Genomic DNA, 130,684 nt, shown 5'->3' with positions numbered 1-130,684 from the left:
AGTATTGAACATGCACCCACCCAGGGGTTCACAGTGCTCACAATGAAGATGGCGGCACTCTGCAAGAGAATATTCCAACCATTGTGTGTGGTTTTTTAAAGAGAATATGGACCAGCACAGGATAGAAAATTAGCAATTTTAGCCATGGGAGGTGCCTAACAAGTTGGCCTATGCAATTATGTTCATTCAAGGCTCCAAACCCTTTAGTTGGCCCAAGATGATCCTGTTATACAAATCAGCTCAGTAGTCGACTCATTCTTCTGTCTATGGGTTGTTAACCCTCCTAATCCAAAAATGATATATGTGGTGCAACCCTATAAATATCTGTATCGATGACCATTACAAGTATGTTCTGAATATGGCACCATTAGATATTGGTTGGGGACCATAGGCAACTGCACTTGAGCTTTTCGGCACCTATAGGTGAGTGACGGAGTGACATACCTTCTGATTTCCATGGATTTGTTGGGAAAATTCATAAACTCTTGTTTGGTTTGTGTGGGTTGAAATTCTGGAAATGCAAAGCTAAAAACTGCTTTATAAATACCACAAAGGCCACACAGGGACAACAGTAGCTGCAACTTGTAGCTGGCGAGAAATAGGATTTGGTGTTTCCAAAGAGGGTATCAAGGGCCACTTGCCCCATTATAGCAGCTGCTAATGTCTCTGTTGGACATAGACCCAGGGAATGTACTAATCTACCAATATTCTACTGTTTTTATTCTTAGTTTTATTATATACGGCCCCGTTTTTTGCAGTCGACTGACTTGCTTACTGTTCCATATGTCGATTCTGGGCAAAGACTTGCATGCCAACTGCTTGTTGGCTGCTGTACATATGTCTTTATAGACAAACACTGCGTCTAAATTATGGAAAAGTCATTTGCACAGATAATCCGTTAACTTACCCCCTTGTATTTTAGCTTTAATTTATAGTGTCATTTAATAAAAACCAAAAAGTGGGGTCAGACTGTTTCTGCATTGCACCTGATTTAGGTGATTGATTCCATTTGTTAATCAGTTTACAGCAAAATTCAATTTCTCACCTGAATGTTCTAGAAATCTTATTAATTATGGATTTACCCCCCCCCCCCCAAATAAAACCATGCCAAAATGATTTATTCTGCCATTGGAATGTTCCATTCCAAGAGAAAGGTGTGCTGGCCTTATCTCAGAGGTCCAAAGGGCAAGTTGCACATATTTGCACATGTATGAATTCATTTTTGCTATTTTTTTAACCACCTCCCCAACACGATGATTGGATCTGCTAGATTGAGCATGCGTAGAGCTTATTATGCAGGAGGTGGAAGGACAGAATTTAAGAGGCTTCAGATGCACCAAAGTTTCTGCGGCCCAAACTAAAGACGGTCCAACCATGGAAGCCATATATAATGGCAACATATGCAATTCACTTCCTTCTTCAGTCCCATACAAGATGTCTTCTCCATTAATTCCAAAGGATATGTTGCCAATCACAGCATGTCTTCTCAGTAACTCCCAACAGAGTTATTTCTAGGAATGACAAACGTTCTTCCTGACGCCAAGACTGTCTTTTGTGTTACGTCCACAAGCAATTCATTGCCTGTCAATTGTAATGTCCTCCTGATCTCTCTAGATGAAAAAAAAAGCTTTATTTTTCTCTTTCCGTTGATTGTATATTTTGGAAAATATGCAATATTTTTGGAGTAGATTTGCAAAGATACTTTTGTTTTTTATTGAAATCTGTCCACTAATTAATTTTAATAAACAGCCAGAATATATTGTGTGTGGGTTGTATTTTTGAGTTTGGTGTCACATTTTAAAAATGAAGGATAAGGTTTTAGGTATTGTGACTCTAAGGGGCAGATTTACTAAGGGTCGAATATCGAGGGTTAATTAACCCTCGATATTCGACTAGGAACTAAAATCGTTCGACTTCGAATATCGAAGTCAAATGATTTAGCGCAAATCCTGCGATCGAAGGATTATTCGTTTGATCGAACGATTAAATCCTTCGAATCGAACGATTCGAAGGATTTCAATACAACGATCGAAGGAATATCCTTCGATCAAAAAATCACAGGCAAGCCTATGGGGACCTTCCCCATAGGCTAACATTGACTTCGGTAGCTTTTAGCTGCCGAAGTAGGGGGTCGAAGTTTTTCTTAAAGAGACAGTACTTCGATTATCGAATAGTCGAAAGATTTTTAGTCGAAGTAGTAGTCGAAGGTCGAAGTAGCCCATTCGATGGTCGAAGTAGCCCAAAAAACACTTCGAAATTCGAAGTTTTTTTAATTCGAATCCTTCACTCGAGCTTTGTAAATGTGCCCCTAACAGTCAAAATTGACTTTACACCCAACCGTTATCAGATATAAGGAAATATCGGTGAATCAGCCATAGTTCCAAAAATATCTAGGATTTTAAATAGGGTTTCACCCCAAATCACACCGTAACTGAACCTTAAATTGCACTTTTAATGTTTCTAGGAGAGCAAATGGCTAGTCTACCCAAAGTACACCTTAATTGTATTTCAGGCTGGACTTTCAATGTATCTAGGAGAGCAAATGGCCAGTCTACCCAAATCACAGCCTAACTGGCCTTCAGTCTGGACTTTTAATGTATCTAAGAGAGCAAATGGCTAGTCTACCCAAATTTTACCCTAACTGTCCTTCAGGTTGGATTTTTAATGTATCCAGGAATGCAAATAGTCAGTCTACCCAAATCTCAGCCTAACTTGCCTTCAGGTTGGAAGTTCAATGTATCTACGAGTGCAAATGGCCATTCGACCCAAATTTCACTCTAACTGGCATTCAGGTTGGACATTCAATGTATACAGGAAAGCAAATGGCCATTCTACCCAAATCTCACCCTAACTGGCCTTAAATCTGGACTTTTAATGTATCTAGGAGAGCAAATGGCCGGTCTACCAAAATCTCACCTTAACTGTACTTCTGATTGTACTTTCAATGTATCCAGGAGAGCAAATGGCCAGTCTACCCAAATCTCAGTCTAACTAGCCTTCAGGTTGGACAGTCAATGTATCTTGGAGAGCAATGGTCATTCTGCCCAAATCTCACCTTAACTGTACTTCAGGTTGGACCTTCAATGTATCTACGTGTGCAAATGGCAGTCTACCCAAATCTCACCCTAACTCGCCTTTAGGTTGGACTTTTAATGTTTCTAGGAAAGCAAATGCCAATTCTACCACAATCTCACCCTAACTGCCCTTCAGGTTGGACATCAAGTGTATCTAGGAGAGCAAATGGCCAGTCTACCCAAATCTCACCTTAGCTAGCCTTCAGATTGGACTTTTAATTTATCTGGAAAAGCAAATGGCCAGTCTACCCAAATTCACCCTAATTGTCCTTCAGGTTGGATTTTTAATGTATCTAGGAGAGCAAATGGCCAGTCTACCAAAATCTCACCTTAGCTGTACTTCAGGTTGGACTTTCAATGTATCTAGGAAAGCAAATGGCCAGTCTACCCAAATCTCAGTCTAACTAGCCTTCAGGTTGGACTTTCAATGTATCTAGGAGAGCAAATGGCCAGTCTACCCAAATCTCACCTTAACTGTACTTCAGGTTGGACTTTCAATGTATCTACGAGTGCAAATGGCCGTTCGACCAAAATCTCTCCCTAACTTAACTTCAGGTTAGACTTTTAATGTATCTAGGAGAGCAAATGGCAATTCTACTGAAATCTCACCCTAACTGGCCTTCAGGTTGGACATTCAATGTATCTAGGAAAGCAAATGTCCAGTCTACCCAAATCTCACCTTAACTAGCCTTCAGATTGGACTTTTAATTTATCTAGAAGAGCAAATGGCCAGTCTACCCAAATTTCACCTTAATTGTCCTTCAGTTTGGATTTTTAATGTATCTAGGAGAGCAAATGGCCAGTCTACCAAAATCTCACCTTAGCTGTACTTGACGTTGGACTTTCAATGTATCTAGCAATGCAAATGGACAGTCTACTCCAGTCTCAGCCTAACTAGCCTTCAGTTTGGACATTCAATGTATCTAGGAGATTAAATGGCCATTTATATATTTTTTTTTTTATTCTCATCAGACCTGGTTCTTTTATAATTCTGTTTTGGTTTGTAAACAAAAGAGTTGAGTGAGTTACTGAGCAATGCGTTTATTCTTTCATTCAAACATTTTTATAAAAACAGTCCTTTTGCCATTTTAGCTTTTTTATGAGGAAGTTTTGCATGCCAGAACATTTGAGATTCTAAATATCAGCATTGCATTTTTGAAAATTCTACAGAACAATGTGACATTGCACGAAAGACAACATAAAATCCGAAAGTATATGTACAAAAAAAACAAGATTCTTACTCCTTCCTACCTTAAGCGCTTTGTAAATTACCGGCATTGAATCCTTCGTTCATATATATTGTAGATAAAAGAACACTGTTGTGTCTGTAGTTGAAGGAGCAAAGATGTGTGTGAACCTTATTTAGTCTTCAAGGAGACCAGGAATACTTGGTGTGTGGCCCATAAGCTGTTCTATCTCCCTGTGCCCCCAACAGAGAGTTTGTAACTCTTCAGGACATGGTTAAAAGCATGACATAATGTACAAGTCCTGTATTGCTCAAACCCACCATTGGCTTGAACTGCAAAATCCACCCTCACATTTGACAGTTTCTTTTTCATCGGACACCTATTTGCTGTGTCTCGTCGAGTTCCAGACCAACATCTGTAAACTACTTGCTTCCTCCAGTAGCTACAACATCAAAGCTCTCATCTCTACAACATCTACATGACCCACTGCTCCTCAACAATCCAAGACCTGCAACTGACTGTAGCTGACAATACATTCTCGGCCTCGACACAGGGGCTCAAAGTGAACCCTGCAGAGCAGTGGATATCATTGGACGAGAATAAATTGACCTCTCCAGTATTTTCTTGAATATTCATAGAAACAAACCAAACCTTTCACTTGAACTCTCCTTCAGCAATGATTGGCATTCATTTATTCATTTCTCCTGCTACTGTTATCCACATTTAACAGTGCAATTTCTACAGTAGACAAAATGCAGAGAAGGCTTCTTAGTTTAAAAAAAAAAACGTATATATACACAAACAAAAACCATGGAAAACCGTAATCTTCAAATAATTCCATATTGTGCAAGTTCGTGCAGCTCAAGATGGCTATACGCTTCCCAGGGGCAAACGACAGTGATATCTGAAACAATAAAGAGATTATGTTATGAAAATATTATCTGCCGAACACTACATGGCGAGATAGTTTTACAGCCCCCCCTAGTGTATTATTATGTATGTCAGTGATCCCCAGTCAGTGGCTCACACGTTGCACACCAACCCCTTGGATGTTGCTAGTTGTTAAAAATTTCGAAAAAAAATCATTTGAAGATTTTGACATTTTTTTGTGTGAATAAAGTGGGCTTTGGCCAATAGCAATAAGGGTATATTGTTTTAATTGTATACACTATATAAGGCAGAGAGCTAGGACTAGACTCCACCTCTGATGAAGTGCCAAAGAGAGGCACGAAACGCGTCAGGTGACTAGACACGTCATGGTTTAGTTAAAGAGGAGGATACCTGTTTGTGTTTTTAAAGATGCTTGGAAATAAAGACTTTTTTTTTTATTCTAAAACTACCCGTGGTTATTACGGCTCCCGTCTATCTACTGCTACTTTGGCCAATAGCAAGCAGCAATGTTATGGACAGTCTACTACAACTTGAAAAATTAATACTATTTCCCTACATGCCCTGTTCTTTCAGTGTTGTTTTATCCAGGGCAGCAGTGCAGAAACATTTGTGTTACATTATTATAAATCGGATGGAAAACAAAAAACAGTCAAAACTCCAGTAAAAAAGTCATGGAAAGGAAACATTTCCCTAAAAAATTTTTTTTTAATTTATCTAGACAAGCAAATGGCCAGTCTACCCAAATTCACCCTAATTGTCCTTCAGGTTGGATTTTTAATGTATCTAAGAGAGCAAATGGCCAGTCTACCAAAATCTCACCTTAACTAGCCTTCAGTCTGGACAGTCAATGTATCTACGAGTGCAAATGGCCGTTCAACCAAAATCTCTCCCTAACTTGCCTTCAGGTTAGACATTTGATGTATCTAGGAGAGCAAATGGCAATTCTACTGAGATCCCACCCTAGGTTGGACATTCAATATATCTAGGAAAGCAAATGGCCAGTCTACCCAAATCTCACCTTAACTAGGAAAGGAAACATTTCCCTAAAAAAATGTTTTAAATATATATATAAATGAATTTGTCTCATTAAACAGGCTCTTCTTTGAATGTCTATTTTTAGAGCTTGTTTGAGGACCTTCCAATATGGCTTCCAAGCTGCTGTCTGGTTGCTAGGGTCACTACAGCAGTTAAATCCCAAACCAGAGAGTTGCAGATCAAAAAAATTAAATATTTCAAAAACCACAAAATGTAAACTACCCCTATCAAATTTACTTTAAGTGCTCCCCGGAGCAACCTTAGGAGCTGAACGAGGCTGTGGAATTCATGTAGCTGGACCCTGATTGAGCTTCTCATTGAACTGATTGTAAAAAGTCTGGACAGGTGTGTGCTAATACATGTTTAATGGTATTAGTTAAGTAAATCGGCATTATGTTCTCCTTGTCATCAAGTTGCAGTGTCCCAGATCTTCACTTCCCGTCAGTGGTAAGATATCTGGGAAGGTTAAGAGGCTTAACCTAGAGAAAACAGGAATCCTCTTAAGCTCTGGGCATTTTGTCAGCAAAAAATAAAATGGTTCCAGGCACGAAAGAAAGAGGCCGCTGTGTCTTATTGAGCTCACTTCTTGTATTAATTATGTCTCATTGTTTATATTGTGGATAAAGATGTTCTAGATGAGATTGTAGACATAAATAATTTGTTCAAATTTTTTTTATTTAATCGCAAATGTAAATTCAGGGAATTCAGTTTATATTTTTTTATTCTAGCCTTAATTTATATTATTTTCTATGTCTTGCTAAAGAGATGTTTTTATAAGAAGGAGATATTTCCGTTAAGATTTTTAGGGTTCCGTTGAACAAATCTGAGTCGTCATTAAAGATGATATTTTTGCTTTTGTTCTCTGCTGACAACTCCACCACTGAGGCAGATATTATTGTTCTGGCCACTAAAACTGTGGAGAACTTTGGACGGAGATACCAACCTGCGCCTAAGCCTTCCATTCCCGGAATTTCTTCAAATCTAGATTCAAAAGAGAGGAACACAGTATGTTTTAACAAAAAAGATAATTTTGATACTAATAAAAATCTGAGGCCTAGGTCAGTTCCCCCTTAGCCCCAACAAGCTCTTTGGTTGTAGAAAATAGTCATAGGCTTATGACGTAGTGTTTGTAACACGAAACGCTTAAAGGGATCCTCTCATCGGAAAACATGTTTTTTTCAAAACACATCAGTTAATAGTGCTACTCCAGCAGAATTCTGCACTGAAATCCATTTCTCAAAAGAGCAAACAGATTTTTTTATATTCAATTTTGAAATCTGACATGGGGCTAGACATTTTGTCAATTTCCCAGCTGCCCCCGGTCATGTGACTTTAGGAGAGAAATGCTTTCTGGCAGGCTGCTGTTTTTCCTTCTCAATGTAACTGAATGTGTCTCAGTGGGACATGGGTTTTTACTATTGAGTGTTGTTCTTAGATCTACCAGGCAGCTGTTATCTTGTGTTAGGGAGCTGCTATCTGGTTACCTTCCCATTGCTCTTTTGTTTGGATGCTGGGGGGGGGGAAAGGGAGGGGGTTGATATCACTCAAACTTGCAGTACAGCAGTAAAGAGTGATTGAAGTTTATCAGAGCACAAGTCACATGACTTGGGGCAGCTGGGAAATTGACAATATGTCTATCCCCATGTCAGATTTCAAAATTGAATATAAAAAAATCTGTTTGCTCTTTTGAGAAATGGATTTCAGTGCAGAATTTTGCTGGAGCAGCACTATTAACTGATTCATTTTGAACTTTTTTTTTTCCCCCATGACAGTATCCCTTTAAGGCTGTGGACAGACAACCCAAACGCCCATCCAACCAATATCATGTTCACTTAATGATGATCTTATAAGAATTTCTTTTGAGTCCAAACAAGAAGCTGGGGAGGTTTAATCAATTTTTTTGGGTGGAAACCTTTTTTTCTCAGACCTCTTAAAGGAGAAGGAAAGGTTAAAACTAAGTAAGCTTTATCAGAAAGGTCCATCTAAATATACCAGTAAACCCCCAAAGTAATGCTGCTCTGAGTCCCCTGTCAAAAGAAACACTGCATTTCTTTCCTTCTATTGTGTACACATGGACTTCTGTATCAGACTTCCTGTTTTCAGCTTAAACCTCATTGCCCTGGGCAAGAGCATGCTCAGTTTGCTCCTCTTCCCCCCCCCTTCTCTGATGTAATCTGAGCCCAGAGCAGGGAGAGACTCCGGCAGGAAGTGATGTCACACCAAGTGAATACTGCAGCTCCTATCCTAAACAAACAGAGAGTTTCTAGAGCTATTTACTCAGGTATGGTAAAACATTCTACAGAATAAATATAGCATTCTAGCTTGCACTATTGCAGCTAATCTATTGGCAATAAAATGCCTCCGTAGCTTTCCTTCTCCTTCAAGCACAGGGCCACCAATTCTGGATGGAGTCTCACTGCAAAGTATCAAGGGGGCAGATTTGCCATTTGATAATTATACCTTTAACAGCAAGATCAGCTTTCTCCTTGAAACTAAGTGTAAGTAAAAGGGTAGAATTTCTAGACATTCTCTATGCATAATATCTATACCCTTTGTATTGTGTGTCTTATATGTGTTCACTCATTGCTGTATAATTCCTACAGTTCCTCTACATTTCAAGACCAAAACTTATGCCGGAATTTTACCCTGCTTACCCAATAACTCCTTTCTTGGGTGGTTTGCTTTTGAATTCCTTGGACCCCCTTGGCTTAAATTTTGGTCCCTTTTTCGTGGTTGGACCTGATCGAGCAGGAGGCTGGGATGACGTTGCCCCAGTGTGTTCTGTAGGTACATTTACTTCCTTTGTGGCTTTAATGTGCGTTTCTTTTGATGCTAAAACATTAGTAGTTTTCCCCATAGTGACTTCATTTGGTTCTTTGTTTACTTCTTTCACTTTTTCTACTTTATTCTCATAATTTTCCTTTTGTACATTATTCTGTTCTGTTGTCTCTTTCTCTGGTGGTTGACTTTCCTCTTCAGCTGAGACCTTCTTCTCAACTGGGACCTTCTCCTCAACTGGGACATTCTCCACAACTGGGACCTTCTCCACAACTGGGACCTTCTCCTCAACTGGGACCTTCTCCTCAACTGGGACCTTCTCCTCAACTGGGATCTTCTCCTCAACTAGGACCTTTTCCTCAACTGGGACCTTGTCTTCAGCCTGGGCTTGTTTTTCTTCTTGGCTTGTCTCATCATTTTTGCTTATCACTTCTACAGGAGCCGGAACTGGCTTTTCCACTGGTCTTCTGTTCTCCTGAGGCACAACTGTTGTAATCCTGTAAAGGAAAAGAAAACCTCAGTAAACATTTGTTTTAGTTTCATCCTGAAACATCATCTTGAACAACAGACTAACAGGAAAAATCATGGCGACAATTAACATAACTCTGTATAATGATATGTTAACTAGGAATGGGTAGTTTCTAAGTGGTCTCAAAAACTGGAAGAAGCACAGGCAAATGCAGTAACTCAAATTACATGTGCAATTCCAATTTGCATATTTTGTGGGTTTGGTGGGGAGCAGCAATAGAATTCAAGCACTGGATCAAGTGTTCAAATAAACTGATATGAAACTCTACCCACACTGCCAACAGCCTTGCTTTTTACCTCTTCAAACCTTCTGATTGGATTTGCATTTTTCTTACAAGACACTAGCAGGGGACATCCCCAACTAACAGGATCAACCTGATTAACTTTTTTAATACCCTTAGGAAAACCATAAAAGTTTGTCAAAATTGGTATTTTCCAAATTCTGCAGGAACATTTTTTGGGTATGCCTGTGAATGATGTGTGTGTGTCTTTAATATTTTTGAACAAATGAAGTGTTGATGAGTTGTGGTCCCAATATAAATATGGACATACACAGGGAGATCCGCTCGTTTGGTGATGTCGCCGAACGAGCGGATCTCTCACAAATATGCCCACATTGTGGTGGGTGATATCGGGTTTATCCAATCATGGGCCCTAGGACCCAGCGATTGGATCAGAATGGAGGCCATACAGGTGGTCGGATTGTGGGACCACATCAACGAAAAGATGTGACCGCGAACCGACGGGATTTTTTCCATGTCCAATCGGCGTCTGGCTGACTCTCGCCCAGATATCAATCGTGGACACCCGTCGGATGGCCCCAATAAGCTGCCGGCTTGGCCTGTCGGCAGCTTTTATCGGTAACCCTGTCTCAGAGGAATCTGTAGATACTTATCGATGTCTCCTTTTGAATGGCTCTCGTTTCTTGAATCTTCCACCAGCCTGGGTATCTTCATCTAGGTTGTTTTCCATCTGTAATGGGATGCACATAATTAAGTAGGTTATTGACTGTTTGAAAATCTGCTGTAACCACATAGAGTAAGAAATAAAATATAAGCACCCTAACAATCTTTATTTTTCTGTTTATACCAAAGGATTTGGGCCAAGTGTTGGTAGGTTCCTTATAAGTAAATTTGTTTAAAGGGGTTCCACTGTACATTCAGTACAACCCCTTGGGATAAATTGGTTGTGTGTTGGTCGGTGATAAAAGAATGTAATGGCTTACTTCCATGCTCATATGGGGCAAGCAGTTTGTTTTACCCGACTATGTTCCTAAGTCCCAAAGTTTATACCATTATATAGTCTATGTTTATCTCTAAACAATGACTCAGGGTTTCATCACAGGTTTCAGGATCTGGGTCGAAATATTTCTGGTCCAAAAGCTCCAGATTTTTTATTTTTACATTTCTATAGTGGTGATGTCCAATCAAGCAAGCTAGGAGTGTCAGGAATGGTATGTGTTCCTGTTGAAATAGAAGAAGAACAAGGCCTGTATTGTATGGGTTTCTTGATAAGAGGTATGAAGTCCTAGATCAGAAGGCCTTCAAATGTAGGTTCAGCTTCTCCTCGTAAGCTCAGATATTTGGTTGCACCCATCACTTTTATAGTTCAAGGGCAGGAAACAAGCATATATACCCAAATCTCACCCTAACTGACTTAAAGGCTGCCCCCACCCACTGCTTTGCACCCTCCATATTTTAGGAACCACTAGCTAACAGATTAACATAAACAGTCAGGGCCGCCATTAGAAATCACCGGGCCCCGTACAAATTTTTTTCTGGGCCCCACCCAGACCCTGCCCACTCCTCTGCCCACACCCCTGATTCAACCCAGCCAAGGCCAAATTTGTCAAAACCCCACATACTACCTAGCAAGCCCCGCCCCCCTGGAACCCACAAACACCTTAAGATAAACCTGAAACCACAGTGGGCTCCTCCTTTAAAATGTAAGATAAACCCAAAATCTAGACTGTGGCAACCTACAGACACTGGTGCCACTGAGCCTGCAACTCCTCTCTTATCCTTGCACTGCTCATGTGATAATGAACTTAATGAACATTGAATGCTACCCGGATGTGGACTGTTCCCTCCATGGGGCCCAACAGAACTGCTGTCCAGGGTCCCCCTTGGGCCCCCGCCCCCCCTTGTTGCGGCACCTGTGCTGCGCGCTCCCTTGCTGCTGCCCTACGCCGGTGCGCATGCGCATATGGAGAAGTGCACCGGCTAAGTGTATTGGAGGAAGGAGGGAAGGGGCGAGACTGCCGGCTGGGGCATAGGGACTGTTCCCAGGAGAAAGGCGGGTGGTGCAGCCAATGAGTGGTAGGCGGTGCGTAGGCATTGCCAATAGACTTGGATGTAGAGTGGGAAGGGGCGGGGTGTAGTGCTGAGGGAGGTAGTTGGCGCCATTGGGGACAGGCCAGATGGGAGTGCTCCGGGGCCCGGGAATATCACTCTCCTTTAAGGGGGGCCCGGCTCTTTTGAAAAGTGCAGCACTGCTGGGCCCCCCTTTAGGCCCGGGCCCGGTACACTTGTCCCCCCTGTGCCCCCCTGATGGCGGCCCTGTAAACAGTACATTGTTATGGAATAACAATGGGATGCTGCTCAACCTAGCTACAGTGAAATCTCAATTTTACATCTCCTGATTTTAAGTTTTCCATTACTTTACAGCATTTTATTGGTGGTCCCACCAATATAAATACAAAATAATTTCCCGAATTTTACACTATGGTTTCTGGTCCCCTGAAAATGGGGGATCTATTGTGAATGCTTTTATATTTTTTGTTTCAGTTCATGTATTGTTCACGTTCCTGCTGATATTTGCTATGAATGTTTTACTGTTTCTGACCAATCATGAAACAGCATAGTTGTAGAGTGATGAGCATGATAAGCATTACTGTCTTTCAGCACAGGGGTCATAGATTCAATTCCAGCCAGGGCATCAACTGTAAGAAGCTTTCATTATATTTGTGAGAGTTCCCACCATGTTCTCTGGTTTCTTCCAGCATATTCCAAAAACATTATTTGGCTCCTGATGAAACGGCTGACAGTGTCTGCATGATAGGGACCAGGACCAGAGACCGATATATAAACTCTGTAAAGTGTCATACTATATAGATAAAGTATAATAACAATAACCGCCAGACACACAATTGTCCACGTATTCAAGTATAAGGTACTAATACAAGAATGAAACAAAGAATTCAAAACTGCCAGGACCAGAGGGCAAAAGGCATCACTTCTACAGCTGAATTTATTTTCACATTGTTACAGAAGTTGGAAAACAAAGGGGTTTAAAGATTTAAAGAGGTTCGTCCCACAAGGTGAGTATTAGACAGAGGTCAGCTGCAGGAGACGGTAAATGACCCGAGATGATCATATAATAGACAGACATTAAGAGATCTATTTATGTTTCATATAGTTATCCCTTATCCGGAAACCCGATATCCAGAAAGCTCCGAATTACGAAATGGCTGCCTCCCATAGACTCCATTTTATCCAAATAATCCAGATTTTTAAAAATGATTTCCTTTTTCTCCGTAATAATAAAACAGTATCTGGTACTTGATCCAAACTAAGATATAATTAATGCTTATTGGAAGCAAAACTAGCCTATTGGGTTTATTTAATGATTAAATGAATCTCTAGTAGACTTAAGGCATGAAGACCCAAATTATGGAAAGATCCGTTATCCGGAAAACCCCAGGTCCCTAGCATTCTGGATAACAGGTCCCATACCTGTATCATGATGTGGCACAATGTATACACACCTACTATCAACAGTAGTGATGGGCGAATAATTTGCCAGGTGTGAATTCGATGTGAATTTCCAAATTTCGCTGCCAGCGAATAAATTTGAAACCACGGCAAAAATTAAAAAAATCTGATGCTTCAAATAAATTTTGCGAGCTCATAAAAATTTACATGCGTCAAAATTATTCGGACGCCCATTGACATTAATGCAAAGGCGCACGTATAAAAATTGTCACTGCGTCAAAATTGATGCGCATAGAAATAATTTTGACGCCCATTGATTTCAAGGCTTTTCGCAAATTTTTCCCCCAAAAAGCATTGGACCTTCACCTTCATCACCTTGGCCATGGTTATATACAATAAAAGGTAAAGTGTCAACTTCAGATTGTGCTTGAGGTTCCTATGTTTTAATTACTCAAAGAGCCTCCATTTATCAATCTGAAGTAAGAATAATAAAAAGATCTATACGCTTGTGAATGACCGTTATCATGATGGGAACTTTTTAAATCATCTATTTCTTAAAAAACATCATCAACGTATCGATGCTATTCTCAGACCGTTATCAAAGTCCTGTTAGACCGTTATCAAAGTGGTTTTGTGCAATTAATTTTAGGAATGCACAGAATCCACTATTTTAGGAGTCTAATCCCAGATCCTTTGTGAAAGATTCAGCCATATACCGAACTGAATCCAAACTTTAATTTGCATTTGCAAATTCGGGAACTGAGGGGGAAAGAGAACCGTGTGCTGCGCATGCAGTAAAAAAGATTTTTGACTCCCTTGTTTGTGTGACGAAAAGTCACATGATTTTTTTGGATTCTGATTCGGCTTGGCCAGGCACTTGGATCTGGCCAAATCGAAATTCTACTTGTAAAGGCCGAATCTTGGCCGAATTCTGGATTTGGTGCATCCCCAATTCATTTAAAAGGTCTTTGGTATGCCATAGAGTTAAAGGGATCCCGTCATCGGAAAACATGTATAGTGCTACTCCAGTAGAATTCTGCACTGAAATCCATTTCTCAAAAGAGCAAACAGATTTTTTTATCATCAATTTTGAAATCTGACATGGGGCTAGACATTTTGTCAATTTCCCAGCTGCCCCTGGTCATGTGACTTGTGCCTGCACTTTAGGAGAGAAATGCTTTCTGGCAGGCTGCTGTTTTTCCTTTTCAATGTAACTGAATGTGTCTCAGTGGAACAGGGGTTTTTACTATTGAGTGTTGTTCTTAGATCTACCAGGCAGCTGTTATCTTGTTAGGGAGCTGTTATCTGGTTACCTTCCCATTGTTCTTTTGTTTGGCTGCAGGGGGGAAAAGGGAGGGGGTGATATCACTCCAACTTGCAGTACAGCAGTAAAGAGTGATTCAAGTTTATCAGAGCACAAGTCACATGACTTGGGGCAGCTGGGAAATTGACAATATGTCTAGCCCCATGTCAGATTTCAAAATTGAATATAAAAAAATCTGTTTGCTCTTTTGAGAAATGGATTTCAGTGCTGGAGCAGCACTATTAACTGATTCATTTTGAAAATAATGTTTTTTCCCATGACAGTATCCCTTTACATACAGTATACTTTCTCCTTTTCCCACTAACAGCTACGATTTACACACACAGGAAAATGCAATCTTGGGACTTAAGTGCACAATATATTAAATATCCACCCTCAATCTCTAACTATCATCATCCATGTACATCTTGTATCTACATATCTATCAATAATCTGTCCACTCACATGCAAATTCTAAAATACATAAATCTATGTTCACTCTTTAAAATTGATTCTTAATTGTTGTAATTTAAAAAGTTGTAATGTTTTTTTTAAAAAATAAATTCATTTTTTAAATATTGCATTGTAATTGAGTTCTAATTATTACTCTAAATAATGAAAGTGTTAAGAATTGTTGATTGGCTGGTACAGGAGATGTAGAAGGCAGAAAGTGATACTTACTATTGTTATATGTGCCCTGCTTCTCTTGGGTAGTCTGTGTGTAGTTACTTTACCTGTCTGTGAATAGAAGAAGCATCTATTAAGCAGGGTGCCGGGTGGTGGAGCCAATTAATAGGGGCTTAGAGTTGGCCGATGACATCATTAAGTAGCAGAAACACGTCTGGTGCTCACATGCAATGCAGATTAATATTTATAAATACATTTCAGTGATTTTCCTACAAATTATATGGTGTGAAAAACAGATATATTAAATGAGGGTCTAGGGGAAAAAAAAATAAAAAAAAGGTTTTTGTCTCCTTAATTAGGCATGTTGATGAGAGAACACGCAATGACAACAACAAAGTTCAATAACAATTTTACTTGTTAGTACAGGTATGGGACCTGTTATCCAGAATTCTTGGGACCTGGAGCTTTCCAGACAACGGATCTTTCTGAAATTTGGATCTCCATACCTTAAGTCTAATAGAAAATCATGTCAACGTGAAATAAACCCAATAGGCTGGTTTTGCTTCCAATAAGGATTAATTATATCTTAGTTGGGATCAAGTACAAGCTACGGTTTTATTATTACACAGAAAAAGGAAATCATTTTTAAAAATTTGGATTATTTGGATAAAACGGAGTCTATGGGAGACGGTCTTTACGTACTTCGGAGTTTTCTGGATAACAGATCCTATACCTGTACTTTAATGTTACTGTTAATTGTAAAAAGTACAGGATCCGTTATCCAGGACACATCATACAAAATAACGGTATTGCCATTTTCCAGGAAGTTCTACTCAAAGAAATAAAGCTCCATTTTTTTACTGATTTCCTTTTTCTGTACACAACTAATCTATCATTTAATATATAATACAGTCATTTATAGCATTATCTACTACCAAGATTTATAGACTACTATACCAAGGTATGTGTAAGTATGGGATCTTTTATCTGGAAACATTTACCTAGAAAGCCTTAATGGTAACGGCAGATGAGTTGCTTTGTCTCCTGCGGGAAATCAGGGCTCCCAGCAAGCTACAAAGAACATAAATACCTATAGATTATGGCAAATGTAAAATGTATGTATGGCTTAAGAAGAATCAAGTAGAAGGTGTTTTGACGCAGAATTTAGCTATTCCAATTTTCTACTGTACCTCTAGCGATTCACATCTTGCAGGGAGCACAGTAGTGATGTGCAGGTCAGGAAAAACTCAACCCGCACTCAACCCTAACCTGCAAATTGTTGTATCATTGTAGGACCTGCACCCACCCCATACCCACGTTTTCTCATTCTCTACACTACTTGTGCTCACATCTCTGGTTCCAAGACAAGGAATCCACTTAGGGAAGGAGTGTACTTCCCCAGTCTGACCCGCAAGCAAGTCTAACCTGCAATGGTCGACCAAATTTAAACCCAAACCCGCTCAACCGGTCAGCCCACAGGTCACCACGAGAATCAGGTCTACCCGACCATTAGTGGTGTAAGGCTCGAGAATTTCTCACACCCGACCCTTACCCAGCTTTTCCCAACCCACACCCGGCCCACCGTTCTCCCTCTATTTATAGACACTCACCTGCCCCGACGTTACTGGAGGGAGTTGCGGGGCGGGCACGAGTCCATAAATTTATGGATTGGAAGCCGGCAGTGCCAGGTCACGGGCGGGGAGAGCAGGAGACGAGCTCAACCCTTACCCATCCGAGACCTGAAGATTTTGGGCAGGAGCCCGTCCGAACCCGCCCAACCCACGAGTAATCCAATAGGTCCCTAGATCACCCCACATCATTAGAGCACAGACAGATTTCCCGTGGGTGCCCATTCTGCCATCACCCTAAAGTGCAGCTCTCTACTCATAGAAAGACACAATATCTGGAAAGGGAACATTCTGGATAATCAGTCCCATACCTGTATTTTCAGAATAAAATAACTGCCCTGCAGCACTGGGGTTGTAGGTTTTCCTCCCACACTCCGAATGCACAGAGGCAGATTAACTGGCTCCTGATAAAACTGATCTTGGTGTGTGTGACTGAGATAGGGACCTTAGATTGTAAGCTCCACTGGTGCAGGGACTTATAGGCAAGACGTGTAGTAAAGCCATGGTGCAATTTGTCAGTGCCATATGAATAAAAGATGATAATAACTGAATCAATCCTAAAAAGAATTGTGATAGGAAATTTGTATTTTATTTTTAAGGTCATCTTGTTTGTTAAGAGGCTACAGACAAATGGCAGGTGGGAGGGTTAATCAGCAGCAGCACTGACCTGATATATCTATATATTATATATACAGTATGTAAGTGGGGCAGGCCAGACTGCTGTTAGAGGGTATTAGCTGCATGCGGGGATTAGGCGATTGTCTCAGCTGTACAGGCAAAATCACCTGAGTAAGCACCTTGCTACTAATCTGTGACATCAGAGAACAGGTAGAACAGGGCACATGACAAGGAGGAGCCGAGAGAAGCAGAGGCTGGATATGGGGTATTAAAGGGGATGTAAACCCTTGAGATGGATATAACACTCCAGTTCAGACTGACGTCATTAAGAACATGATGCAGGAGGGATACAAGGCAGGGTTCTCATTGGGGGGATTCTCTCACATTGAAAGAATACAAACTTGATATTGCCAGACCCTCTGTTAACCCCCTATTTCTTAACGTTGGGTCCCAGATGTTGTATAATTACCCCATTCTTCAACATATATTCAAGGCTAAAAGCATGCTGGGAGTCCAGTAACATTAGAGCAAATAAGGGTTGAGCAACGCTGTTAGTAAGTTCTTTAAATCCACCCTTTGCATTAAAACAGTTAGGGAGTTATTTATTAAAGTCCCAATGTTAAAAACCTCCAAAAATATTTTGTGGGGAAAAAAAACCCTCTAATTTTTCGAGATTTATTATACCCTGATGCTGCAAAAATCCAGAATCCAAATCCTGTAGAAGTATCGGAGAGTCATTTATCCCAAACTGAAGTTATCGGGGTCTTCCATGAGTTTAGCCCGAATATTCGGTTTTCGGGCAATTTAGAAAAAAGCCTGAACGAGATTTTGGTTTTCGCTTGATTTTATTGAGTTTTTCCAAGATCCGATTATTTTGGTTATTTTATTCATAAATAAAGTCAAATCAAGCACGGGAGTTTGGTCGTGGCTTTTTTAAAATAAAATATGAGATAAATTTGGAATTTAGTAAATAACCCCGTTAATGCTGGAGGATCTTATCCACTGAGAATCCTCCTTCTCTGTAAACCCAGCTCATTGTTCTTTGTGTATGTGTTGGAGCAGGGGGCATTAAACACCTTTGTTTAAAAACAAACAGCCAAACCGCTATTACTGGTTCTAAGAGCGAGGGCAGAGGTTTGTCATTAGCGGTTGTATTAATCTCACTGTGGGGGGAAAGGAGTGTTGTAGTTCATACTATAGATCTATACTGTATATATATATATATAGAAATATCTGTTACTCTATGCGGCTGCCCCTGGTTTGATATATGTGCTGTTCTCTTTCTGTCACTTAGATCAGCTGCGTTTATTTGTCTTGTCTCCAGTATTATATTATATTCATTATATTATATTCTTCATACACTGACAAACTGAGCAGGGGGAAACAAATCTAATACATATTCTCACCCCCTCCCCTAAAAAAGGAAAAATAATTCATGGTTTTACCTTTTTTTTGTAAATGTAATTGTAATTAGGGATGCAACAAATCTCGGATTCGGTTCGGGATTCGCCAGGATTCGGACTTTTTCAGCAGGATTCGGATGAATCCTTCTGTCCTGCCGAACTGAATCCGAATCCTAATTTGAATATGCAAATTAGGGGCGGAGAGGGAAATCACGTGACTTTTTGTCACAAGGAAGTAAAAATGTTTTTCCCTTCCCACTCGGATTCGGTTCGGTATTCGGCCGAATCCTTTGTGAAGGATTCGGGGGTTCTGCCGAATCCAAAATAGTGGATTCGGGGCATCCCTAATTGTAATCTCTGCTGTTTACCCAAGAACAAGATTGCAGAGGGATCTCCCTATGTTTAATAACAGTAAGATGACAATACTATAGGGGTGATTCTGATTGGACAGTTCTTTTGCATCAGTAATTAAATTCAGGCCACTTACTTTGGAGAGATAGGAGATCTATGTTCTGCTGGACTACAAATCCAATCATTATCAAGTTTATCCTGGGAATCAGCATTCCCATTGGTGAACTGTCTTGTATCTATATTTAGGTTTTTGCCAGCGCTATTCTCATTGGTGAATTTTCTTGCATTTGTAATTAAGTTTTTAAAGGGATTGTCCTTTGCGTTAACTTTTAGTAAGATGTAGAGAGCGATATTCTGAGACGATTTGCAATTGGTTTTCATTTTTTATTATTTGTGGTTTTTGAGTTATTTCGCTTTTTATTCAGCAGATCTCCAGTTTGAATATTCAGCAATCTGACTGTTAGGGTCAAATTCCCCTAGCAACCATGTATTCATTTGAACAAGAGACTGAAATATGAATAAGAGAAGCACGAACAGAAAGATGAATAATAGAAAGTAGCAATAACAACATATTTGTAGCTTTACAAAGCATTTGTTTTTAGATGGGGTCGGTGACCCCCCAATCGAAAGATAGAAAAAGTCAGAAGGCTGCAAATAATTCAGAAACTTTAAAAAAAATAAACCATGAAGACCAATCGGAAAGTTGCAGAGAATCCGCAAATCTATAATAAATTAAAAGTTAACTTAAAGGTGAACCACCTCTTTAAAGAGGAGCAGTGGGACAGCTTTATGGTTGGGTTTCAGTGCAGTCTTTTGGGGGAGGCGTGTCTTTTTTTAACCCTTAATAATTTGGCGGAGTAAAAAAAAATTAGACAAAGAAAATTTGAAATTGAGAAAGTCACAAATTACATTTCAATTTTCATTGCAGACAGACGAGTCTGTTGGGAGTAGGAATGAAGGGGTTAAAAGAGCATTAGCGTGAATAAAGGATCCTATAGACACAGTCTCTCTCATCATAAAGGAAAGTAACCTTTGCAGCTTAATGTTATAGTAGATCAAAGGCACGGGAGTGTCTTTATCTGGGATTCTGCTCGGTGCTCTGACGCAGGCTGTAATGCTAGGTGAGCTGTGAGGATTTGGCTGAATGTGCCAGTGAATCAGCCTGGGGGGGGGGGGGGTCAGTGACCCAGAGAACAATCCAGACATGTTCCAGCATGTCCTTGCTCTCTTTGCAGAGAACTAAGGGCAAATATTCCAAACGTGCATTGCTTTAATAATTCCGGTCAATTAGCTGGAGGGCTGACAGGTCTGCTAGAGACACATTTGGATTCTGCAAAGGGGTAAGGCATGGGCAGGGCTGCCATTAGGGGGGCACAGGTTTACTGCTTTACTGGGCCCAGGACTAAAAGGGGCCTGGCTGTGTCTCTAACCTCCAAAGTCCTGAAGCCGTCAAAAGACCCGAAGCCACGAAAGGAGCCGAAGTTAAAGTCCAGAAGCTGCAAAAAGACCGAAGTCATGAAAGGAGCCAAAGTTGAAGTTCTGAAGCGGCGAAAAGACCTAAAGCCACGAAAGGAGCCGAAGTTGAAGTCTGGAAGCTGTCAGAAGACTGAAGTCATGAAAGAGCCAAAGTTGAAGTTCTGAAGCCGTCAAAAGACCTAAAGCCACGAAAGGAGTCGAAGTAGAAGTCCGGAAGCTGTCAGAAGACTGAAGTCATGAAAGAGCCAAAGTTGACTTCCCGAAGCCACAAAAAGACCCGAATTCATGAAAGGAGCCAAAGTTGACGCCCTGAATCCACGAAAAACCCGAAGCCACGAAAGGAGCCGAAGTTGAAGTTCTGAACACCAATGTGTGTTTTTTATTTTTTTAAACCCCTCGCCACCAATGTATTACTTTACTACTCTTGGCCCCTGCCACCAATGTTTTTTTTTTAAATAATATTATTTGGGGCCCCATTGTTTTTTTTAACTTATAAGGGGGCCCTGACCATCAATGCATTTTTATAACTTGTGTGTGGGGGGTTACTGTTTTTAGCGCTGATATCTGTGTGTTATTTTGTGGTGTGGGTTGGCCCCGTGATTTCTGTTGGTGGCCCTGGGCAGGGGTGTAGCCCAACTTCATCCGGGACCTAAAAGGGCCCTTTATAGTGTAAAATAACCACAAACCAAAGCTGCAGTGAATGTCCCAAATCGCAGTTCCACCTGGAGAGTTTGACTGATGATTAGATGGAATGGCAGCATTTGACAGAGAGTATATATCGATCCTTTCCCCCTGGAGCTTATATGAGACCTGTTATCCAGAATGCTCCATACCTTAAGTCTACGAGAAAATCATGTAAACATTAAATAAACCCAATAGGCTGGTTTTGCTTCCAATAAGGATTAATTATATCTTAGTTGGGATCAAGTACAAGCGACTGTTTTATTATTACAGAGAAAAAGGGAATCATTTTTAAAAAGTTGGATTATTTGATTAGAATAGAGTCTATGGGAGACGGCCTTCTCTTAAATCTGGATAACAGGTTTCCGGATAAAAGGTCTGCTACCTGTATTCTAAAGTCTCTATCACAAATCTGTATTGCGGCAGCACAATTTGCAAATAATTCCACTTTAAAAGTTGCTTAGAATTAGATATTCTATAACATTCTATTCTTCCTTTAAAGGGGTGGTTCACCTTTGAATTAACTTTTAGTATATAATAGAATGGCTAATTGTAAGCAACTTTTCAGTTTTTTAATTATTTCTCTTCTTCTTCTGACTCTTTCCATCTTTCAAGTGGGGGGTCACTGACCCCATCTAAAAACAAATGCTCTGTAAGGCTACAAATGTATTGTTATTGTTACTTTTTATTACTCATCTTTCTATTCAGGCCTCTCCTATTCATATTCCAGTCTCTTATTCACATCAATGCATGGTTGCTAGGGGAATTTGGATTCTAGCAACCAGATGGCTGAAACTGCAAACTGGAGAGCTGCTGAATAAAAAGCTAAATAACTCAAAAACCACAAATAACAAATAATGAAACCCAATTGCAAATTGTCTTAGAATATCCCTCTCCACATCATACTGAAAGTAAATTTAAAGGTGAAAAGTTAATTTAAAGGCAAGGACAGATTCCATTAGGAGGATCCGGTTTATTATTATTTCCCATTATTTGCTGTTATTCATATTTACAGCATTACGCCCACCGTTCCCCATTCAACAGCCAAGCGACACGGACGACTATGTCTTGACTTATTTACAGTTTTATTTCAAATGAAATCATTGTGCAATTGGCAACAATATTTATTTCCGCTTTCCTTCATTTGTATCCGACAAAAAAAAGAAAAAAAATGGTCTTAAAGGGATACTATACCTATAAATTCTACATAAACCCAATCATTATGCTTTTGTTTAAGGGTAGGACGCCACGAGCGATTTTGTCGCGATCCGACTCGCTGCGACAAAAGCAATGTGACAAAAATAAGGTAAGAGATAGAATTGTCGCATGGTGTAGCAGCGTTGATCCGACACGGTAAATACTAGGGATGCACCAAATCCAGGATTCAGTTTGGGATTCAGCCGGGATTCGTCCCTTTTTTAGCAGGATTTGGATTCGGCCGAATCCTTCTGCAAATGCAAATTAGGAGCTGGGAGGAAATTGCGTGACTTTTTGTCACAAAACAAGGAAGTAAAAAATGGTTTCCCCTTCCCACCCCTAATTTGCATATGCAGATTCGGTTCGGTATTCGGCCAAATCTTTTGCAAAGGATTCTGGGGTTCGGCCGAATCCAAAATAGTGGATTCGGTGCACCCCTAGTAAATAGAAATAGACAATATAGTTTATTGGAAAAAGGAATGTACAGTTGTTTCAATAAAGGTCACTGAGCTGGAGCAACATCAAGAGACTTTGACAAAATACCATTTACATTTTTCAGGGCATTTTTGTGCAAAATATACATTCAGCTCTTTATATTTCCATAAGGAATCGTTTAAATGGGTTGTTCACCTTTCAATTAACAATTAGTAGGATGTAGAGAGCGATATTGTGAGACAATTGCAATTGGCAATTTGTGTTTTTTGACTTTTTTAGCTGTTTATTCAACAGCTCTCCAGTTGGCAATTTCAGCAGCTATCTGGTTGCTAGGGACTTGTTTACCTTAGCAATGGTTTGAACGAGAGACTGGAATATGTATAGGAGAGGCCTGAATAGATGATGAGTAATAAAAAGTAGCAATAACAATACATTTGTAGCCTTATAGAGCATTTTTTTTTTTTTTTAAGATGGGGTCAGTGATCCCCATTTGAAAGCTGGAAAGAGTCAGAAGGAAAAAGGCAAATAATTAAAAAACTATTAAAAAAACAAAACAAACAAAAGTTGCTTAGAATTAGCCATTCTAGAACATACTAAAAGTTAACTTAAAGGTGAACTACCACTTTCAAAAAAAGGTGTATTGGCCCTTTAAATGGTCCATGCTTGTTGTAATCTGGTTGTAACCGAGCGGGAGCAATTTATAGCCAATCAGAGCAATGGAATATTTTCAGGCCTAATTGAACCTGCTGTCAGAACACATGGACCTTTTCACAGTCTAAACAGTTAACAGATCTATCACCGAGTGGCTGAGCTGTATTGATATAAAAGAGTGACAGTTGGATGTGACAGTTTCATTTATAGTGAACAAAGTCCCATTTGCTACCCGTGGCTCTTATTGCAAGCGCTTCTCTCTGCTCTCACTACTACACAGGGAAACGCCAAAGTGACATGTAGTTACAATGATATTCTTGCTTACAATGTACACAAAATATTTCCTACTTATTAGCCCTTTTCTAAGACACGGATGAAGACAAATGTATTGTAGTTTCCTTTTTTTTGAAACTGGAAACAAAGGGGGTTATTTACTTAACTCTGGTTTGGCATTTTGGGGCAAAAAAAAACATTTTTCAGGGTTTTTTTAAAACACAAATTTTTCGAGATTTATTAAAGCCTGATGCATCAAAAAGACAGAATCCGATAACCCGCCATCTCAGACTTGTCGAGTTTGTGCAGAGGTCCCTATCCTATTATGAAGTTTCTATGATCTGCTCTGGAATTATCCTGCTAATCTGACCATTTCAGGCTTTTTGGGCAAAATATATCCAAAATTCTGGCTTTTTGGGAAAAAAACTGAAAAAAACGTACGATTCGTTTTTTTTCACTGGATTCAATTGAGTTTTTTAATGATAAATAAGGAAAAATCGGGTATGGGAGTGTTTTTTTTTATTTAAAAAATGAGATAAATTTGGATTTTAGTAAATAACCCCCAACATGTCTGTTTATTACAGTTGTTATCACCGCTCCCCTGTGTTCCTTATTGTTATTATACACATGTATTTCCTGTACAGATTCCTTGGCACAAGTGATACCATGTTACTATACATGCGCTTCCCAACTCCATTAAGGTTTCCAGCTTTCCTAAGAATTAGCAGCAGCATTAATTCCTCTGTGTCTTATTGTGTTATATAAATGTATTTAATGTCTGTACAACTCTCCTGGGATAAGCGATGAGCATCTTACTCTACTTGTAGCTCCACCTCGGTGCACACGTTATGACTCAAGACCAGTTATTTCCTAGAACACTTCCACTTACTCATTATTATTTGTGAAAAATATCAAACCCCATGTAATAACTGCATTTGTACAACTGCAAGGTGAATGCTCTCGACCCGCACTCGTCCCTAACCTGGCCCAGCAGTGCCCACACCCGACCCTAACTCAATGCACTCCTTCATTTATATACCCACACCCACCCCTCTGTGATGTCACAGAAGCGGAACAATAGAATGTTGACGGGGTGGACGTAGGCTAACGTTCAGCTGACTAACTGCGGTATGGCAGACTATAACATGGGCAGAATATTACATGGGCAGAATATTACATGGACAGACTATAACATGGGCAGACTATTACATGGGCAGAATATTTCATGGCAGACAATTATATGGGCAGAATATTACATGGGCAGACTATTACATAGATAGATTATTACATGGGCAGACTATTACATAGGCAGATTATTACATGGGCAGATTATTACATGGGCAGACTATTGCATGGACAGAATATTACACGGCAGACTATTACATGGGCAGACTTTTACATGGACAGACTATTACATAGGCAGACTACTACATGAGCAGATGATTACAAGGGCAGATTATTATATGGCAGACTATTACATGGGCAGACTATTACATGGACAGACTATTACATGGGCAGACTATTACATGGGTAGAATATTACATGGGCAGACTATTACATGGGCAGACTATTACATGGGCAAATGATTAAATGGACAGATTATTACATGGGCAGATTATTACATGGGCAGAAAATATTCCAAAATGTTCCCGGGACTCCTGTGCCAACCTTGTAACTAGTGAATCCAAAGCATCTTTTGTATTACAATCCACCATTCACTGCTGCCTCCTCGGCATAACTACAGCACCAATGAACTACAACTCCCAGCTTGGAGTGTCAGGAATAAAACATGTGACTTTCATCTATACAATTTTACAGGCAAACCATAATTACAACTATACAGAGTAGGAAATGAGCCATAGACAGAATACACCCATTGCTCCAGTCTGTGTGCCAGGTGAAGGATTCCATCAGTGCCACATGCATGCCACTAAATAAAGGCACCATTGGGTGTTGACTAGAATTTGGGATGACCAGGCTCAAAGTGCTGTGGATGTTAAGATGCTCTCCTCTTCTTGCTGCTCCTCCTGGAGTCTGTGGGTCTCTTGGGCTGTACAGGATGGATCCCAGGAGCAGGACTCTCTTCCAAGAGGATTTTCATGGCTGCAGCAAAGCAAAGAGGGAAATGTCAGCTCAGAGCCAAGATTCACTGTTATCAATGGACAATGGAACAGGGGGTGGATGGAAGATCTGGGAAATGTAGGGGCACAATTATAGGAACTGCACATCAAGTGGCTTTTAGTGAAGCCCAGGAAGATACAGTGACTGGTAGTGGTCACATCTTATACACAATTGTAATGTATGACATTATATATTCTTCATAAATACTGATAGGAACAAGTAAACACACCAGCCAATCACTGCTCCTGTGCAACTTCAGTAATGTCCCCTAGGTGGCGATAGTGTCCATGTCATGAGTCCAGTCATCTACTGTATGGACTATACTTGTTTCATCTCTCTCTCTCTCTCTCTCTCTCTCTCTCTCTCTCTCTCTCTCTCTCTCTCTGTCTCTGTCTCTCTCTATAAAGTATCTCTATCTATCTGCCTGTCTTTTTATTATTCTATCTATCTACCTGTCTGTCTGTCTGTCTGTCTATCTATCTGTCTATCATCTATCTCTCTTTCTCTGTATTATCTCTATAATTATCACTATTATTTATCTATATATTATCTATCAGTCTGCCTGTCTGTTTGTCTTTGGCTGACTGGGCAAAATTCTTTGTGTTTGATTTAATTTTTAAGCTGTGTATGCCTAAAATAAATTATTTTATTTCCCCCTTAATTCTAGAGGCCAACTCTGTTAATACAATATGAATTAAAGGAGAAATAAAACTAGACTAGACATTCTACATCTTATTTTTTTTTTTGGTTTCTGTACCAGCCCAAGGCAACAACAGCCCTTTAGCAGTAAAGATCTGTGTCTCCAAAGATGCCCCAGTAGCTCCCCATCTCACAATATACAGTATATATATAACCTTGCTTTCTTCTAGTGACAACCACTAAGCTCCAGGACTCTGAGCATGTGCAGTGCCACTGACACACAAAAGATGCCTAACATGGTCTTTCCACCCAAACCGAGTCCTTCTCTTCCTTTCACCATTACTAATGATGGCATGACTATTAACCCGGTTAACTCAGCACGCTGCTTAGGGGTCATCTTTGACCAGTCCCTCTCCTTCTCTAATCATATTAATAATACTGCCAAAACCTGTCCTTTCTTCCTCCGTAATATAGCCAAGATACGCCCATTTCTTTCTCAAATAACAGCCAAAACACTAATCCATGCCCTTATCTTATCCTTATCTTTAAAGTGGCCATACATGGGCAGATTAAAACTGCCGATATCGTTCCTTTAGACCGATTTGTCATTTTATCTGCCCATGTGTGGGGGATCCCAACGGGTCCTCCTGATCGATATCAGGCCAAAAAACGGCCAGATATTGATCAGTCAAATTAGATTTTTGTATGATCCAGGACCGCATTGGCTAGTTGATGTGGTCCTGCGACCCTTCTGAGCCCATTCGTAGTATTGGAATCCGATCGTTCGGCCCCAGGGCCAAACTTTTGGATTCATTCGATATTGTCTAGCCATTAGTGGGCATGTCGAGTTAAAATCTGCTCATTTGGCATATGGCCACCTTTGTAGTGTATGGCCACCTTTAGACTGTTGGAATCTCCTCCTAACTGGTCTTCCTGACTCCCATCTCTCTCCCCTCCAATCAATCTTAACCTCTGCTACCAGGATCCTTCTGCTCTCTCCTAAAAGGGAACCTGCTCAACCCCAACTAAAATCCTTAGTGTGGCTGCCTGTTAAGCAAAGGATTTCATATAAAATCCTTCTACCAACATTCAAAGCCCTTCACTCCTCTGCTCCTCCTACTACATTTCTTCTCTTGTCTCACTATAAGTTCCTGGTTGTCTTCTCCGCTCTTCTCAGAGTCACCTTCTCTTCACACCATCCACTGCCACCTCTCCTCTCAAACCCTTCTATCTTGCTGCTACTTACCTGAATTCCTCCGTAAGGAATCCTCTCTTAATCTCTTCAAGAAAAAACTAAGAGTCTACCTTTTGGAGGACTAGAACATTAGCCTAGTCCTGTGCCTACTGACTATGCCTTACCTTGTGCACTTTTTCATCTCCAATTTGTACCTGTATGTTAGCCTTCCATCCACTTAGACTGTAAGCTCTACAGGGCAGGGACCTCCTTCCCACTGTCTCTTACCACATAGCACTTAAACTCGTTGTCCTGGTATGATTCTGCATATATTCTGCATATATTTATTATGTGATTTGTCTTCCCTGTATATCTTCCCTCTTATATATATATTGTACTTTTATGCACTGTACAGCGCTGCGGGTCCTTGTGTTTTACAAATAAAGTCAAATATACATACAAGATGGGGAGCTGCTAGTGAAAATTTTGAAGGCCTGGATCATTACTGTTATAGGGCTGCTCAACCCCTGGGCTGGTATAGTATATTGAGTTTATAAAATACAGTTTAGCCATATTGATCTATTTGCTTTGGCTCATACAAAACAAGTGGAGTCATATTAGAAATGATATGTTTCTAAGGGGAAAAAAACATTATTTTCCTTGTATGTGCCTCTCTTATTGACGACTCCTCTCTGGTGTCAGGTTCACTGCAGAGAATTCTGGGAATTGGACGAACTTGGACGTTGTTCCAAACGTATAACAAGGACTTAGTGGGTTCAGTGGTGAAATTCAGCATTCTGCATCCATCCCAGCCTTTGGTACATTATAGAACTCAGCCTGTACTGTTGCAGTGGATCTCCACATGATGGCGCCATCGTCAATATATTCATTAAGTAATTGCCTAATGGATCGGAGGCAGGAGTTTGCTCTCTAGTTTAATTGTAAAATCGGAATATATTACATATTTTTGTTCAATGACGTAACAGTCTGAATCCCAGGCAGAGGCTGTCATTGTGGGGTATTATAAAATCAATACACCACCCTTGTATAATAGAGAAATAGAGATCTAGCCACCCAATGATCCATTAATACTATTCATAGGGAACAAGTGCTGTTTCCTCACTGAGAAGTTATATATCATTCTTCTAAGCAGGATCACAGATCTTTTTTTTCTTTTTAAAAGCCGCCCGGAGGCTCAATATTATATGTAAGTGCTCATGTGGCAGAAAGCGTTTATTCTGGAGAAGTGAAAGCAGCTCTGGGTCCCTTGGGTAGTGAATTTAAGATCAGCAAGAGGGCTTGTTAAAAGGTCTGGAGCTTGCATCAGCACTATATATATATATGTGTATCAGGAGGGGCAGAGTGCAGCTTTCCCACTAGGAAAGTGAAGGAAACGTTTAAGGGGTGGCAGCTGAGATCAGGGCAGGACTTTACGGCACTGTAGTGCTATTATATCCTCTTGATTGTGAAACGGGGTCACACACACAAAAACTGATACATGATAAGGATATTAGAAGTCACTGAGGAGTTCTGTGACCATATAAAGGCACAAGGATGCAGGCTGAGTTATACAGGGAACTCTGAGTATCACTCATGTATTATAAGGGATAATGTACCCTCTACTGTAAATGATAAGGATATTAGAAGTCACTGAGGGGTTCTGTGACCATATAAAGGCACAAGGCTGCAGGCTGAGTTATACAGTGAACTCTGAGTATCACTCATGTATTATAAGGGATAATGTACCTCCTACTGTAAATGATAAGGATATTAGAAGTCACTGAGGAGTTCTGTGACCATATAAAGGCACAAGGCTGCAGGCTGAGTTATACAGGGAACTCTGAGTATCACTCGTGTATTATAAGGTATAATGTACCCCCTACTGTAAATGATAAGGATATTAGAAGTTACTGAGGGGTTCTGTGACCATATAAAGACACAAGGCTGCAGGCTGAGTTATACAGGGAACTCTGAGTATCACTCATGTATTATAAGGGATAATGTACCCCCTACTGTAAATGATAAGGATATTAGAAGTCACTGAGGGGTTGTTCTGTGACCATATAAAGGCACAAGGCTGCAGGCTGAGTTATACAGGGAACTCTGAGTATCACTCATGTATTATAAGGGATAATGTACCCCCTACTGTAAATGATAAGGATATTAGAAGTCACTGAGGGGTTGTTCTGTGACCATATAAAGGCACAAGGCTGCAGGCTGAGTTATACAGGGAACTCTGATTATCACTCATGTATTATAAGGGATAATGTACCCCCTACTGTAAATTATAAGGATATTAGAAGTCACTGAGGGATTCTTTTTTAAAGCAACACTGTTGATAAGTAAACACGGTGAATACAAAGGTTATCAGACAGATAGTGGAGGATCAGCACATGATGTGGATAAGATATGCAGCATGCATGATGGAGTATGAGGAAAAGGACCAGGACAGCAGAAGACAATGAGAAATAGATAAGACCATAAGGACAACAGTAGGATGGTAGGAATCCAAAATACAGAAACAGGAGGGAATAGGTCGTGTGCAGGAAAAAACAAAAAAAAAATTTCATGCAAACAGAACTGCACTGGGTTTCTATTTATAGTTGAACACTGAACCCATGACCAGTAATTCTGCAAAGTGTGAAATCTGGCTTTCAATATATATATAAATATAGCCATGAAGACATGATAAGGCAGAGAACCTCTCAGCGCCGTTTGTGGTGGGAGTCGGGAAGGTGAAGATGGGTGGGGCTTCCAGGCAAAGGGAGGAGTAAGACTGGAGTTCTTCAGGGCAGGTAGGTAGGGTTGCTTCAGGCAGCGCAGCCAGAGGATTGCTTAAGTGACCAAACTGTACAAAATGAAGCAGATAAAGAAATGAATTCATTGCCAAAAATATTGGGAACAATCACAATTCTGTGTTTTTATCTCAGTCTGGGTAACAGACAAAATAACCACAAAACTCAGTCAACTTCAACATTCACTGCCATTGCTGGCATAACAGTGCTATGTTATGTATATAATATTCAGAATAACACAGAATCATGAGAAGAAACGGAAAAGGAAGGTGAATATATGGATTGTCATTAAAAATGTCTGGTTGGAAAGCCAGGCCTCGAGCTGGATCTACATATTGGGAAGTCATGCCTGGAGCTGGATCTACAGTGCATGTTGGGAAGCCAGGCCTGGAGCTGGATCTATATGTTGGGAAGTCATGCCTGGAGCTGGATCTACAGTGCATGTTGGGAAGCCAGGCCTGGAGCTGGATCTATATGTTGGGAAGTCATGCCTGGAGCTGGATCTACAGTGCATGTTGGGAAGCCAGGCCTGGAGCTGGATCTATATGTTGGGAAGTCATGCCTGGAGCTGGATCTACAGTGCATGTTGGGAAGCCAGGCCTGGAGCTGGATCTACAGATTGAGAAGCCAGGCCTGGACCTGGATCTACATGTTGGGAAGCCAAGCCTTTAGCTGGATCTACATGTTGGGAAAACAGACCTGCAGCTGGATTTACAGGTTGGGAAGACAGGCCTGGAGCTGGATCTACACATTGGGAAGCCAGGCCTGAAGCTGGATCTACATGTTGGGAAGTCAGGCCTGGAGCAGGATCTACATGTTGCGAAGTCATGCCTGGAGATGGATCTACATGTTGGAAAGCCAGGCCTGGAGCAGGATCTACATGTTGGGAAGTCATGCCTGTAGCTGGATTTACACGTTAGGGAAGTCAGGTCTGGAGCTGGATCTACAGGTTGGGGAGCCAGGCCTGGAGCTGGATCTACAGGTTGGGAAGCCAGGCCTGCAGCTAGATTTTACAGGCTGGCAAGACAGAAAGCGTTTATTCTGGAGAAGTGAAAGCAGCTCTGGGTCCCTTGGGTAGTGAATTTAAGATCAGCAAGAGGGCTTGTTAAAAGGTCTGGAGCTTGCATCAGCACTATATATATATATGTGTATCAGGAGGGGCAGAGTGCAGCTTTCCCACTAGGAAAGTGAAGGAAACGTTTAAGGGGTGGCAGCTGAGATCAGGGCAGGACTTTACGGCACTGTAGTGCTATTATATCCTCTTGATTGTGAAACGGGGTCACACACACAAAAACTGATACATGATAAGGATATTAGAAGTCACTGAGGAGTTCTGTGACCATATAAAGGCACAAGGATGCAGGCTGAGTTATACAGGGAACTCTGAGTATCACTCATGTATTATAAGGGATAATGTACCCTCTACTGTAAATGATAAGGATATTAGAAGTCACTGAGGGGTTCTGTGACCATATAAAGGCACAAGGCTGCAGGCTGAGTTATACAGTGAACTCTGAGTATCACTCATGTATTATAAGGGATAATGTACCTCCTACTGTAAATGATAAGGATATTAGAAGTCACTGAGGAGTTCTGTGACCATATAAAGGCACAAGGCTGCAGGCTGAGTTATACAGGGAACTCTGAGTATCACTCGTGTATTATAAGGTATAATGTACCCCCTACTGTAAATGATAAGGATATTAGAAGTTACTGAGGGGTTCTGTGACCATATAAAGACACAAGGCTGCAGGCTGAGTTATACAGGGAACTCTGAGTATCACTCATGTATTATAAGGGATAATGTACCCCCTACTGTAAATGATAAGGATATTAGAAGTCACTGAGGGGTTGTTCTGTGACCATATAAAGGCACAAGGCTGCAGGCTGAGTTATACAGGGAACTCTGAGTATCACTCATGTATTATAAGGGATAATGTACCCCCTACTGTAAATGATAAGGATATTAGAAGTCACTGAGGGGTTGTTCTGTGACCATATAAAGGCACAAGGCTGCAGGCTGAGTTATACAGGGAACTCTGATTATCACTCATGTATTATAAGGGATAATGTACCCCCTACTGTAAATTATAAGGATATTAGAAGTCACTGAGGGATTCTTTTTTAAAGCAACACTGTTGATAAGTAAACACGGTGAATACAAAGGTTATCAGACAGATAGTGGAGGATCAGCACATGATGTGGATAAGATATGCAGCATGCATGATGGAGTATGAGGGAAAAGGACCAGGACAGCAGAAGACAATGAGAAATAGATAAGACCATAAGGACAACAGTAGGATGGTAGGAATCCAAAATACAGAAACAGGAGGGAATAGGTCGTGTGCAGGAAAAAACAAAAAAAAAATTTCATGCAAACAGAACTGCACTGGGTTTCTATTTATAGTTGAACACTGAACCCATGACCAGTAATTCTGCAAAGTGTGAAATCTGGCTTTCAATATATATATAAATATAGCCATGAAGACATGATAAGGCAGAGAACCTCTCAGCGCCGTTTGTGGTGGGAGTCGGGAAGGTGAAGATGGGTGGGGCTTCCAGGCAAAGGGAGGAGTAAGACTGGAGTTCTTCAGGGCAGGTAGGTAGGGTTGCTTCAGGCAGCGCAGCCAGAGGATTGCTTAAGTGACCAAACTGTACAAAATGAAGCAGATAAAGAAATGAATTCATTGCCAAAAATATTGGGAACAATCACAATTCTGTGTTTTTATCTCAGTCTGGGTAACAGACAAAATAACCACAAAACTCAGTCAACTTCAACATTCACTGCCATTGCTGGCATAACAGTGCTATGTTATGTATATAATATTCAGAATAACACAGAATCATGAGAAGAAACGGAAAAGGAAGGTGAATATATGGATTGTCATTAAAAATGTCTGGTTGGAAAGCCAGGCCTCGAGCTGGATCTACATATTGGGAAGTCATGCCTGGAGCTGGATCTACAGTGCATGTTGGGAAGCCAGGCCTGGAGCTGGATCTATATGTTGGGAAGTCATGCCTGGAGCTGGATCTACAGTGCATGTTGGGAAGCCAGGCCTGGAGCTGGATCTATATGTTGGGAAGTCATGCCTGGAGCTGGATCTACAGTGCATGTTGGGAAGCCAGGCCTGGAGCTGGATCTATATGTTGGGAAGTCATGCCTGGAGCTGGATCTACAGTGCATGTTGGGAAGCCAGGCCTGGAGCTGGATCTACAGATTGAGAAGCCAGGCCTGGACCTGGATCTACATGTTGGGAAGCCAAGCCTTTAGCTGGATCTACATGTTGGGAAAACAGACCTGCAGCTGGATTTACAGGTTGGGAAGACAGGCCTGGAGCTGGATCTACACATTGGGAAGCCAGGCCTGAAGCTGGATCTACATGTTGGGAAGTCAGGCCTGGAGCAGGATCTACATGTTGCGAAGTCATGCCTGGAGATGGATCTACATGTTGGAAAGCCAGGCCTGGAGCAGGATCTACATGTTGGGAAGTCATGCCTGTAGCTGGATTTACACGTTAGGGAAGTCAGGTCTGGAGCTGGATCTACAGGTTGGGGAGCCAGGCCTGGAGCTGGATCTACAGGTTGGGAAGCCAGGCCTGCAGCTAGATTTTACAGGCTGGCAAGACAGGCCTGGAGCTGGATCTGCACATTGGGAAGCCAGGCCTGGAGCTGGATCTACACATTGGGAAGCCAGGCCTACTCGCTGGCCCAGACTCGCTCCCTGCCCTTGCTGCCCCTGACCACCCTCCCCAGGCCCCAGTTGTGGCAAAAGAAGGTACACACATGCGCTCACAAGCTAAAAGGGGGTTGTGGCTGTGGTGGGGGTACAGAGGGGGCTTTGCGTCCGGGCCTGGATGTTAGACATCCCCCCCATTAATGGAATTACTGTTTATGCTTCCTAACAGGAGCACCAGCTTGAGGAACAAACCTAAGGGGTGCCTTACATTCATCACCCCCAGTGAGAGAACACGACAAATTCTTGGGACAAATCTTGTAAAACTAAAATCTTCCTACTAAGAGCCTCCCCAATCTTTCACATGTAATGTAGACAAGCCTTTGTGCCTTTACCAAACAGAAGAAAGAGTTTGATGTGAGGGGCAGAAGGATCCAGCTGATGAATGGATCTTGTCCGTGTATCCAAGCCTACGGATATGTAAACATTCTATCTTGTTGGAAGGACACAAGCAGAACTGAAGCCAACAGATGTTCCTTGGGGGGAATCCTCCAGAGAGAGATATATATAAATACAAATGTGACGTGTGAAGGCCCTGGGAATTCTTCCCTTACAAGATTCCAAAATAATATGAAAAACTGGATGTGTTGTCAAGATGCCAAATAGCAATTAATACATTATACAATCTCCGACATTGCCTTATGTTACCCTTGTACAGGGAACACCATGTGCTATCACTGGCTTCTCCAATGACGGGTAGGGGTGATATTTAACCAATAGGGATAATGTCTGCAAAAAGAGGAAAGTCCTTTTTTCCCCAGAAAGGGTGGAAACTCTAGGTGGGAGTAATTAGGTAGTATCAGGTGTAGTTTGCCTTACTCTAGTAACACATTGAAAATAACTGGCTGCTATACTGAATCCCAAAACTGAAGCCCAAACCAACAATGAATCACAACCAATTTGGAAAAATTTGAGAACATCCATATAAAACAAGTTCATGTAGACCATAGGGGGCATTTATTATATGCAAGGCAGGGAGCAACATGCAAAAAAAACAGATGCAGCGCTAATTTGCTGGTCAATCAGATGCACAATTTGGGGAGCGGCAGGAGCAGGGTGAAACAGGGCCTAAGCAATATCTGGAGCATTTACTGCAATGCCATATTCCAAGGATTTCAGCAGAGCTATCCCTCTACTGTTAGTTTTCCATTGCATGCTCCACCTAGTGGCGGAATGCTGAATCTACTAAGAAACATTTATAAACCAGGGGCACATAAATAAATAAAGGAATCAGTGCAGATATAATGATGGGATCACTATAAGCAGCTATGGTTTCTCTATTACTGCTTTCTCTGCTTCTGGGTTGTGTTGAAAAGAAAATCCAATTACAAAAAATATTACAAAATTAAGGGGCGGGGGGCAAATTGTGAATGCTTTCAGCAAGACTTTGATCAGCGTGGCAGTAATAGACTTTGCATGTGCACCAGGCAGTTTTTTTCTACACTGTAATGAAAACCTAATTATACATTAATGTGCTCCCATGCACGGGCTCTCTGTAATGACACTCTAAAAGGAATCGCTTTCTGCATTTTAATGGAAGGAAAACGCAGTATTATGGGAAGGATTAATTGCAGCTGGAAAGGTCAGGAATGGCTTTGAGTAGTGGAATGAGGAGGATTTCTTTTCAAGGCTAGAACCTTCGTGGTATTCACTTTGCTCCTCTATCTCATGTGGGTTCCTCGGGGTGTAGCAACTATAACATGTGGATGGGACCCCCAGCAATTACATAATGAGCCCCCGTGTTTCCACCTTTAATTTACTGATCCCTGTATTGGTAATATCGGGCAGTGGTGGGTTTTTTTAAGCCATTGTTTAAAGTTCTCCAACTGCATTCATTATTACTGTCTGGTACTTTATGCAGAGAACAATTGGGTCGACTGTAAAGCGGAGGTGGGCCTAGTGTAGGGTTGAGTTGTATACGAGGATGAAAGAGAGAGAGAAAGGAGAGAGACATCCTACATAGGATTATCACCTGCCAATAGTTCACAGGCCTATGCTGGTAAAATAGCAGCCAAGACTTAGGCCAGTATTACAGATATGCAGGTACTAGCCGGGAAATTTGTAATACCCTCCTGTTCTGCCCCTGATCTAATCTTACCTCCGATTATACCGATCCCTCTAAATCTGCCCTATGATCCACCTATTAACGTAATCACGACACGAGGGCCAGAACTAGGGGTAGGCAGAAGAGGCACGCTTGGCAGGTGCCAGTTTAATATTATTCTGCCGAACCCTAGTCCAGATTAGCTCCCCTCTGCAGCTCTCGCCTACCGCCCTGCCTCTGTCCCTCCCTTTCTCACCTCTGTCCCTCCCTCCCCTGCCCTTACACTTCCCCTTCGTTGCCCTTCCCTACCCTTCCCTATGTTATGGTGCACGCACACGGGGGGGGGGGGGTTAGAGTCCGGTCCTGCACTCCACCCCTTTACAACATTTTCCCACTCCTTTTCATCATTGTCTCACCCCTCCAACAGCACCGGCTAAAGGGCTGTTGCTAAACACTACACTGGACACCCCCAGCATATGCCGCCCCATGGTCTGTCCATTAACATAATTGGTCTGCCACTTTACAACATTGCTCCACCCCTTTACATCACTGTCCCAACCCTCCTGCATCATCTGCCACCCCAGCATGTCCTGCCCCATGGTCCACCCATTCACATAATTGCTCCACCCATTTACATCACTGTCCCAACCCTCCTGCATCATCTGCCACCCCAGCATGTCCTGCCCCATGGTCCACCCATTCACATAATTGCTCCACCCATTTACATCACTGTCCCACCCCTCCTGCAACATCTGCCACCTCCAGCATGTGCCACAGGTATTCTAGGACTCAACCCTATGTTACATGGCCAGTTGGCCACAAACAGTTGCCACCTAGCAAGTAGAAATCCATTCTCAATGCCAATGTTACTAACAAGGACAGAAGATAAAAGCCCTAGGAAGACCAGGTAACCCAATTCCCACACCTTGACCGATCCTTCCTCTGTATTCCATTTCAGTTATATTTTACACCAAAACTGGCCAACCCATGACTCTTCCAATGATGTATAAATCTAATCCAACAACAAGAGCAGCAGATTTCCTCTACCATTTCCCATTGTGTGATGATGCATGCCTTGCTTATTCTCATTCGTACACAGAACACGCTACTACATTCAAGGAGATTATGGGAAATCAATGGACGGCTGAAAACACAGGTCACCTGGGAAACAGCTGCGGGGGTGAGCGGTTCTGTTCTTGCCTCTTGTTCTCCCTGGGGCAGTAGGAATGCTGGACTAGGGCTGGAGTGTCGCTGTCTTCTCATGAACGGGAACACCCTACGGAGAGAATGGGAAAATGGGAGCAGCCATGTTGATTCCCTACAGATATACATTAGACTGGTGCAACCCTCATTCAATAGATTTGTCTATAGTCTCTATTCTCCATCTCCAAGATGGGCCTCTGCCCTCACATGAGCCTGGCATCATGCACTAATGATAAACTATCCATTATTATGAAATAAGATTTGCTTGGGATGTAACTCAATAAAAAATGGTGCTTCTATAAGAAACTCAATCCCCCCAGTCGCTTGCTTGTACAAGAGTTAAAGGCAGGGACGGGTTCACGTGAGAGCGACAAGAAATATATATAAACAGAGGAGTCGAGTTTCCTCTGAAATAATCTTCTTCCCAGAAAATTAGAACTAAAGTCAATAATTATAATTGCACAACAGGATACCGACTGCCTCTAGAATGAAATGTTATATTGTTACCCTTTTTGTATATTTAAGGGAAATTCTCGTTAAACTTAAACGTGATTCATAAAAACACTGGATGAGAAAAAAACCCAGCGGAATTTGGGAACCATGGTTTCATTTTAATCGGCAGTATTTAAAATTATACCGTCTTGTCCAATATAACTATACACTTACTTATAATATTTACATTATAAAGCACCTATGGGTCATTGTTTTGTTTTTGTACTTACTTTAAATAAAGATAAGGAGCTCTGTAAAAACAACCCCCTGTCTTTCCCCTTTTGCTTTGTCTATGTCTTTGGCATACAGATGGGAGGGATTTATCCGTGCATTGGTAAACCAATCAACTACCTTCTCCTCCCATGACTGCTCTCGAGAACTACAAAGTTGAAAGAGGAGTTTTAATTTCTGTTGGTTTCATTTAGATATGGAAAGTAGGGATGCCTGGCCGATCTGAATCCGAATTTGCATATGCAAATTATGGGCAATTATGGGTGGGGAGGGAAATCATGTGACTTTATGTCACAAGACAAGGAAGTAAAAAATGTTTTCCCCTTCCCACCCCTAATTTGCATATGCAAATTAAAATTCAGATTGGTATTCGGCTGAATCTTTCACCAAGGATTCGGGGGTTCAGCCGAATTCAAAATAGTGGATTTGGTGCATCCCTTACAGAAAGTAAACAGGCAAAATGCACGACCAATAGTTAATTCATGTTGAACATGGGAGTATACTGCCCTTTTAAAGTTATATTGACTAACTCACTAACTGTCAGTAGCGATCCGCTGCAGAGCACTCCACTTAGAGGCCCATTTCACAAAGGTCCAATTTCGAATTTGTGTGAATTTGTTTTTAATTCGAATATACTCACAATTTGACTGGGAGGTTATTTAAGAAAAAAAATGTATATGTATCATACTCGATTCAATGGTTCCGACCCGAAAATTCGATTTGTATTTGATTCAGTTTTGATTCTTACAAATCTAGTTTTTCTCCCGTAAAAAAACTCGAATATCAGGAAGGCTATTAACATCTCCAAATGGCTCAAAGTCAATTGATTTGTACATTAACTCGGCAGGTTTTAGGTTTCAGTAGGCGAATATTCGAATTAGGACTGTTTCCATTGTCGAGGTAGTGATAAATCTCACATTCAATTAACATTTGAATAGTGGGATTAAAATCCGAATGTGTGAATTTTGAAACTCAAAAATTCAAAGTCGAATTTATTATTCATCCCTTGACAGATCTGCCATCTGTTAGTATCCAAGATGGTGGCACCCATGGCTGTGTAGTAACATCATCATGATGTGGCGGTGTGAGACGTCATTACGCCACTTTTCAGAGCAAACCTTGACAATTAAAGGACGCTAGAGACCTAGGTTCAATGCCCAAATATTGGTCTTATTGGTAAAGTTCCTGGATGCTCCTAAATTGTTATTTTGATTTGATCCATCGGTTCCTGGCCTCCTGCCTTGATTCCGACTTTGCTATTTGCTGTTCTTTTGCGAACTGGACTTTGTGTATACAGTTTCCTCCTTGTTCCTGACTTCTACCAATTAGAGCCGCTAGACACTAACACATGTATTTTGGAGAAAAAAACAATTGACCCACATTCTACGAGAGGGTCCAACTCTCCTATCGCCTAAAGTGTGCAGGCCAGATCTGCCAGTTTTGTTGGGCTTGTGGAGGCACAACCCTACTACCCAACTCAAATGTAAACAGTACTCCAGCCTACCCAACTAGGAGTGACTGACAAACCTAACTCTCCAGTGGCCAGCATACATGTTGGAAAGTCAGAACCTGACAACATGGACACATATGTGATGATCATATCCCTTTAAATACAAGGCAACTGGTAGTCTTCCAGATGTTACCAAGCCTCAGCTTCCAGCCTTCTCATTGAGCCACTAGCCAACTGGCAGTTTAGGTTGAGCAACAACGGGACCAACCATAAATAGGATGCCGCTGAGTATTTCAATTGCCATTATTATTTTACAGGAACATGCTACTGACCCTTTCTTGGTCTCCGGAGGTATAAAGGCCTGGCCGAGGAGGTTCTTATACATCTCGGATTTTAGATACCTCGGATAGGAATCCTGGAAGGCAAAATGGAGGTAATTAAATTTGTGTCAACTGAGCACATAACTCACGCAAGGTCATCCATCGATGAAATGTGTAATAGAAGCCGCTGGTAGTTGGCTAATGCACCATTATATGGGGGTCTAGGGATCTTATAGTAATGAATACATGAATAATTAATGGTCTCCACATTTAAGGCTTTATAGGGAAGATCTAATTGCAAATGAAAGTCATTTATTTCCTGCATATGTAATAAATATTCATTGCTAAGGAAAGGCACAACTGCAGGTGACAATCTGGTCACACGAATTCCCTATATATATATTTAGGGTCACTTGAAAGGGTCATTATTCCACCAATTTTTAGTATTCCTTTCATTTGACTAATGAACATAGTAAGAGGTGAGAATATCATTATTTTCCTCTTGCTTTTGTCTCCCACGAGTCTTTGAAGGGGATAATAACTGAACTTGAACTTTCAGTCTTGTGTAAACCTCCATTGTTAACAGCCTGCTGGGTCACCATCTTTCTTTTCCCCTCCCATAGCTCTCCTGTAGCATTGTAATTCCCATGGGATTCATCTAGATGTGTGCTAAGTCATTGGGAGCAAAGACAGTTGAGAACCTTTTGGAAATGGAATTATATCGTCATAGTGTTATCAGTGCATTAAAGGACTAATGATTCAGTGAGTTGTGGGGTTAACCAGCTGGAGGTACATTTTAATGTTCACTCAAAAGAGAAGGGAAAGGCAAAGAGAAGATGGAGGATCAGATATGCGTCTATTAACTGAATCTATTACTTGAGTGTTTGGTTTCACAGGCTCATTACTGATGATGATGATGATGATGATATGATTATGGATAAAGTGGTATTATCTGCCACAACTGCCCCTGTACTTTTTTTTTCAACTCATGTTCGTATCAAAGGAACATTGTTTTTGGATTCCTCTCGTTTTGTCTATAGAGCACTTTCCAGTCCTGTGTCTCCATTTCTGTGAACCTACTAGCAAGCCTACTAGAAGCCTCCTTAATCCAAAAATCTAACCCCCCCAAAAAAATAACCCCCCCAAACTTCTGTATATAAGTATTAGCCTACCTGCAGGATGGGTGTTTCTTGATGATGATGATGTATTGGGAGAGCCTAGGGAAGCCATACTAGTGATGTTATATTCTGTATACGAGGGAGTGCTTAGTGCCCAAGTGAGAGACATGCAGAGTTGGATTGGGCCAGTGGGATTACCTGGGAAAAACTAGATGGACCCCAGCTTTCATGGTCCCCCACCAACCTAGATTGCCTGATGTCACAAGTTAAATAATTAGAAAGAAGTAAAGGGTTATGCAGCACAGGGAGGTGGGGCAGAAGGAAGCCTGGAGGTAGGCCATTGAGGTTGCAAGAGGGGCCCTTGACATTGCAGCCCTTGTCTGATGCTGAATACAGGGCCAGGTGACCCACTTCTGAAGGGCGGTGTTCTAGGTAATTCTCTTGGATCAAACTCAGGCAGGCTTGAGGGTAGGTTAGAAGATGACTAAGTTTGTTGAGTTTCTCTAGGAGCAGCAGAGAGTTAGGGAGCTTCACCAAGGATTAGTAGTGAGGTTATTACCATGGTGAGGCCACTAGGGCAAAGACTTAAGTGATAGTCCTACAAGTGTCCTACAAGTGAACCAAAACTGGTACTACATCTACCGCTGGTTTTCAAAAGGGATTCACCGAATCCACTATTTTAGGATTTGGCCGAATCCCAGATCCTTTGTGAACGATTCAGCCCAATCCCAAATCCAAATACTAATTTGCATATGTAAATTAGGCTAAAAAATATTTGACTGTTTGTGTGATGAAAAGTCACATGTTTTTTGGATTTGGATTCGGTTCGGCCAGGCACTTGGATTAGGCCGAATCGTGCTGAAATAAACAATCTTGGCCAAATCCCGAACCGAATCCTGGATTCGGTGCATCGCTAGTTTTCATACTTTTTGTATTCAGAAGCCTTCTGTGATGTCCTGCATTGGGTCAGGGCTCAGCCCTCAGTTTATTATAAGAGAACAAATAAAAATATTGTAGTTTCACTTTTCCTGCTATGGGTCCAACAACATCTTGGACATCAGTGTTTATTCCACATATCAAAACTTTAGACTTTGGTCATTCAGCAATATCTAGTAGAGCGAGGAATTATCCACCTGAAATCTCACAATTACTGGCTTTCATGCTGGGCTCCCTTGGAGAATTTTAGGACCCCTTTTGCTGAGTGCTGCATGACATGTTCTGAGAATGCACTAAGCCGTGTCCTCTCTTTTTGATAAAAAAAAACTTCAAAATGTAAATAAAGGGACCCACCTTTTTCATCAGCATGTAGATATGCATCTGCGCATCATCCAGCACATAACGGTGGGGATTCTTTATCCCTTCCAAAGTCTTTTCCATGGTCTTGCTGTCAATGTTTACCCAGCGGGTGGCACCGGGAGCCAAAAACTGCCTGTAACAGGAGAGGGCAAATTATTCATGTATATGTATAGTATGTATAGTTTTTGCCTTTTGCTCCAACACCCTGCAGTGTCTATGAAAGAGTTCCTGGCTCAGCTGGCACAGCCTCATTTTATAATCTTATACCATAACATTTAATTAAAGTATATTGGAAGTTCTACTGACCTGGAAACAATTGCTACAAATGTAAAATAAAGAGTAGAGTTGGACTGGCCCACCAGCAGTGGGCTTTGGATCTGTCAAGCGTCAGTTGTGTAGGTTTGTGCTGGGGGGGGGTGTCGGAAAAAGCAGGGTGGCCAAGGATGGTTTGCAGTTGCAACGTTGTGGTAGGAAGGGCCCTGGAGGTCATTAGAAATCACAGGGCCCCATACAACAAAACTTTCTGGGTAGTTAAAAGACCACACAGACATCAGCGCTAAGAAAGGTAACCCCCTCCCCACACACAAGTTATAAAAAGCTATTGATGGTCAGGGCCCCCTTATAACGTAAAAAAAAACTGTGGCCCCAGGGCTCCCCATAAATGTTTTTTTTTAAAAAAAATTGATGAGCTTCAGATACAGCAATAGAGACGAATGAACATTCAACTGGGCACAATTCTCAGAGCCCGTCAGTCACCCCTCTACCGTTTATAAATTAGACCGACTATACTGCACTATTGTAGCTTTTCCCCTATAGGCACAACCATACAAGACGCAAGTCCGGGTAAAGTCCTAACACACACAGGCACGTTAACTACAAGGCTTTTGTGAGTAGTTCTGCATACTAAAACATTGCGTCCATGCTATAGGCTTGCTGCACTATTGGGATTGCTTTTTCTTTTCAGATTTTCAGATTGTAACAGCGCACCTACTCCCTCTGACTTTTTTAATTCACACGTGGACCAGTGGACCCAGATACTACAGGTGCTGCTCGAATACTATTTGGGATAAAAGCACGGTTTCTTCACCATTGTACACATGGTGGACATTGGGCCAGGAAATTACAGTCCTCCAAGAAGAAGCCATGAGTATGGCAGTCAGAAGAAAAGGCAAGTTATGCAAAGTAATACCATACCCATACCCACCAACCAGCAATAAATATGACATCTGATTGGTTTCTCTAGGCTAGTCTACAGTCAAGGAACTATAAGTATAATGTCAAATAGGATCCATTTCCTAATCCTTACTTACTGATAGACGGACTCCACCGTTGAAGCGATCTTAGCTTGCTCTCCATAACGAAACTCTTCGCAGGCCTCCCAAAAACAGAGGTTCTCAGCTGGAATAAATACATATAGCATGTTCCAGTTGGACCATAAGGGGAAATGATAAACACACACAAAAAAATGTCTGCAACAAACGAATCAAAAATGACTAAAATATAAACGTTTCCTTTTGATATACAGATAGAGAATCATACTGTAGATCTAGGGTATTATTCCCGATAGTAGATAACAGAAAGCTGGATATTTATAGTTTCAGCCAAAGGTTCCAAATCATTCAGCCTGAGACAAAAATATTGATTAGACCAAATACCAGAAATGATGAAGGAGACCCGGGATCGTCAGATAACAATGGACTGGAACTGATAGACTGTTAAGTGAGTTAGGACATGGCTGAGACAACACAGAGACTCACAGCGGGCCTTTGGGAAATTGGGGAGGATAACCTACTTTCTGGTTCTTTGTAAAAATTCAGAGGGGAAATGTCATTCTTGTTGCATTTGTACTGTGATCACTATACACATTACTGGCTACAATCTTAGCCCTCAAAGAAAGATATTTTCTGCTACCTCCAAAGCCAAAAGTAGGTCAGTTAGAACTAAGGGTGGGGTCAGTTTATGCTCCTAAAGCTTCTGCTCTACAGTTGCACCACAATCGCTGCATCAGTCGATGAACCCAAGCGTTCTGAAGTTTAGTGAGATGAGAAGAATAATTATTTGTGCCCTGGGTACCCCTGGAACTATAGGGTGACTGTTACCCCAATGTTTCTATATATCTGTAACCTTGTTGTGAGCTAAGGGGGCCCAGCCTGAAGGTCAGTTAGGGGGAGATTTGGGGTGAGTGCTTATTTGTACCCTGGGTACCCCTGGAACTATAGCAGGGTGACTGTTACTCCAATGTTTCTATATATCTGTAACCTTGTTATGAGCTAAGGGGGCCCTTTCTGAAGGCCAGTTAGGGGGAGATTTGGGGTGAGCGCTTACTTGTACCCTGGGAACCCCTGGAACTATAGCAGGGTGACTGTTACCCCAATGTTTCTATATATCTGTAACCTTGTTATGAGCTAAGGGGGCGCAGTCTGAAGGCCAGTTAGTGGGAGATTTGGGGTGAGTGCTTATTTGTACCCTGGGTACCCCTGGAACTATAGCAGGGTGACTGTTACCCCAATGTTTCTATATATCTGTAACCTTGTTATGAGCTAAGGGGGCCCTTTCTGAAGGCCAGTTAGGGGGAGATTTGGGGTGAGTGCTTACTTGTACCCTGGGTACCCCTGGAACTATAGCAGGGTGACTTGTACCCCAATGTTTCTATATATCTGTAACCTTGTTATGAGCTTGTTATGTAACAGGACAACTGTAGTAATGATGTTTTTATGTATCTGTAACCTTTTAAAGATCAAATGTTGAACCCCCACTAAGAGGAATTTAAGCCTGAACACCACTTGTTTACACAATGTATTAAAGCCAACAGATGGTTTCTTTGGGGAGCTAAAATCCTTATATTAGTTATTAGCACAACAGACAGACTGGGTGTATGAAAGGCCCACTAGTAGGTGGTATAAAGCGCTTGCTTCTCACCGCTGAATTCTTTCTCCAAGAACTGCAGGAACTCCTTCCTTCCACGTGGATCATTTAGAAGCTCCATAAAATTAAAGGTCCAACGATCCACCCTGAGTTTGCTCGGCATCGCCACCCTAGTGTTGATAGGAAAATAATGCAACCAAAAATATTAGTCACTTTCTTTCAATCTTCAAAGCTGAAACTGCCTCCCACCTATTTACCTATCGTTTATTAACATTACATTTGGGAAATCTGTTGACAATGGCAAATTTAAACTTAGATTTACAAAACTCCTTTTTGATGAAAATGTTTCATTTCAACACATTTTTTTTTTATAAAAATGCCTATACGCGTTTTATCTTAGTTTCCCCTTTTAATAAAGATCTGATGAAATCCAGTTTTTGGAGAAGTGACTGTAAAATGTTAAAAAATGTTTATTTTTTCATAGTTTTCAACAGTTTGAGTCTTTGAAATGCTATAAAATGAAAGGGATTTCAGTAACGTCTTACTAGTTCAATTAACTTTTAATGAAACATTTCTAATTTTTCAGCCATTTGAAGAAGCCTTAAATTAACATTTGCAAAATCTGCAAATTTCTTTACAAAGAAAAGTTTTTGTAAAATCATTGAAATGCTATAAATGCTATACAACAAAATGGGATTTCATTTTACTAGTTCAATTAGTTTAATTTAAACATGAAAAAATTATTTCAGTATACAGGTATGGGATCCGTTATCTGGAAACCCATTACCCAGAAAGCTCCCGTATTACGGAATGGCCGTCTCCCATACCCTCCATTTTATCCAATTAATCCAATTTTTAAAAAATGTTTTCTTTTTTCTCTGTAATAATAAAACAGTAACTTGTACTTGATTAAAACTAAAATATAATTAATCCTTATTGGAAGCAAAACCAGCCTATTGGGTTTATTATATGTTTACATGATTTTCTAGTAGACTTAAGGTATGGAGAGCTAAATTACAGAAAGATCTATCCGGAAAACCCCAGGTCCCGAGCATTCTGGCTAATCAGTCCCATACCTGTACCGTCATTTTTTTTTGAAAAACACTGGGATGCTCCATAAAAAGGCAATTTCTGCTTTGACACAATCAGTTTCCCTATAGATATATATTTTCTTATTTCAATAATTAACTTTTGGTATTATTATGGGATATTTTTGCTTGTCAGCTTCCCAGATTGATATTTATGGGGTAATGCAACAAAAGTCACATTTTTCTTATCAGGCCTATCAACCCATAACAATCAATCAGATGTTTTTCTTCAAACAAGACTAGTCAATGCTACTGATTAAGCCTATTTTATCCCAAATCCCATGAAAAAAACCCATCTAGTGTTGCCTACTGACATGGGTGCGTTTATGGTCCAGTACGTGACATCGTCGGTGATCCAGGGATTGCTCGGGAGGCAGCCAGACATGATGGGATCGTGGGGGAGATATTGTTCACTGAATTTCAGAAAGCTGCAAAGGAAGAACAAGCAAATGAAATTGGTTCCTCATCAACCTGATTTGCACTTCTTTGTTTTGTTCTTTTAGCTTAAGCGTTAACTAGTTGGCAAAGGATGTGCTCAATGAACACAATGTCTTCATTTACTTTCTGTATTTCATCAACCATCTGGTCTAATGATCCCATAATGTGCCATGCCACTAAATATGACGTGTATGACGTGTAACACATTTAGGGCCATCATTTTTATGCAAAAAAGCATACTTTGTGTATGTTCCATGCCTATCAATGGACACTGATGTTAGGGTAGAAGAAAACAGATAGACATTTCTCCAGGCTTCTAGGTACTGGTGGGACATGGCCCTCAGAGGGTCACTACACTTTCATTTTTGAGGGGATGTGGCCGAGGTGTCCAGAGGATGTATCTCAATGTGGCCATAGCAGGGTAAACTCTGTTAGGTTTCCTATTGCCTGGACATGGGGTTTGCACCTGGCTGGTTTTGACCTGAACAGCCCAGATTCGGAAGTCCTACCCGGGTCAAAACTGCCTGCCTCCTAGATTGATGCACCAATCTCCAATCGCCAATCACCACTTCATAGCCCTGCCGATGACATCACCCAATCCACCCAAATACATGGACCATGAGGCCTCCAAAGTTGACAATCCTACCTGGACAGATGTCATAACTCCATGCCAGCATAGGTATTCCTCTATTCCCCCTAAGTACAAGTCTGGAAGTGAATTTAAATTCGAATAAGGCTCTCCAATTAAAGGCATGCATGCTGTGTGCAGTCCCACCCCAATGGATTTTTAAAGCAGAACTAAAGCCTTACAAAAAAAGTAGCTAGAAATGTTGTACATTATATTTTCTGCTTCTGGACCAGCCCAAGGCAACCACAACCCTTTAGCAGTAAAGATCTGTGTCTCCAAAGATGCCCCAGTAGCTCCCCATCTTCCGTTCTGCTGATTCACTGCACATGCTCTGTGCTTAAAACAGAAAAAGGTATCCAAGTGTCACTGTTCACCCTCCTCTGCCGGTCAATATCCGTTCTCCTTCGGAAAGTCAATAAATTTCTGAGTAAAAAAACCAGCGCTAAAAGCTTTGAGGGGAAAAAAGCAAAAAGATGGTAATATATAGTGTAGTATTTCCCTTTAAATAAAAACACCCTTTGTGTCACAGGTTTCTTTAGGAGTTTCACTCCTTCGCAGGTGGGGTCAGTTCACCCTATATGCCTTCACCACTTTCAATTATTTCACCTTTCGTGTTTATAAGTTTTATACTTACAAACGTTTAAAATAGTTGTTCGCATTAAGGTATTACAGCTCTTCAGTCGAAGTACACTCCACATCAATTCTACGAAAACAGGCTTAACATCGTGTAAAACCGTTTTTAATTTACATAGATACAAGTTAAAATTACACTCACATTGGGTTTCTTTAAAAACAAGCGTGTCACTCATCCACAGGTTTTCCCCAGTCCTTAAAAGATGTTGCGCTGTATAAAAAGATTTTAAAAGATGCCGGCATAAAACAGCGTGTCCTGCTGGGCCCCTCTGGATGACGTCACCACAAGCCGACGCGTTTCGTCTCAAAAGACTTTCTCAAGGCTACAGTTCTTCTCTGCGCAAATGCGCCTTTTACTCTGTCCTGCTACCATGGCAACGCTCTCTGCGTACTTCCTGTTTTCGCAAATCATGACGGGTTGTTATAGCAACCCGCTTTTTCTACTTACATTATTTGGTGGTCTCCCACTTGAGGATGAGGTCCGCCTGTTGTTATGCCTATATACCATAGTTACCACAATTTTATGCAAACATCATTGTGTTATTACACCATTATCATAAGGGATTTTACAATATCTCCCACATATATTTTTCAGTTTCTCAGTCTCAATTTCACAGTGTACATCAAATAAACCAAATGTATTTTCCAAAATATACTGCATACAATGACTAGTTTTTTCTTTTTTTTTTTTTTTTTTTTTGAGTTTTTCTTTTATCTGTGTGTTCCTCTCTTGATTCAATATGTCAGTTTACAAAAAGGCCCTCAAGTTGATATCAATGTTTAACCCCTTTGGAATATATGATTCCAATTTATATATCCATCTGCTCTCATTTTGTAATGTCTTTTTTATCAAGTCTCCACCTCTCCATTGATTTTTTACAACTTCTATACCCCAATATGTCAGACCTGTGGGGTTCATTTTATGGTGTTCCTTAAAATGTTTGGAGACGCTATGATTTTCCTTACCATTTTTTATATTATTAATATGCTCTCTGATCCGTTCTCTTAATTCTCTATTTGTCTTGCCCACATATTGTAATCCACATGGACATTGTAGGCAATATATGACATTTTTTGTTCTACAATTAATGTTTTGTTCGATCTCAAATTTCTGTTTATTTACTGTTGAAGTGAAGCATTTCTTCTTTACCCCATATTTACAGGCCTTACAGAGGGAGCAAGGAAAGAAACCTATCCAACTGCATTCTTTTGTTCTCTTTTTTGTTTTATCAGTATCACAATAACTGTTCACTAGTTTTTGATGTAAATTATTTGCACGTTTAAATACTATTTTTGGTTGGTCTGGAATCACGTTGGCTAGTTCGGCATCACATTTTAGGATACCCCAATGTTTTTTTATAATTTTTTTGACTTCTCCTGCTAGGGGGTTATAAGTAGTTGAAAATATTATTTCCAAATTTTCTTCTCCTTTTTCTATTTTTTTATTTAGAAGATCTGTTCTTTCTATATTTTTTACCTTCTCTCTAGATTTGTTAATTATATTTTCTTTATAACCTCTCTCTTTGAACCTTTTACTCACAAAATCCAATTGTTTATTCATCTCTCCTTCTTCACTACAGTTTTTCTTTATTCTGCACATCTGGCTATATGGAATACTATTTACCCATTGTGGATGGTGATTGCTATTTGGCATCACGTAATTATTGGCATCCACACTCTTGAAATAGGTCTTAAAGTGTATTTGTTGGTTTTTTCGATATATTTCTAAATCTAGAAAATTTATATTCTCAACACTGTAATTTAACGTAAATTCCAGATTTAGATCATTCTGGTTGAGGGACTGAACATATTCCTTTAGGGTGTTTTCAGTACCCCTCCAGACCAGTATGATATCGTCAATATAGCGCCGCCATAGGACAAGATCCGCACCAGCTTGCAATTTGGGGGTTATGTTGTTTTCCTCCCAATATCCTAGATGTAAATTTGCATAGCTTGGTGCGAACCTCGTTCCCATGGCGGTGCCGCATGTCTGGAGGTAGTATCTATCCTGAAACCAGAAGAAGTTGTGTTCTAATATGAACTCTATCCCCTTAAGAATAAATTCTTTTTGAATAGTAGGTATTTGATCATCCTTTTCTAAAAAGTGTGCTGTTGCTTTAATGCCCTGAATGTGTCTTATAGAGGTGTATAAAGATTTCACATCCAGTGTAGCCAATATCATATTTGGCTCCCACTTTAAATTTTGAAAAACCCTTATCACCTCTGTTGAATCTTTTAAATAGGCTGGAAGAGAAATTACATGTTTTTGTAGCATTTTATCAATATATTGTGATAGGTTGCTCGTAAGCGATCCTATACCTGATATAATGGGTCTTCCAGGTGGATTAATAATATCCTTATGGATTTTTGGAAGACAGTAAAACACAGGGGTAACTGGGTAATCGATCTTCAAATATTTCCATTCTGTTTCACTTAATATTTCATTTTCTCTTGCTTCATTTAGCATACAATGTAATTTTTTTCTAAATATTTCCGTAGGATTTGTTGTTAATTCCTTATATGTTTCTATATCTTCTATCAAAGTTCTACACATTTTTAAGTATTGTTCTTTGTCCATCACGACAATTCCACCCCCCTTGTCTGCAGCTTTTATTATTAGATTTTCCTCACTCTCTAGTGTTTTTAATGCTGCTTTCTCTTTCTTACTGAGATTTGAATGGGTGTACTTTTCCTTTTTCATATATTTTTCTTGTGCTTTTTCTAGATCTTTTTTTATACATTCCTCATACATTCTTATATAATTCCCTTTTTCTTGTGAGGGAATATATTCTGATTTTTTCTTTAATGTAGTATGTAAAAATATATCATTTTTCGTTATATGTGGTAAATAATTTCGTTCTTCATAATTATTTTTTGCAAATGCTTTCTTTAAACAAATTTTTCGAATGAACTTTTCTGCATCTATATACATTTCAAATTTGTTAGGTTTGTTTGTTGGGGCAAATGTAAGTCCCTTTTTTAAAACTCTTTCCTCTTCTGGATTTAAAGTTCTACCACTTAAATTATATATCCCATTATGTACTACTTTTGTCTTGTGCTTGTGTCCTGCCTGTGTACCCCGTTTTTTATCAAATATGTGTTCTGTTTGTGACCTTCGTTTTGTGCCCAATTTTCTTTCCTTTGTGTTCCCCCTATATCTTTTGTGTTCCATTGTTTGTAATGATTCTTTTGATAATTCTGATATATTGGATTTATTTTCTCCTTTTCCTGTGTCGGTGTGAATTTTTCCCACTTTTTGTCCCTGTGTGGATATCTGTGTCCTTTCTCTAAAAAATGTTCTCCTTGGTAATTTCTTTGTGATGAGGTATTATATGTTTTCTCCCTATTTTTCGTTAATCTGTGTTGTGTTTCTTCTTCTTTAGTGTATTTTTTCTGTGATAAATTCTCCTGATATGAGTGATAATCTCTTTTTTTATTTTTATTCCAGAATTTTATTTCTCCTGATCTAAAATCCTCCAAATCTCGTTTGAATTTCCCCTGTTTTGTTTCAACAATAGACTTTTCCAATTTTTCCAAATTATCAATCATTGTTTGTTCCAAATTGGAAAATTCTCTTGATTCTTGGTGCTGGCCTAACTTTTTTTGCAGTTGTTCAATTTTTGTATTATACTCATTTAATTCCTTTGATCTTTGTTTTATAATTAACTGCATTAATTTGACAGTACATCCATTCAATATCTCATTCCATTCTGTTATGAATTCTACATTATCCCTCCCAAATGTGGGTTCTTTTTTAATGCGTAACCCTCTTGGGGTAATTTGATTTTCAATATATTTACTAAGGCTGATCTTTTCCCACCATATTCGCATCTCTTTAGCCATAAGGTGTTCTAAGTCATTAAAATCTTCATACATTTCAATATCAATGAAATTACTACTATCATTTAGATCAATACTATCATTTTTAAATATAATGTCCAGATCATGTTTTTTAGATTGTCTAAATGCAAACATGCTTACAGAGTCCCTTGGATTTTTGGAGAAGTTCAAAGTCTTAAAACAGAAAAAGGTATCCAAGTGTCACTGTTCACCCTCCTCTGCCGGTCAATATCCGTTCTCCTTCGGAAAGTCAATAAATTTCTGAGTAAAAAAACCAGCGCTAAAAGCTTTGAGGGGAAAAAAGCAAAAGATGGTAATATATAGTGTAGTATTTCCCTTTAAATAAAAACACCCTTTGTGTCACAGGTTTCTTTAGGAGTTTCACTCCTTCGCAGGTGGGGTCAGTTCACCCTATATGCCTTCACCACTTTCAATTATTTCACCTTTCGTGTTTATAAGTTTTATACTTACAAACGTTTAAAATAGTTGTTCGCATTAAGGTATTACAGCTCTTCAGTCGAAGTACACTCCACATCAATTCTACGAAAACAGGCTTAACATCGTGTAAAACCGTTTTTAATTTACATAGATACAAGTTAAAATTACACTCACATTGGGTTTCTTTAAAAACAAGCGTGTCACTCATCCACAGGTTTTCCCCAGTCCTTAAAAGATGTTGCGCTGTATAAAAAGATTTTAAAAGATGCCGGCATAAAACAGCGTGTCCTGCTGGGCCCCTCTGGATGACGTCACCACAAGCCGACGCGTTTCGTCTCAAAAGACTTTCTCAAGGCTACAGTTCTTCTCTGCGCAAATGCGCCTTTTACTCTGTCCTGCTACCATGGCAACGCTCTCTGCGTACTTCCTGTTTTCGCAAATCATGACGGGTTGTTATAGCAACCCGCTTTTTCTACTTACATTATTTGGTGGTCTCCCACTTGAGGATGAGGTCCGCCTGTTGTTATGCCTATATACCATAGTTACCACAATTTTATGCAAACATCATTGTGTTATTACACCATTATCATAAGGGATTTTACAATATCTCCCACATATATTTTTCAGTTTCTCAGTCTCAATTTCACAGTGTACATCAAATAAACCAAATGTATTTTCCAAAATATACTGCATACAATGACTAGTTTTTTCTTTTTTTTTTTTTTTTTTTTGAGTTTTTCTTTTATCTGTGTGTTCCTCTCTTGATTCAATATGTCAGTTTACAAAAAGGCCCTCAAGTTGATATCAATGTTTAACCCCTTTGGAATATATGATTCCAATTTATATATCCATCTGCTCTCATTTTGTAATGTCTTTTTTATCAAGTCTCCACCTCTCCATTGATTTTTTACAACTTCTATACCCCAATATGTCAGACCTGTGGGGTTCATTTTATGGTGTTCCTTAAAATGTTTGGAGACGCTATGATTTTCCTTACCATTTTTTATATTATTAATATGCTCTCTGATCCGTTCTCTTAATTCTCTATTTGTCTTGCCCACATATTGTAATCCACATGGACATTGTAGGCAATATATGACATTTTTTGTTCTACAATTAATGTTTTGTTCGATCTCAAATTTCTGTTTATTTACTGTTGAAGTGAAGCATTTCTTCTTTACCCCATATTTACAGGCCTTACAGAGGGAGCAAGGAAAGAAACCTATCCAACTGCATTCTTTTGTTCTCTTTTTTGTTTTATCAGTATCACAATAACTGTTCACTAGTTTTTGATGTAAATTATTTGCACGTTTAAATACTATTTTTGGTTGGTCTGGAATCACGTTGGCTAGTTCGGCATCACATTTTAGGATACCCCAATGTTTTTTTATAATTTTTTTGACTTCTCCTGCTAGGGGGTTATAAGTAGTTGAAAATATTATTTCCAAATTTTCTTCTCCTTTTTCTATTTTTTTATTTAGAAGATCTGTTCTTTCTATATTTTTTACCTTCTCTCTAGATTTGTTAATTATATTTTCTTTATAACCTCTCTCTTTGAACCTTTTACTCACAAAATCCAATTGTTTATTCATCTCTCCTTCTTCACTACAGTTTTTCTTTATTCTGCACATCTGGCTATATGGAATACTATTTACCCATTGTGGATGGTGATTGCTATTTGGCATCACGTAATTATTGGCATCCACACTCTTGAAATAGGTCTTAAAGTGTATTTGTTGGTTTTTTCGATATATTTCTAAATCTAGAAAATTTATATTCTCAACACTGTAATTTAACGTAAATTCCAGATTTAGATCATTCTGGTTGAGGGACTGAACATATTCCTTTAGGGTGTTTTCAGTACCCCTCCAGACCAGTATGATATCGTCAATATAGCGCCGCCATAGGACAAGATCCGCACCAGCTTGCAATTTGGGGGTTATGTTGTTTTCCTCCCAATATCCTAGATGTAAATTTGCATAGCTTGGTGCGAACCTCGTTCCCATGGCGGTGCCGCATGTCTGGAGGTAGTATCTATCCTGAAACCAGAAGAAGTTGTGTTCTAATATGAACTCTATCCCCTTAAGAATAAATTCTTTTTGAATAGTAGGTATTTGATCAACAACATAACCCCCAAATTGCAAGCTGGTGCGGATCTTGTCCTATGGCGGCGCTATATTGACGATATCATACTGGTCTGGAGGGGTACTGAAAACACCCTAAAGGAATATGTTCAGTCCCTCAACCAGAATGATCTAAATCTGGAATTTACGTTAAATTACAGTGTTGAGAATATAAATTTTCTAGATTTAGAAATATATCGAAAAAACCAACAAATACACTTTAAGACCTATTTCAAGAGTGTGGATGCCAATAATTACGTGATGCCAAATAGCAATCACCATCCACAATGGGTAAATAGTATTCCATATAGCCAGATGTGCAGAATAAAGAAAAACTGTAGTGAAGAAGGAGAGATGAATAAACAATTGGATTTTGTGAGTAAAAGGTTCAAAGAGAGAGGTTATAAAGAAAATATAATTAACAAATCTAGAGAGAAGGTAAAAAATATAGAAAGAACAGATCTTCTAAATAAAAAAATAGAAAAAGGAGAAGAAAATTTGGAAATAATATTTTCAACTACTTATAACCCCCTAGCAGGAGAAGTCAAAAAAATTATAAAAAAACATTGGGGTATCCTAAAATGTGATGCCGAACTAGCCAACGTGATTCCAGACCAACCAAAAATAGTATTTAAACGTGCAAATAATTTACATCAAAAACTAGTGAACAGTTATTGTGATACTGATAAAACAAAAAAGAGAACAAAAGAATGCAGTTGGATAGGTTTCTTTCCTTGCTCCCTCTGTAAGGCCTGTAAATATGGGGTAAAGAAGAAATGCTTCACTTCAACAGTAAATAAACAGAAATTTGAGATCGAACAAAACATTAATTGTAGAACAAAAAATGTCATATATTGCCTACAATGTCCATGTGGATTACAATATGTGGGCAAGACAAATAGAGAATTAAGAGAACGGATCAGAGAGCATATTAATAATATAAAAAATGGTAAGGAAAATCATAGCGTCTCCAAACATTTTAAGGAACACCATAAAATGAACCCCACAGGTCTGACATATTGGGGTATAGAAGTTGTAAAAAATCAATGGAGAGGTGGAGACTTGATAAAAAAGACATTACAAAATGAGAGCAGATGGATATATAAATTGGAATCATATATTCCAAAGGGGTTAAACATTGATATCAACTTGAGGGCCTTTTTGTAAACTGACATATTGAATCAAGAGAGGAACACACAGATAAAAGAAAAACTCAAAAAAAAAAAAAAAAAAAAAAAAAAAAAAGAAAAAACTAGTCATTGTATGCAGTATATTTTGGAAAATACATTTGGTTTATTTGATGTACACTGTGAAATTGAGACTGAGAAACTGAAAAATATATGTGGGAGATATTGTAAAATCCCTTATGATAATGGTGTAATAACACAATGATGTTTGCATAAAATTGTGGTAACTATGGTATATAGGCATAACAACAGGCGGACCTCATCCTCAAGTGGGAGACCACCAAATAATGTAAGTAGAAAAAGCGGGTTGCTATAACAACCCGTCATGATTTGCGAAAACAGGAAGTACGCAGAGAGCGTTGCCATGGTAGCAGGACAGAGTAAAAGGCGCATTTGCGCAGAGAAGAACTGTAGCCTTGAGAAAGTCTTTTGAGACGAAACGCGTCGGCTTGTGGTGACGTCATCCAGAGGGGCCCAGCAGGACACGCTGTTTTATGCCGGCATCTTTTAAAATCTTTTTATACAGCGCAACATCTTTTAAGGACTGGGGAAAACCTGTGGATGAGTGACACGCTTGTTTTTAAAGAAACCCAATGTGAGTGTAATTTTAACTTGTATCTATGTAAATTAAAAACGGTTTTACACGATGTTAAGCCTGTTTTCGTAGAATTGATGTGGAGTGTACTTCGACTGAAGAGCTGTAATACCTTAATGCGAACAACTATTTTAAACGTTTGTAAGTATAAAACTTATAAACACGAAAGGTGAAATAATTGAAAGTGGTGAAGGCATATAGGGTGAACTGACCCCACCTGCGAAGGAGTGAAACTCCTAAAGAAACCTGTGACACAAAGGGTGTTTTTATTTAAAGGGAAATACTACACTATATATTACCATCTTTTTGCTTTTTTCCCCTCAAAGCTTTTAGCGCTGGTTTTTTTACTCAGAAATTTATTGACTTTCCGAAGGAGAACGGATATTGACCGGCAGAGGAGGGTGAACAGTGACACTTGGATACCTTTTTCTGTTTTAAGACTTTGAACTTCTCCAAAAATCCAAGGGACTCTGTAAGCATGTTTGCATTTAGACAATCTAAAAAACATGATCTGGACATTATATTTAAAAATGATAGTATTGATCTAAATGATAGTAGTAATTTCATTGATATTGAAATGTATGAAGATTTTAATGACTTAGAACACCTTATGGCTAAAGAGATGCGAATATGGTGGGAAAAGATCAGCCTTAGTAAATATATTGAAAATCAAATTACCCCAAGAGGGTTACGCATTAAAAAAGAACCCACATTTGGGAGGGATAATGTAGAATTCATAACAGAATGGAATGAGATATTGAATGGATGTACTGTCAAATTAATGCAGTTAATTATAAAACAAAGATCAAAGGAATTAAATGAGTATAATACAAAAATTGAACAACTGCAAAAAAAGTTAGGCCAGCACCAAGAATCAAGAGAATTTTCCAATTTGGAACAAACAATGATTGATAATTTGGAAAAATTGGAAAATCTAATAATAAAAGCTGCAGACAAGGGGGGTGGAATTGTCGTGATGGACAAAGAACAATACTTAAAAATGTGTAGAACTTTGATAGAAGATATAGAAACATATAAGGAATTAACAACAAATCCTACGGAAATATTTAGAAAAAAATTACATTGTATGCTAAATGAAGCAAGAGAAAATGAAATATTAAGTGAAACAGAATGGAAATATTTGAAGATCGATTACCCAGTTACCCCTGTGTTTTACTGTCTTCCAAAAATCCATAAGGATATTATTAATCCACCTGGAAGACCCATTATATCAGGTATAGGATCGCTTACGAGCAACCTATCACAATATATTGATAAAATGCTACAAAAACATGTAATTTCTCTTCCAGCCTATTTAAAAGATTCAACAGAGGTGATAAGGGTTTTTCAAAATTTAAAGTGGGAGCCAAATATGATATTGGCTACACTGGATGTGAAATCTTTATACACCTCTATAAGACACATTCAGGGCATTAAAGCAACAGCACACTTTTTAGAAAAGGATGATCAAATACCTACTATTCAAAAAGAATTTATTCTTAAGGGGATAGAGTTCATATTAGAACACAACTTCTTCTGGTTTCAGGATAGATACTACCTCCAGACATGCGGCACCGCCATGGGAACGAGGTTCGCACCAAGCTATGCAAATTTACATCTAGGATATTGGGAGGAAAACAACATAACCCCCAAATTGCAAGCTGGTGCGGATCTTGTCCTATGGCGGCGCTATATTGACGATATCATACTGGTCTGGAGGGGTACTGAAAACACCCTAAAGGAATATGTTCAGTCCCTCAACCAGAATGATCTAAATCTGGAATTTACGTTAAATTACAGTGTTGAGAATATAAATTTTCTAGATTTAGAAATATATCGAAAAAACCAACAAATACACTTTAAGACCTATTTCAAGAGTGTGGATGCCAATAATTACGTGATGCCAAATAGCAATCACCATCCACAATGGGTAAATAGTATTCCATATAGCCAGATGTGCAGAATAAAGAAAAACTGTAGTGAAGAAGGAGAGATGAATAAACAATTGGATTTTGTGAGTAAAAGGTTCAAAGAGAGAGGTTATAAAGAAAATATAATTAACAAATCTAGAGAGAAGGTAAAAAATATAGAAAGAACAGATCTTCTAAATAAAAAAATAGAAAAAGGAGAAGAAAATTTGGAAATAATATTTTCAACTACTTATAACCCCCTAGCAGGAGAAGTCAAAAAAATTATAAAAAAACATTGGGGTATCCTAAAATGTGATGCCGAACTAGCCAACGTGATTCCAGACCAACCAAAAATAGTATTTAAACGTGCAAATAATTTACATCAAAAACTAGTGAACAGTTATTGTGATACTGATAAAACAAAAAAGAGAACAAAAGAATGCAGTTGGATAGGTTTCTTTCCTTGCTCCCTCTGTAAGGCCTGTAAATATGGGGTAAAGAAGAAATGCTTCACTTCAACAGTAAATAAACAGAAATTTGAGATCGAACAAAACATTAATTGTAGAACAAAAAATGTCATATATTGCCTACAATGTCCATGTGGATTACAATATGTGGGCAAGACAAATAGAGAATTAAGAGAACGGATCAGAGAGCATATTAATAATATAAAAAATGGTAAGGAAAATCATAGCGTCTCCAAACATTTTAAGGAACACCATAAAATGAACCCCACAGGTCTGACATATTGGGGTATAGAAGTTGTAAAAAATCAATGGAGAGGTGGAGACTTGATAAAAAAGACATTACAAAATGAGAGCAGATGGATATATAAATTGGAATCATATATTCCAAAGGGGTTAAACATTGATATCAACTTGAGGGCCTTTTTGTAAACTGACATATTGAATCAAGAGAGGAACACACAGATAAAAGAAAAACTCAAAAAAAAAAAAAAAAAAAAAAAAAAAAGAAAAAACTAGTCATTGTATGCAGTATATTTTGGAAAATACATTTGGTTTATTTGATGTACACTGTGAAATTGAGACTGAGAAACTGAAAAATATATGTGGGAGATATTGTAAAATCCCTTATGATAATGGTGTAATAACACAATGATGTTTGCATAAAATTGTGGTAACTATGGTATATAGGCATAACAACAGGCGGACCTCATCCTCAAGTGGGAGACCACCAAATAATGTAAGTAGAAAAAGCGGGTTGCTATAACAACCCGTCATGATTTGCGAAAACAGGAAGTACGCAGAGAGCGTTGCCATGGTAGCAGGACAGAGTAAAAGGCGCATTTGCGCAGAGAAGAACTGTAGCCTTGAGAAAGTCTTTTGAGACGAAACGCGTCGGCTTGTGGTGACGTCATCCAGAGGGGCCCAGCAGGACACGCTGTTTTATGCCGGCATCTTTTAAAATCTTTTTATACAGCGCAACATCTTTTAAGGACTGGGGAAAACCTGTGGATGAGTGACACGCTTGTTTTTAAAGAAACCCAATGTGAGTGTAATTTTAACTTGTATCTATGTAAATTAAAAACGGTTTTACACGATGTTAAGCCTGTTTTCGTAGAATTGATGTGGAGTGTACTTCGACTGAAGAGCTGTAATACCTTAATGCGAACAACTATTTTAAACGTTTGTAAGTATAAAACTTATAAACACGAAAGGTGAAATAATTGAAAGTGGTGAAGGCATATAGGGTGAACTGACCCCACCTGCGAAGGAGTGAAACTCCTAAAGAAACCTGTGACACAAAGGGTGTTTTTATTTAAAGGGAAATACTACACTATATATTACCATCTTTTTGCTTTTTTCCCCTCAAAGCTTTTAGCGCTGGTTTTTTTACTCAGAAATTTATTGACTTTCCGAAGGAGAACGGATATTGACCGGCAGAGGAGGGTGAACAGTGACACTTGGATACCTTTTTCTGTTTTAAGACTTTGAACTTCTCCAAAAATCCAAGGGACTCTGTAAGCATGTTTGCATTTAGACAATCTAAAAAACATGATCTGGACATTATATTTAAAAATGATAGTATTGATCTAAATGATAGTAGTAATTTCATTGATATTGAAATGTATGAAGATTTTAATGACTTAGAACACCTTATGGCTAAAGAGATGCGAATATGGTGGGAAAAGATCAGCCTTAGTAAATATATTGAAAATCAAATTACCCCAAGAGGGTTACGCATTAAAAAAGAACCCACATTTGGGAGGGATAATGTAGAATTCATAACAGAATGGAATGAGATATTGAATGGATGTACTGTCAAATTAATGCAGTTAATTATAAAACAAAGATCAAAGGAATTAAATGAGTATAATACAAAAATTGAACAACTGCAAAAAAAGTTAGGCCAGCACCAAGAATCAAGAGAATTTTCCAATTTGGAACAAACAATGATTGATAATTTGGAAAAATTGGAAAATCTAATAATAAAAGCTGCAGACAAGGGGGGTGGAATTGTCGTGATGGACAAAGAACAATACTTAAAAATGTGTAGAACTTTGATAGAAGATATAGAAACATATAAGGAATTAACAACAAATCCTACGGAAATATTTAGAAAAAAATTACATTGTATGCTAAATGAAGCAAGAGAAAATGAAATATTAAGTGAAACAGAATGGAAATATTTGAAGATCGATTACCCAGTTACCCCTGTGTTTTACTGTCTTCCAAAAATCCATAAGGATATTATTAATCCACCTGGAAGACCCATTATATCAGGTATAGGATCGCTTACGAGCAACCTATCACAATATATTGATAAAATGCTACAAAAACATGTAATTTCTCTTCCAGCCTATTTAAAAGATTCAACAGAGGTGATAAGGGTTTTTCAAAATTTAAAGTGGGAGCCAAATATGATATTGGCTACACTGGATGTGAAATCTTTATACACCTCTATAAGACACATTCAGGGCATTAAAGCAACAGCACACTTTTTAGAAAAGGATGATCAAATACCTACTATTCAAAAAGAATTTATTCTTAAGGGGATAGAGTTCATATTAGAACACAACTTCTTCTGGTTTCAGGATAGATACTACCTCCAGACATGCGGCACCGCCATGGGAACGAGGTTCGCACCAAGCTATGCAAATTTACATCTAGGATATTGGGAGGAAAACAACATAACCCCCAAATTGCAAGCTGGTGCGGATCTTGTCCTATGGCGGCGCTATATTGACGATATCATACTGGTCTGGAGGGGTACTGAAAACACCCTAAAGGAATATGTTCAGTCCCTCAACCAGAATGATCTAAATCTGGAATTTACGTTAAATTACAGTGTTGAGAATATAAATTTTCTAGATTTAGAAATATATCGAAAAAACCAACAAATACACTTTAAGACCTATTTCAAGAGTGTGGATGCCAATAATTACGTGATGCCAAATAGCAATCACCATCCACAATGGGTAAATAGTATTCCATATAGCCAGATGTGCAGAATAAAGAAAAACTGTAGTGAAGAAGGAGAGATGAATAAACAATTGGATTTTGTGAGTAAAAGGTTCAAAGAGAGAGGTTATAAAGAAAATATAATTAACAAATCTAGAGAGAAGGTAAAAAATATAGAAAGAACAGATCTTCTAAATAAAAAAATAGAAAAAGGAGAAGAAAATTTGGAAATAATATTTTCAACTACTTATAACCCCCTAGCAGGAGAAGTCAAAAAAATTATAAAAAAACATTGGGGTATCCTAAAATGTGATGCCGAACTAGCCAACGTGATTCCAGACCAACCAAAAATAGTATTTAAACGTGCAAATAATTTACATCAAAAACTAGTGAACAGTTATTGTGATACTGATAAAACAAAAAAGAGAACAAAAGAATGCAGTTGGATAGGTTTCTTTCCTTGCTCCCTCTGTAAGGCCTGTAAATATGGGGTAAAGAAGAAATGCTTCACTTCAACAGTAAATAAACAGAAATTTGAGATCGAACAAAACATTAATTGTAGAACAAAAAATGTCATATATTGCCTACAATGTCCATGTGGATTACAATATGTGGGCAAGACAAATAGAGAATTAAGAGAACGGATCAGAGAGCATATTAATAATATAAAAAATGGTAAGGAAAATCATAGCGTCTCCAAACATTTTAAGGAACACCATAAAATGAACCCCACAGGTCTGACATATTGGGGTATAGAAGTTGTAAAAAATCAATGGAGAGGTGGAGACTTGATAAAAAAGACATTACAAAATGAGAGCAGATGGATATATAAATTGGAATCATATATTCCAAAGGGGTTAAACATTGATATCAACTTGAGGGCCTTTTTGTAAACTGACATATTGAATCAAGAGAGGAACACACAGATAAAAGAAAAACTCAAAAAAAAAAAAAAAAAAAAAAAAAAAAGAAAAAACTAGTCATTGTATGCAGTATATTTTGGAAAATACATTTGGTTTATTTGATGTACACTGTGAAATTGAGACTGAGAAACTGAAAAATATATGTGGGAGATATTGTAAAATCCCTTATGATAATGGTGTAATAACACAATGATGTTTGCATAAAATTGTGGTAACTATGGTATATAGGCATAACAACAGGCGGACCTCATCCTCAAGTGGGAGACCACCAAATAATGTAAGTAGAAAAAGCGGGTTGCTATAACAACCCGTCATGATTTGCGAAAACAGGAAGTACGCAGAGAGCGTTGCCATGGTAGCAGGACAGAGTAAAAGGCGCATTTGCGCAGAGAAGAACTGTAGCCTTGAGAAAGTCTTTTGAGACGAAACGCGTCGGCTTGTGGTGACGTCATCCAGAGGGGCCCAGCAGGACACGCTGTTTTATGCCGGCATCTTTTAAAATCTTTTTATACAGCGCAACATCTTTTAAGGACTGGGGAAAACCTGTGGATGAGTGACACGCTTGTTTTTAAAGAAACCCAATGTGAGTGTAATTTTAACTTGTATCTATGTAAATTAAAAACGGTTTTACACGATGTTAAGCCTGTTTTCGTAGAATTGATGTGGAGTGTACTTCGACTGAAGAGCTGTAATACCTTAATGCGAACAACTATTTTAAACGTTTGTAAGTATAAAACTTATAAACACGAAAGGTGAAATAATTGAAAGTGGTGAAGGCATATAGGGTGAACTGACCCCACCTGCGAAGGAGTGAAACTCCTAAAGAAACCTGTGACACAAAGGGTGTTTTTATTTAAAGGGAAATACTACACTATATATTACCATCTTTTTGCTTTTTTCCCCTCAAAGCTTTTAGCGCTGGTTTTTTTACTCAGAAATTTACATGCTCTGTGCTGCTGTCACTTACTGAGCTTAGGGACCCACTCACAATATACAGTACACATAGAATAGAAATGTCACAATATAAGGCTGATTAGTAATTAATACAGGTAATTACTACATGGCAGCACAGAAACCAGTGCAATTAGCATCAGAATTTAATAATCAGCAAACCTGTAGCATCAGCTTATATTACAGGGGAAGCTCATTTTCTGCTGGATAATTAGTGACGACCCCTAAGCTTAGCTTCTCAACAGCCAATCAGAGCCCACTGAGCATGTGAGTGTCACAGACACTTTCCAAGATGGTGACCCCCTGTGACAAGTTTGAAGTCCCGGATCATTGCTGCTATTGACAAGCTGAAACTTTAGGCTGGGGCAATAAGTTCGCTATATAAAAGATGGCATTTTTAGACATATTCCTTTTAGGGTTTAGTTCTCCTTTAATTTGCTCAAGGGCTCCATAGACTTGCATGTAAAACAATTTTAATATAATCTGGCCCTCAAACCTCAGCCCACTAGCTGCAACAAGTTGAAGGATACACCCATCCCTGAATCTCAACTCATCTATCAAGTACAGTATATTCAATGAACCTTCATCCAACTTTTAGACCACTTTCTGTTTTTTTCTTCCACTGACATTTAGTTAAATCCACTTGAAAAAGGGCACTAATCTGTCAAAGTCAACCTTTAAGTCAGTTCTAGTATTGCTTTTATTTACTGTTCCATGTCGGAAGGACTCCATTGCTGGAGGGATATGACTTTCCGGGTTCTGCGGAATTAACTTCTTTATTTGTTTAGAATGGATGAATACATTTGACTGAATTTGTAGCCACTCGGGAAGAATTATACCTGGCATCATTGCTCTGGATAGTGACTATGTCTGTGGTAGCTCACAAAGTATATGGCAGGTATCCATACCCCAAGCCCCCCAACGAAGGAAATAAACTGTATCAAATAACATGATCAAATATCTTCTATATATTATAATGTATTGTATAATGAAGTTTAGAATTGTAGGGATCTGTAAATAGGGTTGCCACCCGGTAAAACACCAGCGAGGGCTGGGGCTGGTGTTACAAATTTACCGGCAATGTAGTTGCCGTTAAATTTGTAAATACCCTTAAGATTAGCCCTTGGCCCCCCCCCCCCAATCTACACGACGCTTACAGGACCAGTAACATCAAAAAAAATTTAAATAAAATTCGTTAGTATGCATAAAAAAAACACCAAGACAAATTAAACTTAAAAATCTCAAATTCTTTATTAAAGGACAAGTAAACCTTTAAAATATGTGAATGTAAAATTGATGAGGGGGCTATTCTGAGCACTTTTGTCATTTACATTCATTATTTATTTTCTTTTCATTCCAAGATATTAAAGGATACATGTACTGTTAACATGAATGAATTTTGTTACAATAGCGCCACCTGCTGGTCATTTTCCCACCAGTCTGACCACCAAGTAGTCAAGGAAGTTGTCAGAAAAGAGACAGAGACTGCTCTGATGTTCTTCTGCTTAGGAAAGATTTGAGAAAGTTTTCTAATTTTTTCCCTACAACAGCGCCACCTGCTGGTCATTTTCCAACCAGTCTGACCACCAAGTAGTCAAGGAAGTTGTCAGAAAAGAGACAGAGACTGCTCTGATGTTCTTCTGCTTAGGAAAGATTTGAGAAAGGTTTTTAATTTTTTTCCTAAGCAGAAGAACATCAGAGCAGCCTCTTTCTTTCTCCTGACAACTTCCTTGACTACTTGGTGGTCAGACTGGTGGGAAAATGACCAGCAGGTGGCGCTGTTGTAACAAAATTCATTCATATTAACAGCACATGTATCCTTTAATATCTTGGAATGAAAAGAAAATAAATAATGAATGGAAATGACAAAAGTGCTTAGAATAGCCCCCTTATCAATTTTACATTCACTTATTTTTAAGGTTTACTTATACTTTAAGAAATAACTTTCCGAAACTCGGCTTGCACTCCTCTTCAGAAAGCGATCGGGCGATCCATCGTATGGCGCTCGATTTCTCCTCCCTGTCCCTGCCTTCCTTATATGAGATAGCCAGGGAGGAGAAATCGAGTGGCGCACGATGGATGGTCGCCGTTTCGCCTTTGGAAAGTTATTTCTTTATAAAGGCTTTGCGATTTTAAAGTTAAATTTGTCTTGGTGTTTTTTTTCTGTGTATACTAACGAATTTTTAAAGAATGATTTTGATGTTACTGGTCCTTTAGCTTTTTTCTTCAGGATCGCTCCATAACCCATCCTCAAGCCATTGCGTGCAGTGCCCCACCCCCTCTACATCATTACCACACCCCTTTATGCCACTGCCATGCCCCTTTTAGGTTACTGCCCCTACTGGCTGGTAAGTATTCTTTTAAAAGGTGGCAACCCTATCTGTAAATGATCGTCCCTGCAACTAAGATTTCTTCCTTAAAGGAACAGTGACACCAAAAAATGAAAGCATTTTAAAGTAATTAATATATATTATATATTAAAGAGCACAGGTTACATAGCAAATAACAAATAAGCCCTCTCCAATACAATACAATATGGTGGTTTATCTGTTATCTGCTGTGTATGGTAGGTGGCACTGGATGGCATATCTGTCATAGCCTATGGCAGCACAAGATATAATTAAACCCCTGAAGAAGTGTTATTGCTGTGTCCACGTCTCTACTAGGTAACAATGGAGAAACGTTGAGGAGCATTTTTGGAAAGAGATTTTTTGCATTTACAGCCTTTAATAAACCCCGCCTCCTCTTGTTAAGAACCACAAGAATAGAGGAAACAAGCCAATCTCTTATAGGTTGAAACTCAAGTTAATTTTATATGGAACAGGAATGTCAGCCCTTCCTTGGTTCCTATATTACTTGATAAGGAGAGCACTAAATCCAAAGAATCCACCTTGTTAACATGAAAAGCTACTTTTTCATTGATACGCAACAGCACCTTCCATTCATCTGCTGATTGGAGAAGTACTTCACTGGCCTCTGTTGTGTCTCTTACCCTTCGAGGCAGATTGAAGACTTCACTCTCGTTCTTCCCATGGCTTTCTGCAAGTATTCCATCTGAATGAAAGCAAGAGACTGTATTCATTATTTACTACATTGCGTATTATCTCTTTTTCTTTTGGGGATGTCTAAAAGGCTACAGTTATCCTGAGGGCTGGAAGATACAGCTACAAGTAGGTGTGGTTACGATGCCATTGTGTTATATCACTTTCTCAAAAGTGGGCTGGACTGATGGGGCACTTGAAAATATCTTGTTGGGACCCATGACTGAAGCCCTCTCTCCCTGCTGGCTATGATCTGTAGGCCCCCACACCCTCCTAATGGCTAGAATCTGTAGGCCCCCACAACCTTCTGCTTCTGATACTTACCTCCCTTTTATAAAAATCAATATTCTTTCCCTAGAAATAAACATATAAATAAAGATCATTTTTCTTCCAAACCTTAATACTGTCTTATATAATGACAAATAATATCTTGGATTCCTAGCAATTCATTTATAGAACACAATTGCCATGTCTTTTTCCCACAATGCACCATTTTCCCTGAATTCCAGTGTCAGACTATATATATATATATATATATATATATATATATATATATATATATATATATATATATATATACACACAGGGAACTCTGAGTATCACTCATGTATTATAAGGGGTAATGTACCCCTACTGTAAATGATAAGGATATTAGAAGTCACTGAGGGGTTCTGTGACCATATAAAGGCACAAGGCTGCAGGCTGAGTTATACAGGGAACTCTGAGTATCACTCATGTATTATAAGGGATAATGTACCCCCTACTGTAAATGATAAGGATATTAGAAGTCACTGAGGGGTTCTGTGACCATATAAAGGCACAAGGCTGCAGGCTGAGTTATACAGGGAACTCTGAGTATCACTCATGTATTATAAGGGATAATGTACCCCCTACTGTAAATGATAAGGATATTAGAAGTCACTGAGGGGTTGTTCTGTGACCATATAAAGGCACAAGGCTGCAGGCTGAGTTATACAGGGAACTCTGAGTATCACTCATGTATTATAAGGGATAATGTACCCCTACTGTAAATGATAAGGATATTAGAAGTCACTGAGGGGTTCTGTGACCATATAAAGGCACAAGGCTGCAGGCTGAGTTATACAGGGAACTCTGAGTATCACTCATGTATTATAAGGTATAATGTACCCCCTACTATATATTAAAAGGATATTAGAAGTCACTGAGGGGTTCTGTGACCATATAAAGGCACAAGGCTGCAGGCTGAGTTATACAGGGAACTCTGAGTATCACTCATGTATTATAAGGGATAATGTACCCCCTACTGTAAATGATAAGGATATTAGAAGTCACTGAGGGGTTGTTCTGTGACCATAAAAGGCACAAGGCTGCAGGCTGAGTTATACAGGGAACTCTGAGTATCACTCATGTATTATAAGGGATAATGTACCCCCTACTGTAAATGATAAGGATATTAGAAGTCACTGAGGGGTTCTGTGACCATATAAAGGCACAAGGCTGCAGGCTGAGTTATACAGGGAACTCTCAGTATCACTGATGTATTATAAGGGATAATGTACCCCCTACTGTAAATGATAAGGATATTAGAAGTCACTGAGGGGTTGTTCTGTGACCATAAAAGGCACAAGGCTGCAGGCTGAGTTATACAGGGAACTCTGAGTATCACTCATGTATTATAAGGGATAATGTACCCCTACTGTAAATGATAAGGATATTAGAAGTCACTGAGGGATTCTGCGACCATATAAAGGCACAAGGCTGCAGGCTGAGTTATACAGGGAACTCTCAGTATCACTCATGTATTATAAGGGATAATGTACCCCCTACTGTAAATGATAAGGATATTAGAAGTCACTGAGGGGTTGTTCTGTGACCATAAAAGGCACAAGGCTGCAGGCTGAGTTATACAGGGAACTCTATGTATCACTCATGTATTATAAGGGATAATGTACCCCCTACTGTAAATGATAAGGATATTAGAAGTCACTGAGGGGTTCTGTGACCATATAAAGGCACAAGGCTGCAGGCTGAGTTATACAGGGAACTCTGAGTATCACTCATGTATTATAAGGGATAATGTACCCCCTACTGTAAATGATAAGGATATTAGAAGTCACTGAGGGGTTCTGTGACCATATAAAGGCACAAGGCTGCAGGCTGAGTTATACAGGGAACTCTGAATATCACTCATGTATTATAAGGTATAATGTACCCCCTACTATATATTAAAAGGATATATAAGATATATCATTGGGGAGATGTGACAAAGGAACAAGGCCGCAGAAAAGTTTGAAACTTGAAGGAGACTTCTAATATCTCTATATTATTATTATTACTGATGACATCACTAAGCACCAAGTGTAAGTTTATAATTGACAGGATGTATTTATGTTTTATTGTATAAAATAATTATAAATGCAATCAGTGTTTAGATGTTGGGCACAGAAAAGAAGAAGAGAATTTATATATATATGTAATTTTCCCCCAGAATGCATGCTGTGTCCATAAATAGTAAAATGATATGAATCGTGTGATATAAGGTTCCCTGTCACATTTGTATGTAGAATCTGTACGGCTGACAAATCAATTCCAGCATTTTAGGACCATAGACTCATAGATATTTCTAAATGACCCAAAGTTTTGTGTATATTTATGGGGGGGGGGGCTGGAGTGAGATATAAAAAAATCCAATTATTGCAAATAATACAGAGTTTAGGTTTCCTGTGAACAATCCTAAAAAGAATCAGCTTTGAAGATTGGTATTGCTATGGCAACAGAGATTGTGAGAAAGCAGCGGAGTTGTGGGCTCTGTTTCTTGTGCTGAGCAATATTGTCTTCTAGGAGAAGCCGCTGGCACCACATTTACAATTCAGATTTTGCTTCATTGCAGGGTTAAAGGGGAAATACACTTCCTATGAAACTTTCCCATTTCACTTTTACTTTTAGTTCTGCAAAAACAGCAAGTTAACTTTTTTAATCGTATGATGTAGAGAGTGATATTCTGAGACAATATACAATTGGTCTTCATTTTTTATTATTAGTGGTTTTTGAGTTATTTAGCTTCTTATTTAGAAGCTCTCCAGTTTGCAATCTCTGCACTCTGGTTGTTAGGGTACAAATTCCCCTAGCAACCATGCACTGATTTGAATAAGAGACTGGAATATGAATAGGAGAGGCCTGAACAGAAAGATGAGCAAAATAAAATAAAAAGTAGCAATAACAATAATACATGTGTAGCCTTATAGAACATTTGTTTTTTCAATGGGGTCAGTGACCCCCATTTGGAAGCTGGAGAAGAAGGAAAATAATTTAAAAAACTATTTAATAAATGAAGGCAAATTGACGTAACTAGAGGGGGGAGGGCCCTGGCGCAGGACGTGCAGCTGGGCCCCGCCCCCCTCCGTACGGCCGGAAGCGGCCGCATTTACGGCCACATTTTCCTTAGAAGAGAGTGGCGTGCGAGCTGCCGGGGGGCCCTGAGGGGGGTGCGGGCCCTGGCCACTGATAACAGACTAAAAGTTAACTCAAAAGTGAACCACCCGTTTAATGCTCCACATGTAAATATCCGTATGAGACTGGAGCAGAGGATCTCAAGAACCCCAAGTGAGCCCACGTACCTGTAGGATCTGATTTTTGCTGAAGTTGCTACACACCGAGGTGAGATTTACCTGAATACATTAACCCTCCGTTCTATAGATGACAACATTCTAAATTTTGACGGATACTTTTTGCCATAATTAAATTACATGCAGTGAACAATAGATTTCTATGCAATTGGTCAGTTTAAATAGACTGGGATATTTTCAGAGATCGCAAATGCCTGTTCAAAGCATGGGGTTTATCTGATGGGAATGAGGAATATGCCGAAATCCAGCATTGCAGCATTCTGTACAAGGGTGGAGTAAAAACAGCTATTTATCTGGAAAGAAATGTTAAAATCATTGGGGAGTTGCCAAATGTTAGTCTAAATGGTATAAACACTTGCCTGATACCCTGGGCCAGTGCTCAGGTTACCAGAAAACTGCCCGGCCAGTGTGTGTGTGTGTATGTGTGTGTGTGTGTGTGTGTGTGTGTGTGTGTGTATGTGTATGTGTGTGTGTGTGTGTGTGTGTGTGTGTGTTTGTGTGTATATGTGTGTGTGTGTGCGTGCAGTTGAATGAAAACTGGACGTTTTCACTCAACTGCACATGTGCCAGCCCCGGGCCATGGAACAAAGAGGATCAATATATGGTGCTAGCAGGGGTGCTTAGCCAATGAGGCAGCAGCGCCCCACTAGGTACCAGGAGCGGCAAAAATGCTGCTTCTGGTACTTTAAGAGCGAATTTCCGGGGGAGGGGGGGCAGCAGCAACTGCTGCTGCCTCAGACGGCGGAGGGGCCAGGATCGCCCCTGGGTGCTAGCTGATATTAACCCCCGCACCAGTGTCGCTTTTCTGTTAACAGGATCACCAGCCCAGGGCATCAGGTAAGTGAAGACAGTCACTGGGGGTGCCTAACATTTGGCACCCCCAGTGATTTCAGCTTTCCTTTCCGTCATTGTATGTATTCAAAAGGAAAGGGAAAGGTCTGCAATGAAAACTTTGTGCCCCTCTCAACAACTGCTGTTTACTCATGGAGAGAAGAAGAGGAAGGAAGGAAGGAAGGAAGGAAGGAAGGAAGGAAGGAAGGAAGGAAGGAAGGAAGGAAGGAAGGAAGGAAAAAGAAGAAGGAAGAAAGGTAGGAATTAAGGAAGTAGAAAGGAAGAAAGGAAAGAAGGAAGAGAAAAGAGAAAGGAAGACAAGGAAGGAAGAAAATGAAAACGAGGAAGGAAGGAAGGAAGGAAGGAAGGAAGGAAGGAAGGAAGGAAGGAAGGAAGGAAGGAAGGAAGGAAGGAAGGAAGGAAGGAAGGAAGGAAGGAAAAAAAGAACAGGAGGAAGGAGAGGGAGTAAGTATGGAAGATAAGGAAGAATAGGAAGGAAAGAAAGAAGAAAAATGAGAAAGGAAGAATAGAAGGAATTAAGAAAGGGAGGAAGGAAGAAAATGAAAGAAGGAAGAAAAAAGAGAAAGGAAGACAAGGAAGAAAGAAAAGGAAAAAGAGGAAGGAAGGAAGGAAGGAAGGAATAAAGAGAAAGGACAGAGGGAAAGAAAGAAGAGACAAGAAGGAAGAAGAGGAAGGAATAAAAGGAAAAAGAGAACAAAAGGAAATAGAGTAAGTACAGGAAGGAAGAAAAGGAAAAAGAGAACAAGAGGAAGGAGAGGAATGAAGGATGGAAGATAAGGAAGAAGAGGAAGGAAAGAAGGAAGGAAGATAAGGAAGAAGAGGAAGGAAGGAAGGAAGGAAGGAAGGAAGGAAGGAAGGAAGGAAGGAAGGAAGGAAGGAAGGAAGGAAGGAAGGAAGGAAGGAAGAAAAGGAAGAGGAAGGAGAGCAATGAAGGAAGGAAGGAGAGGAAGGGCCCAAAGAAACCTATTATGATATGTTGGGCATTAGAATATAGAAAATGAGACAAAGGAACAAATAGAGAGTGGGGAGAGAGGCAGAAAATACTGGCACAGATAGGGGCCACCATTATGAGGAACAGGTTGGAGTGCTGTAAGCGGCCTGGACTGCTGCAAAAGGGACAAAGCTAGTAAGGGTAGATTAGATGTTGTTGGCTAGATTGGGGTAAGGTTGGTTGGGCTGGAGCATGGTCAGACAGGCGTATGAATGGAGATGAATTGTTACAGTTGGCCAGTGTGGCACAAGATACACTAACTGCCTCATCTCAAATGTTGTTTCAGAAAAGGGACAAAAAGCAAAGTGTGGTACTTACAAGCTGCATTGTCCCCGCACAAGCGTTTCCTCTCTCCGGCCCTTGTTCCATCACATTCAGGCAACCAGGCTGCAAATCAATATCATCACATCAATGTTAAACTGTAGAACCTCCGAAAACACTGCTGGTTTGAGAGATGAATCAAAACACAACCAGGTTTCTCATAGAAGTCACTTACTAAGGCTCATGTTCAGAGGAAACTGCATATTATCTTCATAATGGAATCCTGCTAATATATTGGAAATGCCATTTTCACTTGAAGGGGTGGTTCACCTTTATGATGACTTTTAGTATACTATAGAATGGCTAATTCTCAGCAACTTTTCATTTTTCCTTTTTTTATAGTTTTAGAATTATTTGCCTCCTTCTTCTGACTCTTTCCAGCTTTCAGATGGGGATCACTGACCCCATCTAAAAAACAAATTGCTCTGTAAGGCTACACTTTTATAGTTATTGCTACTTTTTATTACTCATCTTTCTATTCAGTGTCTCTGCTATTCATATTCCAGTCTCTTATTCAAATCAATGCATGGTTGCTAGGGGAATTTGGACCCTGGCAACCAGATAGCTGAAACTGCAAACTGGAGAGCTGCTGAATAAAAAGCTAAATAACTCAAAAAACAAAAATAATAAAAGACGGAAACCAAATGCAAATTGTCTCAGAATATCACTCTCTACATCATACTAACAGTTAACTCAAAGGTGAACAAGTCCAATGACCCTGGCCCCAAGCGGTAGAGCATTAAGAGGTTCAAAAAAACTTTTTTGACACCCCCCCCCCCACCGAATCTATAAAACAGGAAGCTTAGTTACTTCATTACATCACATTGAGGATGTAAACCCCAACATAAAGGGGCAAATTTACTTATGGTCGAATATCGAGGGTTAATTAACCCTCGATATTCGACTGCTGAATTGAAATCCTTCAACTTCGAACATCGCGCATTTCCTACGATCGTACGTTCAAAGGAAAAATCGAACGATTCGAAGGATTTTAATCCATCGATCGAAGGATTTTCATTTGATCAGAAAATTGTTAGGAAGCCTATGGGGACCTTCCCCATTTACTAACATTGACTTCGGTAGCTTTTAGGTGGCGAACTAGGGGGTCGAAGGTTTGTTTTAAAGAGACAGTACTTCGACTATCGAATGGTCGAATAGTCGAACGTTTTTTAGTTCGAATCATTCGTAATCAGTCGTAGTCGAAGGTCGAAGTTGCCCATTCGATGGTCGAAGTGGCCAAAAAAAAACATTCGAAAATTCAAAGTTTTTTTTCTTCTATTCCTTCACGGCCAAATCCTTCTGCCCAGCCGAACCAAATCCGAATCCATGTGCATATGCAAATTAGGGGTGGGGAGGGAAATTGCATGACTTCTGGTCACAAAACAAGGAAGTAAAATTAGGATATGCAAATTAGGATTTGGATTCAGTTCGTTATTCAGCCGAATCTTTTGCGAAGGATTCGTGGGTTCGGCTAGTGGAGTCTATGTATCCCTAAAAAAAACATTTTTAATGTAATCACTATTAAAAGCCGTTTCTGTCCCTTTCTATTCTCTGTACTGCTGCCTCTGACTGTTGAAACAATGTAGCAGAAGCTGGTGGAACTAACAGCCAAAAATACCCAAAACGTGAGCGTCCCCCTGCCTTTCTTGCCTTTAATTTGTTTCATACATTAGCGTTGGGCTTTGGAAACCACAACAATTTTTTTCTTATTTCTGCCCCACTGGTAAACGTCCCCCTCTTGGCCACTTACCACCTCCCATTCTCATTATTGCAATGTACTATATGAGGACTCAAGTTATAAAGTGAAAATATTATCAGCTGAGCCTTATAATTAAACCCCTTATCAGCTGCTCTGCAAACCCTTCATCATTTTCCTGACGTCTCCATTGCCCAATAAATTCCTTTTTGGATGCCCTCCAAGGCACGTACTAAATTTAGGAAGTCACAAAAAAAAAAAGAATAAACAAAACTACTAGCAGCATTTTTGGGGGGGGGGTTGCACTGCAGAAAGTGACTTCTGCACATTTAATTATATGAGAGTGACAAAAAAAAGGCTTTAATTAATATTCTACCAGAGGCTTTAAGCTGTTGCTGAGCAATATGCTTTTACTGGCTGTTTGAAGGCTGGCGTTTGGGAACATAAAAGGGCAGAGGGAGAGGTCGCACACATACACGCGAAATCGCCTTTATAGATCTTCCGTTTAACGTCAGTTCAAATCAGGGGGAAAAAGCGAATCCGGCAGCCCCATAAAAAAAATAAAAAAAGGAGAGAAGAGCGTGGGAGAAATTATGCTTAAAAGATCCCCCGAGGAGGACAGATGTGTGTGCTACGTTTATGGCTCTGCCACGGAAAGTCTGCTAAAAAGAAAGGTTAGAACAACAAATCAAGCAGAAATAAATAGGAATGGGCCGAGCCGATGTCCTTGGATTTATGAAGTTAGAACTGACTTTTGAGTTTCTTGCTGCAATACTGTGTATAAACCCAATTCTGTCTGGGCAGTCCCTGGATTAACATTAAACTGGAAAAAAAAGGCATCTGACCCTTTCTTAAATCTATCTACTGTATCCGCCAGTACAACTGCTTTAGGGAGAGAATTTCACAACTTCACTGCTCTCTCTTTAAAGTATTAAAGGATAACTTAAGCTCACCAAAGCTTTTGGTTAGAGATGATATACATTATGTTTTGGGCTTAAATGCCAGCCCAAGGTCCCCACAGCCCTTTAACAGTCAGGATTTGTCTCTTCAACTTTTCTACTGATTCCCAGCACATACTTTTTATATACAATATAACATTCACAATACAAGGCTGATTAGTAATTAATTCAGTCACATGACATGGCAGCATAGAAACCAGCGCATTTTGTGTTACAAATGATTCCTGCTCTAGGTCCTGAAGCTATGGCAGAAATATCTTTATTTTCTGCAAATGTTTTGACCATTTACCTCAAGCCCTAAGTTTAGATCGGCAGCCCAGAGCACTCTGAGCATGAGCAGTGCCACTGACACTCAAAAGATGGACTAACAAGATCCAAGATGGAGAGCTACTGGGAGTAAATTTGAAGTGCCAGATCATTACTGTTATAGAGATGCTGAACCCATGAGCTGGTAGAATAAGTTCAGGATATTAAAAAGAACATTTCAGCCAACATTTCTTTTTTAGGCTTTTAGTCCTCCTTTAAAGGGGATGTTCACCTTTAAATTAACTTTTGGTATGATGTAGACAGTGATATTCTGAAATCATCTGCATTTGGTTTTAGTTTTTTATTATCTGTGATTTTTGAGTTATTTAGCTTTTTATTCAGCAGCTCTGCAGTTTGCAATTTCAGCAATCTGGTTGCTGGGGTACAAATTACCATAGCAACCATGCCTTGATTTGAACAAGAGACTTGGATATGAATAGGAGAGGCCTGAATAGAAATATTAGTAATAAAAAGTAGCAATAGAGGGGGTCAGTGAATGCTGTAAAGAGTCAAAAGACGGTGGCAAATAATTCAAAAACTATAAAAAAAGAAAAAAATGAAGGCCAATTGAAAAGTTGCTATTCAAGTTAACTGAAAGGTGAACCACCCTTTAAAGGATATCTTTGGATAATTGCTGGTGATGAAGGTACCAGATAGTTTATTCTGCTTATATAATCATAGATTGTGATCACACTCACCCCTTTGCCAGTGTAAGCTGATGCCGTATTCAGCACATGTACATCATCTAGAGCAGGGGTCCCCAACCACCGGGCCTTGAACTGGGCCGCCGAGCCTAGGGGAAAGTAACGCGGTGCGGCGAATTGGACGCCGGTACGCCGAATTGGACACTGGCGCTACAGTATTGGACGCCTGCACTCCAGAATTGGACGCCGACCCCCTCCCGACCCCTCCTGACCCCCCCAGCCCCCCCTTCCCCGGCCAAAAAAGGTTGGGGACCCCTGATCTAGAGCACAGGAAACTCACCGATGGTTTGCTGACAAGCCAGTAAGCCTGTTCCTGACATTCAATAACAATACGGTCTCCTTTCCTTCGTTGCTTGGCCGCCCTGCAAGACATAAACCAGAGATGCCAATGTCACACTTGAGACGGCTTAGCCAGGAAGAGTTGACATGAGCTGGGCAACAGCAGTAGAGAAGCCCCATCACGGTCCTACATTTACCTCTTTGGTCTCTTAGCCAAGTGAAGCCAAGGACAATACTTTTCATTGGGAGCTTCCATTCTTTGTTGGACATGCTCCTTATAAACTGAACCCTCTGTTGGACCCGGCAAAACAGGTAGGGTCACAAATTTAATGAAATCTAATGGGATCAGGCTCAATTATTTCTTAACATTATGTTGTTTACCAGAAAAGGATCTAGATTTATTTGGTCTGAGCAGAGAAAGCCATTGATCATTTTCACTACAACCAGGCCCAGTTTCCAGGCCGAGGCACCGACATACCGCTGGGTACTAGCGCATTACAGCTGCGCACCACCTCCCTCCGATTGCGTGCACATGAGTTGGAGCGCTGGGGATTGCGGAAGTACGCATCCCGAACGCTCTGTAGGTTGTGGCTGGCCGGCATGCCACCCCTAAAATCTTGCCTCACCACAAATCTGGGCCTGACTACAACCACTCGTATCTTTTTCACTTTATCGGGGTCAATAGTGATGTGCAGGCCATCCCGATACCCGTGGGACCCACTGGTCTGGCGGGTTTGGGCCCACACTCTTCTTCGCGGGTCAAATGCCGGCTTCCGAGTTCCGGGTTCTTCCTTTATAGACGCTGCACCTGCTCGCCCCGTCCCTTTTGTGACATCATCGGCGGCGCGGGTCTATAAAAGGAGCCCAGAAGTCGTGCTCGGGCGCGGATGACATCACTAGGGGTCAACTCATGTGATTTTGGCATCCTCCATGTTTTCTGGATGATTAGAGTTTCAGCGGTTTTTTTTCTATTTCCTAGAAGACAATTTTGCTGGTTAAGAAGAACAGAATCAGAGGCAACTTACCCAGACATCCCAGTGAAATTAATTTCAGAGCCCATCTATGCAACACGCAACCAATTCCCCCCCCCCCCCCCCCACATACACACAAATACTTTGGCAGTCAAGAGGGAGTGTGTGGAAGGAGAAGCCCGGATTTGTGGAAAGGTCACAAAGGCCTAGGAAGGCAGAATTCTAGGGGTGGTACAGTATGTCTCTCATGCTTGACAAAGGGGCGTGACCCCGAAACGTTGCACCTGCACTGCATTAAAAAATTGCAAGGGCTTGCCCTGCAGCTTCAAATCCTGTGTGCCGGTGTGCTTTTTCGTAAACAGTATGTCTCTCAGCCACATCGCAATGGGCTCGCAAACACTGAGGAAATGCGGGAGATTTGCTACAACTTTAAATCTCCCGCCCACCAATCCTCATGCTCCAGACTTGACGAGATTAGGCGAAAGGGGGAGGGGGGGCGATGAGTGGTTCTGGCCTAGGGGCACACTATGTATAAATCAGGCTCTGGACATGGGTCCTTGCTGGGCCACTCTCTTTCCCTGCAGTGCTGAGTTATGCTAAGAATTAAATAAGCCTACTTGACTCACTCTTAACAAAAGTGTTTCAAATTTTTGGCTCGTGACCCACCATGAAGTATTATTGCTCTAAAGGTCTGGTAATAGTATAGTTGCCAGCTCAGCCCCCCAGACCTCCAAACAGTGGCGTAACTAGATATTACTGGGCCCCACAGCAAATTATTTTTCAGGCCCCCAATTATCTTTAGAGGTTGACTTGTTTTACCAATATTTATTGAAGCTGTACATGAATTGGGGTCTCATTGGGCCCCTATACCTCCTGGCCCCCCTGCAGCCACAGGGTCTGCTTCCTCTATAGTTACGCCCCTGCCTCCAAAAATAGGCCAGATACCTTTCATACAGGTCATGTCAGTCATGACTCCCAATGGGTGTCCCTAGGGCCCCAGTATGAAACAATCACTGGAGAGGTGGTGGTGTCCATGTATTGACCTTAATAAACCAATGGATCTTACATTGTATGGCCAGTTTTACCAAAACTCTGCTATTTTATCTTTTAGGGATGAACAAATCCACTATTTTGGATTCAGCCGAACCCCAGAATCCTTTGCAAAAGATTAGGACAAATACCGAATCTAATCCAAATCCTAATTTGCATATGCAAATTAGTATTGGGAAAGAGGAAAACATTTTTTACTTCCTCCTTTTGTGACAAAAAGTCAAGCGATTTCCCTTTCCCATATGCAAATTAGGATGTGGATTCGGTTTGGCAGGCAGAAGGATCTGGCCGAATCCGATTCCTGCTGAAAAAGGCCGAATCCTGGCCGAATCCCGAACAGAATCCTGAATTTGGTGCATCCCTAATATCTTTTATAGCATACATTAGTCTTGGATATTTCTTCGTTCATTATAAAAAGCTCCCACTTGATAGAGGATGAGCCCCTGGGACCAACGAACAAAGCGAAAAAAATAAAAATTCTGGTCCAAGACAGAGCTAATACCTTAAAGGGATCCTGTCATCAGAAAACATGTTTTTTTCAAAACACATCAGTAAATAGTGCTGCTCCAGCAGAATTCTGCACTGAAATCCATTTCTCAAAAGAGCAAACAGATTTTTTTATATTCAATTTTGAAATCTGACATGGGGCTAGACATTTTGTCAATTTCCCAGTTGCCCCTGGTCATGTGACTTGTGCCTGCACTTTAGGAGAGAAATGCTTTCTGGCAGGCTGCTCTTTTTACTTCTCAATGTAACTGAAGGAGTCTCAGTGGGACATGAGTTTTTACTAATGAGTGTTGTTCTTAGATCTAACAGGCAGCTGTTTTCTTGTGTTAGGGAGCTGCTATCTGGTTACCTTCCCATTGTTCTGTTGTATGGCTGCTGGTGGTAAAAGGGAGGGGGTTGATATCACTCCAACTTGCAGTACAGCAGTAAAGAGTGATTGAAGTTTATCAGAGCACAAGTCACATGACTTGGGGCAGCTGGGAAATTGACAACATGTCTAGCCCCATGTCAGATTTCAAAATTGAATATAAAAAAAATCTGTTTGCTCTTTTGAGAAATGGATTTCAGTGCAGAATTCTGCTGGAGCAGCACTATTAACTGATTCATTTTGAATTTTTTTTTTCCCCATGACAGTATCCCTTTAATGTGAGCTGTTAATGTGCATTGATCATCTGACTGTGTGCACCCAACTCTAATCGATTTTTCTATTCTATATTTTCTTTGCACATTATAGAATTGATGAACCAAAAAAAAAAAATAAAACCCCAAAAATTAGGAGTTGGAAAAAGAGAGAAAAGAGAAACTTTTCTGGCTTAGAAAACAATAAAAAACTATGGGAAGTTATTACATTTTAGCTTTGGTATCGTAAGCGTTTTATTCTACTCTCATTAGTTCTCCTGTAAAGCCCTCGGCAACTTTTATTTTGATTTAGCTTTCACTGTTGGCCTCTTTCACTGTACAGCAGTGTCGAGATGGTGCAGAGTGAATAAATAAATTGTAATAACAATATAACAATAATTAGTGCTTATGGCTTGGCTCCCCAACTGGCGCTCTCACTCCGCGCCGCTTTCAGATTAGCCAACGTAACTGCCTACACAGTGGACCACTTTAATTAAAGCAAAAGTCATTTTGGTTGTCCTACATGAGTAAGTTTTATAAATGGCAGCCATAAAGGGCAATTCATGTTTCACCTGGACATTAAGCATGAGCAGGATGTAACCAATGGGAAAACTCTAAAGGAGCAATCACAAATAAGGTCCAAACTGCTGCAGTGTTGCCTTAGAACCCAACAATCCATTATTACTTAACGCAATTACAAAGAACTGAGGTTGTGTGATGATGACATCACATGGAGATAGAGCCATGATGTCATTGTTCTACAAGAAGAAGAAGAGAGATGGAAAAAGATAAGAAGGGATGTCTAGGGGGAATTCTAGGGGGGTACCCTGTTATACATAAATTAGGGATGCACCAAATTAATAATTTGTGAATCAGACCATTTACTCCACAAAAAAATAATGAAATAAATCGAATTTGCAAAAAACAAAAAAAATCATCTATAAACCAAAAAGATGGGCAGGTTAAGCGATCTACAGGTTTAAATTCACATTGACTTTAGAGGACTTATTTACGCCTGCAGTTGCGATAAATGATATAAATGATTGCAGTTGCTTCTCAAAGTGACGACATTCAGCAATTTTAGTGATTAGATGCCAATGTAGCGGACAGTCTTTCCGGATGAAACAATAGTAAGTGTGGCAGTTGAAGCTGAAGAAGAACCCTGGAACTGCCGCTACTATAAAGGTTCATGAGAAGAAATTGTGCATTTTGGGTAAAAAAAAACCCAAAGGGGATATGCATTGGAAATTAAACTTTGCCAACTGCACTTCTTTAACTAAATGAGTCCTTAAAGGGGTGATTCACATTTAAAGGAACAATAACACCAAACAATTAAAGTGTTTTAAAGTAATGCAAATATGATGTGCTGTTGCCCTGCAATTGTACTGGTGGGTTTGATTCAGACCCTCAACTGTAGTTTATATAAATAAGCTGCTGTGTAGCAATGGGGGCAGCCATTCAAGCACAGGATACACAGTAGATAACAGATGGGATTGTTCAGAACTTATCTGTTATCTACTTTGTATCCTGTGCTTGAATGGCTGCCCCCATGGCTACACAGCAGCTTGTTTATATAAACTATAGTTGTACTTATCTGTTATCTACTGTGTATCTTGTGCTTGAATGGCTGCCCCCATGGCTACACAGCAGCTTGTTTATATAAACTATAGTAGTACTTATCTGTTATCTACTGTATATCCTGTGCTTGAATGGCTGCCCCCATGGCTACACAGCAGCTTGTTTATATAAACTATAGTAGTGCTTATCTGTTATCTACTGTGTATCCTGTGCTTGAATGGCTGTCCCCATGGCTACACAGCAGCTTGTTTATATAAACTATAGTAGTACTTATCTGTTATCTACTGTGTATTCTGTGCTTGAATGGCTGCCCCTATGGCTACACAGCAGCTTGTTTATATAAACTATAGTAGTACTTATCTGTTATCTACTGTGTATTCTGTGCTTGAATGGCTGCCCCTATGGCTACACAGCAGCTTGTTTATATAAACTATAGTAGTGTTTCTGAAGCAAACACACCAGTTTTACCAGTGAAGAGCAAAACTACATTACATCCTCATTCCTTTAAAACACTTAAATTTTTTGGTGTTACTGTTCCTTTAAGTTAACTTTTAGTATTTTATAGAATGACCACTTCCAAGCAACTTTTCAACTTGTCTTTATTATGGGGCCACTGACCCCATCTAAAAAACAAATGCTCTGTAATACTACAAATGCATTGTTATTGCTATTTTTTATTACTCCTCTTTCTATTCTTGCCCCGGGTTCAGACTGGTGAAAACCTATGGCCTGCTACCATTACTGAACTCTGCTTTTCTCCCAGCCCCCCTGATCTGGTCTGGCCGGGGGGAAAGGAGAAGTGAGTGTCTGGGTGGGGGAGCAGGTCTGGGCTGGCGGGGTCAATGAAGACCAGGTCTCACCGGGTTTTTTCCTGGTGTCCTGCTGGCCCAGTTTGACACTGTCTGGCCCTCTCCTACTCACATTCAAATCAATACATGGTTGCTAGGGTGAGTTGGACCCTAGCAACCATATTATAGAAACTGCAAACTGGACAGCTACTGAACTCAAAAAGCACAAATAATAAAAAATTAAAACCAATAGCAAATTATCTCATAATATCGCTCTCTACGTTATACTATAAGTTAACTCAAAGGTGAACCACCCCTTTCAGCAAAATTGAAACCAAACCCTAAAGATTCAGCCAAGTCCATATATAGGCAGGAAAACTTTCCTATATAAGATCACATATTCCATGCGGCGGCAGGATCTAGGAATTTCCAGATGAACTGGTGACATTATCCTGCTGATTCCAGCCAACAACCTCATGCCATGACTAAGTGCAAGTGACTTGTAATGAAGCTCATTATAATTAACATGACAGCAGTTCCTAACAGTTACACGCCTGAGCCATGGCTGCTATTTATCCACAGTCATGTTCCTTCTTCGGAATTGTGTCTCTCAAAATGCTATATTCTTACTAGTTATTTGATTGGACACCAAGCTGTGCTTCTTATTGGCTGTGCAGAGAAGTCACGTCCCCCGAGGTTCAGGACTGGATGCAGAGCTGGGCAGAGAATATACATGGAACAAGACACCTTGGGCAGAGAATATACACTTTACTCTTTGAGAATTGACCTATTGTATCTCAGCTTGGGCCCCTGTTTTCTTATATTACTTTGGCTTTGATAAACGGGGAGGCCAATTTAGTAAAGGTCCTATTTTAGAGATACTAGAGTTTGTTGAAACCTCAATTAAACTCGTTTGCTCTAGAAATGCCATGAAAGTTGTTGAAAGATTCCAATAGAAAAAATAGGAACTCAAAAAGATTTGCTAAAAAATACTAAAACTAAAATTTAAGTTTTTTGGACAATAAGGGGACTATTTATTAAAGGTCGAGTTGTGTTTTCCCGAAAAATGTGGGTTTTTCTTAGGCAGTTTCACTAAAAGTTCGATAAAAAAAAAACTAGAATTTTTCATGATTTATTATGCCCCGAAGCTTCTGAAATCCGGAATCCGAAAATACTCCAGCCAAAACCTGTTGAGGTCATGTAGAAGTCAAGAGGTCCCTTGAACCATTTGAAGATGTTTCGGATTTTTTACACTGATTTGTGCTTGAAAACTAAATAAATTTGCGGCATTCAAGTTTTTTCATAAATAATCAAACATTAGAGTTGTGAGTTAGAAGTTACAAGGTAGAAAAAAACTCACAGACTGAACCTTTGATAAATAATACTCTTAATAGTGAAAAAAACTAGAAAACCTCTAAAACTCTATATGGCTAAAAAAAAAAGGCAGATAGAAAAAATCGGTGTAAAAAAATGTTGCACCTCGAGAGGTTTTAGCTGGAGTGTTTTCAGATTTTTAGCAGGTTTGGGGTATAATAAATCTCTAAAAATCCATTTTTTTCTCCCTAGTGCTTCCTTTTAAAAACTCGACCAGAAAAATTTGAGGTTTAATAAATAGGCCCCTAAATAGATCTTGAGGGATGCATCGAATCCAGGATCCAGCCAAATCCCAGCACTTTTTCCAGGATTCAGATTTACCCCAATTCAAGTTTATCGCTGCAAAAACACCCAAAATCAAGTTTTCACATTTTTTTCTATTCCTTTTATTTCCGCAGAAAAATAAAAAACATTGGCTTGCTCTAAAAACAGCATCCAGTGATGAACCTCGAAGTAAGTTTTCTCCACAGCTAATTGGGATGCTAGCTTGGTGTCAATTCGGGTAAATGCCATTCAGTGTCGGACTGGCCCACCGGGATACCTGGAAAAGTCCCGGTGGGCCCAGATGTCAGTGGGCCCTTATGCTGCTAAACATTTGGCTTATTTCATGGCCATTCCCTATTTCTATGAGAACAAAGTGGCTACCCTTTATACAAAACAGGGATTGTTTTTCAGGTGATCCCACTGGTGTCTAATAAAAGGGCAGCCAAGTTTGGGAGTTTTACTTTGAAAGCAGCTAGTAAGTTGCAGGTAAAACTTTTGTAAAATGTATAATTAAGCAATAGAATTCTTAATGAATCAGATGAAAATTGAGCGTAGGACTGGCCAGATATGGGATGACTTTGACGTAGTTGGCCAGCTTAAATATATTGCAATATATGGACAAACAATCCCTGTTTTGTTTAAAGGGTAAGGCATTTTTCAGTAGCAGTATGCACAAAATGTCTCTGTCTTAAATATTTTGATAATGGGTTGGAGTGCTGAGGACTCTTGTAATTGTCTATATGAATTTGGTATACAGCCAAATCCAAACATTATGGATTCAGTGCATCCCTCAGGGTCGAACTGGGCTGGTGGGACAATGGGAAAACCCGTGGAGGACCCTGTCGCTCACCCGCCCCTGATTGTGGCCACAAGAGGTAAGCGGTGTGTGATGGGGGATGGTATTTCTAGGAGCCAGATCTTACAACTTGGGTGGGGATCCCCCGGGCAGCAGCCCATGTGGGCCCCACGAGACCCCAATCCTACACTGGCATCCCTAGTGTTTTATCCGCTATCCACGTATCTCTGTTGCGCCACAGAAACATTTTTTCCACGATTTATTTTCTTTTTTGATTTATCAGATTTTTTTTGAAGCAAAAAATTGCTTTTTTTTTTTAAATGCATGTATTTATACCTACATATATTTTTTCATTTTCCGTTTACAAGTATACTAAGCAAAAACCAAATAAGTCGAGGATTACGCAATTGACAGGCACTTCTGAGACAGATGCACAATAGGTTCTTGCACGCTTTCTGGAAAATTCATGGGATTTAGATTAACCTTGCATTCTTGATGACGGCTCTGCGTGAATAATTCATGCTCATTTCCTGTATTAAGCATCGAGAGGAGCTGCTTTATTTATTTATGGTGCCTTTAAAAAAAAAAAACATAATGAAAAATGAAACTTGTGGCTGAAGTGCACTGAATGAGATTTTCACACTTTGCACTCGGTGCGCTTTATAGGACAGTTTTCGCTTTGCATTGGCTCATCACAACATCGCTGATAACTATAGAACATTAATATGGATGGGTAGCACTTCATTGTGAATTCACTGATTTTATTAGGATTGTACCAAATACATCATTTTTGGATTCGGACAACTATGGAAGCCTCCGCACATGATTCGGCCAAATACTGGACCAAATTTGAACCCTTACTTCCACTTGCAGATTTGCATATTTTGTGAACAAACACATAGTCACATTCAGTCCTTTGGCTATAAAGCTGCATTTGGTTGGCTGAATCCTGGTGCAATTTTTAAATAAAAAAATCTCAATTCTTGTTTTATATTCAGAGTGAATTTTTTACACTTCAGCAAAAAAAAAAAAAAAAAAAGATATTTTTATTTGTTGCTGCTATTTTTTAGTTTGCTCAAATGGATTTGGGTTCCCTAAAGACCAGGGGTATAACGAAGGGGACCTGGGATCCTCACAAAAATATGTTTAGGACCCTCCCACCAGTGGCGTAACTGCCAGCACCCCTGCAAAAAATCTTTAGAATGGCCCAGTGCACAGCGATGCCCACCCAGAACTACCTGCCCACCCACTTCCTGCCCACCTGCTTCCCCTGGAGAGCACCTGGGGAGGGGGGATTTATTTGCCCTTAAACATCTATAGAGAAAGCAGACCCTGTGGTCAGGCCCCCCTGTTCCCAGACCCCCCACTTGTGATGAGGGGGTCTGCTCCCTCTGTAGTTACACCATTGCCTCCTATCAATGGAACGAAAGAACCATTAGCCACATTGTCCTCCGCTTATGCCAAATGGGGCTATTATTGTATAAGAAGCTTCTGCCCAGTCTTCAGCTTGTGATATGGATTGTGTTATACAGAGCCCGTAAAATTTATGATGGGGAGAAAGAAGCAGGAGACTAGGGAAGAAAGGCAAGGAAAAAAATGTGGAGAAATTTGGGGGAGAGCATGAGGAAAGGAGTGAGTCAGAGATAAACTCATTTATAATAGAAATATCTAGGGTACACCATGTTCTACTGTCAAAGACCTATAAATAAAATATTTCAGTAAGAGTTACCTTGCTTATTGTGGGCCCAGTGGGGATATTGTGCAAATGCCAATTTGTGGGTCCATACATATACTTTAACATCAGGCCAAGTGGTTTAATCCTGCTTCCACCAGAGTGTTGAGGTCAACAAGCCTAACTAAAATGTACTTCTTCCACTTGGAAGTCAGGTGGCCAAAACCCTGCCAGGTTGGATTTGCTTGATCTCTCAGCTGCATTTGACACTGTAGATCACCCTCTCCTCCTCCAGTCCCTCCATTCACTTAGCCTTCGTGACACAGCCCTGTCCTGGTTCTCTTCTTACATCACCAATCGTAGTAGCATCTTCTCCCCTACCTCTTTCTGTTGGGGTTCCTCAAGGCTCTGTCCTGGGACCATTACTATTCTCCCTCTATACTTCCTCCCTCGGCAAATGAATCAACTCGTATGGTTTCCACTACCACCTCTATGCTGACGATACTCAGATCTATCTCTCATCTCCTGATCTCAACCCAGAACTCCTAACTCACGTCTCCTCCTGCCTGTCCGGTATCTCTACTTGGATGTCGCAATGCTACCTTAAATTAAACCTCTCTAAAACTGAAATGGTTCTCTTTCCTCCAACTAACACCAGTAACATCCCGGAAGTATCCATCATAGCTAACAATTCCACTATCACCCCCTCTCCCCAGGCCCAGATTCTGCCCTGTCATTCACTCCTCATATCCAGTCACTTATTAAATCATGTCACTTCCACCTAAGGAACATATCCAAAATATGATCATTTATCACCCAAGATGCTGCCAAAATTTGTATTCACTCTCTCGTCATATCACGTCTAGACTACTGTAACTCTCTTTTAATTGTCCTTCCCCTCCAGAGACCGTCACCTCTCCAGTCCATAATGAACACTGCTGCGAGGCTCATACACCTCAGCAACCGCTCCTCCTCTGCCTCGCCATTCTGTCAATCCCTGCACTGGCTTCCGTTACCTTTCAGAATCAAATTCAAATTAATGATCCTGACATTCAAAGCACTTCATAACTCTGCCCCACCCTACATCTCTGAACTCATCTCTATATACTCATCCAACCACTTACTACGCTCCTCTACTGACCTGCTACTCACTTCTTCTCTCATTACCTCCTCACATGCTCGCATTCAAGACTTTGCAAAGGCTGCACCCCTCCTCTGGAACTCTCTCCCATGGTCTGTCCGACTTTCTCCCAACCTTTCTGCTTTCAAGAAATCTCTTAAAATGCACTTCTTTTGAGATGCCTACCCTCACTCTGCTTAACTACCAAATGCAACACCACATACAGTACCACATTTCACACCCACTTAAATTCAATCTTGCTGACTCCCACACCTTGGTGACAGGTCTGATGTCATTACTTGAGCATACCCCCTTCCTTTCATTCTGAACAGGGCCGCCATCAGACATCGCAGGGCCCCATATAAAAAAAATTCCTGGGCCCCCTGGGCTGTGCCCACCACAAACCCCACCTACAAAAATATTGTTGGTCAGGGTCCCCCATTGAAAAAAACATTTGTGGTCAGGACACCCCATTAAAATATATTGGTGGCTAGGACCCCACATGGGGGAAAAAATTGGTGGCCAGGGCACCCCCATGTTATAAGAAAATTGGTGTCCAGGGCCCCCCTTAAACGTCCATGTAAAAAAACTTGCTCCCCCCCAGAAGTTTAAAAAAAAATTGGTGCCCAGGGCCCCACCACACAACAGGGACCACAAAGGGTTACCTTTAGGGGGGCCTTGCCATGTTACACTTAGTTCATTAGTGTGACCCACCTGCTGTCAGTGAGCTGCCAACTACAGAAGGGAGGAGGGGAGCACAGGCTGCTGCATCTTCTTCCAGTGACAGCATTTTCTTCCCTTATTGGTCACAGAATTTCAAGTCCTGGTAAAGCTGCATGGTGATTGGATGAGCTGGAGGAGAAGTTCAAACCTCAGCTATCCAATCCCTGAGCAGCTCAACCGGGACTTAAACTCAGTGACGAATAATGGGAAGTAATGGACAGAAGATACCTCCCCTTGTGCTCCCGCCCTGCCTTCCCGAAGTCAGCAGCTCTCAGAAAGCAGGGGGCCCGGCTAATCAAGAAAGTGCGGTGTGGCCGGGCCCCCCTTACCCTCGGGCCCCCTACAACTCTCCCCCCTGATGGCTGCCCTGCATTGTAGCATTGCGGTTTTATATAACCAGGACCACCATCAGAAATTGCAGGGCCCCATACGACAAAATTGGTGGCTAGGACCCCACATGAGAAAAAAAATGGTGGCCAAAATTGGTGGCCAGGGCCCCCCCCCCACATTATAAGAAAATTGGTGACAAGGGCACCTTAAACGTCCATGCCTTCCCGAAGTCAGCAGCTCTCAGAAAGATGGGGGGCCCGGCTAATCAAGTAAGTGTGGCGTGGCCGGGCCCCCTTACCCTCGGGCCCCCCTACAACTCTCCCCCTTGTCCCCCCCTGATGGCTGCTCTGATTCTGAAGATACAGGGTTGGTAGGTTATAGGGATAGGACACATAACAAACCTTAGCTGTTCCCTTGCCTGCATCACTACGAAGTCCCACGTGTGGTTAATCCGTTTGTGCAGCTGATTGTAATTATCCTGAAACAACATGAAGCAATCAAAATCAAGGATTTCCATTTCATTCAAAGCTTAAAACATAAAATTGATCTAAAATGATTCTCTTCCACCCAAGTACTTTTTATTCAACACCCTTGAACAAAAAAGACCACGAAGCTCACCTTTTCATATTCGACCAGATCCCCCTGCTTCCTGATGTTTTTCTTTGCAAGATAAATTGCTAAAAATAAGAGTATAAAAACCACTGAAATTCAAGCATTTGAAGTTCGTTTCCATTTTTGCAGATTTTTTTTAAATGATATATTTTGTTCTGCTGCTTTTATTTGGAATTTACATTGATGCCTGGTTGCTAGGGTCAAGTAGCAGCCAGGTGGTTGTTTGACTGAATGGCAGTCAGATGGTTGCTGGAAGTTGACGAATGACTGAATACAATAATAAAAATAATAAAGGCCCACGGGATCGTTCAGAAAATGACCAATTGTAATTTTTTTTCAGAATGCCATCATCATTAAAGTAAAAAGTGTTCCTTTATGAGAATTTTCCCCAAAGTCATGAAATTAATATATCTCAAATTAGATTTTTCATATATCAGGAAGTATCTTACACTAACCACCCAGTACCGTATTTACTAGACTATAAACCGTCCCGAGTATAAGCTGAGGTACCTAATTTTACCTCCAAAAAATGGGAAAGCATATTGACTCGAGTATAAGCCTAGGGTGAGAAATCCAGCAGCTTCTGGTAAATCTCAATCAAAAAATTGAGGGTTTCTGCTCCCATTGGAGGTGCCGGCGTCTCATTCTTGGATGCCGACGACCATTCTTGGAGACTTTTCTTGGACGGCGGCGACTATTCTTGGACCCGGCGACTATTCTTGGACGCCGGCGACCGTTTTTGCGCTTGACCTGAGTATAAGCCGAGGTAGAGTTTTTCAGCATATTTTGGGGAAAAACTCGGCTTATACTCGAGTATATACTGTATATATCCCATAATCATTTGTAGCCATTACCCTTTAGTAAAGTTAAGCAAAGGCTCTTACCGTAATCCAGCTCAGTTGCCGGCCATTTATTTGTAGTCCAAAAGTACGGGGTCTAGAAGAGAAAGGAATGACTTGCTTTAATGCAGGGGCCTCAATGGACCAATCACTGCCTTTTTTTAATGATCTTGCCTGTTGCTGCATGCTGGGAGTTGTAGTCTAAAATGGCACAGCAACAATCCAATTCTATACATTAATTATAAAACGAAAATTGAGCCAGGCACTCGCAGGTTTACTGTGATAAATGATCACTTGATAAAGGGCTTTGCCCGAAACATGTCGTGAGAATAAAACACATTTTTTTGCAGTAAACCTGCGAGTGCCTGGCTCAATTTTCGTTTTATCATTACAAAAGCCTTTCATGGACGAAGGCAGAGCTAGGGGGCACGAAAAGGCATTAATTGGAACCAGTCGCTTACTCATTACTATACATTAATTACACAAGCTCTACGTCAATTTCATAGTTACTGAAAGCAATATATTTTGTATCCCTTTCCGCACTCTGGTTCTGACTCTTGAAACATTGTAGCAGGGGATAGTTCTTCTCCAGGTACATTGTTTCAGGAGTGTGAAGCAGCAGTGCAGCCAGACAGATAGTGGATTGTTTAGAATACTATTTTCATTTTTGGATGGAGTTCCCTTTAACATCGATGTGATGAGACAAAATGCAGTCAGCTGACGGGCTGCAGCCTAGTTAAATCAATGTCTTCATGTCTCAGCTCACTTGTCACTGGCTTTATACCCCCGGAGAAGAGGACGCTCATCTGCCGCATTCATGGTACGTTTAAGTAATGAAATGAGAAGGCAAAACTCTTGACCTGATTGGGAGCCCATCCTTGTCAGAATGAACTATGACTGAGAATAAATTGCTCCTGACATGCTTTATTCCGACCAAGGAAAGCAGAACCTTCTGAAAGCTTTTGTTCCCTTTAATGCTGCCCTCGCTATACACAGCACAACAAAAACACTCAATTTCTTTTTATTTATACAGAACTTCTGCCTTGGGAAGGGGAGACTGGTGTTGGTACTGAAAGACTTTGCATTGAATGAAGCCTCCTCCATTAGCTCCACTTGTAAAAGTTATAAGGGCTCATTTATGACCACTGTACCCTGTACGCCTCGAGCTATAGGGTTTCCCAGCATCAATAGATACACTTGTGCATGTGTCGGAACAGGAGGTGGGAGGTAGCAGCACCAAGCGCAACTATGTAGACGTGCATTGGCTCCGTTTCTGAATGACTGCAGCCATGGTTGTGGCAGTAAATGAGCCCTATAGTCTCCCATTTGCATGTCTGGAGCAGAATTACCACCAGATATGATGGGATCCAATACTACTTATAAAGCAGGGGTCCTGCTTGGGGTCCCCTGGGCAATGGACCCTATTAAATTGTATGTTTGGTCACACCCTGATCAACCCTAGACGCTAACCAACAGCCAAACCCTATCCATGACCCATGACAAACAGCGTTGGACTGAAGTTCTTTGGGCCCACCAGGAAAACCTTTAGGGTCCTCACTGCTGCACGCATCAAGGCCCCCTCTAGTGGCACCATGGGACTGTTGGGGGGGTTGCAGGACTAGCCTTGGGGGCCAGGGCCCAATTGGATTTTCCCAGTTTCCCGGATGGCAAGTCTGACCCTACACAAACACTTCAAGCCCCATCCTCATTGCTGCCTGTCAATTAGGTGGACCACCCTTTGCAACAGGACCCCTGACTGGGCTCCACCAATGAGGCGAGTTGAGACAATCAAGGCCAGGGGCGGCAAAAATGCCTTTCCGTTTTTCAACCTGGAAATTCGACTCTTCTAGTGCAGAGAGCGCAATTGCTCTCTCTGCACTAGCGACTGGACCGCCCACAACTCGCTTCCGCGTGATGTGGACCGCCCCCGACCTCCTCCGGCGATAAAATGTGAGTGCCGCGGGGAGGGGTGGAGGGCGGCAAAATGAAGGCCGTCTCAGGCGGCAAAATTGACAGAACTGCCCCTGTCCACCCTGCCCTGCAATGGAGAATTTATATGTTGTTGCTTAGATGCCATGTGATTATGTTTAGTTACTGACATATAAACCTCTGAAAAGGATTACTTACAGTTACAGTGCTGCGGCTAGAAAGGCCAGTGATAGGTTTAAGTAGAAAGCAAACAACCAGCAAACAAAATCACTGCACCCAGTCTTCTGTGTCCTTTAATTCCCAATCTCTTTCCCTATTGCAACTTCATTGCTCCTATGTTTCTTCCAGTTCCCAATACAAAGCAGCGTGAGTCTGAAGCGCTGCCGTGCTGCATTGGGCAACTATTCTGTTTAATGAGTGAGTCAAGCAGGGAGCTGCAGGCACCGCACAAGTCAGGAAGGGACTCGCTCTTTGTCAGTTCTTCCCACATATTTAGTATTCAATGCAGATCTCTCTGGTTAATTTTAAACCATGGGGGCGAGATTCTGTATCATTTAATGGGCTTTTCCTACATGGAATTCGCACCTAAAAACTTTCCAAGTTGCCTTTATTGGGCTACTATTAAACAGGCCCAAACTAAACTCACTCTATATGGGGTGCCAAGCTTACCTGAAATCTGTATGGGGAGTCATCAGCTCTTAGGATGAGATTCCGTGGATCCTTCAAGGGGTAGATATAGCCATACTTAACCAGCAGGTTCCCCAGGTGCTGAGCCTCTGAGCAACAGAAACAAAATCAACTATAAATATTTGTTAAGCAACAATACAAATTATACTGTATCTATTGCATGCAGGGGACTGTTCCTGCTGAATTGTGTTTAGTACAGAGGAATACCTATGCTGCAATAGTTTTATGGTATGTCTCTGTACAGACTTTGAGCAAATTTAGGGGGCTGTTCCTGCTGAATTGTGCTCAGTACAGAGAATACCTATGTTGACATAGTGGTATCTCTCTGTACAGACTATGAGCAAACTTAGGGGGCTGTCCCTGCAGAATTGTGCTTAGTACAGGGAATACCTATGCTGCCATAGTTTTATGGGATCTCTCTGTACAGACTTTGAGCAAATTTAGGGGGCTGTTCCTGCTGAATTGTGCTCAGTACAGGGGAATACCTATGTTGACATAGTGGTATCTCTCTGTTCAGATTATGAGCAAACGTAGGGGGCTGTTTCTGCAGAATTGTGCTCAGTACAGGGGAATACCTATGCTGCCATAGTTTTATGGTATCTCTCTGTACAGACTATGAGCAAACTTAGGGGGCTGTTCCTGCAAAATTGTTCTTAGTAAAGGGGAATACCTATTCTAGAAACTCCTCCCGTTTTAAACTGATCCCTACCTCACAGAGTCCTCTGGCCCCACTTGAACTACTACGTTGCCTGTGTCCCCCGTTCAGGCTCTGAATCTGCAGATTTTGCAGTGGTGTTGGCAGCCACGTCTAATACAGATTCTGACTCCCCTGTTCCCAGCCATGAGCATGTGGAGGGGAAGGCAAACTGTACGTGGCTTCCACTGGAAATGCTGTGGGTCAGAGATCTCTGTCCAAGAGCCAGAAACTGGATCTGACGCATCCAAAGATGGCGTTGGTCAACTAAGCAAACAGTCCCATAGTACATTTGAATTATAAACAGTTCTACAGGAGAAAGGACACTAATTCTGAACATGTTTAAAGGGAAAGTGTGCAATGATTATGTCATTTTGTTCTCTCATTGTCATTTGTGCAGAAATGAGTCTCCCTATCTTTGCCACCCTAATGTATATTTGATCATTCCGATTGCACATTTAAAGTATTAAATCTATGCCGGGAAGTGCCTGACGTATCTGTCCCCCCCCTGTGAGCAGGACCCATATCATGCATAATTAAAGGCAAGTGAAAGCTCTCTGATCCGCAAGCATTTGATGTACTATCTGCTGACGCCGAACCTTTTGTTTCCCAAAACAAACCAAAGGACAGATGCTCGATGGGCGAACATTTTATCTGATGCCTGTGCTCACCCGTAACTCACGATACATATTTCCAAATCATTCATGTTTAACATTTAAAATATGGGATGAAGAGCCTGTAAGTAAATTAAATAAAGGAATGGGATCGGTTATCCGGAAACCCATTATCCAGAAGGCTATGAATTACGGGAAGGCCATCTCCCATAGATTCAATTTTAATATAATTAACATTTATACAATTATTTCCTTTTTCCCTATAATAAGAAGGCAGTACCTTGTACTCAATTCAAACTAAAATATTAAAGGGGTTGTTCACCTTTGAGTTACCTTTTAATATGATGTAGAGGGTGATAGTCTGAGACATCTTGCAATTGTTTGTTTGTTTTTTTTATTATTATTTGTGTTTTTTTATTATTTCACTTTTTTGTTCAGCTGCTCTCCAGTTTGGAATTTTAAATTTTTTCTGGTTGCCAGGGTTAAAATGACCTTAGAAACCAGGGAGTGGTACTGGTATAAGAATAGGAGAAGACCTGACAATAAAATTGTAGCCTCGCAGAGCAATAATTTTCTGGCTGCTGGGGTCAGTGAAAAGCGGCAGAAAAAAGAGTCAGAAGATGGCGGCAAATTATTAAAAACTATAAGAAATAAATATTGGAAGACCAATTGAAATGTTGCTTAGAAGTGTTTGTTCTATAACATACTAAAATTTGACTTAAAGTGAACCACCCCTTTAATCCTTACTGAAGGCAAAACAATTCTATTGTTTTAATTTAAAGGATCTTTTAGTAGACTGAATGTATGGAGATCCAAATCATGGAGAGGCCCCTTATATTGAAAACCCCAGGTCCCAATCATTCTCATGTACTCTTGGTCTTTATACCAATTAACTGGTCACAGAACTGTGGGGCTGGTCAATATAGAATGGTTTACAGCAGTGGTGGGGGTAGGGGGTCAGTCTGAAGGTCCATTAGGGTGGAATTTGGCGAAAATTACTATTTGCCCTTCTAGATACCCCTCAAATCACAGCTTGATGGTCATTAAAGGTGAGATGTAAGGAAAAAACCTTGTTGCCTTAGATGTTCTTGGAACTGTGGCTGGAGGACTGATACCCCAATGATTTCCTGTATGGCTGTATCTGTAGGTAAACTGTAACCTTGTTATGAGCTAAGGGGGTAGACAAAAGGTTGAACCTTTAGGTGGACCTCCAAGTGGTGCTTGAACTAAAAAAGTCTGACAATCACTGGTATTGGTGCTTAATGCAACTTCACTAGGAGCTTCATGCTTCTCTGATGAAGGTGGTATGAAACCAATGCAAGCCCACTGAACCCCCAGACATCTCCTATTCATTGGGTTAAGAGACCAAGACAGTCATCTTCCTGACAGATAAGTTATTTGTTTGGAGGCTCTTTTGGATCTTGATAGAGCCAGGTGGACAATCATATCTGGCAATGACTACATTGGGTAGTGGATGCCCATCATCATTAGTTCATTAGAGGTGAACCAAAGAAGAAGAAAAAGTCATCAATCGTAAATTAGGGATACACCAAATCCAGAATTCAGTTTGGGATTTCCAAACACCAAATCTGATTCCTAACTTGCATATGTTGATCAGGGGCAGGAAAGGAAACCACGTAACTTTTTGTCACAAAACAAGTAAGTAAAAAAGTTTTCTTCCACTTATTTCCTTCCCGACCCTAATTTGCATATGCAAATTTGTATTTAGATCTGGTTTGGTATTTGGCCGAATCTTTCATGAAGGATCCAGTGATTCAGCTGAATCCCAAATCGTGGCTTTAGTGCATCCCTATTGTAAATCCATGTGAATATATAAAACCTCAGATAATATAACTTACTTGGTGTATAGCCGCTCTTTATTTAAATTCAGCATTAGAATAAATTCCTAAAGTGATTTTTTTTTGTGTGTAATCTGTTCCTCGACAGATGTGAGACGCTCAGATGGGAATTCGCCAAATGGAAAAATAGAGGCAGGAAAGAGATAAAAGAGACTGTGGGTAATCGGCGGCACACGGCCCCTGGGGTTAAGAATTCCATGAACAGACACGGAGAGGGACCCTGTGGAATCCAACAGGACCAATGTGTAACTGGTGTACAGTATCACTATAGAGTCGTAGCACCTGAACGCATCCTACGGGGGAGAGGGAAATTAAATGGAGCTTTTTATCAAGAAACTAAAGACAAATGGCCTTAGTGATCCTAAGTTTAAAATCAACCTTTTGTTTCAATTTCCATATTCAAACATTTGTATTATTTGCATTATTATTTTTATTTCTTATTAGTGTTGCACAGCATTGTTTTTCCTCTGGGGCTCAGTACAAGTCTAATATTAAATATTACAATACATAATGATACTTATTTGCAATGTACTCCACCCCCTAGATTTAAAGCTTTGTACCCACCTACTTTCCATGATAAATGCCCTACAGCTATATCCAAGTTGACACTTCCCTTCATCTCACAAAGCTCTGTCATTCATGATAAATCATTGTATGACTACAAATACACCCAAAATCGCCCAAAAATTCACCCTTCCCCTTGGACTTTCTCTACTTCAGCCTGCAGTGGTCCCAAACGTTTTTTCCCACCACCAACCTCAAATTTTCCATCCTCCGCTGCCCTTTGGTGACAGTTCACCAACTTACTCACTAGGACATTAGGAACCAAATGTAAAACATTTAAACTATGCTACAAACCCCCTTCCAACATAACTTCCTATACATCTCTTACCAAGATGAGCAACCAGTTTATAGCAGATTGGTGTCACTAGAAGTTACTGGGCCCCACAGAATAACAATTTAAGGACCCACCTAAACTTTGGCAATATTGCATTATTTATGAAGATCATCAAATCTGCTTATCAATCAGTGCCTCTCTGACCCACAATATCTCTTGGGCCCTTCAGCAGTCACATTGTCTATTTGCTTTATAGTTATAACTCTTATTATAAGCCAGAGAATAGTACTAAGCCTCTCTAAAGATGCCCAGATGATGGGTGAAAACGTTATGGACTGAACCTTGATAGAATGTTTAATGGAACGTGGAATGGAAATCCAGACAGGTGGTGCAGCTCTAGAAAAATTCTGAAGATGCCTATGTGAAGAGGTTACAAGAGAAAAGTTGATGAGCAGATGATGATCGGGTAGATTAAGAATGCTATCCTGAGTTCTAGTGGTAGTAAGTTGATTAGTTGGCAGAAGAAGAAGGGTGTTTAAACCTAATAAGAGCTAGCGTAAGCTACTCTATGGATGTCCAGATGTCTAAATATTACTTGATGGATGAAACTTTATGGAGCATTTGATGAAATGTGGAATCGAATTCCAGACAGGTGGTGCAGCTATGATGTCTATGTGAGGAGGTTACAAGAGAAAAGTTGATCAGCAGATGATGAGTAAGCTACTCTATGGATGTCCAGATGTGTAAAGATCACTTGATGGATGAAACTTTATGGAGCATTTGATGATGGTGCATCTGGTAGTGCAGCTCTAGAAAAACATTTGAATTGGTGCATGGGAAGAGGTTACAAAAGACGAACTGATGAGCAGATAATGAGTGAAGATAAATACCTCTGGAATGGTGGTAGGGTATATTTATTATAGTGTTATTCTGAGTGCTAATGGTAGCCAGTGGGTTGGATGGCAGAAAAGAATAGTGTGTAAACCTAATAATAATGAGGTAAGCTATTTTAAGGTCCAGATGTCGAAAGAACACTTGATATATGAAACATTTGATGGGATGTAGAATGGAAATCCAGACAGGTGGTGCAGCTCTAGAGAAATTCTGAATGTGTCTTTGTGAAGAGGTTATAAGAGAAGAGCTGAAAAGCAGATGATGAGAGAAGATGCAATACCTAGAGAATGGTGATAGTAGGTATATAATATTAACCTGAGTAATAGTGGTAGCCAGTGGATTGGTTGGCAGAAGAGAAGGGTGTGTAAACATAATAAGAACCAGGAAGAATGAGGGTTAGCTTCTCTAAAAATGTCCAGATGTCTAAAGATCACTTGATGATTGAAACTTAAGGGAACATTTGATGGAATGTAGAATGGAAATCCAGACAGGTGGTGCAGCTCTACAGAAGAGATGAAGAGCAGATGATGAGAGAAAATGAATACCTAGAGAATGGTGATAGGGTAGGTATAGAATGTTATCCTGAGTACTAGTGGTAGCCAGTGGGTTGGTTGGCATAAGAGAAGGATGTGTTAACCTAAGAAGAGGCAGGAATAATGAGGGTTAGCTTCTCTAAAGATGTCCAGTTGTCTAAAAATCACTTGATGATTGAAACTTAAGGGATGACTAATGAAGGGGTCTGCCCCCCAAAACATTACACTAAATGATGCAATAAACGTGCAGGGGATCTCCCCACTTCACTTGCCATAGTGGGCATGGTTATTCATTTGTGTATTCAATTGGGAGAGGTGCCAACCTCTCTAACCAGCACAGGCAATTCTTCAATTGATAGGCTGGGGGAAGGAGGAGCAGTTGTTCTTTAAATCTATCAAGAGCCAGCAGGAATGAGGGAAGCTTCTCTAAGGTGTTTGTGTAGTAGCCCCCCAAAAACAATATCCAGCCTCCATCTATGATGCCATTTTTGGGGCCTGAAATGCAAAACTTTTTTTTACTATTCACTAAAAGTCATAGGAGGCCCAAAAGTTTCTTTCTTATATGGTGCCCCAGAGAAAAAAGAGGGTTGCTGACGATGGCCCCAAATATTACACCGGCTTTAAGTAAGCAAGCTGAAGGACATCCCACCATTCTTGCACCTTCCCCCAAGGATCCTGCGGCTTCCACATCCAATAAAGACGTCTTGTCTTAGAAAGATGCACTCCAATAGCTTCAGTTACTCTTTTAAATCACATCCAGTGAAATTCAAGTCACGGCAAAGAGCAGAATGACTCACCTTCCTCGCTGATAGAAAGCTTCTGAATTAGCCATTCAACCACGTCGTTCCCTGGATCAGAATAAACACACATTCAATCAAAGCTGATTTTGCGTTAATGAAGAGATATGTAACAGTAACTGACATGTCAAACCTCATGATCATGAACCGTCCATTAACCGTATAAAAATAGTTGCCGCCTCTGCACTGAACTGTGCAGGAAATCTGTGGCAACTGTATAAACATTTTACTGTATGTAAATAAAAATAAAAGTGGCGCTGAACGATAAAGGCCATAATATATACTATACAAGCAAATTTATTAAACATTGAGCTTTTAAAAACCCAATGAATGAATGAAATGCTAAATAATTCACAAATCAAACAAAAAAATAAATAAATAAAACATATAGCCAATTGCAAATCGTTCTAGAATATTGTTATCTCTGCCGACCACCTGTTAAATTAAACTGGTATAGAGACCTGCGTCCCTTTATGAATACAGAGCTACCGGCTTTTGGCATCACTGCATTCATGAAGGCCCCCTAATCAGATGTGCTCCAGGGGCTGCTGCTGTCTGATGGACCCCTTCCCCATCCACACACTTACCTCTTATGTATTAGAGCAGGTCAAGAGGGCTACGTGACATTAAAAATTTGGATAAAATGGTTCTATGGGAGACGGCCTTTCTGGCTTTCTGGATAATAGATCCCATATCTGTACTATCTTACCAGCTTTTTATTGTTCTAGTCCATATAAAACTCAAACTGATACCTGATTATACTGTTTTTTCCATGTGCATCTCGTAAGCACCAGCAGCAAATGTAATTTATTAAACCCTGATGCATTCTCTCATACATAATAAATGCACTTGATTACAAGCATAAACGGTTACAATGGAAAAGAAGCTTTTGCTTTACAGGGAGACTAAACCCAACCCAGCATTTTTAAGTATTAGGCTCCTGTGCCCTTTCCCTACCACTGCTCTTTGAATAAAACACTACGGGCCATCATATCTGGTCTAAATCCAGTGCTATTATTAAATAAAAAACTTTAGACCTGAAAAGTACAGTATACTTTTGGGAAAAAGTCTACATTACTACTAAAAAGTGCTTTATATGGAGAAAGAAGGCTGCAATTCTTTAAATAGAAGCCTATTAGACGCCCAGTGTTGCCTGGATTTGGGGAAAGGCCACAAAGGCCCAGGCCAGGCATTTCAGGGGCGGCATGGCTCTCAGTCTCATTGCAATGGGTTCTGAAGCACTGGGGGCATGCGGGAGATTTGCTAGCTCATTAAATCTCTGACGAGATAAGGCTTCCGGGAAAGGGTGCAATAAGTGGTCCTGGCCTAGGGGCGTGCGCCCTATGTATAAATCCAGCCCTGGGTGTTGCTGTCTGCCAGGGGGAGGGGGTGGGAGCCTCTCTAGTTGGTTGTTTCAACCCCCTTCCCTTGGCTCAAGGCAGGTGCACTTAATGACCTGTTCATGTCCTACCTTTGCCCCGCCCATACACCACCCTGACTCCACCCATGTCCTGCCCTGACTCCCCTCATGCCCCACCCTGACTCCACCCATGTCCTGCCCTGACTCCCCTCATGCCCCACCCTGACTCCACCCATGTCCTGCCCTGACTCTGCTCATGCCTCACCCCGAATTGTGTCCCCGGTAAGAGAGCGGCTGGGCAGGAGGGTTTTCATATTAGCTATAGAGGAGGCCCCCCTGAATCCCAGGCCCCCCTGAGACTGTGGGGTCTGCTTCCTCTATAGTTACACCACTGATATTTGATGTCAATGTCATTAATAGGAAAGCAATCTTAAAATCTACACACCTGGGTAGTGAGGATGACCTGCACCCAACCTGAACCTGCTATGTGTGCCCAGAATTCAGTCTGAGCCCACAAAAGTTATAAAGCCTCTAATTAGTCAGGAAAAAATAATGCAGCAATACTAATATAGAATTGAAGTGGATCAGTTATAAAGAAGGCAAAAGATCTGATGACGGTGTCCCAATCATAATTCGGTACTCTTGGACTCTTTCCAATCACACGGATTTTCCGGACTAGCAATCTGGGGGTTCTGGCAAATGCCAGAGGAGCTGCTGTAAATTGCCATAGACAGTCATTATTTAGTGGGCTGGTGGGGGGCTGTTTGGGCCTCTGTGTACTTGACATGCCAGGGCCTATTTTGACTCCCTGTCCAGAGCTTACTTATTTCACATGTCTGGCACACACAGCAGTAAAGAGCTAATATTCTGCAGGTAACATTACTGCACTGTATCCCTGTGTAACTCTTCTTTAACTCTAATTAATTGGATGATTTGTCACCGTGTTAGAGATTCAGGTTTGAGAAAAATCTACTCACAGGAGGATATAAATCAGAAATGATTAAATCTCTGAGCATTATCAAGGCCCAGAGGATCAATTATCCTATCCATGCAGTTCAGTGTAGGCCCAATGGGAAAGGAGTGTTACACTTACACAGAGATTGTGAATCATACATGGAAATTATCCTTGGGGGCTGACCCTTGTGCTTGGCTCTCGGGAGTCACCAATTAATTCCATGGACTAATGGAACACGTATGTTTCCCGGATATTGTTACCAGCACATGCCTAAAGCTATACTTGCCAACTGACTAAATATTAGCCTATGAAAGAGGGCAAGACTTTCCGTAAAGTAGGAGGAGTTTATCAGAACTGGGCAGGGTTAGGTGACTGGGGTGTGGTTTGGGCAGATTAGGATGCGGTCAAATATGTCCTTTGGTCTTTATTCAGAAAAGGTCATGTGACCAGTGCATGTAACAATGTGGCACTTTGTAAATGGCTGAGTTACCTACATGGGTGTTAAATTGTATCAATCTATTTACCAGTATAACAATAAATCAGATTTCTGCTTCGTTTTCTCAGTTGTAATAGATGCAAGATTATTTTCTGACTGGTTGTGGTGCAAGTTAAAACCTCTGTTAATTTATAAGCCCCATACAGATTGCGTTCACACCCTTTACTCAAGTTGATATCGAGAGAGAAAAGGCCTATAAAAGACAACATGAATACATTAGAAGGCCAATGTCAGACTGTAGGTGCCCAACTTACCCACATGGCCTCCTAATCGCTATCCTTCATTTAATTTGCCTTATATTTTCCCTTCTTTTGTTATATTTCTATCCTCTCTAGCTGCTCCTTTCTTCTCCCCTTCCTCTTGTCTCTGCTTCTTCCCCTAAAGACCAGGCAATAGATTGCTCTTAAACTGCTAAATCCTTCCAGTCCAGCAATGGCCTATTATAATGAGGAAACCTGGTTCTGGCAGAAAATTTAGAGCAGCTGTTTGGAATGATGAGGAACAAGCACAGGTTCACTATGAGATCTGCCATTAGCATACCTCCCAACATTTTAAAATCAGAAAAGGGGACGAAAAGTTCTGCTGTGCCCATTTTGTGGCCACACCCCCTAAATCCAATGTCCATTTCCCAAAATTTGACACATTTCTGGGGGTTTTAGGGTCATGTTTTATGTGTTATTACACTTTTGCTAATAAAGGTGAATTGCCCTTTAAGCTGTATGTCTCAATTCTCCCAAGAGACCTGCTTATCTTAAATAGTTACAAATGTATCTAAGTGCTGGTGCTGAGTATTCTGGGCTCTCTGCCAAAAAGCCTCTTGTTTCATTAAGTTTTAGAATTTTTGTATCTTTTTTTTATCAGTGCAAGAGATCAAAGAGAAATTTGGGACATTTCAGTAACTTTTCAGGACAGTGGGCTGAGCTGTGAAAACCAGGACTGTCCCGCGAAAAATGGGACAGTTGAGAGGTATTCATTAGATTTTCCAGCCCACTGCTTAAGTAAAATACTTCTTACTCCTCTTACTTTAGGCTGCCATTAGTGTGCTCTAGTACTGCCCACTGCTTAAGTGTATGACTTCCTGCTCCTCCCCCAAAGAGTCTCCATGAAAGAGTTCTCCATCAGAGTGTCCTACTCCAGTACGCTGGTGGTGGGTTTGACTTATGGGATTTGATTTAAATGAACACATGTAACTGGGTCTTCAGTGGAGAACCACTGGCCCAGAAGAGCTGGGGATACGTTTTATTGAGTAGCTTTTCTTTAAGAAGAACAACCTAATGCTGCACGACCTCAACATAGGCTGGCATTTGTAGCCCAGTAACATGGGTTTATATCACTTTTAAAGCCAGGCTAAAACATAATCTCAGCCGTGTTGCAGTGTCTATCAGTCCCTCCAGCAATGAAGGGATTAAACTGCTTCTGGATTCTTAAAATTATAATCCATGAATTATTTATCGTGTTTAGTTGTTGGAGAACAAAAAAAACAGCTGAAAACAGCGACAGATTCTGAAAACACCAGCAACGAAAAAGGAAATGTTCTAAAATAGCCACCATTTATTTCCATCAAAGCTTCCTACAGTGAGATGGGGCTGCCTATGCCATTAGATATGCTGATTTGGCACGGGGTGGGGGTTACTTGGGTGAAGGGACTGTTCTACTGACTATAACACAATTTAAAAGAGAAGGAAGTCATTTTATACTTTGGGGTGCCAAAATTTAAACACCCCCAACTGGACCAGTCCAGGGGTTCTTTCAGCGAGCACCACGGAGTGATCTGCTTCCGGCTTCTTCTTTCGTCGTGCAGATGTGCATGCACAATAGCAAGAAAAGATGACCTTTAACAAAGAAGTCCTTGAAATTTGAGGAAGGATCTCTCTGTGGTACTGCTGGAAGAACCCCTGGACCAGTCCAGTTTTCTGCTGATAGGAGCACCGGCCTGGGGTTTCAGGTAAGTAAATACAATCACTTAGGGGTGCCTAACTTTTGGCAACCCCAAGTAAACTCAGCCTCTCCTTCTCCTTTAATGCAACTTAAAAGTCCAATAAAATTGCATCTGACATAATTTTAAAGCAATTCCAAAAACCAATGAGTAGAAAAGGTCAAGGGCATCTATAGAGTTGGCTACATTGGGTTCACCACTAGGACCCACTTTCTGATCCCCTGTGTCCCCAGTGCAGTTCCTGTTGGCTGGACTAGGTTTTCTTAGCTTACAAAAATATCCCCCATTGTATTTTAAGAAAAAGGAACATGTCACAGGTATCCTTTTCCAAAATAAAATCACCTGAGGCAGGGTTCGTTCCATTCTCGAGACTGGTACCAAAAATACATCCGTCCTGTCAGTTTTTCCTTCACTAATGCCACTGCCAGGGATGGAAAATCTACATGCTCTTAATTGTGGATTTCCTTAACTATGTGCCCTAAGGAATTTTCCTGCAGGTCTCTCAGTATCATGCATAATAGGAATGTTTCTAGAAATATCTTGGAAAATAAAAGTACATAGCAGAAGTGCCGCGTACAACGAGAAACAACTCCCTGTTACATCACATTGGAAAATATTATAATTAAAGAGCTTGGATAATATCCCATTATAATGTCCCATATTGTGTGGATGAAACTTGCAATGGCAGATAAGCAATAGTGTTGTCACTTAATTACCCTCTTTTTATCATTACCGGTATATTTTTTTCATCCCATATTTCAATTTCATGGATCTAATTAAAAGTCCATTGGTTTGCTTGTTCTGCTTAAGCTCTTCCTCCCTCATATCTAAATTAGACAAAATCCCCCCAAGTAGCAGAGTGGAGAACATAGACATACATGGCTCCTTTAGGGAAACTTATTTGCTGAATAATTTGGGAAGACATTGTTCCTTACACCTGATCTGGAACTAGGGTTAGCCAGAAGAGGCAAATACCTATGGCACAATGATTGGGGGGCTGGGCAGGTACCTCTTGAAGAACCTTCCACCTACACCTAATCCTGAATTTCTTGCCCCTGCTGGGGCTCCTCACTGCTTCTAACCTCTGCATGCTTCACTGTGTATCTACCACACATACTCATGGCAAAAGGGTGGAGGCAAGGTGGCCAGCCAGGTTGTCTGTGGTGCCCCATTGGCTTGACCCACCTCTGCCTTGCACTTCCATATAGTCACACCAAGCACCCATTGTGTCTGTCCTGTCTCTTCTCCTGAATCTTGCACACAATTGCACCTATCAATGCAAGAGGACCCTGGGCTTCTACCTCCCTGATCATGGTGGTACTTCTTGGGTTCCTACAGTGGGCTGCATCAATAAGCAATATAGACTTCCACCCAAAGCAAATGTCAATTTAATGCAGAGCACCAGAAGTGACAGAAGTGATTTGCTTCCAAATGTTGACCCTTAAAAATATGTGACCGTCTCAAAGGTTTGGAAAAAAAAAACTGAAAGCAGACACCTTAAATGTATACACTTCTACTTCTACTCTTCTGGGAAGGCTTCTACTACTAGATGATGGAACATTATTGGTGGCATTGGCTTCCAGTCATATGTATGAGGTTGAGGACTGATATTGGGGATCAGGCTTGGCTCACAGTCAGGGTTCCAGTTCATCCAACAATTGTTCAGTTGGGTTGAGGTCAGACCAATCAAGTTCTTCCACTTCCATCTCATAAAAAATCAGGAAAGGGTCTTCCCCAAACTGTTGCCACAAAGTAGGAAGAATTGCATTGTCAAGAATGTCTTTGTACATTGTATATTTAAAAGGAATATTCAGGAGCACCCCCCATCAAATGTGAAAAACAGTGGATGGTGTGCAGGGTCAAGTAATGAAATCACATATGAAAGGAAAAGAAAAAGAACTGACCCATATGCTTGCACCCTCCCATCTGAATGTGTCCGGAAGGTTGTATATACAAACAATTAAAATATAATTTTTAATAACCAAAAATTGTGAAAAATATCCAGTATGTCATCATTAATACCCAGTTAGGACCAAGGAGACGAATTGACAAGAGGCAGTGGGTTGGTGGTATATACAAGCAGCAGTATATTGTCTGGGAAATTATTCTGTAAACCTGATGTGTTGTATTCCAACCACAGGCATATCCCAGTAGGAGAATGATTAAGAAGCAGGAGCGATCAGTTCACCCACTCAGACTCCTAAAGTTACCAACCCATTCACCAGCATAGATTCCCCTCACCCAACGGTAGACAGATCTGAATTAATGGAAATTATAAGTGCACGCCACTAAGCTGGCATCAATTCCGTGCATGTATAAATTGTGGCAAAAGCACTACAACTATATCAAGGAGCGGTTGGATAGCTCTGCCCACAGGCACCACTGACCAATTATCAAGCGGTTTGCAGACCCCATTCCAAAATCCACTTCCAAACCAACCCCTTCACCCACAGGCCAAACCATCCCGGTTTGTGGATATGAGCCCTAATGAAGTGTAGGTAATTACTGTCTGGAGATGCTAATAGAGAGTTAGTAAGCAATTAAAATTGGTTTTGAATCTAAGTTCTTTCCGGCGCCCTGCCTAACTAACTTAAAAATTTGCACATAATGTATCAGAAGAGACAAGGAAAGGGTGGGAATACAAAAATTGCAACTTCTAAAACTACAGTATATAGAGGATACATAAGTTGCAACTTACCCTAAACTAGATAATGTATCACAATAGAGGATACATAAGTTGCAACTTACCCTAAACTAGATAATGTATCACAATAGAGGATACATAAGTTGGAGCTCACATAAAATCATTACTGTGAAGCTGTAGCCTTAGGCCTAAGGAACCCCTATCCCCCCAGTATGTGTCCCTACCATTCAATTGAAACACAGAGATGTATTTTGGCAAATATCTGTGAAAGTCACAGGCTTTATTTAATAGTTTAAGCATCAAGGACTAGGTACACCCTGACCCCAGCTGCGGTTCTCCAAACGTGGGCTCACTGCCCAAAAAATTGTATTCTCAAACAACGTGGGCTCACTGCCCAAATATTTGTCAAACATGAAGCAGGGATCATGGGGCCGAGCGACCTCCATGACCTCTTTTAGCCCACTCCCTGCTCTCTCATTGTGCATAAATGGCGCTAACCAAGTCTCTTTCATGCCTCAGACAAGACCGTGCAGTCCAAATCTGATGCACACTTGTGATTCAATAAAGGTAGACCTGCACCGTAACCAACTCGTACTCCTAGACACTGACACACACTGGCTCGATACCACCTTGACCTTCCTTGAGCCGCAGCTGACCCAGGCAAGTACTGTATCTGTGTACTGACCACCACAGATAATGGTATTCCAGAGGAAGGCAAAAACTCTAGTGCTTTTCAGCCAATTAGTGCTACAAGAAAAACCCTTGTTTTCAGTAGAACAAGGGGCCCAGCCGCATAGCATTATTTCTTCTTCACCAAACTTTACCATTCCCAGTACTGATTCCACCAGGTAGAGTCTTCCTGGTGTCCCACACAGTATTATGGTTTCAGATGACCACCACAAAACCAGGAGTGCGACTCTACTGCAGAAAACAAACAGAGGAAGCAGTCTCTAGCTTTGAGAGTGGTACAAAGGCTTGACTTCTGCCCAGGACCTATATATACATACTGAGTACTGCCCAGGGCCCATAAATGTATTAGCATTTCAAATGTAACCTCCGTTTTAACTTTGCCATGGACTTACCTGTCATCGCATGAGGTATAACTGTGATCAGTAGCCTCTGGTTCCTCATTTTGATGCCCATGTCTGGATCTTGCATGGCCACGATCAGCCGTTCCATCTACACAATTCAGAATGACAGCAAGATTATTATAATAATAATTCTATTTTCCAGGTTCTAGACAAGCAAGAAAGGGACATTATAGTGACCTCTAATGGTCACAACTGGTTTATAATATAGTAAACGTTCAATCAAACTCTCCACTTGCATTACTTAGCATCCCTTAGAGGGTCCAGAAGAACTAGGGATAGGCAGAATAGGCATGTACCTAGGATGCTACTAAGGTTAAGGGGACGCAATTTAAGAAAAAGAAAATTGCGGAAAAAATTGACCATGGGTGAGTGGGGATGATGGTGGTGTAGAGGGGTTGGGTAGACTGGCAGTGATGGGGGGACTGGTCTTTGGTGCCAGTACCTCTTGGACCAACCCTGCTCCACGCTAATTTGGCTTGCTGATACAGGTATTATGCTGCATTAGACATCAAAAGGGAAGAAAAAGTGTTGTTTAGATGTTGGGTTGGATTGGGCCAGTGTTTTCCCCACCCATGGTGGGCCCTGCCGACCGAGACCCGCTACTTGCCTGAGACCCTCGGTGCTGCCATCTGACCAATTGCAGTCTCAACGAGAGAAGAGGTATGTGGCACACACATGCGGGGTTGGCAGAAGGGGGTTGCGGCTGGAGAGGAAGGTCTGGTGGTGTGGGGGCCCCAACACCAAAATGAAAGGGACACTGAAAATTTCTAAGCCTGGTTGGTGTTATTTCCGCTATTGGTAGTGAGGTCCTACCTAGACCTGTGGCACAACACCGGGCACTGTGGGACCCCTGGTTCAGAGGGTTTGCCTTGCGTCAATAGGTATAACAGCTCTCGATTCAGAACAGGGGGACTCTGTCATGCCAACTCAACTTTTCAGAAATGCAACGAGCACCCTTTGATGCAAGTACCTTTAATCAATTGAATTTTTCTCCTAGACTTACTGCAAGGAATTTTGCACGACTGCAGCTGCACTAGTGATTGTAAATGACCCCTCTTGTCTCACGGCAGCAGTACCTCTGCTCATAATACTTACCTCCCAACATTCAAAAAATGGAAAGAGAAACAAAAAGTTGTGCTGCGCTGCACACTGTGAATATGTGTGACCATGCCCATTTTATGACCACACCCCCTAATTACCATGTCCATTTTTACAAAATTTGGCAGGTTATAAAAGTCTGAACACATTTCTGGCAGTTTTAGTGCAAAGTTTTATGTTATAACAGTTTTGCTAATGAACGTGAATTTCCCTTTAAGCTGCTGGTCTCAGATCTCCCAAGAGACCTGCTTAACTTAGTTACAATTGTATATTTGCTTTTCTTAAAGTGTTACAAAAGTGCAGCTGCCACATATTCTGGGCTCTCTCCCTCAGATTTTTAATTACGTTTCAGAAACGTTGTATCTTTTTCTCGAGTTATTGCAGGAGATTAAAGAGAAAGTAAGAAACCCATCACTGTGGGCTGAGCTGTCAAAATCGGGACTGTCCCTTCGAAAACAGGGAAGGGGGATGTATGATAATAGGAGCATCGAAGTTCCTATGGATCCTTCCTAAGGTATGGTGGGATGAAGACGGATGAAACCACACCTTAAAATGCTGGGGGTTCAATGCACCCCCATCACAATAAAAGGTAGGGCCTCATAGTGGGGTTAAATTACCAACATGCTAACCCTATTTTTTTTTTTAAAGTGCTTTTTTTTTTTTAAGGAAAAATGGTTATCGTGTACTATATAAGCTACATAGAACCAATTAAGTAAATTGGGCTGTTAAAAGCAAGATATTATAGTGTGATTGCATCTCATTAATGAACTTGCGGGTCAATGCCAGTATCTGTCTTTATCTGTTAAATAACAAGAGCTCTTGCGGCGGCCGTTCAGTTCCCCAATGAACTGTTTTTAAACAGATATTTTTTGTTCTCGTTTGCCCAATATGACGGCTAATGTCAACTGATGTTCAGATGATGAATATCTCACACGTTCATTTCAGTGATTATTTAAGCAGCAGCAGGCGGAGAGGGGGAATCAGCGCTTATACATTAGGATAAAGTATCCGGGCAAGTGTTGATAAAAATACTCAGCCTTCAGACCTTTTTTCGTGGGACAGAAAGAAATAATCTATAAGGAGCTTATCCTTTCCATAAAACCCCATCTGGCTGTGAAGGGGGGAGGCACAGAAAGAGCATCCCTAGTGAAATGACAGTGGAACATCTGGTCAGCAACAGATATGGGAGATGCTTTGTACATAATCTGTGCTAAAACCCATTCGGATTTCCCACCAGCTCTGCAATGGATGTCTGTAGCAAGTGTTAATCATTATTAAGGGGCAACTCCACCCAAAAAGTCATTCTAAGCAACTTCCCAATATACATACAATTTTATCATTTTTCCACTTATTCTGTAATTGCAACTGAGAGCAGAAGCTGTCCGGCTGTTTCCGTTCTCCGCACGGCTGAAATAGTAACAGACCTGGAGGAGATCTGACTTCTGCTTCACTGTCTCTAGAGTCAGAACCAGAGAACATAAACTGCTGACCGCATGCTTATTGTCAATTTAGCAATTGAATTTACACATACTTTAACAGCCAATGAAAATATTTAATGAGTGTTTATTGGAAATGTGCTGAGAATTACAGGCAATGGGTGAAGGTCCACTAAAAATACTCATTTCTATCTTATAGGATAACAGATTACAATGAAGGCATCAAACACTTTATTTCATATGCAGTCCCCTGTTTTTAAGCAGTGCAAGTCGTACATTGGGCCCATACATAGATGCAGACTGTTTGCTGACCCCATGGAGTGCCGCTCACTTTCTGCTCCGTTTCCCTACACTATTGTCCTCAATGGCCTTTTTTGTTTTGCAGTTTAAATGTGCAAAGCATGGTTAGAAACCAATCACACCTACCAACTGTCCCATTTTTTCGTGGGACAGTCCCGATTTTGACAGCTCAGCCCGCAGTCCTGGCTTGTTACTCAAATATCCCAACTTTCTCTTGTACCACCTTGAGGTGGCTTTTGTGATCCTGCCAACACTTGACCTTCTAGTGCTTGAGGGGGGCAGGGGGCGCTGTATCTCTTGAAAACCCAAACTCCAAGAATAATAAGTAGAAATGTGACTCTTAAAGGGAATGTAAAGGCAAAAAAATAAAATCCCATTTATACTTTCTTTAATGAAAAAGAAATCTATCTCTGATATACTTTAATTCAAAAATGTCTACCGTTTTTATAATAAACCTGACTGTATGCAGTGAAATTCCCCCTTCAATTACTTGCTCTGACAGCTGCAGATAGGAAACTTCAGACAGTCCCTAACTGCTCTGCAGGGAAACAATCATACTTTCAAACAGCAGGGGGAGCCCCCCCCACCTTATTTCCCTGACCTCGAGAAGCTTTGTTTGTTTCCCTGTAGAGCAGCCAGCGACCATGTAGAGATTTGTACCCGCAGACCCAGTGCAGTCTGTATATTCTTTATTAATTAAGTTTATTAATCAGTCTTGCTGTATCTGCTTTTGGCATACTGACTTGTGCCGTCTTGATGATTTCTGACTATTCCTAAGCTTAACCTCCCAACTGAAGCCCAGATCACACTGAGCATGTGCATAGTCTTGGTCTTGCAAAGATGTATAACAAAGTTACAAGATGACAGCCCCCCCTTCGGCCCACTTTGAAAACATAAATCATTTGTTTAATTAGGCTTCTGGTGCAGTAAGTTCATGTTTAGTATTCATAATACAGCATTTCTAGCATTATTCTATTTTAGACTTTAGCAAGAGGAGCAGCTTTTTTCCCCCCCTTGCAACACGTGGGGTGCTGCCGTCTGAGGCCTGGTTTTTCATAGCAGGAGTAAAAGGTAAAAAGGATATCAAGGATTCTGGTTGTCCGCTTCCTCTGCCAGTATATCGTATGTCTGTTCTCCCTCAGACTCAAAGCAAGGATCCAAAGTTTCAAAGGAAAACCAGCGCTCACAGCACGAGGTCAGGTTCACGGAGAAAAGAAAAAGAGTAAAAAAGTGTCCCTTGTATCCACTCCAGCGTATTATCCCCTATCTTAGACTTTATCTCATGCGGATTTGTATAGAGGAGTACTCACAAACGTTTAAGGGATACTGCACAGTAAAGAGGTGTAGATATCAGCAGCGGATTTTACATGCGGCTCCAAAGCTTCATCCCACTGTGGAAATTCACTAACATAGTGTAAAATTGTGAACATCTTTAATGAACGATTGATAAAAATATACTCACAATATTCCATGAGATAAAGTCTAAGATAGTGGATAATACGCTGGAGTGGACACAAGGGACACTTTTATTTATTTATAAGCTAACCACATAATGGTGTGTGTACACATTTGGAAAATACTACACCATATTGGCGGAAATCTCTCTCTTCTCTTTTTCTTTTCTCCGTGAACCTGACCTTGTGCTTTGAGCGCTGGTTTTCCTTTGAATCTTTGGATCCTTTTCATAGCAGGAGCACCCCTTGTAGACATCATTCTCATTGGACAATTGTGGAATTATTGTTGGACCCACTACTTTAGAAATCTATAGATTGCAATGGGAGAGCTTTAAGATGCTCATCCCCTTGATGTATAAAGGAGCACTTTAATCAAATCAGCCATGAGCTTTCTCCATTTAAATCCACATTTCAGCTGTTATCCCCCAGAGTGATAAACCGAGGATCCCAACCAGCCAATCCGAGTATATAATCCTTATTGCAGAAAGGTCATTTTGTGGCCTAAGCAAGTTATATCTGTCTCACGTGTCAATCAAATGTTTTGTTCTGCCGTGACTATCAGGGCATGTCCGTCAGTCAAAGCTGGGGACAGCTATTATAAGCACAGGGTTGAGAATTATCTCCGTCATAAAGCAAAGTTACCGGCAGCAGCTATACATCAAAAACACATTTCAGTGGACAAAGAGCCCCAACCATGGTCCCTTGTATTCAATTACTCACCGACAATGAAAAGTCAATGGTCAAGTGGCTTGTTATAGAAAAAGGAGCATGGCTGCCGGCACTAGATGACCCCATGGAACCATCAACTACAGGCTTTGGGAGTGCTCACCAAACTCTATATAGACCAACACAGGTGATGGAGGGACAACCAGGCTAGATGAATGTTCTATTCAAGAACATGAGAAACTCAGCTCATTGGACTATGTGTGTAGGCTCTGGGTGCTCATGCCCAAGACCTTCAGCACAGGGGAGTAAACAACTGGGAATGAAAGCGACAGGCAGGCACCAATCTGGAGCATCAGAAGTGGAATGTAGGAGCCCATAGTTTCAATAAACAAAATATTATTTTACATTATGTTTAAAAACAATAGCCTTACGCATTTTGTGTCACCAAGAGACACTTTCTTTCAACAAACACAGAATATTTAAAAGAGAAGGAGCCAATTAGAAGTTACATAGGTGGAGTTTCCAATCATAGCAATCCAAAGTAGGGAAGAAGCACACCTTCTTCCCTACTTTGGATTGTTGTAGTGTTGGGCTTGGAAGCGGCCTGGGATATGGATGCACCCGGTAACATGAAGTAAGTGGTGTGCAGCAAATTCAAAAATATTGCTGTTTCCAATTATAGGCCAACCTATAGCGGCTTTCATATATCATTAACTCTATTAGCTCCACAGTGGATTCCACTTCTGATGTTCCAGTCGCTATAAATTCCTAGATGAATGTTCTGGCATATGATCAAACCCTGTCTAAAAACAAAAACTGTACATTGTATATAGACTCATAGCAAGACACCTATGATTAAGGGTGGGGACACCCACACAGGGTCAGACTGGGCTGGCAGGATACTGGGAAAAATCCTGGTGGGCCCACCCTCCGACCCAGACCCAATTCCTGTCTGCCTTCTGCCATTGCTCCACGATGCCCTCCCTCCCCCAATTTGGGACTGGTGGTGTGTGGGTGGAAGGTGGGGGCCCCTGTAGTGAAGGCCCCGGTGGGCCCCGCATACCACAGTCTGCCCCTGCACTAACAACATGCCAGGCAGTAGCAGGTGCTGTTCATTTCCATACCTTTAATGTATAACAATAAATAATAATACAGTCAAAATGATTTTGACGCCCGTTGACTTCAATGCGTTTAGAAAATTTTTTGCAGTTTTGCAAATTTTTCGGTAAATACGGGATTTTTTTTTGGTGTAGCGAAACGGCACAGATCCGCCCATCACTAGGTGGGCATGTTTGGGTGCAACAATCCATGGGTGTACATTGGACATGATCTATTTAGATGAGTGTATATAAATACTGTACATAAAGCAGATTCTACCAGTAGGCAGTAGGATAATATCAAATAGCTCCCTAAGGGGAGAGCCCAGCTAACTAATTAGTATGGGGTATGATTTCTATTGTCAGCCTTTCTCATGCTCTCCTGCCTGCACTCTTGGCCTGTTAAGTGGCCCTCCAGCTTCGTGGAGAGAGTGTTATACAGCAGTGGGGGGTACAAAGGGAAGTGCGTGGTCAAACAACAATATTTGCTGATCTGTTTGCAAAAAAAACACATATATGTGAATAACATGAACAGTCTACCCCAAGGTACCTCCAAATGAGCCTTTTCCCTTAAAGGGGACATAAACCTTCCCTAAATCTCTCAGACTCAACTACATGTTCAAGGGAACCTACAGCATAAGTTTTATACAAATGTTAAAGGCTGTATATGATAAATCTGATATATAGAACCTTGAGTTTCCTCCTTCCGAGAGTGAATTTTGCAGCCTCTCCCGTGTAATTAGAAGGTGCCTTTAATGATTTATTTCCTTTGCAATTTCTCGCTATTTGAAAGCAAGGCCAGATGATGGTTTTGAGCAAATGTACCATGAGTGGAGTAGGATTTCACTCAATAGGAGTTTTAACTCCTGGATGATAAAGCTACACGGGGGGATTTATACTCAGCCACGTGAGACAAATGATAATCATAACAACCGGATCAGCAATAACAGGGCAATGTTTTCTTTAGGCATTTTATATAGCCATAGTCATAATCATAGTGAGGCCTGTTTCTGAGGGTTGTAGTTCAATAACAACTGAGGGATGTAGATCAGGGTACACTGATATCTCACCTGCTACTATGAGAGTTGCTGTGCTGTTATCCCTGTTAGTATAAGCGAGGCTGTATTCTTCTGCCTATTACTATAAGGTTTCCTATGCTATTATTTCTGTTACTACAATTAATGCTTGGCTGATGTGCTTCTTAATATGAGTGCTACTGTGCTGCAATACCTCTTACTATACCCACTACTATACCTGCTGTTGTGCTTTTATGCCTCTTACTATACCCACTACTATACCCATTACTGTGCTTTGATACCTCTTACTACACCCACTACTATACCTGCTGCTGTGCTGTGATACCTCTTACTATACCTACTACCATACTTGCTGCTGTGCTGTTATGCCTCTTACTATACCCATACTTTACCAGTTGCTGTGCCTCTTATACCTTATACCTCTTATTGTACCCACTACTATACCCACTGCTGTGCTGTTATGCCTATTATTATACCCATTACTATACCAGTTGCTATGCTTTTATGCCTCTTACTATACCCACTACTATACCAACTGCTGTGCTGTGATACCTCTTACTATACCCACTGCTATACCTGCTGCTGTGCTGTTATGCCTCTTACTATACCCTCTACTATACCCGCTGCGGTGCTGTTAAGCCTCTTACTATACCCACTGCTATAACCTCTGTTGCGCTGTTATGCCTCTTACTATACCCATTACTATACCCACTGCTGTGCTGCTATGCCTCTTACTATACCCACTACTATACCCGCTGCTGTGCTTTTATGCCTCTTACTATACTATATTTACTATACCCACTGCTGTGCTGCTATGCCTCTTACTATACCCACTACTATACCCGCTGCTGTGCTTTTATGCCTCTTACTATATTATACTTACTATACCCGCTGCTGTGCTGTTATGCCTCTTACTATACCCACTGTTGCACTGTTATGCCTGTTAATATAAAAGCTGCTCCAATATTATCTCTGCTACTATTAGTGATGCTTAACTGTGCTGCCTGTTACTATAAGTGCTACTGTGCTATTATCCCTGTTACTATAAGTGATGCTCATTACTGCCCTATTATACTTGATACTATAGCTGCGGCTGCACTATTATACCCATTAATACAAAGGCTGTTCCCCAATTATTTCTGATTACTGCAAAATTATTCCTGTTACTATAAAGTGCTGCTGTGCTATGTCCCCTGCTACTAAACCTTATGGTCACCCCCTACCTGGACCCCCATGAAGATAGCTCAGTGGTCCACACGTTGTCCAACCCCTGTCTAAGTGCTTAGCTGTTGTGCATAAAACCCTTCTCTGAATGCTGAACTTGTTGTGCTGCTCCTCAGAGGCTCAGCAAACTCATCATCTCCCTGTCACGGTCTCTTAGCCCGAATGATATCATATTAACTAATGATCAGGAGAGGCGAGGAGTGCAATCAAAAAGACTGGAAGAAGTCAGCCTGGTACTTCAGCTCATTCGTTCCACTTTAATCGATACATGAGACAGATGCACTCACTGAGGGGTATCTTCATTTGACTCCTAATTGCCTGGGGGCAGGGATACGAGTGTATGGGATAGCTGGAGTCTTCCATCACTTTGGGGTTTCTCTGGCTATAGTTGTATGTGGAAAGATGGTTTGACCCTCGTCCTCCTGGGACATAGAGAATGAAAAAAATATATTCCGTATAATGCAAACTGGGTCCTGGCAGTTCCTGGAGGATAAAGGCAAATCCTAAAGCCCCTTGTCCTGGTTTAACACTAAATCAGGGAGAAATTGGGAAGGCAGAGCAGCAAGTGAAATATTCTGGGAGGTGCTAAATTATTTACCAGCAACATGTATAAACCAGTGCATATCCACCCTGATAAATCCAACGCTTACCCTAATATGTACTGGGCTGGCAGAATAACGGTCGCTGCATTGTGCAACAATCCTAAGAGCAAACTGTCACCCACAACAACTCCGGGGTGCTGAGGCTCTCTCGTCAGGGACGCTGAAGAATGAGGGTGATACCCCCCCCCCCCCGAGGTGGGGATGTGGTAGGAAATTAAATAGACTTACCTTGGCCAAACATGACATCTGGACTTTGCAGTTCTTCTCTTGTTGGAGACTGTTAATGGTCATTGCTGACTGCTGAAGGCAAAGTGCTGCCTTGAAAGCTGTGTGTCCCTGTGTATTAATGTGGAGTGTGATGGCTCTGTAGGCTGGCAGTTTGCACCCCTCTCACCTCTCTGCTGCCACCTTGTGGTTAAAAACGAATATAATAACCAAGTACTGCAGGTGTTTTACTATAAGAGCAAAAAGGATGCATTTTGGTTCCCTGGTAAAGTGCCACCTGCCTGGCAGAAATTGCACAGTGCACACGTCTTGTTACCAGTAAGTACATGGCCCAAACTTAATTATAGATGCAAGGATTATCTCTGCCTGCCGGTGCTATATCATGTGGCTCAGTACTACAGATGTTGAGAACTACAGTACCCAGCATCCTGTGTGTTACAATATATGAAAATATAACATCTGTATTTTTAATTGTGTTGGGCAAGCAGTACCAAGCCAAGAAACTCTGGCACCCAAAGCAAGTGGGTCAAAATAGTCCTCCTCGCACTGTTACCCCTGCGTCTGGCAGAGTTTGTGGCAGATACAGTTAACAAGGAAAGGTTGAGAAGAGATAAACTGGTCTAATCTGATAAAACACTGCACCCTACTGGCTGCCAGCACAAACTGGATTTTTTCTTTGCTCACATTCACTTTACTTCTCTAGTTTTGTTAGAATCTTAAAACAAATATCTGATCTGACAAGTGCTAAATTGCTCATTGTTTATAAACAAGCCAGAGTTTCTTTCAGAATAAAACTCACCTTCAATGTGAGGGGTCAAGAATGTAACCCATGGGGTGCCTGCATTATACCATAAAGCTCATTTCTTAACCTTGGGTTGCTGAACTACAACTCCCAGTATGCGTTAACCTTTGAGTATATATTGAAGTAGGGGTTTAACTACAGCAGACCCTGCAGCTGCAAGGGTGCCCAGGAGGTATAGAGGCCCCTTTAGGCCCTAGATCATATTCAGTTTCAATAAATATTGGTAAAACAGGTCAACCTTTTGGGGGCCCGAGAAATAATTTGCTGTCGGGCTCTGTAATATCTAGTTACACCGCTGTATTGAAGGATGCTGGGAGTTGTAGTCCAGTCATATCTGGGGACTCACCGTTAAGAAACAGAACCATAAAGGGTGAATGTGAGGGCCAAAAACATCATTGGAGAATTCAAGTACAAACTCCTTGATTTATTGCATACAAGCTTTGATTGGTTGGTGCAAAATTGCCCAGTGTTTGTAAATGAGCCAAAGGATCTTTTAAAGGAGACATTTTGTGTAAAAAATAAAAATGTACCAGTGCATTATACTCATTTAGATATAGAATAATTGTGCTTAAAAAGTAGTGTTTCAGGCTGATTTATTGAATATTTCTGCAAAAACCCTAATAATCCCTCCCTTCCCTTCCACTTCCTGCTCCCTGAATTCCCAGACTGTGCAGGGGAGCCGGCAGCTCTCAGCTCACTGCACTGTAGGACAGGAACCAATCAGCAGCTAGCAGGACCTGATAGGGAACTGAAGCCTGGCTGTGCTTGTGTGACTGCAGGGCTGTGATTCGCTGTCCCCTCCTACTGTGCTTCTGGCAGGGATGGTTAGGACACGCCTACCTCTCATTTGAAACATGGACATGGACCAGAGAACATCTATAGGGAGCTCCAATAAAGGGGCTATTTTTAAAGATAATATTAATTTTTCGTACCATGTAAAAGCAACACCATATATTACTTATAATTGCCTACAAAATTAGGGTTTTTTTTATTATTTATCCTATATGTCTCCTTTAAAATGAATGAAAACTCATCCTTGAATCTCAGGGGCCAAGAACGTCACCCATGATCTGCCTGAATCAAGCTACAAAGCTCTGTTTCTTAACCCTGGGTTGCTGAACTACAACTCCCAGTATACTTCACCTTTGAGTATATGTTGAAGGATGCTGATAGTTGTAGTCCAGCCACATCCGGGGACTCAAAGTTACGTAACAGAACCATAGAGGGTTAATGTGGGGGCAGAAGGCATCGTTAGAGAATACAAGCTGCTAAGTACAATCTCCTGATTTGATTGCAAACGAGCTTTGGGATACTGAATCCTTATTAATATTGACATCTAGTGGCCGAGACAACATCACCGAGGAATGAAAACAAATCTCTGTGCAGCTGTGAGATATAAAGCACTCAGCTTGCAATAAATTCATTTAGAAGTGGGAGATGAGAATGGGGACTAATGCTGGAGCACTTGATACATCACATGGAAAACAAACCCTATAGAAGTAAGGGCAGGACTCGATGATGCATCTGCCCTAAGCCATCTGGTTGCTAGGGTCCAAATTATCCTAGCAGCCATGCATTGATAAGACACTGGAATATGAATAGGAGAGGCCTGAATAGAAAGATGAGTAATAAAAAGTAGCGATAACAATGTAGCTTTACAGAGCATTTGTTTATTAGATGGGGTCAGTGACCCCCCATTGAAAGTTGGAAAGAGTCAGAAGAAGAAGGCAAATAATTCAAAAACAATAACAAAGAAAAAATGAAGGCCAATTGGAAAGTTACTTATAGAATTGGCCATTTTATAACTAAAAGTTAACTTAAAGGCAAACCACCCCTTTATGAAATCCAGCCCTGATGTTGCTAGACTAGTGCTTCACTTTTAAGTCAACTTTTAGTATATTATAGAATGGCCAATTCTAAGCAACTGTTCAATTGGTCTTCATTATTTCTTTTTTTTTACATTTTTTTAAATTATTTGCTGTTTTCTTCTGACCCTTTCCAGCTTTCAAATGGGGGGGGGTCACTGACCCCATCTAAAAACAAATGCTCTGTAAGGCTACACATTTATTGTTATTGCTGGTTTTTTTTACTCATCTTTCTATTCAGGTCCTTTCCTATTCATATTCCAGTCTCTTGTTTAAAGTAATGCATGGTTGCTGGGGTAATTTGGCCCCAGCAACCAGAGTGCTGAAACTGCAAACTAGAGAGCTGCTGAATGAAAAGCTAAATAACTGAAACCCCACAAATAATAAAAAATGAAAACCAATTGCAAATTGTCTCAGAATATCACTCTCTACATCATACTAAAAGTTAATTTAAAGGCTGTTATATGCTGGTAATATGCTGGGAATTGTAGACCGGTGTCAACATCTGAGTGGAGCCACACCATTGAAGGTTTACGTCACCTTTAAAGGAGAACCTTAGGGGTCATTTACTATGTGCAAAGTGCACAGTTTGATATTTTGGGGGGGGGGGGTAGTGTATGCTGAGCAAAAGACAAATAACTTGTACAAGGTCCAGGAGTTCTGATTGTGGCCCTGGTCCCCTATAAGCTACTGTGGGTCAGGACCGTAATGCGGCAGCCGTTCCCTGCTCCGGCCATTTATTGCTGGCTGTTTTACACCGCTGTTATTTACTGAATGGAATAGAACTTGTTCTGCAGAGCAAAGGAGCCTGTTGGGTCTTGCCACGAGGAAGTTGGCTTCAGGCGTTGAGTTAAGATTCTAGAATGTGGTTTGACACTCAAATGTGTGTCAGGAAACAAAGACTGTGCATGCGGAAATAACCTCAATATTTATATTATAATATTGTTTCCCTCCTCTCCATGGCCAAGTCAGTGGAACACACCACCACACCAATAAACATTAACATTTATGTTCAGTTGTTCTTTATTTTTAATATTTTTTTTATTATTTGCCTTTATCTTCTGCCTCTTTCCAGCTTTCAGATGAGGGTCGTTGACCCTGGCAGCCGAAAAACTATTGCTGTGTGGGTCCCAATGGAGTCTTTGCTAGTTTTTTAATACTTATTTTTATATTCAGGACCTTTCCTTTTCATCTCCAAGTCTTTTACTTTAGACATTGTCAGGCTACTAGGTTATGCAGGTCCCTAGCAACATGTCATTGGTGTTTAGCATTAGAGAATCCTGCTTCCTTGGGTGCTTTTCTGGAAATCCATTAGAGGGCACAGGCTGTATCTTTGAAAATCGGATTTATTAGGGCACACACAGTGGTATAAGCAAAATGCGGTGGGTGTACTGGACTTAAGCGTTTCTTGCCGCAATTCTCTGCACTTCCTCAGACTCAGGTTGTCCTTTTTTTATAAATATGTTGAAATTTCTCATTAATTAGGGCCTCGTGGGGCCCCCTATACCCCTGGGCCCCCCTTCAGTCGCAGGGTCTGCTTCCTCTGTAGTTACGCCCATGAACAGAGCTTTTTGGAAGGCTAACATCCCTTTTAATAGTGGTGGTTTAGTTTGGACAGTTTTGATTTTTTAAAGCATAAATGAGACCCCACTCTCTGTCTCTCTGTGTCTCGCTCTGTCTCTCTCTGTCTCACTCTGACTTTCTCTTGCTCTCGCTCTAACACTTTAGAATGAAATGATTTGTGACCCAGTTTAGCTTGCAAGATATTCGCTTTTCAATCAGTGGAGTTCCTCTCCTGTTAGTGCTAGAATATATGAATATATATAACAGAATTTACATGATGAAGTATGTACAGATAAACATTTAAATGTCTTTATAATGTTACTTTTCCCTTACTATATCATACTAGACAGGGGCAGCCCTGCCCCCAGAGCCACCCAAGTTGCTGTCTGCCCTTTTGGGTTCACTGTATTCCATATGTCTCAGCTCTGCTGTATTAGCCTGATGCCTCCTATACTGTCCTTTTATGTTGTCACACCTGTTGCCTTTTGCATATTTCCCATTGGAGGGGGGGAATAAGAAAACGTTAGATGCCCTAAATTGATTCAGGGCTGACCTACAGCCCAGCAAATACCAACATCTTTTGGTTGGCATTGAAAGTCATTTGAATTATACTTTAAAAGAGTGGGTTTACCTTTAAGTTAATGCTAAGCAACTTTTCTTTTGTTATATATTTATATGTAGTCTTTTAATTATTTGCCTTCTTCTTCTGACTCTTTCCAGTTTTCAAATGGGGGTCACTGGCTCCATCTAAAAAAACAAATGCTCTATAAGGGTCAGGGCATACGCTCAGATTCAGGGAGATTAGTCGTCCAGCGACAAATCTCCTCTTCTTCGGGCGACTAATATTCCCGAACTGCCTTCCCGCTGGCTTTAATGTAAATCGCCGGCGGGGTGGCACTCAGAGCACTTTGTTTTCAGAAGTCGCCCGAAGTTGCCTCACGAGAAAACTCTGGCCGACTTCTGAAAACGAATCCCACTGGCGATTTTCTAGCCAGCGGAAAGGCAATTCGGGGAGATTAGTGCCTGAGGATGAGGCGAATAATCGCCGGGTGACTAAATCTCCCCAAATCTGAGCGTGTGTCTCGGCCCTAAGGCTACAAATGTATTGTGATTGCTAATTTTTATTAGGGATGCACCGAATCCACTATTTTGGATTCGGCCGAACCCCCGAATCCTTTGAGAGAGATTAGGCCGAATACCGAACCGAATCCGAACCTTAATTTGCATATGCATATGCAAATTAGGGGTGGGAAGGGGAAAACATTTTTTACTTCCTTGTTTTGTGACAAAAAGTCACGTGATTTCCCTCCCTGCCCCTAATTTACATATGCAAATTAGGATTCCGTTCGGCTGGGCAGAAGGATTCAGCCGAATCCGAATCCTGCTGAAAAAGGTCGAATCCTGGCCGAATCCCGAACCGAATCCTGGATTTGGTGCATCCCTACTTTTTATCACTCCTCTTTCTATTCAGGCCTCTTCTACTCATATTCCAGTCTCTTATTCAAATCAATGTCTGGTTGCTAGGATAATTTGGACACTAGCTACCAGATTGCTCAAATTGCAAACTGGAGAGCTGCTGAATAAAAAGCTAAATAACTCAAAAAACACAAATAATAAAAAAATAAAATCCAATTGCAAATTGTCTAAAAGGTGTAAACGGCAGTATACATCCATGTTCAATATGAGTACAATGAATAGAACTAGTTTTAATCCCCCCAAAAAACCTATGTTTTTGTTATTCTTCAGCTAAACAGGGCAAGCAGGGAAACTGAAGCTCCTCCATGTTTTAGCCCTTGCAGTTCATACATACTCCCTTTCCATAATAAACAAAAAATAGTCACAACAATGGTTGAGGGTTGTATACTGGGAATGTAATTATACATGGAGTAGCTTCAATTTCCCTGTTTAGCGCAAGAAATAGCTAAAAACGTGATCTGCCCTGTGGTTCGGCATCTCTTTTTTTCCCGTCGACTCTTCCAGGTGTTTCTGCCTTTTTCAGTTACTTCTCATAATATGTTTGAAATAATAACGTTTAAGACTGCTCATTTGTCCTTCACCAATAAAGGTCATTATTTGATGATTAAAGGGGACGTTCACCTCTAGATGAGCTTTGCGTAGGCTAGATGGCCAATTGGGCAGGTTCCCAACTAAGGACATACCTCCCAACTTTTCATGGTACAGTCCCAATTTTGACAGCTCATCCCGCTGTCCCAGATTGTTACTGAAATGTCCCGAATTGCTCTTTAATCTCCTGCACTGAACAGCCAGAAAAAGATGCAAAGTTTCTAAAACTTAATTGGCTTTTGGCAGAGAGCCTAGAACACGTGGCAGGTGCACTTCGATACTTTTGTAACAATTACTTTTGTAACTTTTAACTTACACCTCGTTGTAGAGTCAGGCATCGGAGTTCACAGCACCATCTACAGCCACTTCGATAATCTTCGGAATGAGACTGGCGCTTAGGCAATTTTCATGAGTTTCGGCTTGTCTTGAGACAGAAAATTGCTCCAACTGCGTATGTGATGCTCCACCAATCTCATTCTGATTACCGATGAGAAGAAGATAGCGCCTGTGAACTCCGCTGGACAGAGCCTGCACTAAGGGGTAATTAAAGACTTAGGGTCGTTTGCCCAGGGTAACACTTAGGCTGAGTGGAGGAGGGAGGGGGGTCTATGAAGGGTATGGGGTAGGGTTTTTTTAACTTTAGGGTTTGCTTCTCCTTTAAGCTAAAATTATGTACGGCACAATGGCACTTTGGTTAGCACTGCTTGAGACCTAGGTTTGATTGCAGCTAGGGCACTGTCGGCAAGGAGTTTATATGTTCTACCCATATTGTGTAGGTCTCATCTAGGTGCTCCCACCCTTCAAAAAAAATCAGGCAGGGTACTTGGCTCCTGATAAAACTGACCATAGGGTGTGTGAATGTGAAATGGACCTTAGATTGTAAACTCTGCTGGGGCAGGGACTGATGTGAATGATGTATAATCTGGAAAGCGCTGTGGAATATTTTGGTGCTGTAAATAAACTTTAGTCCTAGGGAAGAAGTCTCAGAGTCTTCTGTTCTGGTGCATCTCGGCAGGGAGTAGGCGACAATGTGGCATGTAAGATTAGAGAAAGTGCTGAGCCTTGGATTTCACCATTCCCAGTACAAATATGCAGCTCAAGACAGAGTGAGCAAAGTTATCAGGTTCAAGCCAACAAGATTACTATAAATACGACCACTTGGAATTATCTCAGAAATATCTCAGAGCAGCCGCATTTGTGGCCTGATAATGTGGCCATTTCTGTTTCCTCGCTGGGTGGGTCTGACAGTTGATGACATGAGTATGCACCTAGGCCAAAAAAGCTTGCCGTGCTAAATTTAGGCATAAACGTGACTCTGGCTCATTATTTAATTTCCTTCTGACTTTATTGCCTCTGCAGACTGATGGGTAATAATGTTGATCAATCTCCAGAAAACACCATGTTCCACCGCCAGGGTGCTCCACTGCTCCACTGCTCCTCATCTCATTAAAGGAACAGTAACACCAAAAAATAGAAGTGTTTTAAAGGAATGATCATATAATGTACTGTTGCCCTGCACTGGTAAAACTGGTGTGTTTGCTTTAGAAACACTACTATAGTTGATATAAACAAGCTGCTGTGTAGCCATGGAGGCAGCCATTCAAGCACAGGATACACAGTAGATAACAGATAAGTACTACTATAGTTTATATAAATAAGCTGCTGTGTAACCATGGGGGCAGCCATTCAAGCACAGGATACACAGTAGATAACAGATAAGTACTACTATAGTTTATATAAATAAGCTGCTGTGTAGCCATGGGGGCAGCCATTCAAGCACAGGATACACAGTAGATAACAGATAAGTACTACTATAGTTTATATAAATAAGCTGCTATGTAGCCATGGGGGCAGCCATTCAAGCACAGGATACACAGTAGATAACAGGTAAGTAATACTATAGTTTATATAAACAAGCTGCTGTGAAGCCATGGGGGCAGCCATTCAAGCACAGGATACACAGTAGATAACAGATCAGTACTACTATAGTTCATATAAACAATCTGATGTGTAGCCATGGGGGCAGCTATTGAAGCACAGTATACACAGCAGATAACAGATAAGTACTGAAAAATCTCATTGTATACTATACAACGTATCTGTTATCTGCTGTGTATCCTGTACATTTCTACAGGTTGGATGGCTGCCCCCATGGCTACACAGCAGCATGGTTATATTAGTGTTTCTGAAGCAAACACAGCATTTTTACCAAATACAGTGCAACACTACATTATATTTCCATTACTTTAAAACACTTTCATTTTTGGTGTTACTCAGGGGCGTAACTACAGAGGAAGCAGACCCTGCAATAACAGGGGGCCCAGGAGGGATAGGGGGCCTCACAAGGCCCAAATAATGAGTAATTTCATTATCTATTGGTAGAACGGGACAACCTCTGGATATGCTTTGGGCCCTAAAATTAATTAGCTGTGGGGCCCAGTAACATCTAGTTAAGCCACTGGTGTTACTGTTCCTTTAACACATACAATGCTGTAACCATTGCACAGTCCTGCTCCTATGATTGCAAAGCTCAAGCCAGGGTGAAAAGTGCAAGAAACACATTTTGCACTTTGCAATCACACTTTCGAAACAAAATATGTCTTCTTTTAAACCAGTAAGTAACTCCTGCTGTTCCTATGGACATTTACCAGACTTTGCACCTTTGATTAAAACTTTACAATCACACTTGACAATCCTCCAAAAACACAACAGAGTTAAGTGTCCCTTTAAGAAAGCATATGGCAGGCAATTTTCAGAGACAAATATGTGCTAAATTTTATAAGTATCTGTTTCTAGCAACTGTGATATGAGCTACGGGGGAGGGGGGATGTGGAAATTTATGAAAGTTTACAAATAAAAACCACAAGAAAAATACTAAATAGAATGAGACTAGCTCAATGCGATCAAAAACTATAAAAAAAATATTTCTAAAATCCCAATTTTGGGATCTTAGAAAGGGTCACTGCCAGACTCTGAGAAATCCTAGTGGGCCCCAGGATGAGATACCAAAGCGACCGAACATGTCACCCCTGAGCTCCGCGTTGTGATTCTGCAAATTTAGGTCAGTGTGGCTGAATGGAACACTTATTCTTGTCGAACACTATGTGGGGAGGAGGCAGGGAATGGGAGGTTTTAGCTGTAGGGGGGTTTAGTTCACCTTTAATGACAAGTTGATTTCCTAGTAGTGACGGGCGAATAAATTCGCCAGGCATGGATTTGCAGCAAATTTTCACAATTCACCGCCGCCGAATGGTTTCGCAAAACTGCGGCGAAAATTTGTCGTGTCAAAATTGCTGTGTGCATAAAAATTGTCTCGCTTCAAAATTATTCAGACACCCATTGACTTTAATGCATTTGGACAAAATTTGGGGGTCGCTTTGGCGGAATGTTCGCTGCTGGGAGACAGGGCTGTAGTTGTGTCTAGGCTTATACTTGAGTCAATAAGTTTTCCCAGTTTTTGTAGGTAAAATTAGGTACCTCGGCTTATACTCGGGTCGGCTTATACTCGAGTATATATGGTAGTCGCTTGTATAAAAATGTTCACTTATGTCAAAATAGTTCAGCACATGCCAGTGATGTCACTCGATCTGGACACATCCGACTGGTTCAGCAGCCAATGGTATAAGTATAGAGGAAGGGGGTCGCTGGGGGGCCGGGGAACAGGGTGGCCTGGACAGCGGGGTCGGCTTCTTATATAATGTTAAAATCCCTCCTCCCTGCCACTCTTCTCCTTTAAATTGATGCACTGATAAACCTTCGCAAGCATCTGGCAGGGAAGGGGGTGCAAATAGCAGAGCGGGACAGGTAATCCACAATGTGCTCCACCAAATCTTTTTTCGGCTGGAGGCCTGCGAGGTTTTGTTTCACAACTACCAGCAGCACAAATAAAAATAAATATTTAAATAAAATATAGCTAATAGTAAAAAATAAACCTAGTTGGGCCCCTGATCACACTTTGTCCTAGGGGAGCAAGTGCATTAATCCGCCCATGCCAGAGGCATACCACTCAGTGCTGCGTTCGCCTACTGTTCTGTTCTGAATTTTGCGAAATTGAGTACATTGGTGCTTGATGCCAATGTTATTAATAAGGCAGAAAGATAAAATTCTAAGAACTCTCTGCTGCCTTAGACATTGGTGTGACTGTGTTGGGTGTTGGCTACACAGAAATGCCCCAAGGAAACTAAGGGGCCTATTTGTGGTGTTTATACAAATGGCCTGTAGATGTCACTGTGCTCAGACTTATACTGTGCATACTTCCTGAACAGTTTAAAAAGTGAAAGTTACTGTTGTACAATGGCTTCATGAGTCTCTGCTAATAAAGCACTTATACTCTACTCATCCTCGGCTACCCATAACATAACAAATTGACAACGAGATGGATCTTCTACCTCTGCAGCAGCCTGCACCTTTTCTTCCAAACCCTGGTGAGCCTACCATACCTTTTACTGCTTGGATCCGTATGTTTGAAACATTATTGCTGCTGACCAAGGGGAGATTTCTGCTGCTAGAAAGCTTTACTTATTCACTGCCTGGGAGCAGAGGGACAGCGTATATTCTATACATTACCATTACCTGATGATACTTATGAAACTGCTCTTACTGCTATAAAGAACTTTTTCGTGCCAAGAGTAAACGTGGTTGCTGAAAGATATAAATTCCGCCAACGTGGACAACGTAATGGCGAATCCACAGAACAATTTGTAGCAGCTTTGAGAGAGTTGGTTTTTACCTGTGAGTTTGGGAATCTAACAGATGAAATGCTAAGAGACCAAATAGTGGAAAAAACAAACTCACCTCGCATTAGAGAGAGAGACTACTCCTAGAGCAGGATTTAACCCTTGCAAAGGCTATTACAGTTGCTAGACAAATTGAAACAGCAGTGGCAGAGGCTAAAACTCTCAGTCAGGGAACTGCTGGGAATGTACAGATTGTGAATTCAACACTGTGGCCTAATAATGCACAGTCACAGGCAAAATACAGTGCTAAGGAAAGGGATTCACCTACACTGCAAAACCATACAGCAAATACAAATAGAAAATACTGCTTTCGCTGTGGTTCAACACAACGCACTGCAAATCATGTTACTTGTCCTGCAAAAGCTAAACGGTGCCGCAAATGCACAAAAGTAGGACATTTTGCTAAGATCTGCCGTAGTTCTGCTAAAGATGTTCATGAAGTCACTACTACAAATGTCACAGTATTAAGTGTGGATAAAGCTGATACATTTATTCCAGACAAGTTTATATGCACTGTCAGTGTCAGTACTGCTTCTGCTGACAAGGGACACTCCATTAACCTGATGCTGATACAGGTTCAGCTGTTTCTATACTACCAAAGGAGATTTTCTTGAAATACTTTGCAAAAGATCCGCTTGTTGCACCTGCCCTGAAACTGGTCAGTTACTTAAAGGATCCAATCCCTGTGCTTGGTTGTTTGCCAGTGACTGGACAATTTGAATCAAATACTGCAAAATGTGACTTTTACATTGTGAATAAGGGAACTGATATACTTGGAAGGCATCTCTTTGCTGCATTAAACCTACAATTAGTTGATGGTCTCATTACTACAGCACCAGTGCCTGCCACACAGCCAGTGTCTAAAATTTCACCACAAAACAACACTTCACTGGGCTGTGTAAAGAACTTTGTACACAAAGTTAAGTTGAGACCAGATGTAAAACCAGTACCATTCTGATTCAGCATGGGAAAAACTTGCTATTGATATTGTCGGTCCTTTTACAGATGCTCCTATAGATTGTAGATTTGCTATAACCTTGATGGACTATTACAGTAAATGGCCTGAAATTGCATTTGTTTCTCATATAACACCAGCTACAGTAATAACATTTCTGTCTACAGTCTTCAGCAGAGAAGGTAATCCAAAGGAGTTAATATCAGACAACGGACCACAGTTTGTCTCATATGAGTTTCAGTATGTGATGTGAATAATGTATATTATTGCTTTAAGATGCATTGTTGTTTATTACATTTGCCCAAATGCTTTCCTACTATAGGGGGAATATGTGGTGTTTATACAAATGGCCTGTAGATGTCACTGTGCATAGACTTATACTGTGCATACTTCCTGACATCTTAAAGGACCAGTAACATCAAAAAAAATTTTTTAAAAATTCGTTAGTATACAACGAAAAAAAAACACCAAGACGAATTAAACTTTAAATAGCAAAGCCTTTATTAAGAAATAACTTACTGAAACTCCACTTCCACTCCTCTTCAGAAACGGCAACACAGCGACCATCCATTCTGCGACGCTTGAGTTCTCCTCCCTGGCTGTTTCTCCTCCATGACAGCTGTTCTCTGACCCGATCTCCTTCTCTTCTTCATCCTCCGTCCTCCCAGGTGTCCAACAGCAGCAGTAGGAAGGCGATGTCGGCAGCCTCCCCAATGGCTCTACAAGAGGTGCAGTAAGGTAGAGGAGTCCAGACACGAGTGTGCAGCCTGCGGGGGAGCCGAGCTGAACCGGTACTTATACATCCTCTGAGTCCTGCGCTGCCGGTGCAACTGGTCATTTTTATTAAAAAAAATTCTGTGAAATGCAAAAAATTTAGATTTATGATGTGTAAAAACCATGAAAAACCCTAATACAAAACTTCGGCAAGCTAAAGCAGTCGAGGTCCTATAGAAGCGCTGATCCTGTTGGACTTTTTTTTAGGCATTCAGACTTTTAAAGGTCTTCAGAATTTTTTTTGCTAGTAATTGTCCAAAAAACTTAAATTCTTAGAGTTTTTTCGTATCTATTAACACTTCATTCAGCTTTTTTTTTATTCATGCTTTTTTTATTTGAATCTTTTAATCAATTAATACAATTACATGGCATAGAGTTTTATTGCAGTTTAAAAAAATCTAGAATGACAATGTTGATAAATGTGTCTGCCCGTGTTGGGGAAGAGAGGGACTATGGAACTGGTGCCTATACAAAGACATTACAATAGAGGAAGTTGACCTTAAAAGTATTCTCTCTTGCCTGCCCCCCCCCCAGCAAGAAACATTTTGGAGCTCTCTCTTCTGCATTGTGTTACCCACAACTAGACACCTCAGGGCAAATTCACTAAAGGGCGAAGCTTTCACCATTAGTGATGGGCGAATTTGGGCCGGTGGCACCGGCGTCCAATTTTTTTGGACACCGGTGAATTTTTTTGGCGGTTTCACGAAATTATTCGCCGGCGGCAAATCACGGGAATTCGCCGCAAATTCCCGCCTGGCGAATAAATTCATCCATCACTATTCACCACACTTCGAGCCACTTCGCGAGGCGCAACTTCACTACCACTATACTAATTCACTAAGATGTGAAGTTGCATCTCTGCAGCCGAACGTTGGCGTAGTTTTGCTAGCGTTAATTCATCAGCACGAGCATTTCATAGTGAACATTCGCTAACGTTCTTGCCTGGCAAAACTTCGTTAGTACTTAGTACACTTAGGTCAATTTGAATAGAGCGTGTACATATAGGTCGTATAGACGTCTTTAGTAGAGATGTTGGTGCAAATGCGTTTTTTAGAACTTTTATGACTTTTCGACATACAGGATATGATGTCACTGACACAAGACTGAGGAAGATGAAGCTTCATCTTATCAGTTCGCCAGGTATAACCTGACGAAGGAAACTCTGGCGTAACGTTCTGTAAAATGAGTAATGATCATTTGCCTGAGCAAAAATTTACCCGGCGATAGGAAGCGAAACTACACTAACGACGGTCTCTTTCGCTAGTGAATTGTCTACGCCTGTTATTAAATTGTCGATGTGCCTGCAGATGGGATTTCTGATGAATTCTCTCTAGTGACGGCCACTTCGCCCTTCAGTAAATCTACCCCCTCATCTTTGAATTAATGTTTTTTTTTTTTTGTCATCAGGATGAGAGGAACAATACCAACAAGTAAATATTTTATTTTAATAACAAAAATAGAAATATATACACTTGATAAATAAAACCTCTTATAGCCTTATGTGTAGCACCATGGGTTCTGGAGAAACGTTATTTCGTTTCTACTATGTACTGTATTACTTTATATGGCTGAAATAACAATAAAATCCACTTGACACTTGACTTGAAATCTGAATTAAAACAATAAATTGTTATTCAATTTATGTGCACAGGCCTCATGAGATTTCCCAGAGCGAACAGGCAGCAGCCCTGAAGAAAATGGGGCTGGATGAAGCCTTTTTGGGCAGGGACATCTTTTAGGGTTGCCACCTTTCCTGGAAAAAAAATACCGGCCTTCCTATATTTTTGTGGTTTTTCCCTATAAATAACATTGGCATCAAGCATAATTTTTACCGGCCAGGCCGGCAACCCTAAACTCTTGTGTAAGATGTATGTTTCTGTAAGAAATGTGTTTATTGGGCACATATAAGGGTTGCCACCTGGCCGGTGTAAAAATGATGCTTGATGCCAATGTT

At 40.7% G+C, this 130,684-nt stretch overlaps 2 protein-coding genes across 6 annotated transcripts; both read right to left on the bottom strand.

Annotated features, from left to right (window-relative positions):
- Window positions 1–4,099: 4,099 nt before the first annotated feature.
- MGC84235 (protein) lies at window positions 4,100–15,298 on the bottom strand. Of its 2 annotated transcripts, XM_041575644.1 has the most exons (5): window positions 15,191–15,298; window positions 10,389–10,465; window positions 8,842–9,462; window positions 7,131–7,168; window positions 4,100–5,165 (listed from the first exon to the last, which is right to left on the bottom strand). In XM_041575644.1, the coding sequence occupies exons 2-5, from the start codon at window positions 10,463–10,465 to the stop codon at window positions 5,089–5,091; spliced, it is 813 nt and encodes a 270-aa protein (XP_041431578.1). In that variant the 5' UTR covers window positions 15,191–15,298; the 3' UTR covers window positions 4,100–5,088.
- A 9,053-nt stretch (window positions 15,299–24,351) lies between these two features.
- Window positions 24,352–116,082, bottom strand: LOC108701689 (regulator of G-protein signaling 11). 4 transcript variants are annotated; one of them, XR_005964023.1, is made up of 20 exons: window positions 115,975–116,082; window positions 106,824–106,920; window positions 98,351–98,401; window positions 92,104–92,210; window positions 89,551–89,602; window positions 88,673–88,731; window positions 88,456–88,532; window positions 76,265–76,346; window positions 72,317–72,385; window positions 66,872–66,901; window positions 66,499–66,560; window positions 46,733–46,846; window positions 45,385–45,500; window positions 43,776–43,863; window positions 42,460–42,598; window positions 40,064–40,146; window positions 37,517–37,631; window positions 33,085–33,230; window positions 30,486–30,631; window positions 25,871–25,952 (listed from the first exon to the last, which is right to left on the bottom strand). XR_005964023.1 is itself a non-coding variant. In XM_041576046.1 (19 exons), exons 1-19 carry the CDS (start codon window positions 116,035–116,037, stop codon window positions 25,829–25,831), a joined length of 1,674 nt encoding a protein of 557 aa, XP_041431980.1. In that variant the 5' UTR covers window positions 116,038–116,082; the 3' UTR covers window positions 24,352–25,828. The 4 variants fall into 4 exon arrangements, 3 of the variants coding, with proteins under 3 accessions (XP_041431980.1, XP_041431981.1, XP_041431982.1); XM_041576046.1 differs by lacking the exon at window positions 30,486–30,631 and having other exon boundaries at window positions 24,352–25,952; XM_041576047.1 differs by lacking the exons at window positions 30,486–30,631; window positions 72,317–72,385 and having other exon boundaries at window positions 24,352–25,952.
- Between the last annotated feature and the right edge of the window lie 14,602 nt (window positions 116,083–130,684).

The sequence above is a fragment of the Xenopus laevis genome, chromosome 9_10L (genome assembly GCF_017654675.1).
Source record: "Xenopus laevis strain J_2021 chromosome 9_10L, Xenopus_laevis_v10.1, whole genome shotgun sequence".
In the NCBI taxonomy this organism is placed as follows: domain Eukaryota; kingdom Metazoa; phylum Chordata; class Amphibia; order Anura; family Pipidae; genus Xenopus; species Xenopus laevis.
Note: the sequence above shows the minus strand (reverse complement) of the source record. Positions and strands in the feature narration are given on the sequence as shown.

Coding starts and splice junctions, on each gene's coding strand:
- MGC84235 (XM_041575644.1), bottom strand. CDS start 10,465: ATGGAAAACAACCTAGATGAAGATACCCAGGCTGGTGGAAGATTCAAG. Junction 7,169..8,841: donor CCCAAGAAAGGAGTTATTGG/GTAAGCAGGGTA, acceptor TTTTGAATCTAG/ATTTGAAGAAATTCCGGGAA. Junction 5,166..7,130: donor AATGGAAGGCTTAGGCGCAG/GTTGGTATCTCC, acceptor TTATTGTTTCAG/ATATCACTGTCGTTTGCCCC.
- LOC108701689 (XM_041576046.1), bottom strand. CDS start 116,037: ATGACCATTAACAGTCTCCAACAAGAGAAGAACTGCAAAGTCCAGATG. Junction 89,603..92,103: donor ACTCCCCATACAGATTTCAG/GTAAGCTTGGCA, acceptor TTTCTCTTCTAG/ACCCCGTACTTTTGGACTAC. Junction 72,386..76,264: donor GGCTTGTCAGCAAACCATCG/GTGAGTTTCCTG, acceptor ATTGATTTGCAG/CCTGGTTGCCTGAATGTGAT.